General features: G+C 47.1%; 2 protein-coding genes and 1 long non-coding RNA gene across 3 annotated transcripts; 1 reads left to right on the forward strand and 2 right to left on the reverse strand.

Annotated features, from left to right (window-relative positions):
- Nucleotides 1–15,931: 15,931 nt before the first annotated feature.
- COPS7B (COP9 signalosome subunit 7B) lies at nucleotides 15,932–32,915 on the reverse strand. The gene is made up of 7 exons (XM_056819944.1): nucleotides 32,728–32,915; nucleotides 29,926–30,102; nucleotides 27,744–27,819; nucleotides 26,474–26,562; nucleotides 24,935–25,137; nucleotides 23,811–23,916; nucleotides 15,932–17,254 (listed from the first exon to the last, which is right to left on the reverse strand). Exons 2-7 carry the CDS (start codon nucleotides 30,085–30,087, stop codon nucleotides 17,096–17,098), a joined length of 795 nt encoding a protein of 264 aa, XP_056675922.1. The 5' UTR covers nucleotides 30,088–30,102; nucleotides 32,728–32,915; the 3' UTR covers nucleotides 15,932–17,095.
- Nucleotides 32,916–34,706: 1,791 nt separating this feature from the next.
- On the reverse strand, nucleotides 34,707–38,213 carry LOC130457571 (uncharacterized). The gene is made up of 2 exons (XR_008916889.1): nucleotides 38,077–38,213; nucleotides 34,707–35,212 (listed from the first exon to the last, which is right to left on the reverse strand). It is a non-coding gene; the product is annotated as an uncharacterized LOC130457571 (long non-coding RNA).
- Nucleotides 37,990–98,058, forward strand: PDE6D (phosphodiesterase 6D). Its single transcript, XM_056819945.1, has 5 exons — nucleotides 37,990–38,569; nucleotides 94,922–95,010; nucleotides 95,677–95,802; nucleotides 96,325–96,430; nucleotides 97,487–98,058. Exons 1-5 carry the CDS (start codon nucleotides 38,520–38,522, stop codon nucleotides 97,566–97,568), a joined length of 453 nt encoding a protein of 150 aa, XP_056675923.1. The 5' UTR covers nucleotides 37,990–38,519; the 3' UTR covers nucleotides 97,569–98,058.
- Nucleotides 98,059–129,254: the final 31,196 nt, after the last annotated feature.

The raw sequence follows: 129,254 nt of genomic DNA on the forward strand, positions 1-129,254 counted from the left end.
GGTTTCCATACTTGAAAGCTTTTGTATGTATGTATTAATACAAGAACAAATGTATATTTTAAACTTATTCTACTGTAAAATCAAAAAAAGATTAATATTGATTATATGTGTTTTAAGTACAAGAAATAAGAAAGGGAAAAAATCAGATATTCTATTAAAAAGAAAAAGAAAAGCAATAATAAAATAAAAAATTCAGGATTCAATGTGTTCCCAAAAGTGTCCACTTGTTTATGGACTTTTATCTCTAATATCTGTGACAGGATACAGTCAATCAGTTTCAATAGAAGGTATTCTTTTTACATGTGAGCAATGAATCCAAGAGTCCTTTTCTCCAATTTTTATAGTTAATAGTACTTGAAACAGACCTTCCCAGTGTAATTTTGGGGGACTCTCACTCCTTAGGTTGAGAAATGAGGGTTAAAAGCAGTGAAGAAAGGGTTGACAAAAATGGCTTCCCTCACTACTCCCTCCCAGAGTCCCTGAATTACTTGAGGGAGACAAAATGGAGATCTCCCCTCAGTGAAGGCTTGCCCCTTGATGGCCATGCCAGCCCTGGAGGGTAGCAGGGAAGTCTTCTCTACCAGGAGAGGTATGAGGGACCTCAATCCAGATATATGCTGCTTTGGGATGCTCACAAACCTCCCCCTCATGTCTTCTTGAAAACTGGCAACAAGATGGAGTCTGTCAATGGGCTTACTCTCTAGATGTAAATAAATGAGATTGAATTCACTACCTGACTGCTTATTTGATTTGTTGACTGGGGTAAAGGGGAAGTGATTAGAGGGATTTTAGGTCACCCTAAATCTTTTTTCTAAATAATCTAATTATTGAAGTAATAGGTTTTCTCATAGGCAGGGGAGGAGTAGAAAAGGGGAGAGAGCGCTACTCACTTATTGGAGTCCAGTATCTCAATAGTTTATGGAAATGAAAGTCTTTGAAGAAATTAGGTTTCTAGACAGGAACCAGCAATGTTTTAAACAGGAACCTGTGATGTTAAGTTTTCTGTCAGTGTCAGAAATCCTCAAAGGGGTCTTGAATGGCCTCAAGAAACAGCTCCTCCTTCCACTCTCTTCTGTGTCTCAACCCTCAAGACTCTGTTCCTCAGGAGAATTTCCCAGCAGTCCTCGTTCAGTTACCAACTGTCATTCCTCCTCATGCACTGTAGAGCTCTCAACTTCCGTTTCCCCCAATGGCTCTTTTGTCCTACTCCCCATCATACACCAGGCAGGCTAAGTTGCTCCAGTGTGCTGGAAATTCTTTATGTACACTTTTTCTCCTGGATTCAGGTAATGAAGTGGAAAGTCTATAGGTCCTGCTTGTACTGCAGCTCCAGATTCATGGAGTTCATGCAATTTGTTCTGCCATTCTGCATATAGGAAGCAATAGAAGTGTCCCTCCCAGTAGTGATGTATATGCATAAATCAGAAAGAAAGGGTTAAAAAATGATTGTGTCTGTTAATGTATGCACCATTCTCTGCCCTGGGTTTCCCTTATGTTTTATTGTCCATTCTCTGGGGCCATTCTTGGTTATTAGGATTATTCAGAATTTTTACCTTTTAAACTTTTCATTTAATTATCATAACACATACATTGTCCATCTGGTTCTGCTTAATTTGCTCTGCATCATTGCCAGGTCTGAAGACTTATTTTCCTGAGTTCAAATCCAGCCCAAGATACTTCCTAACTGGGAAAGTCACATAACCCTATTTGCCTCAGTTTCCTCATCTGTAAAACAAGTTGAAGAAGGAATAACAATTCATTCTAATATCTTCACCAAGAAAACTCCAAATAGGATCAAGAAGAATCAGAAATGACTGAATAATATAATCCCAATAGTACAATCTCTCTGTCAGGATACAGATTAAGTCATTTAAAAAAATATTTTAAGTTGCAATTTCTTTCCCAGAATGGTTAATTCTCTGCCAGTAGCAAATCAATTGATGCCAGCCCCTCCATTTTAAAAAAAATCTGTAGTTTGGTGAGTTTGAAGTAATAAATTATTCTAATGTACATTTCTCTGATTATTAATGGCTTTAAACTTTTTGTCAATTGGACAAATAGTTTGTGCTTTTTTTGTTTGTTGTTTTATTCTAATTTTTTTAATTTTTATTTGGTCATTTCCAAACATTATTCATTGGAAACAAAGATCATTTTCTTCCCCCCCCCCCACCGCTCCCATAGCCGACGCACGATTCCACTGGGTATCACATGTGTTCTTGATTCGAACCCATTTCCATGTTGTTGGTATTTGCATTCGAGTGTTCATTCAGAGTCTCTCCTCAGTCATATCCCCTCCACCCCTGTAGTCAAGCAGTTGCTTTTCGTCGATGTTTCTACTCCCACAGTTTATCCTCTGCTTGTGGGTAGTATTTTTTAGATCCCTGCAGATTGTTCAGGGACATTGCATTGACACTAATGGAGAAGTCCATTATGTTTGATGGTACCACAGTATCCGTCTCTGTGTACAATGTTCTCCTGGTTCTGCTCCTCTCACTCTGCATCACTTCCTGCAGGTTGTTCCAGTCTCCATGGAATCCCTCCAGTTCATTATTCCTTTGAGCACAATAGTATTCCATCACCAACATATGCCACAATGTGCTCAGCCATTCCCCAATTGAAGGGCATCCCCTCATTTTCCAATTTTTGGCCACCACAAAGAGCGCAGCTGTGAAGATTCTTGTACAAGTCTTTTTCCTAATTATCTCTTTGGGGTACAAACCCAGCAGTGCTATGGCTGGATCAAAGGGCAGACAGTCTTTTATCGCCCTTTGGGCATAGTTCCAAATTGCCCTCCAGAATGGTTGGATCAATTCACAACTCTACCAGCAATGAATTAATGTCCCTACTTTGCCACATCCCCTCCAGCATTCATTACTTTCCTTTGCTGTCATGTTAGCCAGTCTGCTAGGTGTGAGGTGATACCTCAGAGTTGTTTTGATTTGCATCTCTCTGATTATCAGAGATGTAGAGCACTTTTTCATGTGCTTATTAATAGTTTTGATTTCTTTATCTGAAAACTGCCTGTTCATGCCCCTTGCCCATTTATCAATTGGAGAATGGCTTGATTTTTTGTACAATTGATGTAGCTCTTTGTAAATTTGAGTAATTAAAACTTTGTCAGAGGTTTTTATGAAGATTGTTTCCCAATTTATTGCTACCCTTCTGATTTTGGTTACATTGGTTTTGTTTGTACAAAAACTTTTTAATTTGATGTAGTCAAAATAATTTATTTTACATTTTGTGACTCTTTCTAAGTCTTGCTTGGTTTTAAAATCTTTCCCTTCCCAAAGGTCTGACAGGTATACTATTCTGTGTTTGCCTAATTTACTTATACTTTCCTTCTTTATGTTCAAGTCATTCACCCATTTTGAATTTATCTTGGTGTAGGGTGGGAGGCGTTGATCCAAACCTAATCTCTCCCCCGCTGTCTTCCAATTTTCCCAGCAGTTTTTATCTCCTTTTCCTGCCTTTTCTTCTTTCACTATTTCCTTCTACACCAATGTTTGCTTTTAAACAGTCCCCCTTGTAATAGTTTGTACTTTTAAAAAACTGTTCATAGCCTTTGATTATCCATATCTTCTGGAATGACTTATTCATATAGTTGAATAGCATTAACTTAGAAAACCACAAATTAACATTACCTATCTTGTCTTTTTTTTTATTGTTGTTAAAAATTTCTCAGTTACATTTTCATCTGGTTCCTGTTGCACTGTGCAGTTTTGGGGCAGCAAGTATAATGCCCCTGGCTAGCCCAGTGCCCTCATTTCACAGATGAGAACATTTTGACCCAAAGAGATCATCAGAATGTAGATTTTAGAATAACTAGGTCCTCTGACGGCCACACCCCGGGCAATGACTTCGACAGGCTGGCTAAACTTTGTGAGGGTAGCCATCGGGTTGTCGACCCCTGGTGAACTAAGGCTTTGCTCACCCAGCATGTGCAGAGTGCTTCGGCCAAACAGATGGAAGAAACCAATAAGAAGGTTCAACGGCTGAGAGGGCGACGCAGCAAAGCACTGTGGAGTGCTTAGGGCATGTTGGAGCACAAAAGACAACACGGCCATCCAATGCAGCTGAGGAAGTCTCCAGGTGTAACGACTTTTCGTGCCACTGGACCCAGGCTTCCAGCGCCGAGAGAGTGGGACTGTCTCTGTGCATCGGCTTTTCCACTTAAATCTCCTTCACGCACAAGTGTTTTTGTGCACACTCATCTATCACAGATGAAAGCGCACAAAGACAATTGTCATCCTCGGTTACCGAGAGACTACTACTACTTCTATAGTTGAATAGATAACTTATAGACTTTAGACTGACAGACCTCAGAGAGTATGGAGATTCTTCCCTGCCCTTCAGAATGTAGCTCTCTGTCCCCAATTCTAACTACAATTTTATTTGTGCAACACCACTATAATTTTATATAATCAACAGTTTCTTTTTTGTTTATAATCTTTTATATCCTTGCTGGTCGTGGATTTTTCACCCCATACAGAGTTGCAAACAATATAATTTTGGATTCTTCCCCTATTTTTGATATTTTTATATTTAGATCATATACCAATTTCTATTTTTTTAGGAAGTGGGTTCTAATTTCTTCCCTTTCCAATTCAGATCTAAATTACTGGGTCTCTACTTTATACTTCAAAAAAGATTGATATCATCAATTTTAAATTTATTTGATTCTCTATCCCTCTTTTGTTTGAATCCCTGCGCTCTTCTTCCTTATTCCAACTCTCTCCCATTTATCTTACCATATACTTCCTAGCATTTTTCCTTGCCTGGTTCAGATATGGGTGAGCTTCATGAGTTTCTCCATCCTTCCACCATCACCCATGGGACCCTAATTACAAGAAATACCAAGTTCATCTGTCCCACCCACCCCCAAGGCTATTTTTTACAAAATCCTTACCTTCTGTCTTAGAATCACTACTGTGTATCAGTTTCAAGGCAGAAGAGTGGTAAGGACTGGGAAATGGGGGTTAAGTGACTTGCCCAGGGTCACACAGCTAGGAAGTGTCTGAGGTCACATTTGAACCCAGGATCTCCTATCTCTAGGCATGGCTCTCAATTTACTGAGCCACCCAGCTGACCCCTTGGGCTATTTCTTTTAGACATTCCTGCTTAAAGGTTGGCTTCTATGAACTTTAAAGGAAATGGAAGTCTGAAGTCCTCTTTTCATAGCAGAAGTATCAGATTATACTACAAGTATATAAGTTCCATTACTCTAAATACCACCTTGAGTTATTCATATTTGTTTATCTGGTACTGCCTGATACCATCCACTCTTGTCTTATGCATCATCATCCCGTGCATATCTGTTCTCCCCTTTTCATCAAGTGATTCTTAAGTCATTGTCAGCTCAGTCATCCAAGAATCTGTGAACTCCTTTGATGAGTATTCGCCTCTCCAGAAGGTGATATTTAGAAATTCACACCCTTAAATGATAACTTAACCTTCAGAAGGTGAGAAGTCAATCCCACAGACACTGCCCCCTGGGCAGTGCTAGACAATTTGGAAACTGTGATTAGCCCCTGTGAAGAGGGGAAGGGACAAGAAGTCACCATAAAAGCAAGCCCCAAACTCCTTCAGAGGAGATTGTTGTTGAGAAGATAGTCTGAAGAGATTGTCTTCTGGAGATAGTCTTGGATAGTCTTCAAGCTTTGCTGGAGATTACAGCTTAGATCATGGGCTTGGAGCTTGGCTTCCACTTGGACTCTGACTCTTGGATTACTTTGTTGGATGAGTGAAAGGCTGACTACTTTCCTAGTTTCCTAAGAGACCAGCTTCCATCTTGGAGGAGGTCCCATGGTTACCCACTACCAGCCTTCCTGGTTGAGAGCTAATTAATCTCTGCCTGCATTAAGCAGACCCAGAGTAAACATATTAGTTGATAGGATAAATAACCTCTCTATCATCTTCACATTTCTCTAATTTATTGTTTCCTCTCCATTTAGTAAATATTTGTAAATAAATTTCTAACTCGAGAATAATACTGACAACCACATAATTTCATATAATCATTGTCAAACCATTAATTTTAATGCTTACATCCCCTGGGTAGTGCTAGGCAATTTGGAAGCTGATTGGCCCCCTGTTAAGAGGGGGAGGGACAGGAAGGCACATGGAAAAAGGACTATAAAAAGTCCTGAACTTCCTGTCCAAGGGGTCTGCAATTTGAATCTTGAGCTTGGAGCTTCGGCTGGTGATCTGCCTCTTGGAGGTGACTTTAGACTTGGACCTCAGTTTCAACTTGGATGAGTGTGTAGCTGGCCTTCCTTTCCTGGCTTCTGAAGAGAGATTAGTCCCAGAGAGGCCTTCCCCTCTTGGAGGAGGCCTCATGGGTGGAACACCAGGTCCTCTGGTCAAGGGTGTTCAGAGCAATGTTTAGTTTGATAGGCTAGACATCTACTCTACCATTTTCTTACATTTTTCTACTTTCACTCTTTCCACCTCTTTGTAAATAAAATCTATTAAAAGTCATTTTGACTTGAGCTATGATATTTTAAATCAGGCACCACCATATTATTTTAAAATTCTCACATATTTAATCAAGCTCCTAAATTAAATCCTTATACTTTGAGGTACAAAAGAAGGTCTCTCACAGTGCTCCGGGTCCTCTGGTCATGACCAGGGGGCTAGCTTTGTTGTGGGACCAGCCCTCCTGTAATAAAACTCTCTTTATGGCTTGGATATTGTATTTATCATTTGCCTACCTGTGACTAGAAAAAAAAATCACACAACAATTGGCGACTCTGGTAGGACTGGTAATGCGCCATTTGGGGGACCTACCTACAAAAAGGAGTTCTTTTTTGGGAGCCCACCTTGGGAGTTTTTTTCTCTCAATGCCTTGTTGGGGGGAGAGGATCAACAAGTGGAGACACTTCAACAGTCCAAACTATGAAACCACATTCAAGCTGGTGGGTATATTTCAAGCCAGGGATTGAAATGTATTCATATCTCTTTTACTTTAATCCTACTAACCTCAAATTTTAAAATAGGCATAAATTTTAAATATACCATGGTTCTTGAGTTTCATTTTAAAGCCTAACTTAAGGGGAGACTATATAAGTTAAACTTCTGCCTTTGGGGGGCAGCTGGGTAGTTCAGTGGATTGAGATCCAGGCCTAGAGACAGGAGGTCCTAGGTTCAAGTCTGACCTCAGACACTTCCCAGCTGTGTGACCCTGGACAAGTCACTTGACCCCCATTGCCTAGCCCTTACCACTCTTCTGCCTTGGAACCAATACACAGTATTGAGTCCAAGACGGAAGGTAAGTGTTTAAAAAAAATGCTTTTTGCTTTGCCAAGTTAGATGTGAAATTTATGTTTGGAATTTAGTAATTAGGTAGCGAAACAGTTCAATATTAAAAAATTGTCTAGAGTTTAAAATCATCTATTCTAGGTGATTGGTTCATCTATTTTAAAGCCAAGGCCACTCTGTGACTTACTCTCACTTCTTGGCAACTAGCATTAAACTGACAATTTGGAGGGGTTTTTTTGTTTGTTTTTATTTTTGACTGGTACCTGGGAGAGGGGTTTTGGGGTCAGATGAGGTACAAAGTTGAGGAAAATAGCTGGCGTGGTCACCCAGCTTGTCTCTTCTTCTGAGAGGTTTAGCAGGATCATGGATAACCATTGTTGTTCTCCCTCATAGAAACAAAGCTGCCTCGTCTTGGGTGAAATATGACTGGATTTTCCCCTCTACAACAGGCTTAGAGTAATGAGTTAGGGGAGGGGGCCTCTCCCTTGGCAGCCAACTAAGAGTTACAGCTCAGAGTGCAAAGCTTAGGTCTCCCCCAGTGAACAGGTATTTGGGCAGTGCAAACAGCCTAATCTGCCCAAGTGGTTAACATTCTTCTTCTCCAGGTTGCAGCCCTAAGGGTGACATCCCTTAAAATGGACTCTAGGCTTACTAGGGGATAAATTCCAGTGGAATCTCCACTAGACAAATTTTTGATTATTTGGAATAATGGAGATCTGCCAATAGGTAAAGGAAGAAAACAGAGATAAATCTATTGAATATTGGTGTAAGGCACTTGGGAACTTCTGGTCTAAATTTGGAACTTTTAATTCTCAGGCTATGGATAACTTGGAAACATTTTAGAGGGAAAAAAACAGGAAAATGGGAACAGTTTAAAAAATGTGATTTGTTGTGAATTATCTACTATGATTTTTAAGGAAAGCAAACAGAAAAAGATTCATAATTTTCCCTTTTGGTCTCCCTGAGCTGAAAGAGAATTCAAATAAGGGAAAGAGTGAGGAGAAGGTATCTGCCCCTGCTTTCCCTTTCCAGGAAACTTAACCAACAACAAAGAAGTACCTCCACAGGTCTCTAATATTGTAGGAGACATGAGAAACATTAGAGGTAACTTAATTAGAGGAATGAAGTTTTTCTCAGAAAAACCAGAGAATTATAGTAAGTTAAGATAAGACCCCTATAATAAGATATGATTATAGGTTAGACCACATAACCCAGAGAAATGCTAGAATAACTAATGTATGTAGCCTTTGTAAATCAGTCACTCCTAAATATCAAGGAGTATTTTTTTTAAATACTGCCTGGGATGGTACAAGAAGACTATTTCTTAGAAAGAGTAAAAGAATGAAGTAACCCCTAAGTTGGGTCAGAAAAAATAAAGCTGTTTTAGCCCCTGTTCAACAAATACCTCCAGATTATAGAACAAGAGTAACTGGAGAATGTTTTTATTGTGGGAATAAGGAACCTATGGCTAAGGAATACGCAGAGAGATCAGGCAAGAAGGAATTTTGGTAACAAACAAGTAACAACAAGAGTTGAGATTCAGGCTGAGAAAAAACCAACAACACTGGAATCAAATTAGGGAAGTTGTTTTAGCCTGACAGTGTGTGAAAAGAAGCAGAGAATGAGCACATGATCTATAATAAGACTCTCTTTTCCCTAATGTTATTTGGTGTAAATGTTCTTACTTAATCGATACTGGAACATCATGTCAGATATCTATTGTGTAAATTGATCATTGTTATGCCACATATTAACATGATTATTACTGGGGGGGGGTTTTGCTTGATGAAAATTTGTTGATGTAATAAGTGAATGTAATGGTAAAAATGTATCTGTTGCACTGTTAGACCAGGATAAAAGTCTCTCAGTCCTAGAATTCTTACCTAAAGAGGTTTGGGTGAACTCCATTGTCACCAAAGGAGGAAAATCACCACCTGTGCTTCAGTAGGTCTACTTATCCTGACAGTAAGTCCATTTATTACTGTGACTGTGATTTCCTTTTTATATGGCCCTTAGTTTTCAGTATTGATTGGTGTATTGCCTTCCAATCTACCCTTATCAAACCTGGACCCCAATATTTGTTGCATTTACCTGATTAAATCACCAGTTTCACAAATCTCCTAAACTCTCCAGAGGACTGACCAACTCTAGTGCAAAAATAACTTGTTCCTGGCTTCCCCTAGAACTCTCTCAGCAGGGATGCAAGACATCAAAGCACCAGGAAAAAGGACTTTTTCCCAAGGAACCTGTTGGTGTCCAGGACCAGGAGACAGGTACGTTCTGTACTGCAGTCAGCTGGCTACTCACCCTTGAGTCTACCTTTTGGGGAATGTGTTTCACTGTGCTCACTGCCGCATCTGGTCCAAAAGAAAGACTGCTCCCTACTCGGGAATCCCTAATGCTCAGTGACTTCAGCTATTGCTGCACCACACAAGGCAGGCTTCCTTAGACCAGGGACTTGTTTGAAAATTGGGAAATGTAAAACATCCCAGTAACCTTGAATCCCCACTTGATTTTCACCTATTGGGGGAACTCTTCCATGACTGTAAAAACCTGTCAACATCTTCCTGTTCCCACCCCACCCAGGTAATCTTGAGTTGGAGAAGGGGGTTCACAGGAACTCCTGTGGACCAGGGTCCTGGCAGTCCATGCTGGAGGTCATTATGGTGTGTGAGGCAATCCTAGTCACTATAAAATGGGCAGGGGGGGGAGGGGGACTGGGATCACTTCAGTACTTTCCAGTATACCATTAGGATGTCTAGAATGTAAATGATTCAAAAGGAGTACACAGGGTGGTCTTATTCTAATATCTATGTTTTATGTGTTTTTACATATGAATTTTATAAATTGCTTGTTATACAATTTGAATTTATAAATTGGTTATGAATTGGATATTTATAATATTGTTTAGTTATTCTTGACAACTTAACAAAAGGAGAGAAACTCTTTACTTCTAAAATCGAACCAGGAACCAGGAAACTCTTTACTTCTAAAATCGAACCAAGAATATTTGGGATCCTAATAAATTAAGGAAGGTACATGAATTTAAAAAAAATTATAAGCTGAAATTTATTTGCGTGTACATGTAGATAAACTGGAATACGTTTGGGAATAAAGACTAGAGGGACCAACCAAGTAGAAGAAGGTAAGAGAAGTGTAGAATGAGAATTCAAAATTAGTTTGAAAGTGCTTTCCTTGTAAGCAAGTGAGATGAGGAAGAGACAGATAAAAAAGTTTGAAAGATAGAGTGCCAATAAGAAGCTTGAATATAAAGGAAAATTTGTAAGCATGTTTGACCCAGTTCCGACATTCCCAACAAAGGATCATGGGAAATTTTCTTAAAGAACCTCCAAGAAGATTTTCTTATAAGCAACCTTATTCTCTAATTAACCAAATTAACTAATTCATTCTTATAACAGTATTCCTTGATGGTATTCAACTGATCAATTTTACTGTGACCAGTCCACAATGTTACACGGAGTCATCACTTTATTCATAAGCACATAGAAATAAGAGGACACTTTCTAGTCACTTGGGTGACTAGAATTTGTACTGTTGGATTTCATTTCCCAGAATCCTTTTCCTCTTTCAGCCCCACATTACACCCTTACACTGTATCAATAAAATTGTGTGTAACTCCGCCCCTCTCACTCTCTTTCATGCTCCCAGTCTGGGATCCTCTTCTTTACTAAGGCTATCACTATCCTGTACTTCAAGTTATTAATAAATCTTATAAAAATATAATACTTGGAATATTATATATTAATTTTTAATCTTACATTTCTGACCAACCACTTCAGGAAATGAATTCTCAAATTTTTTACTCAGATAGCCTTGCAGTAAAGATACTAAGTTTGTCTGGTGCTGCAGACCAGTCCACCACGAGAATGGGAAATGGGGACTGGCTTCTCTGCCCACCATTGCTCCGGCCTCCACTACTGCAAAAGCCCACCATGAGAGGAGAGCCAGGTAGCTACCTCCTGACTGCTCCCTCCATGACTGAGTCTCTGAGTCTCCCAGTCTTGTGGAGAAGGTAAAGTCTATGTGTTTCCCTATATTGCTAACAGCTGATGGGCCGGCATTGTTCCCCTGGTCATATCCCACCTCCACCTAGGTCTCAAGCAATAGCCATTTGACCTTGCAGCTTGCAGCTCAGGCACTCAGAGACCACTGAGCAGCACTTTCGTGGCTGACCAGTCCCACCCCCCCTTCTAGTTTCCAAGCAGATTTTTTTAAAAGCTGACCCTGGGCTCCTAGCCGAGAAGGTTGCCACTGAGGGTTTTTCACAGAGGGGGCAAGTACCAAGTCAGTGGATTTCAAGCCAAATTTTTTTTGGAAATTAGCCTCTCTGGTTTCCTGACCCAAAACATCTAGAGAAGCCCATGTTTCATATTCAAATACCCTACTGTTCTCCCTGGGAGTTTTGCTCCTAGGAAGGAGAGGATGGAAAAATGGCTTTTCAAAAACTCTTTAACTACCTCCACAAGGGTTTTTTCCCCCTTCTGTTTGTCTTCAAGTAATTTTTTGTTTTGCCATTGAGCTAAATCTGAGATATCAAGGGGCCACTAGTTTTACCCCTGGGAGGGGGGAAAGGGTCAGAACTCTTCTCCCAAACATTCCTTGTGAGGCTTTTACTCCTAGCCAGTGCATACCAGGGTAGTGCCACCTACAGACAGGAATTAGAGATTGCAAGCATGGTCCAGTTTCCTGCCTATCTCAAACAGTTCCTGTTTCTAGAGATTACTGAGCTCAAAGAGCTCCCAGTTTTAGGATATCTTTTCTTCCTACTGTGCCTCAGTGCACTGGTCCTTGTGATTAGCTTGGGTAATCCTGGGATTCAGAAAGAGATTCATCTCCCTACACCCCCTCTGTCATTTTGGCCTGCCCAGGCTCTGCAACACACCCAATATGGGATTTGTCCACATTAAGCCCAGTGTGGGTATGGGGAACCCCAAAGGAATCTAAATGGATGATGATAGAGGAGGGGAAGGAACCTTAATGAGATCTGGAAGTGAATTTTAAGCCTTTTCAGACTTCATTGTTTTATTGATGTTAACTCTTTCAGTTTTTTTCCCCTCCTAATAGTGAAATCTATTGGAATTGGAGAAAAGGACTTTTGAATTCCATGCCTGTATCCTGTCATATATATTGTATTTGCTGATTGTTTGCTTTAAATTTTAATTTTGTCTTGTAAAGTTCACATATTAATCTAATCTAATAGAATTCTGTTACACACAATCATTTTCAGTTACTGTGTTTTGGCTATTAGCTATATGTTCTGTTATATTGTCTTTATTTGTACCTCCCCTATGACTGTACTGAAGAACTTATCATTGTAAATGTCCATAAACAACTTGCACAAACCCTTTTCAGTGGCAAAGCCATAGGTCTTTATGGATGCCGGGTTTGTCACCAGATCCATTGAGGTCACATGTTGCCTTAACAGTCTTTTGTTCCTTTTTGCACTTGTTAATTGTCACATAGATGATGATGGATGGACTCCATCAAAATGGTTACAACCTGTATACAACCTTTGGAGAATTTAATGAGCTAAATATCTCAATTGATTTTAAGGGGTCTTCAAACATGATTTTTAGAAATCTAGTAGCATTTCTACCTCTGACTCACAATTTGCCTGCCTCCAAGTTATCTGTAACAAGAGGTAAGGATCCATTTGTATTTGAAGTGCAATAGGACTATTATATTTTCTCATCTCCACATTTATTAAAAATGAAACGGATGAGACATCTGAAGTGATTTTCACTATTTAGTCCCTGGCTCCACATTTAAATGGGTGGGACATATTGGAGACAGGTCTTTTACACTGTTAGAGTCTCATACCAGAGGCAGGAAGGTCCCCAAAAAAGGGCTTAGTTACCCTGTAATAGGTTATAATCTCATTCGGGAGGAGGGAAGGATTTTCCTGGGAAGTCTAGTAGCTTCTGAATAGGTTTTTATATTTGTAACTCTTCAGCTTACTCTACCCTTCCACCAGAATTGTCTAAATTCTTGACATTTTTAGACCCAAAACATTTTCATCAACAGTACAGAGGCTTGTGGTTTTTTTCTGGGCTTCTCTAGAAAATTTTGTAATGATGGTAGTAATAGACTTTGTTAAAACTATCTCAGCCAAGGTCGAAAGATTGACTACATCTGAAGAATTTATGACAAGTATCCATGAGCTCCAACCAGTTTTGTTCCTAGACTACAAAATCAGCAACTTTCATTTTCTGGAACATTTATTAGTCCTTATTGTACTTATAGTGATTTGATGATGTATCTTTAAGTTATACCCATTCATGTTATCATTCTATTTGCCATCCCCAATTTGCCTCACCCTTAGATTGTGATGATCCAGCAGAAAACTGCTAGCAGTTTTCTTTGGATCAGAGGAGGGCTAATGTGAGAGAAAAATCCCCCAACCCTCTTCTATGATTAGATTTTAATGTTATCAGTAGTCTTGAGATAATCATAACTGTAATCCTAAGATAGTTAGCATGTCATGATTTTAGCAGGCTTTTGTGAATAGTCTGGTATAAGTATTAGGGTTTGGGATTAAATAACTGCTTTTGCATAGGCCTTCGTGTCAGGCCCACCCTTCAAAGTTGCTCTATCAGGCACCCTAACTTGTGATCCATTCTACATCAGGACCACTGACCTTTAGTTCAGAACTGAGTACTGTCTGACACCACCCACTCTTATGCATCACCATCCCAGGCACATCCATTCCCCCTTTCCATCAAGTGATTCTTAAATCATTGTCAAATGACTTTAAGTACCCAGGAGAAGTATTTCCAGATTACTTCAACCCATCCACATTCTTTTTGTCACTGACCTGGACTATTTTTGTACTGGTATAGAAGTTGTCTAATTCTTTGAGGTACAAAAAGTCTCTCACAGTGCTCAGGGTCCTCTGGCCATGACCAGCCCTCTTATAATAAACTCTCTTCTTTATGGCTGGGATATTTTGCTTATCATTTGTGTACCTGTGGTTAGAAAAAATTACACAAGCTATGTTCCTTTACTTTGAGGTATCTCGAATTCCAGCATTTCCTGTCACTTCATGTAATAGGCGAGTAGTTCTCTATGATTTTGACTGGAGCTCCCTGGGTCTTGATTTCTCCAGGCACTTGCATCACTTTCACATAGGATCTCTGAGGCTAGGCATTCCTATTTCTTGATGACTTTCAATTTAGGATGCCTCTGCGTGCTCTGAATTCTATTCATATGTACTTTGTTCTCAGCTCCAATATTTCTGAATAATTTTCCTTTAAGATCTCCTAACACAGTACTTTTGGGGCCCTACCCTTACTCCCCCATTCCTCCGGAAGTCAGGTCGATTACTTTTGATTGCAGATTTCTTACATTCCTCTTTATCTCTTGACTTTGCTCTATTACAGAACATAGAATTTAAAATTCTTTTTTCCTGTTTAAATGTGTTGTTTTGCTAATATATTTTAGACTACAGTCTAAGCTAATTAATAAACATTTACTCAGACCTACTGGGCCGGGGGCCTGTACCGTCTCACGTTCTTCTAAATGCTATGTTTAAGTTTCCACTATATGTATTTCCTTCATCTTTATGACAAGATTAGATACTCAGACATTAAAAGCTAGAATTTAGAGGTCATCTAGTCCAGTGCTATCAAACAGAAATGGGGACTAAGGAGTCCTGTTATAAGAGACATAGTTACTTAGTTTTTAAAAGTCTGTTTTGCTCTTTTTATTTTGTTCTGTTAAAAACTTTTGGATTACATTTTAATACAGTTTAGGATCCACCTCGGAGCCCTGTGAGCCACATGTGGCCCAAGGTCCATGTGTCTGACACCCTTCTGTTTTGTTAGACATAGTAGCACCTCTCCCAAGAACGGTGGATGTTTACGTAGTTTATATAGCATTTAGCTGGCACTTTTAAGGCTACAGTTATATGTGTATCCAGATTTAAAAATCCACATTTGGAACCTGGACTGAGCTTCAGTGGAGTGCCAACCGTACTATCTATCAATGGATTCCCCAAGGCAGCCCTCCAACCCAGAACATGAAGTCTTTAACATGTCTAACTTGGAACAAGTCAACTCCTTGCTGAGCTGCTAAGGCCCCAAGTTTCTCTCTTTCTAGATTCGGTCAGGCAGTGCTAATGGAATTCATTATTTATGGAGAGGGGGAATAAGGTACCACCTAACCACCACAGAGTGTAGAGAAGCTTCAGCAAGATGAGCCCCTAAAATCTGGGAAAGCAATGAGGTACAGCTGAGGGTCAGCACTGAACTCATTCGAGGCTCCAGGAACAAGAGCAAACCCACGTAGGGGAGAAAGTTTGTGAATGCAAGAAGAGCAGTCAGCGAACTGGAGAAAACTCAGAGATGGAGTTCCTATTTCACACGGGGTTCGGCATGTGCCTTTCTCTGGGCCTCCAAGGAAATGCTGGCGGTAAATGTCTGTGTAAGGAATCTAAGACATCTGCTCTAGAAAATCCAGAGGAGCTTTCCAGGTTCAGGGGGAACCTCAGAGGCTGCCTGCTGAGTGCAATGCCCATTTTCTCACACGCTAAGGACATGCACAACCTGTCCAGGTCCTCACTCACTGGTCAGTGGTAAATGGCTGCTGGACATCCTCCCGGTGAGAAATTTCCCTGAACTACACAAGTCCCACCCCCAAACCATGAGTGCTCGAGTACATTAAATTGGCATTTTTATTTTTTTTCTAAAGTGTGCTTTTTTTCCTCCATTTGAGCTGTTGTTTCAGCATCAGGTCACAATCCCCACCTCCCATTTTTGAAAAAACAAAACCCTCCAACTAGGTGTGAATCACCCGCTGTTGCTCGGTAACAAATGTCAACAAAGGAAAAAAAAAGAAAAAACGTTGAAATGTCTTAGAATCAAAACCTGTACAAAAAAATTAAAATACAACCTGAAACAGTTCAAGTTCAGAAATGCTAGTCAAGTCCATTTCCTTTGCCAGAATGCCCCTGTCAAAGGGTGTTGGGCCAACCGCTGCCAAGTGAGGAGAAAGAGTGGGCAGGAGGCACAGCAGCAAATCCTCCAGATGGGGCCCTCCACCCCGGCCCCACTCTCCCACCCAGGACCATGTCCCGTGGAATTAGAAGATCTCAGGAGGGGAGGCAGTTGAGCGGTGGCAGCCCTGCGCTAGACAAAGGAGGCCTGAGAAGTCGGGGGCAGCAGGGTGCCAACAGGGAGCATGCCACCCGCAGAGGCAGCGCCTGCCACCCAGCACCACACTGAGCAGACACACAGCACCTGTCTGGTGGGGTGCCACTGCCTCCCCAGGCATCACGGGCCAGTTCTTTCCAACTGGTGAGAAACATGAACGAGGCTTAGGAGGCAAGAAACCCGGGGGTTTAGTAAACACGGCCCAGGACACATTCCTCGGCTGCTGAATCAGAGCTGCCAGCGAGGTACGGGGCAGAGAGCCCCGGCTGCAGATGGCCTGCACCACTTCTGGCACTGGGAAGGGCCTGAGGACATTTGGTGTGGCCTCAGCCGGGGGCGGGCCAAAGCGTCCTCCGACCCGGCCCCTGGAGAGGGCAGAACTCGGGCGAGGAGGGAGAAAAGTCCCTCAGGAGACGGGGAGGCTGGAGGGCAATAGGGCAGTGTCTGACACTAGGAGATGGCATCGCTGGAGCCCCTGAGTCTGAAGCGGACAACTGCAGTGAGAGAGTGGTTTAGCTAGAACCGTACCAATTGGGTCGGGGGGAGTCGATGATAGGCGGGAGACTCAGATTGCCCGGCGGGCAGCTCCAGAACCCACCAAGGGGGAGGAAGGCGGCCTCCTGCTCTCCCCCTCCCCGCCCACTGGGTGCCGGCTGCCCCCGCCTGCCCTAGTGGCGGCCGGAGACCAGACCTTTCACTTTGGACATCTTCTTGGTGGGCTGCCGCTGCTCAGCGTGGGGGGGACACTCCCGCTCCGCCAGCTGCTGCTCGATCTCTTGGGCCGAGGACGAGGCTGTGGCTTTTAACGTTTTCTTGATGTTAGTGACCTGCAGGGAGACACGAGAGATGACTGGTACCGCCAACTGGCCTCATCCCACAGCTCTGCTCGAGTCTGGCCTTACTGACGTCCCCCAGCTGGGGAACTGGAGGAGGTGACTGAGGAAGGGCCTGAGAAACAGAAAAAGATTCAGTAACAGAGAAGAGGGACGAAAAGGGCTGAAAGGAAGGAGTGGATGCTGGACATCCCAGGGGAGCCTCTTGAGGAGGTTCTCAGGACGGCCAACAGATGGGAAGCTGTGACCCAGCACTCCAAAAACACCTTCTAGCCCTCCCACAGCATCCAGTAGACACTCAAGCCTAAAGCACGTCCAGGAAGGCAGCCCTGGGTGAAGATTGGATTTAGCTATCTCCTGATTGTAACAATGAAGATGCTTAGTCTGACAAAATCAGTTAAGGATCAAGTATTCAGGAGGAGGATGGCCTTTAACAGACATGTGCAGAAACAGCTGACAGACCCCTGGGCTGTCCTAAGTCAAGCTAAGCTACCATTGGTACAAATGAGAGGCAAGAAAGTAATGTAAAGCCATCCATATATTTTGCATCACTTCCTCTCTTGGGTCTCTTTCCCTGGAGAGGTGGCTCTGGCTGGTGACTTCCTGTGAGCAGGCCACCTGGTGAGTGATAAGACTGACTCCCTTTCCCTTGGCTCTCGGGGAGGCCCCCTTGGCCAAGGCCTTGAACTCCTGCCTGGCTCAGCCTGAGCCAGAGCAGTTTAAATTAACTCTTTTCCTCTCTCTCTTTCTTAATTTCTTTCCTCTATATTAATCGAAATCACCAAAAATTTCCAGCTGACTTGGGCATTTTATGTATGGGACTTCCTTGGCAACCAAATTAATTTAGATTTTTAAGCCACAACCATAAAATTATCCTTACACCTGGGACAGTCACTCGGCATCGTCCCCAGCACCCACCGGCCCCAAATGGGCCAGCCACAAGCAGAAGAATCCTAATGCTTCCCCTGCATCCTCACCATCTGGCAAGGCAGGCCTTGGAACTGTTCTTTTCCAGACACTGACTGGTTGGCTCCCATTTTTGACAAGCCGGAGGATGCTCCCAGGCTCATTTTCCTTCCTTCCTTGCTCCCTCTCTCCCTCCCTCCTGTGGTAGAGACATGAAGAGAGAGAGAGGTTTTGCAGGACAAGCCAAGATGCAAGAACCAAGGCTGGGGACCTGTCTGTCAATCAAGAAGGTTCCAAAACGGAATGTTCCCAGGAGAGGCAGTTGCGGGGTCAGAGAGAAGAAGCAGGATGATTCTGACTCTGGTTTGGGGAGTTGAAGCTGACCAGGGGAGAAACTGGAACTTTGGTTTTGTTTCTCTCTGAGAGTTGAGCCTGACTGAAGGGGAAGAAGCTGAGAAATGATCCCAGTTAGCTTCTGTCCATTGGGTGAAGGACCCTTGTAGGGCTGGCTTGGCTTTGGGCTTTCTGATCAAGGGGAAACCTCTGCTCTCTCTGAGATATGACTGATCAAGAGTTGGAGGAAAGCCAGGCTGAAGGAGAGACTTTTCTTGGTGGCTTTGTGAAAAAGAAAGATTTTAAACAATTGTCCTCCATCCATCTCTCTGTCTCTCTGTCATTTCCATAACCCTCCTAAATTCTCTTTGTAGTTTAGGGAAACCCTCATCCCTCTTACCTCAGTTTCCCATCCTGTTATCACAATAAACCCCTTACCTGAGAAAGAAAACTAGAGTATTTTGTAGTCCACTCAGGGGGGAGGGAGGAAGCCAAAAGGCTTCCAGAAATGGGCGGTTAAGGAAGTGAGGGAGGAAGAGGAAGTATATTGATCCACTAGTCATCAGTAGGGATCAATAGGCAAACCCCAGAGCATTCCCCTGTGGCTCCATCTCTCCCTATCTCTGTAGTACCTCTACCTCCATTGTAACTAAGTACCATCAGGTGTGTCCCAATACCAGCAGCAGTTCTCTAGTCATAAGCCAGAGTATGTCAGTCACTGCAGCAACAAGTAATGGTGTCACACAGATTATCCTTTCTATTTCACTCCCTTCCTTTTGCCCTATCTTCCAACTCAGAATCAATACTGGATAGATAATGGTTCCAAGGCTGAAGTAAGGGCTAGGCAATGGGGATGAAGTGACTTGCCCAGGGTCACCCAGCTAGGAAGTATCTGAGGCCAGATTTGAATACAGAACTCTGATCTCTGTGCCCGGCTCTCCATCCTCTGAGCCACCCAGGCCTTGCACAGTAGGAATCACGTATGTGTTGGCTGAAGTGAACTGAATTTTGGGATGACTTGAGATCTGCGGCACCCAATGGGCCCCTGTAAGGGAATGAGCTCTAAGGCCACCACAAGATCTCAGAGGCTTGTCTGGAATGGCTAAGTGTCATCAACTGACCCTTTATCAGCTTTTCTCTGCCCACTCATACAAACTCTATGGATGTTCTTCCTGTCTACCCTCACTGCTGGGGAGCTCAGTGCCTTTCACCAATTTCAAAGCTTCCATCATACCCTAATTCTCCTAAATTCTCTGTTGGAGATGCCAGATGCCCAGTCCTTGTGCCGATCGTCCAGGAGAAACCCACCCAGGGAAATGTCCTTGCCTATCCATGGCAACAGTGCCAGGTCTCCTAGAAATCCCTTCTTGATAGCCCTGGGCGTGCAATTTGGTCAAAGGCTTTCTGAATGCCTGGATGGTTGCTCTATGCCCTTAGTCCCGTCTATTCACCCAGAAGGCTCTCAACAGATCAGCCAGGCATGTCTTTCCTCAAAAGTATCTTTTTCAAAGGGCTGGCTCTCTTCTTTCTGCCCCTTGTTATAGCTCATACATGTCCCCACTTCTAGAGAGCCCTGGAGCCTGGTGATGCAGAACCACAATCTGTCTCTCAAAGGTTCTTCCATCTCTCCTGGGCCTGCCTTCTGGGTCCCGCAGAGCACGTCTGATCCCTGAAGGCCACCCAACAGGCCTTCAGCCACAAGCACACCAATAATGTTCCCGCCCACCCAGTGTTTTATGACACAGCATCCAGTCCACTCCCCATCTGGACATCCTCAGGGACACACTGCAGTTCCCTAAATGGGCTGCCCAGAACTGAGCCCCAGTAAGGCAATGGTCAGCATCAGACTGATCACTGCCTTCATCCTGGGCACATCACAGACAGACTGGCCTTTTGGGCCCTGCCCTCATACTACCGGTGCAGCCCATAAAACCCCAGATCACCCCCTGGTACACCTTTCTCTGGATAACTCCATTTCTTCCACCAAAGCCCCCTGGCTCTGAGCTCTCACCCTCCTCCTCCCTCAATACCGTAGTATTCTCCATCACCCCCTGCACGCCTCAAATACTTAATGTTTAGACTGTAAGCCCTGCCGAGGTCAGGGAGCTGGTTTTAAGATTTTCTGCAACTGCCCCTGCCTATCCCAGAGCTCCAATTTGGCTCAAGTAGAACAAAGATCTTCTCTTGGGAGCCACAATATGGTGAAGAATAAATAAACCCACCTAACTCATGGCTGGAAGGGCAGAAACCCATTGGGCTTTCAGAGTACTTGGGTTTCTGAATCCTTCCCCTAGTCCAGAAGGCAGAATCCTCAAGGGACAAAGCCATGAAAGAGGAAAATATATCAGTGCCCCCAACATGAGAGTCAGGGGAAGGATGGGTGACTCCCAGAAACATCTGCTGGCCTGCTGCTGCTGCCTCTTCAAAGCTCATTTCTTTAGACTGGCTAATTCAGCATTTGTGACAACAGATTCTTGCTGGGCAAAAGTTTATCTTCACATTATCTGGGGGAAAAAAGGTGCCAAACAAATTACACTAACACTGTAAACAAGCTCAGGAAGCTGAGAGGCTGCTCAGGCCCGCTGAGAACAATTTGGTTTTCAGGGCCCTCCGCTCCACACAAACAGCAAGCTGAGTAAATGGCCTGGCCTCCTCTGGACAGGTTTGGGTTGTACCTGCATCCAGGCCAGGAAACAAGCAGCAATCTTCCCTGGTCAAGCAGCCCATCCATTTCCCTTTGCAGAATTCACTTACAAGCAGACTCTGTCCCCTTCTCCCACTCCCTATCTTCACACTGAAGCATCCTAGACAGACTTCCGCATTGACGGTCCTGAAAAGGTCTTGTCTCTCCAGCCTTGATTCAGAATCCTGTGCCCTGCTCCCTGGGGCCCCTGACTCACCCTACCTACTCTTCCCCCAACCTCTGGTACGGCCTCAAACCCTGGCTGACCCTCCAGATACCTATTGTAATAAAATATGTAAACTGACTGGGAAACTTTTACTTATTGAACTAGAGAAGACAGACTGAGTAGAAACTACTACTGATTGCAATGAGGAGGATAAACTGAGGGGAACCTGATCGAAATGAGGTAAAATTGAGGGTTTGGGGAGTCACACGTGTGTCTCTTAGTGTGTTCATCTTAAAAAGATGGAGGTCAATGGCTTTTCAAGATCTTCTTTCTTCTTCACAACTCAGCCAGATCTCTCAGCTTAAAACCCAGAAAGAAACAAAGTTCAAAGTCTCTAAGTTTCCTCCTGGCCAGCTCAACTCTCATATAGACCACCAACTCAAAAGCTTCTCCCCGATCAGCTTCCACTGCTCTGAGCCAGAGACATAGTCCAAAAACCAAGTCAGCCTCACAAAAGTCTCTCAGCCAGCTTTCAACCTCCAGAGAGCAAGTGTGTCTCCCAGTCAGACCTAGAGACCAAGAGCCCCTCTCAGCTCCCACTGCTCAGAGCCAGAGAGACAGAGACTCAGTTCAAAAGTCCAGTTTCTCCTCCCAGTGTGGCCAGCCAAAAGCCTCCAGGGAAAAAAGTGACTTCCAGCCAGAGACAGAGACCAAAAAAGCCCCCTCCCCTGTCAGCTCAACTGCCACCAACCGGGGACATTTCGTTGGAATCCTGGGTTTTGCCTTTTAGAGCTAGCTAGCTCTCCAGTCCTGCATCTTGGTCCACAGGGCCTGCAAAAATCTCTCTTCCTAGCTCTATCACGCTGCCCCCGAGGCCCTAGAAATCCCCCTGTTGCTGCTGCTGCAGCCACTTTAGCCTGTGCCAGACTATGTTGGGTGAGCTCTCCCCAAATGTTATCCCAACGGCATCAAGCTACCACTGTGTTCATCTCGGCCTTTCCCCTAGACCAGTCTCAATCTCTACGGTTCCTGGCCACGGACAGCCCTCGTCTAGGCCTTTCAGGGCCTCCTTGGTGAAATGGAAGCACCTCTGACTCCACAGCTGATAGTGCTTCAGGAGCTCCGGCGCCCATTTCCCATCACTGCTCCCGAGGCGGTGCCAGGACAGTCCTCGGACAGCGGACACAGAACCCCCTGCTGGGCCTCTGCTCTGAGCCCTTCCAGTCCCAAAGGCCCCAATGAACCAGTTGGAGAGGATGACAGAGAAGGCAGCTAGGTATACCACAGCACTTCTCAGAATGATTCTGACACCGCTCCTCTGCTCATTAAAGCATGCAAGCAGTAGGATCTCCATGCTACAAAGCAGAAGCAGAGCCAAGGGGGTCTCCTGGAAGCTCTGCCTCATCATCTCCTCCTCCCCCCACAGCCCACGGGCTAAATCACCTTTTCTATAGCTGCAAGAAGCTTCCCAGGTGTCAGAGAAACAATAGACATAAACTTGGACAGACTTTGAGTAATATAGTTGGGCAAAACGGCCTGTCATACTATGCTCTATGAGGTCACAGAGCCAAACATGACTTAACAACAACATAGCATTAATTTCTTCTTCTGAAAACTATCTGTTAAAATTGTTTGATCATTCATCAACTGGTGAATAACTCATATTGTAATAAAGTTGACTCGGTTATCTATATATTTGAGAACTGAGTTCTTTGTCAGGGAAGAAAAATTTCCTGCCATTTTTCACACATCCTCAGTTTTCTGATTTCAGATTAATCTTGGATGAACTGGTTTTGCTTGAGCATTTAAAAAATGTAATTAAAAAAAAAAAAGAAGCTTCCCAGGTGCTTGGGCTGCACATACCCCAAGAAGAGGCCGAGTTCATATCGAGTTTACAGCAGGTGCTGGCTCAGCAGTGCCCAAAGCACCCCTGAATCCCTCGTCTCCTTCCCTTCTCCCGGGGGAGGGCTAGCTACCATCTACAGGTCTTTCCTCACCACCCTATTCCCTTGGCTGCTAGGGCCTTCCCACTCTACCTCCACTCCCCAAGGATGCTGTATGTCTCCCTTGATTGAATCCAAGCTCCCCAAGGGCAGGGACAGTTCATTTTTGTTTCTGTCTCCCCAACACCAAGCACTGTGCCTGGCACCCAAAAAATGTTTGTTGATTGACTGTGGAAAGGTTCGGACCTACCCTCTGAGAACAGGGTCAATTCTGAGCCAGCATGGAGGAAGCTTCCCGACAGGGTCTCATGTCCTAAAAGAACCCACAGCCCAATCCCCCAACACCTATTTTCACTCTGACCTGCGTCTCCATCTGTAAATGGCAACAACAACCCCCACCTCCCAAAGGTCCAAGGGCTAGAGCAGGGGCCACTGTCACTCTTCCAATTACGGATTGGAGGAGCCCGAAGAGGACAAGGGTCAGGGTGCTTCCACTCCCCCACCGCGGTCTACACCTACCTCGGCCTCCACCTGCTGCTGAGTGCGGCTGAAGTTCTCCTTATACTGGTTGGCTCTCAGTACTTGCTGCTCGATCCCTAAGAGAACAGCTTCACAACCATCACACCTGCAGGGGGAGGGGACAGCCAGTGCGTGTCATGTCTAAGGACTCCCTTCCCCATCGGCCCCAGCTGGGTGCCGCCCACACCAGCAAAAGCTCGACCCCCGGCGCCAGTGGGGTGGGGGCATCAGGAGAGGCACGACGCTCCAGGGACTCTCTGGAGGGGCACTGCAGGGACCATCTGTGTCAGAGGCTTCAAGCAGCTGCGTGTTACTCCTCAGACCCACAGCGCCGCTAGCAGCCCACCTCATGTCTCGCGAAGCCACAGCTTGGACAGGCTGTTTCCCAGAAGCCCGTGGAGCCCCGGCTCCCTGCCCAGACTGCCCTGGCTCTCCCGCCCTTCTCCTTGGAGTCAACGTGGTCCAGCAGCCAGTAAGTACAAGGTGTGTTTGTGCACATGCGGGTAGTACAGATAGAGAACGGATACTCCAGCAGGGAGAAACACGGCCCAAGCCGGACTCCCAGCCCACAGGTGTACGGACGCCGGCCCCGTGGACACTCTCTCGAATGTGGTGCGTCTCACAGTCAGGGCCGGGGAGGCGCCAAGCCCAAAGGGGGGCGGGCCCCCTGGCCCAAGCACCAGACACGTAGGTGTCTCCAGGCCACATTGAGTCCAACCAGGGCACGACAATCTCCCATTTCCCCACTCAACACTCCTGCCCCAACCTTCCTGACCCCCCATTTTCCACAGGTGCACACTGAAGGGAGATGGGAGCGCGCCCCTGTGCTCACCATTCCCTGGCTGGCCAACCTGGAGCACGTTGGGCCACGGGGTCTAGGCAGGGGCCTTAGCTAGAGCAGCACTCAGATGAGAAAGGCCTCACGGCCCAGGCTGGCTGGGACAGGCCCCAAACACTCCCTCTCAACTGAATGATAGCAGCTGAGGAGCCCAGAAACTCCAGAAGGCCAAAGGGCTCTGTGGCCCAGGTGGGAAGACAATGACTCCTTCAGGAGGTGCCCCTTTCCTGGAGGGAAAGCTGCCCTCCCTGCCCATTAGCTGCCCCCACGTCTGCCCCTGCCTCACCACTCCTGCAATGTCTTGACCAGGCTGTTGATGTCCTTCTTTTGGATATCTCGGCCGATACAAAAATCTACTTCAAGAAGCTGGTTGCGCTGGTCCAGCTTGCCCTGAATAATGTCCGTGTAGACGGCTTCAATGATGAGGTCTTCGAGCTCCCGAAGATTCCGCATCTCGAGGTCCTTCAGCAGCACCGAGTAGGGTATACACTGCCAATAAAGTCGTGCCCTATTTTAGGAACCCAGCGCCCAGGAGGCCCAGCAAACACAGTGGACAGACAGGCCTTCAAGGGATGGCCAGTTAATAGGCCGATGACAACCTAGGCAAGAAGAGAAGGGAAAAGATCTCCTTCCCACCAGTCAAAACCAAATCAGAACAGAAATCTTTGCCTCTGAGGCCTCCGTCTCTCTGACCTACAGCACAGGGGAATGGAGAGGGAAGGTACGAGCCTTGATTTGGGAAGGCCTGCATTCAAATACTGCCTCAGATCCTTACTGGCTGTTGGATGCTGGCCAAGTCCTTCAACTTCTCTGTGTCTGTTTCTGACTCAATGGCTCCTAAGGGCCCTCCTAGCTCGACCCATGACACTGTGCCTTTCCCTGTGCTTCATGGGGGGACTCTAGGGCAAGGCCTTCCATCTCCCTATAACTTATCTGTGTGAACAATGGAGGGGAAAGGCCAAGAACACCCCCCTAGAGTTGCCAGAGTTCTGGGAAGCTGGTGAGCTCTGCATCTAATCAACCACAGGCACAAGTGAGGAGAGGGCTCTGATGAAGACAAGGACGCAGACAATTCAGTGTGTCTGTGGGAGACATCCTGGGCGTCTCCTCCAGAGCCACAAAGAGTTGTGCCCTCCCAAGTGCTGCATCAAAGCCACTGTCCCCAGAGTCAGGGCCTTGGGTTGGGATTTCCTTCTTGCAGCCTCTGTTTCTTTCTCTGTAAAAACAGAGGCCTCCCCCCCAGCTCAGCCACCTTCTTGGGCATTTCCTTTGGCATTTTACAGCTTATCCAGAATCTTCCCAAGTCAGGAGCTTCTAGAAAACTGGGGGTGGGGCAGGGGGAAGGATCAAATTCCAGTCCCTGAAGGTCAGAGACAAAGAGTCAACATCCAGGAAGACCAGAGAGCCACAAGCAGCAACATCACTACCTCTAAATAACGGGGGGGGGGGGGGGGGGCACCAGGGTCAGGGATGACAGTTTTCTGGCCTCTCTCTAAGCAGAAGCTCTACCAGTAAGGCCAAGCTCAATAATGGAAACACAGAGATAAACTCATTCATATGGCCATCTAAGAAAGAAATCAAGATGTTCTGCTGAGAGCTCCTGCAAGGAGAGGATATTTTAACTGTCAACTTCTTTGGAGGAGACGGGAGAGAGGAAGGGGAGAAGGGAGGGAGGGAAAGAAGCTACCTCACTACAGGTGTCTGCCTCCCAGAGGGAAGAAAGGAGACAGCCCCAATAGCTGCACATGGATGAAGTGGGTTGGCAAGCTTTCAAGGCTACCTAAATGCTGATTTTGACTTATTTAGAAAAAACTTGGGCCTGTACCTTCATTCTTGCTGCCAAGCTCACAATGGTCAGATGCTTCAGCTTGTTCTTCTGGGCTGTAGTGAGTTCTGGCAGGCTCTCCTTGTTGGCTACTCAGGCCCACCCAGCCCCCACACAAAAGAAAGAACAAAAGTGAGATGTCCCTTTGGGAGTAAGAGATTCCAGACTCCCAACCATATTTCCAACTGACTGACTGCAGTCATCTGCTGGCTACTGATACTTAGACAGAAAGTAAGGGGGTTTTTAAATGACCATTGCAATCGATATTAACAAATAACCTAATCAAATAATAAGTAGCCAAATAAAATCTTAAAATTAAAACTTTGTACAGAGCTAAATTTGAGAGAGTGTGCCAATCTGAGAGGCAGGAGAGTGGAGTGGACAGAGCCGGGCCATGAAGCCAGGAAGGTCCAGGGTCAAGCAGGCCCCTCAGCAAGTTGTGCGCCCTCAGGATCAAAGGCAGCTCTCTAGGACTAGATGTCAGTTAGAGAGAAGCACTTGTGAAGGGAGCTCCCTACACTGATAAAAGGAGGGATTTAGACACACACCCTCGAGCTTGAGCACACAAATGTGTGCAGGTGCAAGCGCGCACATACATCTCTACCTTTAAAAAAACAAAAACAATTTTAGAACAATCTCCATCTATGTGCCAACCCCCTCCCCTCTCAGACCTTGTGTTGCCCGGCTCGGTCTCCTGGGAATTTCTAGACACCCCATAATTTCATGACAGGAAGAGGCCATGGCTTATTCAGCCAGCTCTCCCACAGACTGGCTCTGGGGCCCAGTGGGAAGAAGGGATTGTTCATACCAATAAAACAACTCAGAGACTTCCTCAGAGAGGTCCCCTGAGTCTTTGGGTCTATATAACATCATTCCAGCCCTGGGATCCTCAGTGCCTTCAGCTCATGTACATCTTAAACAAGTTCCTGCCAAATTACTCTGAGGATCTGCAGACCCATCAGCAGTGCTACCAATGTAGAGGAGCACCAATTTTCTCTTACTCTGAATTTTATACATAATAAGCTATGGAGCACATGCGGTCTCCTCTAATATTACGTCTCTGTACCCCAGTGCATACAGTAGGTGTTTAACAAATGCACGCTCAATATTTCTCCTGGAGAAGATGAGAATGACCCTAACCCTCTTCGACCTATTTGGAAACTGAGGCACACACAAGAAGTAGGCACAAGAGCTAAGAAGTTCCCACCCTCGTCTTGTGAATGTGGCTCCCCCTGCCCCCCAGGCCTCAGAAAGGCTCCGTCCAACTTACCTATGTAATCTGGGTATGTTCCATAGGCAAACAGGCTCAGCAACTGAAAATAAGCAGCATTAGCGCCCTCTGCAAGCTGAAGAAGAAGGGAAGTTCATGAAAAACAAGGCAGCAGCTGCCTCCTGGCCCTGGCTGTGCCTGCATTTGGTCAGGGGTAGGAGGGAAAGTGCCCTGCGGCCCTCTCTATTCCCCTCGCACACACCCAAGTAGCCACTTTATAGACTGCCTCCTCCCCCCCACCCCCCCACCCCCATTAAATGACAGCTTATTAGATTTCTCAGACCTATTAACACAGAAATGAGGACTGGCAGCTCCCATCCTGACCTTTTAGCTCAGCAGACTGCTCTGCACTGCCTCTTCCAATCACTTCCCCCCAGGGTTGAACGAAAGCTCATGAGAACCTTCAAGCTAAGGGGCTGGGCCCATCGTTCCCCATCCTTCTCCCTCTGCCCTCTGGACCTCAAGGAGCCAATCAGCACTGGCACAGGGAGCTGAAGAGGCCAAATGGGGCAGGAAGGACATACAGCTGGGGCCAAGGGACAAGTTTATAAAACTGGAAGCCACCGTCTCCTGTCCTAGTAATGCTCATTGCCTCCCCAAGAACTGCTGAGACCCTCAGGAGACCATAAGTACTCATGAGCTTAGGGATGTTTGGGACATGTATGTCCTCTTTGCCCAGCCATGGTATCATCTCGTCCCCAATGCCTGTGGTAGGCAAACACCCCCCAAACCCCCTCTTCTGTGTTCTAAGTCAGTCCCCCCCCCACCCCCAGCAGTGACAGCTCAAAGTAATACTGTCATTCCCCAAATTCCATCCTCAAAAAGGTCTATTGGATCAATCCTGAGACTCTAAGAGGTAATTTAGGGGCACCAGCTGCCATGGTAACTAAGCATTTGTCTTTTGCTTTTGAGAAGTTCTAAGTGATTCATTTGAAAACAGAGAATGGAGAAGAAGGAACATGGTTGGTACCCCGGGGGAATCGGAGTTATAAGACCTGGAACCCCAGCTCTCCTCCCATGTCCTGAAATCCCTGAATCAGAGGGAAAAAGACCCTCAAGAGGAGGTCTGTCCCAGCTACCTGCTTTCCCCAAAGCTTTCCAAAGCAGGCTCTCTATTCTCTTCTTTATAAGCTCTGGGAGCACAGTTTCCCTAAGAGTCCCAAACAATCCTGGCCAACAACACTCTCCTGGCAGTGACTTAACCTGCTTCTCTTTGTGCAAGCTCCCAAAGCCACAGAAATCGCTTGCTGGGAAATCCAGGAAGCAAGAGAAGAATGAAGGAGGAGATGGGAGACCCACAACACCTTCTGGGGACAGGTGAAGTTTAAAGATCTTGGATGTGAAAAGGCTTTGGACCCATAAAGAACTTGTCAGGGGCTAGAATACTAGGGTGGGGTAGGGGGGTGCTGCATGGCTAACCCTCTCCATACTTCACCCCCAACACCAACCAGGATTGTTATGAGAAAGTTGTGATGCAAACCAGGGTGCTTAGGGGACTAATTTTGCTCTGGATTGATCAAGGCCTCAGAGCAGTTTCCAGGGTTTCAGCAAAAAGTCCCCCAGACCCCATCCTAAAAAGCCAACTTCTCATCTCTTTGCTGCGGCTGCTCTCAGGCAGCTTCCTGCCCACTTTTTAACAACCCTGGGAACAAAGACTTCCACTTGAGGGGACTGGAATGAGTTATTCATAAGAAGATTTTGTTTGGATTCTCAGGCTCTGAAGATGCCCAAGTGCCTGCATCAGGGTCCCAGGATGAAGGAGTGGCCAGCCCAGACCAACTTGTACTGAAGAGCAACCTCAAAACTGAGTTCCCCTCTGCCTTCTTTCCTCAATGTTCCACAACACCGACAAGAAGACAGCCTAGCCTTTCTAATTGATTTTCCCCATATTTGGTTACTTCACTGACTCTTCTCTCCAGCCTCCCAGTTCCTCCACCTAATTTTTCTTCTAACCAAACTGTAACTTGTTTTTCCCATGACCAAAATCAATCAGACATGTGGTCCTCCCAAGGAGCTCCCCAATGAAATGTTGAAAGAGCTTTATCTCCTGTTCCTTCTCATCCATCCCAGAATCCTCCCAATCTCCACTGGAGTCCTTGGAGGGTATGAATCTAGAGGTCCTGGGGAAAGGGGAAGAGTTCAACGGTCCAGATGGCGCTTGCTTGCTCACTGGCTCACTCACCTCCTGCACGTTGGACAGCTCCAGTAGCTCTCCAAAGACATATACTCCGGGAGCCTCTAGGACCTGACTTATGAGAGCGGTGAGGGCTGAGCCGCTGGTGCCTTTGGCTAATAAAATGAACTGCTCCAGGAGGTTACAGGAAGGTTTCTGTTCGCCTGCCATTTTACAGCCAATGTGCTAGTCAAAAAAATAATCAGATCAGTCAACCTTCCCCCTCTTTAAGTATCAAAATACCATGTCTGGCTTTTGACAGTATTTTTATAGCACCTATGATAAAAGCAAGTTATATAGCTCAGGAACAAGCTAGTACTCTGTTATATAGGACCTGCCCAGATTGGAGGAAATATGTTCATTCTGAGAACTTTAAGTTCACTTAATAAAAGCTTCTCAATTGCCAGTCAACAGGCATAAAGGGATTGGCCAGCTTTCCAAGTTCTTGGACTGTTCAGGATTCTTTGAGTGAAAATGTAGATCATCAAAAAACAAGCAGTGTCTGAGGAGCTGCTTCCTGGCAGGCCAGCAGAGACAGTCAAGATTAAGCCTTGAGCCTCCAGCCTCTCACTGAAATGATCACCTCACTACCTACAATTATGTTAGTCTCAAATGTGTTGCCAGGGTTCCTGAGCACAGCCACAGATGGAGCAGCCAAGATAAACTAAAGGAGCCTGCTTCTTCTCTTCAACCAAACCAAACTGTCAAATGTAAAGGTGTCCTTTGACTTCGCTAGATCAGCTCAAATAGATGGGAAATGATCATTTTCAAAGATAGCCAGTCACAACAAAAGTCACCTAAAACCAGGTACAGACTACCATGGCCCTCTGGACCCCTTCAAATCTGTGCTCCAGCAGCAGACCCAGGGGCTAGGGATGGGGAGGAAGAGTGAGGCTTAGAAGTCAGCAGAGATCTGTGTGGGTGATAGAAGGCAGAGTTTAGGACAAGACTGATGTGCAAGGAAAGATCAGACTATTTGGAAGGCAAGAAATATATATGGAATTGTTAGTTAAAATGCATTTATTGAGAACCCAGTGTAGAAGTCCATACAAGAAGGGATTTCTTTCTCAAAACATTACATTTTGGAAAAGGTGTGAAGGAAGCGTGGCCAAACAAGAGTAAGGGGATATTTCTTCTGATACTCGGCCAAACAAGAGATTAAGTATGAACATTTAAAGCACTACAGAAGTGGGATGTCAGTGGGACCAATGCATTACTTATAAGACTCTCTTATGCGTTAACATCAAAAGGGAAAGAAACAAAAAACGGGGGGGGGGGGGGGGGTAGCATATGAACATATAAAGGACTGTAAGCAGTTCAAGAAAAGGAAGATTCAAAAGTCTTCCAAAAGAATTTTTGCAAAATAGAGAATTCCTATTAGAAATACTAGAAATTTCTATTCTACCAAAGAGAAATTATGTGGATGGAGGAGAGTGTTAGTGAGGAAGTATGTTGGGGAGATGATTTGAAGGGAGTTTGGAAAGGGGGATGGTGGGGCAGGGCTCAATCCTTTTCCTACGGAGAAGCTGAGTAAAAAACAACTGGGATCTCTACCCCCAAGGTGGAATGGAAGGAACAGAGAAAGAACAACTGAAGGTAAGGGGCTGAGAGAGGGACCTGGGAATGGGAAAGTGGGGGTGAGGGAGGGTGGGAGAAAGACTCTCTGATTAGAGGAAGGAGGCAGGAATGTAAGTTCTTCCAAGGCAGAAACTGTACTTGCTTTTAGGTTTTTTGTCTTTGGATGGCTGGCTGGCTGGCAGGCAGGCAGGCAGATAGCTGATGGTTGTTAGGTTGGGTACTACATTTCATGACCTCGGGGACCCTACTGTCCATGGAGCTGTCTTGGCAAAGTTACTGAGCTGGTTTGCTGTCAACTTCTCCAGTGGATTAAGGCAAACAGAGATTAAGTGACTGGCCCCATGTCACACAGCTAATGAGTATCTAAGAGTAGATTTGATCTCGGGTTTTCCTGACTCCAGGCCTAGAGCTCAGTGCACTATAGTGTCCCCTAACTGCCCAATTAGCTCCTACCAGGTACCAGGCCATGGGTGAAGTACAGAAGCTACAATTCTCAAGCAGCTCAGTGTCAAATGGGAAAATGGTAGGTGCTTAATAAATGTTTGTTAAGTTGACTGTTAGGGCAAGGAATGGATGAGAAGAAAAGGAACTTAGGAGCCAAGGAGAAATTACATCTTCCAGAGTGGAAGGAAGCAGAGGAGAGAATTAAGGAGGGAGCTGGGGAGTGAACTACACCATGCCAGGGGAACTAGAGAGAAGCTGGGAGAGGGGGGAGGGGAATGTCTGAGTCCTGAGGATGGAAAGGGGTCAAATGGGGAGGAGAGACATGGGGTCTTGGGGGGAGGGGTGGAGAAGTTGTTGGGAGAGGGGCAGAGGGAGGAGGGGAAGGCGGAGAAGGGAAGGGGCAAGGGGAATAGGAGCGAAGGAGAGGGGAAAGAAGGGAGAAGTGGAAGAAGGGGGACGAAGAGGGGGTTAGAGAGGGGTAGCAAGGTGGGGGAGAGGAAAGAGGAGGGGAGGGAAGGAAGAGGAGTAGGTGTGAGAGGGGGCGACATAGAGGGAGGGAGAAGAGGTGCGGCGAGGAGAGAAGGGGGGAGCAAGAGGGAGAGAGAAGAGGGGAAGAGACAGAGAAGGGGAAGGGGGAAGGAGGGGGGAAGGAGGGAGGAAGGAGGGGGGAAGGGCGGCCTCCGCGGGGGCGGGGCTCGCCCCCTCCCCTCACTCCCCGGGGGGCGCCTCCGCCACCCACTCCAGCCCTAGGCCCCCTGGCTTCCCCGGGACTTCCCCGTCTGCTCGTACCTGCCTCCGCTGCCAAGGCTCCGTTTCCTCTGCCGCCGCTCCGTCCGTCCGCTCCCGGCGCCTCCCCGCGGGTTGTCAGGCGGCCATCATCGCTTCGCGGTCCGCCGCTCATCTAACTCCGCCGGGCCGTCGCTCTCCGCCGTCCCTCGGAAACCTAGGTCCTTGGTTTTAGGTTCCGGTCGCAGCACGCGGGTTCCGGCAGCCGTAGGCGCATGCGCAGTCTCTCCCGGCCGGGTCCGAGAGCGCTTCACCCCCCGCAGACCGACTCCACGGGCCACAGGCCTTCCCGCTCTGCGCGTGCGCGGCCTCGGCCCAGCCAGACAAAAGCCTTCCATGTGTTCATGCTGGCGGATGTACCCTACTCCACCCTTTATGTCTCCTGAACTCCACTTGGGTTTCCCCCACCTTCTCCCCCTACCTCCTGGCCCTTTTTCCTACTTCGCATAGGGCCCCCTCAAGCAGATTTCCATCCCCTGCACTCCCCCCCATGTTTCCCTGCTATGCCTTCCCCCCTGCAGATTTCACTACTTTGCCCAGGATTCCCCCCATGCAGATTTCCCTGTCCTCCCCCCCATTTCCCTGCTACACACAGGGCTCCCCCATGCAGATTTCCCTGTCCTCCCCCCCATTTCCCTGCTACACACAGGGCTCCCCCCATGCAGATTTCCCTGTCCCCCCATTTCCCTGCTACACACAGGGCTCCCCATACAGATTTCCCTGTCCCCCCCATTTCCCTGCTACACACAGGGCTCCCCCCATGCAGATTTCCCTGTCCTCTCCCCCCATTTCCCTACTACACACAGGGCTCCCCCATACAGATTTCCCTGTCCCCCCCATTTCCCTACTACACACAGGGCTCCCCCATACAGATTTCCCTGTCCCCCCCCATTTCCCTGCTACACACAGGGCTCCCCCATACAGATTTCCCTGTCCTCCTCCCCCCATTTCCCTGCTACACACAGGGCTCCCCCATACAGATTTCCCTGTCCTCCCCCCCATTTCCCTACTACACACAGGGCTCCCCCATACAGATTTCCCTGTCCCCCCCATTTCCCTGCTACACACAGGGCTCCCCCATACAGATTTCCCTGTCCTCCTCCCCCCATTTCCCTACTACACACAGGGCTCCCCCATACAGATTTCCCTGTCCTCCTCCCTCCATTTCCCTGCTACACACAGGGCTCCCCCATACAGATTTCCCTGTCCTCCCCCCCATTTCCCTACTACACACAGGGCTCCCCCATACAGATTTCCCTGTCCCCCCCATTTCCCTGCTACACACAGGGCTCCCCCATACAGATTTCCCTGTCCCCCCCATTTCCCTGCTACACACAGGGCTCCCCCATACAGATTTCCCTGAACTGCACACAGGCTCCCACACCTACACCAACACCACCATCTGCCTCAATCCTCAACCCAGACTACAACTCCAGGAGCTAGAGGGGACCTCAGAGCCTATCCAGGCCTGACCCTGGCTGAACTGATCTGGCTAAAAGATGCCCTGCTGGTGGCCATCCATTCTCCCCTAGGGGAGGGGGCCCAAAGCCCATTCTCCTTCAGTGCAGGTGATGAAAAGTTTGTTTTCATAGGAGCAAAGGCATTAAGGCTAGAAGAAAAGGGAGACATGGGCTCATCCCCTCCTGCCCACCCCCAGTTATTTCATAGATGTGAAAGAAAGGAAGGGATTGGCCCAAGATCAGCCAGGTGATTCGGGCACTTCCTTAGGGTGCTGCCTAGCCTGTCAAAACTTCCTTAGACAGCCCATTGACCTTCCCATTTCTGGGGACATTTCTCCCTCCGGACCTCAAAACTTTCAGCTTGACTGACCAGATACTCATTTTCTTCTATGTAAGGCTCAGCCTTTACCCTCATCCCACTAAAAGGCAGGGATCAAGTGCGGCCGGATCTCAACGGAGTCGGTCCATTAGAGATATAGCCGGAGGGAACAGGACCGCCGGGCTCCATCTAGACCAAAAGGCTGGGATTCTTTAAGGGCTCCATTTCTCTGCCATGAGGTCAGTATTCGGATTAATGGATGAACCATGTAGAGCAGCTCCGAGTTAGTCATGGCCAGCCAAGCCTCTCAGAAGGAATCATTTGGGTAGGAAGAAGGAACGAAACCCAACTTCAGTCTTCCTCCTTGGAAGAAGAGAGCTCCACTCAACTGCGGAGGCCCAGAAGATTGGGGCACTGGCGGCTTCCCAGGGGACGTCGGTGGCTCGGGCAGTAAGCAGAGTGGGGGTAGATTGGCTCCTGAGCCAAGGCAGATTGGAGCTCCACAAGAAGCTGGCAGAAAATCTTGATCAAATTCAATGGGAAATTCACCAGTGCCCATGAGTTAACGAGATTAGACCGTCTTTCTGGTTGTGGGTGGAAAGCAGCAAAGAGGCCCCCACAAGTGAAAGGGGCTGCCTCAGGAAATGGGAGACTTCCTCTCCCTCCAAGGCTGTCAAAGGGCTTGCTGAAAGGGGCAGGAAGAGAACATCTGTGTAAGAAATACAAATAAAAATCAGTGAGATCAAATAGGGCGATGAGGCACCCACTAACTGTTGGGAAGACCTGAGAGAAAACCCCGGGAACCAATAAAAGGCCCCCGAAGACCTCAATGAAGCCAGAGAGGGCTCAGGGGCAGTTTATTCCTCAGCAAATCCTTGATGTGTGGCCACACTCTGTGTTGTAAAGGGTATGGCTGACAAACCTGAATAAAATAACAGTTTGGTGACGATAAGAGTCCATAAGGACCACCGGGGTCCCTGCAGACTCCGAGCTTCACGGTATAAATTAGATGGGTCGTTGGCTATACAGGGTGTCCCAAAGGTCTTAGTGCGCTTAGAAGCTGCTGTCGGTGAAAGAGGAAGGCAGCTGGGGTACAGGGTTTCCAGTAAATATCATGCAATCTGATAAACATTTATTAAGTGCTTATGTGCCAGGGCTGGAGCTAAATGCTAGAACTATAAATAAGAAAGTCCTGGCCATTAAAGAGTTTACAATCTAAGGAGGAAAAACAAGCCACCAAAGGAAGCTGAGTTAGGATTTGAGGGCAGTTCCATAGGCTTCTGGGAGCAGATGGCTCAGTGGATAAAGTACCCCGCCTGGAGGCAGGAAGACTCATCCTCCTGGGTTCAAATCAGACCTCCAGCACTTATTAGCTGTGTGACCCTGGGCAAGTCACTTCACTCTGTTTCTTCATCTGTCCAATGAGCTGGAGAAGGAAATGGCAAACCACTCCCAGATCTGTACCAAGAAAACCAAAACCCTAAATGGGATCACAAAGAGCCAGATAGGACTGAAAAAACTGGACAACAGCCACGACATGAGCTTCTGAGGCCTCTTTAAATGAAGGCTTTGGGAGGAGATGTTTTGCTCAGTACTTTAATCAGAGGTTCAGAGGCTACAGATGAGGCATGACTAGCAATGCTGATAGGATGTCTTTGATGATGTTTCCTGGAGTCACAGAAGCCACATAGCAAGTGAGGCTTTGCTTGGGGTTATGACTCCTGTGTGAATTGTTGCTGTGGTCACAGCTGTTTGCTACGACTGTCCTCAGGAGCGCCCCTGGGAGACTATTTTTATGCACTTTGCTCTGTGGTCCGGTGGCTGTGCGCTCCAGGAGAGAAGGGATGGACGTTTTGTTTTTTGGACAATAGGTATTTAATAAATGCTTGTGGACTTGTTCACTTGGTATGGGCTGATGTGTATTTGTTGCTTTTTTTGCAGATGATTTTGTGAGGGACAAAATTCCAAACTTGAAGGGGAATGTTTTGACCTGTCAGGGTTTGAGTTGGCTACTTTACTGAGGGGTCTAAGTAGCTAAAGAAAGTGGAAATTGTATTTCTTCTCAGCTCAGGTGACTGAACTGATGCCTAGTTTCTTTTAAGATATCCAAAATCCATCCTACTAGCAGGAAACCTTTCCCAGACACTCTTTAATTCTAGTGTCCTTCCTCTGTTATTTCCTTTATCCTGTATAGTAGGATCTTAATAAATGTTTATTGATTGATTGAAAGAAAAAACCTAGCTGTATTGTGGGGAACATGGAGAAAATGGCAGTCCTTATCCTTTACTTCAGCTGGTTATGACTGGCACCCATTTCTAAGTTGTTGTTTTTTTTTAATTCTGTAAAAGATTACATTTGATTGATCTCGTTTTCTTTCTCCCAATAAAGGCCTGAGGTTGATCCTTTCCTGTGCATTTCCTCAGGACCCTTTGTCTACCCCAAGAGGGCACAGGCCAGCTCTGAGAGCCAAGTGATCTTTCTTTGTGCTGAGCTAGGAAAGTGGCCCTTCAGGCCATGCTTAGAGTTTTCTCTTTCCAACCAGGGGCATCATCACAGCCATCAAAAGCTTTCTAATTACATTTACAAGGACAGAATGACCATCAGTCCAGATCTGCATTCTGCCCTATCAGACCCTAGGCCTAACCTTTTGCCACACTTAGAAATAGCATTATATGCAAAGGAGATAGGAAGATTTGGGAAGGGAAACACTAGCAGCCCAGATAATAATAGCCAAGAATTTATGCAGCCAACTTGGGTTTGCAAAACTGGTTAACAATAGGTGTCATCTCATTGGGTCCTTACAATAACCTTAGGAGGGAGGAACTATTATGATTCGTGTTTAACAGCTGGGGAAACTGAGGCAGAGGTAAAGTGACTTGCCCAGGATCACACACATCGAGAAGGTGCTGAGGCTGAATTTAGAACTAGACAATGGTTCATGTAGAAGGTGGTGCCTGAACTTGGCCTTTAAGACATTCAAGAGAGGGCAGCTGGGTATCACAGTGGATAGAGAGCCAGACCTAGACAGGAGGTGTTGGGTTCAAATGTGGCCTCAGACACGTCCTAGCGGTGCGACCCTGGGCAAGTCACTTAACCTCCACTGCAGAGACCTTACCATTCTTCTGCCTTGGAACAAATACATTAAGAGGAAAGGGAGCCAGTAAAGTCTATTGAGGAGAGTGACGGGGCCTTGGAGAGGAGGGTGGAAGAGGGAAGAAGAAAAGGACAGAGAGGAAAGAAGAGAAGAGAGATAAAGGGGGGGAAGAGAGACACTGAGAGGGGCAGTGACTGGGACAGGGAGAGATGTCGACCCACAGACAGCTCGAGAGAGACGCTGGAGCCACACGCGGTTGGATGTTTACGAATGAGTCCACGCGAGTACCCCCACACGAGATTCTAACTTAGGGAACCAGCTTGCGAGGCATCATGGGACTCGTAGTTCCGGGGCTTCTGGCAGAGGCCTCTGCGGACTCCAAAATGCGCGGCATGCTGGGACTTGTAGTCCCCACGCTCACATCTCGAAGCAAAGCCTCGAGGCAGCCGGCAGAAGAAACTTCTCTTATTGGCCCTCACCCGCTGCAAGCGCGCTCTGGACCTCAACGCGAGCGGAAAAGATTGACCCGAGGAAGCTCCCGTCTCAGCCGGGTGGGGATGATGACGACCGGGAGACGGTCCTCCGAGAGGGGGACGCTCCTCCTTCCCCCGCCGGAGCCGCTCCATTTCCTATTGGTAGGCTGAGATGCCCGTCCTTCCAGAGAGGCCGCCCTCGGCAGGATCGCGGCTTCCCATTGGCCGGCGGAGTGGAGGGCGGGCGGGAGTGGGGGAGGGGGCGGAGACCGCTGCCGCCTCAGTCGCCGCCGCCTCTTCAGCCGAGAATCCCGCTCCGGCCCCGGCCCCGGCCCCGGCCCGGCTCCGGCTTCCTACTCGCTGCTGCCACCACCGCTGCCGCCCCCGGGCTGTCCGCTGCAGGTGACTAGCTCCGGGACAGCGCCGCCCGGAGCCGCCGGCGCCGCGTCATGTCCACCGAGGACGAGCGGGCCCGGGAGATCCTGAGGGGCTTCAAGCTGTATCCACCCGCGGGGCCGCCCTGCCACGGCTGGGGGAAAGGGAGGCGGGGCTGGGAGAGCGGGAGGGAAAGGGGGCTCCTTGGTGAGGGGGCGGTGATGGGGACCCCTTGGGGGTTGGGGTCGGGAAGGGTGCCTGCAGCCTTGGGGAGGGGGCGTGGGGGATCGGAGCCCCATCAGGTCCTCGAAGAACAGCCCCGAACACTCGGGGCTTGGGGTACACCCGGGTGCACTCGTGGGGCAGACCCTGGAGGACTCGGGGCGTGTGGAGGACCTGAGCACACTCAGGCGTGAGGCACACTTGGGGTTTGGGGCACACCCTGGTAATTCGGCTTGTGGGGAGACCCTGACGGTCGGGGCTTAGGGTACACCCTGGCTCACTAGGGCCCACGGGCAAACAAACCCTGGGGTACACCTTGGCCCGCCCAAGGTGTGGGGCCGACCATGGCACACTCTTGTGGAAGAGACTGGTGCACTTGGAGCAGATGGTACACTAGTGCACTCGAAGCATGGAGTACACTCTGGCACTCAGGCCCATGGGAAGGCAGAGTCTGGGGTACATCGTGGCCCACCCGGGTATGGGCCAAACCCAGGACTGTCTTATACCTCTCTGATGCCTTCCTAGTGGGTATCAGTAAGTATATTCCTTCCTCTTCTCATTTTCACTTGTGATTTTCCCCCCAGTGCTGGAGTGGAAATGACAGAGAAAGAGGGATTGAATAAGCCAAGCTAATTGTGGCCTTGCCTTTGTTTCTCTTTTTAGCACCAAAGTTTCTTCTTTCTTTAAATCCCACTATAGGACTCGTAATCTTGGTGTGCTTGGCATTTGCAGAAACTTTGGGTTAAGGTAGGATCTAGGCGCTGCCCCTGGTTCATTTCTTGCTTCCTCTTTGGGGGCCTGCTGTAGTGCCCTGCAGCTTCTGGAGGGAGATGTCAAATATGGAAATGGTTTCTCTTGCATTTTTATTGTGCTTTCCCTTAATGAGCTTTTCCCAGTTTTGTTACAGTTATTTTGCTTCCAGGGCAATGTCAATTTAGAAGTATTGTCACCCAAATAGGAAAAGTTTGCATCCTCTATTCCTTTCTTCTCTCTTGTTCATACCAATTCTGGTCCCTTCAATTTTCTTTCAGTTCAGACGACCCCAAACAAATAATGATAAAATAGACCATTTCTCCAAGTGCTCTTGCAGTTAAAGCATAGTCATTACCCGAGGGCTCGCTATATGGTGCCAGTTACACTTTCCTCTCCAGAGGTTTGGGGACATACATAGGGAATGCTTTCTCAGCAGTCTTTCATAGTTTCAAAAAGCCAATTTTCTCTTGTCTCAGTCACTTTGTAAGTAGCAACTTATCGAATACAAAATACCAGAAAGGCACAAGGAGCTTTGTGGGTGAGACCGGAAATGTAAGGGGGACAGAAGTACTTTGTTTTGCTGCTTTTTGTGAAAATACCCGATCACTTTGCTTACTTCCCCCTTATGAAAAAATTTTCAGCCTTCTGTAGTGAAGGCTGGTAACTTGGGTTGACTACTTATTACATCTTTTCTCTAAATTGGATTAAAAAAATAATCACCATCTTCCATGGTAGATTTTTACTGGTGGCCAGTGGCAAGCTTCTGGTTTTTTCCACCCCTATGACTGCATTATTTCTGTTTTCCCTCAGTAATACTGGGAATGGTCTTTGAACACCTATGCAGCTTTCAGGAAAGAGGTAACCAATTATCAAGGGTGTCTTCGCTAAGGTAGTGAGCAGTTTAATTTTTGTCTTGTTTAGTTTAATGTTACCAAAAATCAGAAAGTTATCTGTTGGTGGTTTATGAGCAAAGCAGGAAGTAAGAACAAGCTTTTCTCTATCAATTTCTATTCTTGAGAAGACTGAAGAATAAGGAGACAAGATATAAATGTAGGGATTGGTAAGAATTCAGAACGTGTGGCAGTCTTCTAGATAAGAAAGTGAATTTGTCAGTCCAGTGGTGATGTGAATGGGAGGCAGCCTTGCAAGTGATGTGGGCCTACATTGAATAAATTCAAGGAAAGATAACATAGAAAAATAGTAGGGGGGCGGGGCGAGGAAGACAGCTGTACCTCAGTTGGATAGAGAGCCAGACCTGTAGATGAGAGGTCCTGGGTTCAAATGTGGCCTCAGATACTTTCTGGGCAAGTCACAACCCCCATTGCTTAGCCCTTACCACTTTGCTGTCTTAAAACAAATACATAGTATTGAGTCTAAGACAGAAGGTAAATGTTTTAAAAAAATGAAAGATTATTGGAACAATTGATCAAATTCCCTCCAATGCATTCTTTTATCTAGTGATGACTGGTGCATGATGGCTGAGGAGGAAAAACTAGGTAGTAGCTTTTTGGTAAAAATAAAATAGGTATAAATTTTGGTAACTTGATATTTAAAGAAAAAAAACTGCCTCAAGACCTTTTCTTAGAGGTTTAACATGACATCCCTTTAGGATAAAAGTAACACTAATAAAGAATTTTCACACTCTTGTACAACCTCACCTTGGCTTCTTTGACACTGCTCTCTCTCAGATCTCCTCCCACCCCTTTTCTCCTTCTTAAGTTTCCTTTACAAGATCATCATCTTTCTTTTGCTCCTGTGTGTGAGTCCCTCTGGGCTTTAACCAGGGTTCTTTTCTCTTTTCTCCTCTTGCGATATTTTCAGCTCCCATGGGTTCAATTATCATCTCTTTGCTGATGATTCCCTGATCTATATATCTAGTTCTAATCTCTTTCCTGAACTTAAATCATGCATTGCCAAGTGCTTGTTAGAATGTCCAAAATAGGACTCATTCTCAAACTCAATCTTCTTCAGCCTTTCCTAACTCTATTGAGGGAACCAACACCCTCCTAGTCACTCAGATTTATAGTCTTGTAGTTGTCTTTTTTTTTAATTGATGTCTTTTTTTAAATCATCATGGTTTCCCTGGGTATCCCTTTCTCCCTTCCAAAGAGCCATCCCATATAGAAAACAGTATTTTTAAATTTAATTTAATTTTTAAAAATTTATTTAATTAAGAAAATTTTTCCATGGCTACATGATTCATGTTCTTTCCCTCCCTTCCTGTAGCCAAGAGCAATTTCACTGAGTTTTACATGTGTCATTGATCAAGACCTATTTCCATATTATTGATAATTGCTCTAGGGTGATTGTTTAGAGTCTCCATCCCCAATCCTATCCCCATCAACCATGTGATCAAGCAGTTGTTTTTCTTCTGTGTTTCCACTCCCACAGTTCTTTCTCTGGGTGTGTAGAGCTTCTTTCTCATAAGTCCCTCAGAATTGTCCTGGCTCATTGCATTGCTGCTAGTAGAGAGGTCCATTACATTTGATTGTATCACAGTGTATTCATCTCTGGGTATAATGTTCTCTTGGTTCTGCTCCTTTCACTCTGCATCACTTCCTGGAGGTCATTCCAGGAGGCAGTATTTTTTAGAGACAAAAATAGGAATAAGTTAGTTCAGCTAATTGAAATATTAAAAAAAAATCCAAAAGCATGTACAGTGTGTAATGCCTATAACCCTCCCACCTCCACAGTGGAGTGGGTTGGGAATGGCCTCTTTTATCTCTTCATTCAAGTTCTACGTGATCTTTATAATTTTGTTACATTTACACTTTTGATTGTGTGTGGAGTTCTTCATATTGTTGTAGTTACTGTGTATATTGTTTTCTTGGTTCTACTTATTTTATTATGCATCAGTTCTTATAGATTTCACCCAGATTCTCTGGACCCATCATATACATAATTTCTTATAGCACAGGAATATTCCATTACTTCCCTGTACCAATTTATTTAGTTATTCCCCAATCAATGGGCATCTGTTTTGTTTCCAATTCTTTGTTATCACAAGAAGTGTTGCTATAAATATTTTAGTGTTTATGGGGATTTTCTTCTTATTAGCAGACTCCTTGGGGGTTAAGTCCTATAATGAAGTCTCAGGGTTAAAGGGTATAGACAGTCGGTATCATTCTTGATGTTTCCCCCTCTCTCACTCTTTATATCCAGTTGATTGTCAAGTGATTGTAGATTCTATTTTCATAATAACATCCTTTCCGTATTCCTTCTTCAGCTACTATCTCAGAAGGTCTTACCACTTTTCACCTGTACTATTGACCTTCCAATTTGTCCGCACTGCTTCTAGGGTCCTCTCTAAAATCCGTCCTCCACATAGTTGCCAAATCGATATTGGGAAACCACAGATCTAACCTTGTCGTTCTTTTCCTCAGAAATCTTGGGTGGCTCTCTGTTGCCTCTAGGGCAAAATTGGGAACCCTTCTGATGACGTTGAAGCGCTCCACAATTTGATCCAACTACTTTCTAGACATTCCTCATGACTCTCCGTCACATAACTCATTTCAGCCACGCTGGCCAACTAGCTACTTATTACTTAGTAAAGACGTAGGACCTCCTGCTTCCATCTAGGCTGTCACTGGTGCTTGAAGGGTGTGCCCTCCTCGCTGCTGCCTCTTAGAATCAAAAGCTTTCTCTGAGGTACAGATTAGGGTCTACTTTCTTCACGGGGCCCTTCTTGGGCTTTCTCCAGTTGGTAATGCTCTCTCACTTATTTCATATTCACTTATCCCTCGATATGCTTCTATCCTGAGAAGACTGTAAACTGTTTGAAGGTGTAAATTCTTTCCTCCCCAGGACCCTGCATACAACAGAATAAATTTTCATAATTTTAATAACTGATCAAATTACAAATGAATCATTTTTATTGAGTTATTTGGCTATATTCTCTAAATATGATGTCTTTAACTAGATGACCTTCCACCTTCTGGTGGTCTTTGGATCGCTCATGGTGCCATTTTTACTAGACAGTGGATTATTAATACTCCCAAGGTACTAAATAAATGGGTTTAGACTTTCTTCTCTCAGAAAAAAGATGACTTTTGGAATACACCTGTGTACTTAGATATAGAAGTTTGGAAAATACAGCCAAAGACTCGGCATTTAGGAAGGTTTCATTAGTTTTACTTGGATTACCAAAAGATACCTGCATATGTGCCTGGTAAGGCATCATGAGTGATAGAGAGGACCAAGGAAACAGAATGGGACCCCACTCAGTCAGCCAAGAGATCGGCTGCCAGAGATCCTTGCTCAGAGACAGTTTGAAATAGGTTGCATCTGAGGCTGCTCTAATAAGGATTTTGTGAGTGAAGCCTTCTTGGGTTAGCTAAGTAATGTGGGATAAGTCAAGGCCAAGAGTCAGCAGGGTAGACTTGGTAGAATTCAAAACATTTAAACCTTCAAGATGATTTGATTTCTGCTTGCTGCTTAGAGAGGATCAGGCAGACCCGAGTCCCACATCTTCTTCCAGATGCTCTACAGAGAGCCACTCCTTTTACAATTCCTATATTCTTTTTTTTTTAACCCTCACCTTCCATCTTAGAATCAATACTGTGTATTGGCTCCAAGGCAGAAGAGTGGTAAGGGCTAGGCAATGGGGGTCAAGTGACTTGCCCAGGGTCACACACAGAAGGAGTGTCTGAGGCCAGACTTGAACCCAGGAACTCCACTGCCTCTCAATCCATGAACCACGTAGGTTTCCCCAAATTCCTTTCCTCTTTCTTGTTTTTATTCCCCATTTGTCATTTAACCACATAATGTTGCATTATTGCAAAGGACAATTTGTTGGGTGATTAGAAGCGTACCCAAGCTGGAGACTGTAGTGGAGCTCGTACTTTCTTTCCTTCATCCCAAATTGTAGTCACTTACCCCTTCCCAGCCTTGTCGATCCTGTCTCCACTACAGCTCTGCCTTTGTGCAGTCACAGGATCTGGCACAGTGTTCAGGGATTGTTGCTTAATGAAGAAGAGCAAAATATCCGTCAATCAAAGGTGCCTGGGTCCCAAACTGGATATTTAGAACCCCACAATCTCCATGTTTCATTCAGATAATTATTGAAAATTAAACATGTGTTCCTTTGTTCCTCCCCTCATTTTCTTCCTGTTTGCCCAGACTCAAAACTTCTCAGTCTTCTTCCACTCCTTCTTGTTTCTTGATCCTCACGTCTCATCAACCACTACCAAGTCCTGTTGGCTCCAACCCTATGGTCTCTCTTGATCAGTCTCCTCCTTACTTGGATAGGCATAGAGTTTGGGTTAGGCCTGGAAGGGAAGGCCAGGAAGACCTGAGCTCAAAACACCCCTTACTAGCAAAGTGACCCTAGGTAAGTCACTTAACCTCTGTCTGATTCACTTTCCTGATCAGTAAACTGATGATATATCATATATATATATATGATATATAGAGATATATCAGTAGCTCCTACCTCACAAGTTTTTTACGAGGACAGACGAGATAATCTTTGTAAAGCACTTGGTAAGCCTTAAAGAGCTATGTAAATGCTGGCTGCTATTATCCTCCTTTCCATTCGTACGGTCCAAGCCCTAATTCCTTTCACCTCACATATATAATAAGGCAGCTCCATTCTTTCTGCCCTTCAGCCTTAGACACAGCTCTGCTCAAACATAGCTCTGAGACTGAAGCATGCTCCCCCTTAAAAGCCTTCTGTGGCTCCCCATTGCCAAGTGATTGCCATTCAAACTACTTAGCAGGCAGTCAGGATGGTCTGCAGACTAAACTTGGGCCTCTCTGCCCTCTCTCTCTTCTTGGTTCTTACACTGGATTGTTTTTTGTTGCTTCTTTTTCCTGGGTGTCCTTACTGCCATCTTTGTTCACAAGGATACCCGTCTTTCAGGGTTCAGCCCAAATGACCCTCTGCCCATGCAAACTTCCTGGATTCCAACCACTCCCCACCCCGGTCTCTGGATTCCTGTAACACTTTTATGGTACTTACCACTTTCTAAATAAGGCTATTCGGAGATGTATACGTATGCCTAGATTTCTATTTGTATATATGTAATATATCATGAAGGCAAGAACCACGACTTCTCTGTTTTCCCTTGCTACATAATTATTCAAAAAAGTAGGCTTGTTGAATGAGTAAATGGGGCTCATTTCTGCTGCCTACAGACCTGACACCCAGCCTTCTGACCAACTTAGAGCTTAATTAGAGCTTAATTTGGCCAATTGGTGCTGGTGGTAAAGAGAATTCCCAAGAGGGGAAGGATGACATCCAGGCCCGGCCTTTACGGGAAGATGCGTCCGTTTCGGTATTCTTGACAAGTGGCCTGCCACCAACATCCCTGAGAGAAAACGTCCCCTTTCCTAAGGCCTCCCGTCCCCTTTTCAGACAGTTCTCATTATTTAGAAGCTCTTAGTCACAGCTGAAATCCACCTCACTCATTCACTGAGGTGACAGGGTGGACTGAAGAGAGTTCTAGACTATTCAGATTCTGCTTCAAGCCTTTGTTAGCTCTGGGACCGGGGCGAGGCCTGACTCCTCTCCGAGCATCAGTGGCTTCTGTAAAACTCAGTCATTGACTTGCTGAGGACCCTTCTGGCTCTAGACCTGTGATCCTAGGAGTTGCACACGCTAGTCTTAGTTTTGTCCTCTAGAACCCCTAGGCTCAATCTGGTTAACTCCTCTGTGATAATTCTTCAAATATTTAAGAATAGCTGTCATTGGGTTTCCTTCTCCACACCCAGAACTATTTTTGTTCTTTTCTAGGCTCAACATCTCTGCTGGTTTTTAAACTATTTGTCATGTAACATGCTTAATTTACCCTTCAAATGCTGATCTCCGTCCTTTAGAAATACTATGTTTGATGAGTGTGGGGGATGAAAGAACATTGCAAAATAAATGAGGATTAAGACCATTGCGTTAGAATGAACCCAGTATAACTCTTAGGATGATCTTTTCTGTGATATGGTTTATATTGTCATTAGTAATAGCAATTTATCCTATTTGAAAACATCCAGGCACTTCGAAGAATAAATGCAGCTACCTTTTTTCTTACCTAGGTATAGACTAAATTTGAATTGTGATTCTGAAACATTTTGACAATAATTCTTATTTCCTGATTTTAAGTTGTATTGGGGGATTACATTTTTTTTCACGTGAAAGTCCACTTTCTCTACTTTCTACCTCCCCGTCCTCCTATTGAGAAAGCAAGAAAAATAAAATACCTGTTATAAACATACTTATCTGAGGGAAACACATTTCCCTATTGGTCATATCCAAAAAAAGTCCATTTCCATCTGCATCCTGAGTTTGTTCCCTCTCTGTCAGGAGGTGACCCTAAGCAAGTCAGTTAACTTTTGCCTCCCTGAGTTTCCTCATCTGTAAGATGATGATGATGATGATAACACTTGCCTCCCCACGTTGTTGTAAGGATCAAATGAGATAATATTTTAAAGCATTTTTCAAACCTTAAAAACAAATTATAAATGCTAGTCATCATTAGTGTCCTGTCACATTCAATACTGTGTGTTGGTTCTAAGGCAGAAGAGTGATAAGGGCTAGGCTGTGGGGATTAAGTGACTTGCCCAGGGTCACACAGCAAGTATCCAAGGTCAAATTTGAACCCAGAATCTCTCTATCCACTGAGCCATGTAGTTGCCCCTGATACTTTTACTTCTTCCCTTTTAATTTCCTTATAATTTGGTTTCTGGCAGAGCCAGCACTATAGACAATGCTTTTACAAAGATTACCAAGGAAATCCTATTTAAAAATACTTTATTGATGTTCTTTTTTTAAAAATTATTTGCACATTCCATAGAATCATCGTCATCTCCCAACACCTCCTTATAACAACTAAGCATAGTCAAATGAAGAACCCCAAACAGGGACTCCCAGTAGTCAGATCTGAGAATGTGGCCTTCATGGCTCTGGGGATCTTTGCTCAGCCCTCTTACCTCCACTCCGTGGATTGGTAGTTACTGATATTTTCTTTTTTCCTAACCCCTCTTCATTCCAGTGCTTCCCTTTTTAATTATCTCCCGTATAGCCCAGAGGTAGCTCGTAGGATGTATTTGTTTGCCGTCTCCCCAATAAGATTGTCCTCCTCGAGGGCAGGGACTTCATCATACAGGAGGTACTCATATGTATGAACTGCCTGCTGTCTTTTTGGCAGTAAGGTCTGTGATGTTTTTCTCACACTTCTTAGGATTCTTCCCTCTTTCGGATAGTTTCCTCAGAATTGTGTTGTCTCATATGATATCCTCCAGACTTTCTCTTACTGGTCAGAGCCCCCCCTCTGAAAGGGGCTTGCCATGGCCACTAGGTGATAACGGACGATGGAGGTGAGGATACTGGAGAAGGCATCGGTTTATGGGGTAGCTGCTGTTTGGGGGGCATGGGTCATGGTGAGGTCAGAACTGCCCAGAGGGCTGCCGCTTTGACCCAGAAGCTAAGCTCCCTTTGCTGGGGGCTTCCAACCTCTCTCCCCAGCCTTCCCACAGTCCTCGTGATCACATCATTGTGCTGCACGGGATGGGAGAGGAGGGATGTGGAACCCAGGCCCCTTTCTTTGCGATTTGACGTAGCAGGCCTGGGAGTCCTAATCCAGATGTCTTTAGTGCGCGTCTCCATCTGCCCAGTTTGTTGCTCATCCTCTATACCAAAGGTATTGCACACTCAGCAGGCCCTCTGACTTCCCCCAGTCCCCTAGTGCCTTCCTCCTAAACCAGATTAAATGTAACTGGGAAGGAGTTCACCAAATAGATAAAAATTCAATAAAACATAGTAGCATTACAGTGGGAAACAAGTCAATCTGCAGCCAAAGGAATCCTCTTAGCAGTAATAGCAAACCTATGTATGGCATGGGTGCCAAAGATGGCACATAGAGCTCTCTGTGGGCACACAAGCTGCCTCCCCCCCCCCCAAGTTGGTTACTAGAAAGGCAGAGGGACTCTGAAAGGTGAGGCTGCTCCCCTCCCCTCCTCCACTGAGTCTGATGACATTTTTTCACATCACCTGCCCAGCAGCCCAATGGGTGCTCACAGTGGGTAAGGGGGACTCACAGGGAGCAGAGTGCTTGGGCCCCTCCCCTCCCCTTTCTACACTTGATGAGGATCTTCCTCACTTCCCCCACCCCTCTGACCAGCAGCCTAACCCTCCTAGCACTAAGGGGGGGGGGGTGAGGAAGGGCATGGCATGTGGGTCTCTAAAAGGTTTGTCATCACTGCTCTATATGGGGATTAGTGGGCCCTATTTCTGTTTAATTCTGACTCCACTGCTTTATACAACTGTCAGACTGGATCAGGAACTTCTCCTGCTCAGAAACCTAAATCGAGGGGCAGCTGGGTGGCTCAGTGGGTGGAGAGCCAGGCCTAGAGATGGGAGGTCCTGGGTTCAAATGTGGCCTCAGACACTTCCTATCTGTGTGACCCTGGGCAAGTCACTTGACCCCTATTACCTAGCCCTTACTGCTTTTCTGCCTTGGGGCCTACACAATATTGATTCTATGAGGGAAGGGAAGGGTTTGGGAGGGGGGGAGAGAGAGAGAGAGAGACAGAGAGAGAGAGAGAGAGAGAGAGAGAGAGAGAGAGAGAGAGACAGAGAGAGACAGAGAGAGACAGAGAGAGGGAGAGGGAGAGAGAGAGAGAGAAACAAAGAAACCTAAAGTTCGCCTAAAACCTAAAAATTGCCTGGAGGAGAAAATACAAATTCTAGTATAATATAATCCAGACCATAGGCCTAGAGTGAATTCTTTGTGCTGATGGTTGTGATTATTCATTGTCCCTAGGGCAAAAGCCAAGGAAGTTTGGGTCCTTTTCAGAGACATTTTTCTATTGATTCTCAGTATGATTTTGGTCGGTCTAATAGCCGTCCATCAAAATGACTTGATGAGCTAGAAAATGTGGTTAAAGATTGTGCGAGGGTGATGGATTGGTGGGTATATATTCAGCCTTCTAGGAAATAGGGTGAAATTAACTTTTCCTAAAATCACGCCTGTGCCGAGTCAAGTCCGTGAGGCCCAGGAAAAGTCTGGACTAGTCTTCAATATTGTTTTCTTCCCTGTGTGCCATCATTTAGTTTTGCTCATAAGAAAAGGCTTTGAATGTTGCTGGAGCTGTCTCAGAATTTGGTCTTAAAAGCCTGTGATCTCCGGACCAGCACAAAATGTAGTTATTTTCTAAAGCAAATGGATCAAAGAGAATGATTGCACCGTCTCCTCGGCCCTGGCCCTGTTGTTTTGGTTAGCCAGATGGCCAAAGAAACCTGGCCTTACCTGCTCTTTCCCTGTGTGCACTGAGATATAAGGAGATTACCGACTTCCCTTTGCTTTAGAAATCTTGGTGTAAGCAGAATGAAAGGAATTGTGAAATCACCCGGTTAGGATTTAGTTATTAGAAATCAAGGTAAAAGGAGATGATGAGAGAATTCCACTTAGGAAGTGTGATTTCTTTTGTTATGAGAAAGAAGTTTCCAAATTGTGTCTACTGAAAGGGAGGGAATCCATGTCTTGAGCCTTCTATCATTTGCTGTAATGAAAGCAGAGAACATTACCTGAGCCCCAAAGCTAATACAGCAAGAAGCTTTGGTTCTAAGCAAAGGCTGTACTATAGGGGAAAGCTGGACACCTTTCCTTAAAATGCGTGGAGAGGAAATAATAGAGAGGTGTCATCACACAAGCGTGGGACGCCTAGCCCGTGAGGTGGCTGCAAAGGCACTGGTGGAGAGACCCCAGTGGCCCACAGGATACTTGAGCAGATCATTGCCAAGGGACAGAAGAAGCTGAAGGGTGAACTTGTTGTGGGGGGCTTGAGGTGAATCCCTGCGTTCAGGAAGGGTACCTTTTGCAAGAATGCAATGGGGGCAGCTGGGTAGCTCAGTGGATGGAGAGCCAGGCCCAGAGACCGGAGGTCCTGGGTTCAAATGTGGCCTCAGACACTCCCCAGCTGGGTGACCCTGGGCAAGTCACTTGACCCCCATTACCCAGCCCTTCCCACTCTTCTGCCTTGGAGCCAACACACAGTATTGACTCCAAGACGGAAGGTGAGGGTTAAAAAAATGCAAGTCTCTGGAACTTAGCTTAAAAATTAAAAGGAGAAATGCATTACTTTAGAAGGTAATATTGAATCTGGCCAGGAGGGCAGTTAGAGGACAGTTGGATGTCTGAGCTACACTTGCTGGTATCCAGCAGGTGTATCTCTGTCCATCTCAATCCAAGGAAGAGAATTCTCTCGGGGTCTTATAGGAGTTAGCAGATGCTCTGGGTCAGGAGTCACCAGGGAAGGGAACAACGGAATTTCCCTGCGTACAGTTTGCCTGAAGCTCTTCTAGAAGAGGTTTGGGGGTACAATGCCTGTGCCAAACAGGCTTAGAGTGGAGCTTGAAACCTCCTGGAGGCAGTGCGGTACCCGAGTTCTCCAGCCAGCTCTGCTGCTGCTACGGGTGGCCTTTTGAAAGTCACGTCAGGTCAACAAGTTCAAATTCATGAAAGTCAGCCACCATTTATTAAGTGTGGACCGGCTCTGCAGGGTGCGTCCTGGTGACCTCGGCGTCAGGAAGATCTGCCTGTGAACCTCTCCTCACCCGTGCTGGCTTTCTGACCCTAGAAAGCAGCTCACTCAGCTCCTCCGTGGCTATTATGATCTCCGTAGGCACTGGGAGTTTCCTAACTCTACTAGGGAAATCGCAGGTTGGCTCAAAAAACCCTACATAGTTCAAATCTGGCTCCAGATACTTCCTAGCTGCGTGACCCTGGTCAAGTCCCTTACCCTTGTTTGTCTAGCTTGACCTGCTGTCATACAGTGTTACTATAACAGAAAGTAAGGGTTAAAAAAACAGCAAACCAACCCATATGAGTTAGTGGACTGGATGCTGGAGCTCCAGTGGCATTCCTGCCCTCGAGGAACTTAATAACGTTTCACTGGAGGGGAGAGTAATGTGACAGGTGTGTGGATGGGCTGCTCCCAGGAACTTGTGATGGGGGCAGAAAAGAAAGAGGGGGAAGTGCAATAAGGCCCTCTGCGTGGGGAGAGAACGCCTGCAGCCCTAGGAAAGAGCTCAAGGCCTTCATGCTTCTGCTGCTGCAAGAAAGATGTATTTCTTTCTTTCTTTCTGCCCTGACTTTCGGGCTGGTGCTGGAGCCCGAAGGATTCCAGGTCCCGGTCTGGCTGGGAAGGCCCAGGGGCTAACCATACTTGGTCCTGAGTGTCCCCAGCAGTGTCCCCTGGCCTCTGGGATCAGCTGTCTCCCAGATCCCTCAGCAGCTTTCCCCAGACTTTCTTTAACGTCCCGGCAGCCTCCGTAACATCCGGGTGATTTGGTTCGGGGAGCTCCCTGGGAGCACCCTCTTTCCCAGGGGAGCTGGGCACCTTCTCAGCAAAGGGGGGCCTTGGAGTTCCTTGGGGTACGAGGAGGCCGAGTCACTTGTCTCTGGTCACCCCGCCAGGACGGGACAAAGGCAGGTCAAGGCTCACAGCCTCTATCAGAAGAGCTCTCACCCGTGCACGATGTTGTTCTTGTTATTGGCCGCTTTAAAGCCCAGCGGCTGTTTCCTTCCAGGAAATGATGGCTTCTAGAAAGTTCCTGAGCATTTAGTGACGCCACGCGCTGCTCACAAAGCTTTAGGCACCGCCAGACTGAGCCTCAGCTCTAAGGATGGACTCGGAGGGTGGCAGCAGAGAATAACAGGCCACGGGAGAGGATAACATTTCCGAGCCGCCCGGCACCGCATTCAAAGTAGACGTCGTCGTCTTCAGCTTGCATTTGCTCTACAGACCCTGCTTCTAGTTTTCATTAGGTCATATTCAGGCCTTAAGCCTTGGAAACCTCTCACTGTGGGCCATACACGCGGCTCAAGGGAGCCTCCATATGTCACCAAATTAAGTGATTTGCGTTCTAATCTGAAGGAAACAGTGGCCGGGCCTCCGGGGAGCCAATAGCTTGACCCCTGGGATTGGCCATTGTACTGGCTTTTTTTTTCCTGGGCAAATAAACTTGCCAAGCCCCCTGCAGCCGCAAAGGGTTCCTCCTTGGGGGTGTCTACTCAGGTGTGCTCCTACCCACCCTCCGATGCCCGATTGAATGCGTCCCTGGAGCGTTCAGCCCATCAGAAAAAGGAGGATTTGTTTCTGCTTGGTTTTGTCAGGGAGTGGAAGGTTGCTCCTTGGGTTTCGAATGGTGATCTTTTCTGTTTAGCAAGCGGCCTGCCTTTGCTGGTCCCCAGAATGCTGACGGTGTGCCTTCCCTGTCCGGTGTTTTTGCTGGCCCGGGCGTTGTTTAGGGAGGACGTCTCTACCCGATTGTATTGACTTGGCAGAGCTGACTTAAGTCTCAACGGCACCAAATGTGGGTTTCCCAGAGATCCATCTGTAGTTCCTCAAGTTGGCCCCAATTAATCGATAAGACACCAGAGGGAGGTCCAGCCGCGAAGTCATAGTGTGGGAGAAAGTGTTTGAGTTACCCATTTGATGAGACTGGCCAGCCTGTAGAGAAGTACCTTCCTTGACACTTGGATCGCTGTCATCCTCTGAGGCTGCAGCGTTTGTGGGAAGGCACTTAGGACCCCCCCTAGTAAGCTGCTGCCAGTGTGGCCTTGAAAGAGGAGGGTGTCTAAACCAGCATCACTTCCAGGGCAGGAATATTCACGTTGTTGTTCGGTTATATCCGTTATGTGTGACCCCATTTGGGGTTTTCTTGACAAAGATACCGTTCGCCATTTCCTTCTCCAGCTTATTTGATAGATGAGGAAACTGAGGCAAACAGGGTGAAGGGATTTGCCCAGGGTCACCCAGCTAGTAAATGTCTGAGGCTGAATTTGAACTCAGGAAGATGTCTTCCTGACTCCAGGCGCTCTATCCACGGGGTCCCCTAGCTGCGTATTAATAGCCAACATTTTTAGAGCCCCTCCTAGCTACGGGCACGGTGCTAAGCATTTTACAGATATTACCTCATTTAATCCTCACGCCAACCCTGGGAAGTAGATGTTACTTTGATCTCCATTTTCTAATTGAGGAAACTGAGGCCAAAGACGTTTGCCTCCAGTTTTCCCAGGCTCAGCTAGCTAAATGTCTGAGATCAAGTTCACCTCAGACCTTCCGACTGCAGCCTTAGTGTTTTATCCACTGCACCACCCTGCAGGTCATGAGCTAGAGATGACATTATATTGCAGTGGCGTCACTTCAATGTCCTTCGCTTCTCGTTGTCACAGAAGACAGTGAAAGCTAAAGACTAGGCAGGTTGTCTTCTAGAAAGGATCTCTTTCTACATATTTAACTCTGGAAACAAAGCCCATTTTTGTTGTTTTTGATCACAGTCAAGGCTGGAAAATGGTGGCTGTCTGAGGCCGGGTTTCTAGCCTGTTCATCTTTTGTTCTGCTGTCCCTGTTTCCAACCACTGACAGAAGAGTCCTGGAGAACTTATTTTGTTTCTGAAAACCTTAATTGTTTTTACTTGGTGGCTTCAGAATTTAAATGGGTTAGAGAGCCCAGAAACGGCTCCATTGCTTGGGCCACACACACACACACACACACACACAGCCTTTTCTGAGGACACGTGGAGCTGAGCATTATGTGAACCTCAGAATGACTCTTACCCCTAAGTTTATTGCTAAAATGGGGACGATCAGGCTTCAAATCCTACTTCAGGAACTTAACTAGATTGTAACCATCTCGTCCATAAAATGAGAAGAACTACAGTATTTCGTTCATTTAATTAAGTGCTTAATTAATAATGCATTGCTGGGAGACTCAAATGAAATAATGTACGGAAAGAACAGTGTTGGATACAAATGTCAACTGTTATCATTGCTTGAAGAATAATCCTATGCTAAGTCACATCAGGAAATGCCATAGCTGCAGGATTCCTGGATTATAGTAAGGCGTTTGTCTGACGTTGTTTGGTGTCTTTATAGACGAGCTAGAGAGATGAAGGGTGGATAATAAATAAATTTGGAAACTCTGATCAATTGGCCCCAAAGTATGTCAAGCAGTGTATTAGTGTCAACTCTATCAGTACGTGAGAGGGCTTTGTCCTTGGCCCTAATCTCTTCAATGATTTTGTCAGGGACTTGGATTAAAACATGGGTGGCATGCTGATAAAATGGGCAGTTGGGACACTACTGGGAGGACAGCTAATTCACCAGATGAAAGAATTAGGATCCCCAAAGCTCCTTGCGAAATGGTGGGCTCAATGAAAGAAAATGAAATGGTTCCTTAAGCCTTTCCTGGCTCCTTGACGTCATTGGTGTGAGCCCATCATAACCTCTCCTGGCCTTCTTTTGCTCTACTATATTTATTCTTCGTGTTTTCTCATCAGTCCTGGAAAGGAGATGCATCCTGAATGCTAGAGGCTTTTCACTGGTTCCTCTAATATCTTGGTGGTACCAGTTTATTCAGGCCATCCTGAATACAAAGGTTTGGACCCAACTGAAAAGACCAAAAGTACTTGTTTCTGGTGTGTGATGGACCTTCTCCTTTACAGTTATCAGTGGCCTTAATGGCGTCTTTGGCTTTACTTCAACTTAGATCGTCATTGGTTAATGTGCTGCAGTCCTCTTCGGATTACCCTGTGACTTTGCTTTCCACCTACAGATTTGTATTTGAAGGTACAAAGATGGGAATTGGATCAACAATAATCCTTGACAGTGGACGCAACTTGTAGTTAAATATGCAAGAAGGGCAGTGTTAGAGCCTTTCCATAGATGTGTAAAAGGGATTACTTGGAGAGGGAGAGAGCACTGGAAATCAGGGGAATTACCAAAAGTTTCCCAAAGGAGCTAGTACACAGAATCAGTCAGAGATAACGGGCATTTATTAAGCATCTGCTATAAACTTATTTGGGCAGCCAGTGGCATGGTGGATAGAGTGCTGGGCCTGGAGTCAGGAAGTTTCACCTTCCTGAGTTCAAATCCAGCCTCAGATATTTGCTAGCTATATGACCCTGGGCAAGTCCCTTAACCCAGCTTGCCTTAGATTCCTCATCTGTAAAATGAACTGGAGAAAGAAATGGCAAACCACCCCAGCATCTCTGCCAGGAAAACCCCAAATGGCATCAGGAAGGATTGGATACAACTGAAAAGACCAAAAATGAGTTAAATGCTTTAGATATACAGAAAGATAAAGGACAGTCCTCAAGGAGCTTGTAATATAATAAGGGAGACCACATGAAAACTCCCTCCAATAGGATGAATTGGAACTAAACAGCAAAGGGAAGATACTAGCATTATTGGGGGGGGGGGGCAGTCAGGAAAGGCCTCTTTCACTGGGTAGGCTTTTAGCTAAGATCTAAAAGAAGCCCGAAGAAGTAGGAGGAGACGAGGAGGGTGAGTGATGGTCGACTAGGTGATCATCCAGGGAAGGATACTCAGAATGAGCAGTCAGAGTGGTAAGAGGAGAATCATTGGAGAAGAGTGATAGGAAGAGTGATAGGTCTAGGAAAGGAGAAAATATCCAAATTTTATTTAAATAAATGTTTTAAATATTCATAACATTTTAAAAATTAAAAAATCACAGTAATCAAAATTTAGAAACAGGACTTTAGACATTATCAAGTCCAGGAGTTTTTAACCTGGAGTCCATGAATGTTTTTAGATATTTTGATAACTATTTCAGCATAATTTGTTTCCTTTTCATCTGATGCATTTTATTTTATGTGTTGAAAAACATTATTCAGAGACGTGTCTTTGGACTTCAGCAGACTGCTAAAAGAGTCTATGACACACACACAAAAAGATTAATGACCCTTGATTTTGTGGAAATTAAGGCCCATTGAGGTAGAAGTCACAGAATTAGTTAACGGTAAACCAGGTCTAGAACTCAGGCACCTTGACTCCTGTTTCAGGGCTCTTGAGAGAATCTCCAGAATGAGGTGATCAGCAGCGTCTAAGACTATAGAGAGAAAGTCCCAAAGGAAGAGGGCTGAGAAGGAGCTCTTGATTTCACAGTTAGGTTCTTTGGTAAGCTCCAGGAGCCATTTTAATGAGTGGGGGGGGGGCAGATTATTGAGAAGTTAGGCATGAGTGGGAGGAGAGGAAGTGGAGAGATCAGGTATAGATGGCTTTTTTCAAGGATTTGATGGTGAAAAGGAGACGCTATAACAAATGACAACTTGAGGTGATGAGGTTAAATGAAAGCTTTTTAAACCTGGGCATGTGTATAGGTTGTGGCTAGAGAGGCGATAGAGAAGGTGAGGAGGTAGGGGGCTGTGGGGTGGAAGAAGGCACAAGTAGAGAGGGTTGACCTTAGTAAAGAAAACAGCCATCCCTTCTTCAGAAATTGAAGCAAGGTGAGAACGAGGGACGATAGTAGGGTTATGAGGGAGTTCAGAGTGGGGGTGGCTGGGATAGGAATCAGTTTTCTCAATCACAAAGGAGAAAACTGCTGAAAAGCAAGGTGAGAAAGAAGTCATTTCAAAGTCTGAGGAGAAGAGAGAAGATTTAGAAACTGCTGTGAGGAGTACTGTAGAAAATCAGGGAAGAATAAAAGGATGGACATGCAGCAGTGAGTCCATGGTTGGAATTAGATCATACAGATTTGTTGTAGACTCAGTCAAGCAACAAAGGTATGAAGAAGAGAGATTTTGTCTCTTACTAATTGTAGCTGCTACAAAATGGAATTGGCTCCCTTAATAGGGGGAGAATTCTGTTGGCCAGACAACTTTATAGGAAGTATTGAAGAAGGGATTCCTGTTTCAGGGAAGGCTTGACCCAAGTGGCCTCTCAGGGCCCTTTCAGTTCTCAGATTCTTTGCTTCTGAAAATACATGTACAGGCAATGTTTAGAACAGCCTCAGAGGAAGGAAATGACAAAGGCAGGAAGCCCAGTTGGTTTAATTCTCTGTCCTGTCATCAGCTCTTTTTAGGCAGGTCTAGAAAGAGTTCCCCAAGAAGTAGTTTTGATGAGAAGCCTGAAGTAGTCATTTGTCGAAGGTGGCCTTGAGGAAAGATGTAAATGTCAAAGAGAGGAATGAACAAGTCAGATGGCAAACACATTTCATTCTTTAAAAAAGAGGTGACAGTCATGGAAATGGGTAACAATGAGATTGGAGTGACAGCCTGGAACTGAGGAATAGGAAAGATAGCTCAGAAAAGATGGTCTTCAGACTCCCTTCTTTGGAAGCTTGCTATCTGGTTCCTTGCCTTGGCCAGTAGACCTCCTCCTCGCCTCCCAAGAACACCAGGGGTTTGAGATTGTACAGGTTGATCGTAGCCTTTACCCTCACACTTTTAGGTCAGTGATGGCAAACTTATGGCATGAGTGCCAAAGATGGCATGCAGAGCACTCTGTGGACATTCGGCCACCCTCCCCACCCAGAAAAGGGACTCTAGGAGAACTGCTCTCTTCCCCCTCTCCACCATGCCTGATGACATATTTTCATATCACCCACCCCTCTGCCCAGCAGCCCAGTGGGAGCACACAGTGGGTAAGGTGGGCAACTCACAGGCGGCAGAACTGGAGGGGAGCAGAGCTCCCAGGCCACTTCCCTTCCCCTCTCTACTCGCTGAGAACATTCCTTACTTCCCCCCACCCAGAAGCCCAATGGGAGTACTTCCTCCTTCCCCTGTGTTGGGTAAGAGGGGTTGGGGTGTTCCCAGCACTCATGGGGTGGGCACAGGACTCCATCATCTCTAAAAGTTTCACCATCATTACTCTAGGCTCTCTGTGGGGGAGTATGAACAAGTGGCACTATTAGCTCTGCATTGGTGGGAACAAAAACCAATTCTTAAATTATCATGAATTGTTGCACCTTCTGGTTGATGGATGTGAACATTTATTTTTCATATACTATATTATTTCTATATTAGGGATAATTCCTGATCCAGGTTTTAGACTTGGCTCCATCCAGTCTACAGATTTTTACATTCCCTTTATCCTTAGGAATGTGGTGGTCCTGTCACAGATTCTGGCTAACAGGAGGGTTTTACAATGATGCTTTTCCTGCATACATGACGTACAGATCACCTGTCCATCTCTTGTTGTAGGGAAGAGCTGAGGGTTTGATGAACCACCTCCTAACTGGCTGGTTACCAATTAAAGATGTCTTGGGATGTTCAAAGGAGAAGTTGAATAATGAGCTTCCCAAAGTGCAAATAAGTACCTGGGCTTGGAATTTCAGATGCCTTTGGAGAGCCGAGAGGATCCTTTGACCATCATTAGGATGTCTTTGACCAGTTAATTTTAAAATTAAGAAAACTCTCTCGAGAATTTTAGTTGTTAAACCAACAGTTGTCTGGCCATTTTGCTAGCCTCCAGTTACAGCCCCAATTTTAGGTAGAAATTAATAATGATAATAATAATAGCTAACATTTGTATAATGCTTACTGTGTCCTGCTTTACAGTTATATCATTTGATCATCACAACTTCAGGAGGTAGCATACCTACTATTATCCCCATTTTACAGATGAGGAAACTGAAGCAAGCAGAGGTTGACTGATTTGCCCTGGATCATATAGCTAGTACAGATCTGAGGCCAGATTAGAACTCAGTCCAGCACTCTCTATTGTGCCACTTGATTGCCCTGTTAAATGCTGTAGGAATTATTATTGCCAATTAATAGATGAGAAAATTGAAGCTGAGAAAAGTCAAAAGATTTACCCACGGTCACATACCTAATAAGTTTGAGATAGAATTCAAACTCCAAGTCTGACATTCTGCCTTCTCCACCATACTGTCTGTCTACAACGAGCCTATCAAGCTGATGTTCAGATTTCTTCAGGAAAGGGGAACTTATTGCCTTTTGAGGCAGCTTATTCCACTCTGAAAAGCTGGATTTTTAAAAAGTTCTTTTAAAAATCATTCCTATGTTTGCCTCTTTCGGTGTCCACCCATTCATTGTTCCTAGTTTGGTCCTTTGGCCAAGCTGGACAAATTTGATTCTACTTCCCTAGGACAGCCGGCATGTGTTCCTGCCTCCGCCAGCGCAGACATCCCTAGCCCCTTCAGCTGATCCTCACATGGCACATGGCATGGACTTCACGCCCTTCATTCGTCTGCTTGGCCACTTGTGGCCACTTTTTCAACTTGGGCTTCATGTCCTTTCCCAAGAGAGAGCAGCCCCTGGAGCTCAGGCCTGCAGATGAGCCCTGTCCAGAGGGGCAGAGAGCAGCGCCTTCACCTTCCTAATCCTGCTTTGTTCTTGACTGTGCTCCTCTTGGCTCTGGGATTGCTGCCTTTAAGCTAGGAATCACTGTCAAGCTCCTGCGCCTCTAGACTTCTCAGGCCCCCTTCTGTTCTTTTTTCTTGTGGCACGCCTCTCTTCTTCCTGGCCTCGAAGAGCTCACTAACCCCTTTTGCCACACCCTTCAGGACGTGATACCCTGCGCGTTAGCTAAGTGTGGGAACTTTCTTGTCTCCCCACTAGTAGAAACCTGTTTTTGTTGTCTTTTCTAGGGCCTTGCCAAAGAGTGGAAGCACACTAAAGGACTGAGGGCTCTGCCTTCTCTGGGTTTCTGTCCCCATTTGACATTTAAGGAGACTGAGGCTTTGCGCTATTAACTTGTCTAGAGCTACACAGTGAGCTGTGGTGGGGCTGGCCCTGTGGTTGCCTCCAGCCTTCTGCTAGGCTAAGCTAGCTGGCCCTTCTCCCCTTTAGGAAAAATTAAGAAACTTGAAATAATTGGAGGGACTTTTTTTCTAATGGGAATGGGAATTTGTGTTCTGTGTGTGCCTGGCTTCTGCCTTGCCTCAGGACACCATCTTGTTTCTTTGGCCTGGGTGCCAAGGGAGTGTTGGTGAAAAGGGCAAAGGGCCTGGCTTGCTTGACTGTCCCATCGCTCCCTGTGTTCGCTCTGCTCTTTTAGATCGGGAGTGGCATCTCCCCAAGAGGCCTGGTGCCATGCTGCTGTGGGCTGCTTTTGAGCGATGCTGGTTGGCAGTCTCCAGAGATAGCCCCATGCCATGCGGGTACCTTTTTTCTGGCTTTTATAAACATCAAACTAAGACTTGAGATATGAAATTTCTTTAAAGTTTGAATCTAGGAGAGAGAAAAGGAGGGATTTTTTTCCCCAGAGAGAAATGAAAATGAGAGGAAATCCGGACATAACCAAAATATTTTTTAGCAACTTTCATAGATAGAAGTCATTTGGTTGGTGTGGGAACATGAGATTTATTATGTAGGACTTGGTTTGCTAAATTTAAATGCTTATTTAGATTGTTCAACATTCACCACGCTTTTACTTTCAAATGTTTTTAATTGTTATTCCAAATGGAAAAAACCCTGCCTTTTAGATTGGGGTCAATTTATAAGACGACAACATTTTGAACAGAAAAATGCTGGCCATATTTGTAAAACCAAGTAGAGCACCTCCTTCTGTTGTCTGGCCCAATCGAAAAGGAATGAAGCAGGGGGCGCAGCTAGGTAGCTCAGGAGATATAGGGCCAGTCCTGGGCAGGAGGGCCTTAGACCCTTCCTATCTGAGAGACCCTGGGCAAGTCACTTAACCTCATTTGCCCAGCCCTTAACCACTCTTCTGCCTTGGAACCAATATTCAGTATCGCCTCTTAAGATGAAGGTAAGGGTTTAAAAAAGAAAGAAAGAAGCAGAGAAAGAGAAAAGGCCTTTCAATTTGGCAGTTAAATCATTTCTATCAGGTCACTTTTCGATTTCCAATCACAATTTTTTTTGACATATTGCAAAAAATTTGAAGGAATCTGATGTAGGTAGTTTTTTAGAGGAGTTAGAAACGGTGGCACAAGAGTTCTTGTCACCTTGTCACAGAAGGGCTATGCAAATAAGTGGGCATAATCCAACAGAAAGAGAATTGAGGATTGTATGTAAGGCTACAGATCACATTTTTCTTACATCTATAATAAATTCAGCTTATAGCTTTCAAAATTGTCCTGATTGTACTTCTTCCTGCCCTTCTGTTCTCTTATATATTTTAAAATGTTTCTAATTAACACAGAATTTTCTCCTCTCTCTGCACTCCTTACTCCACTCTAATGTTTCAAAAGCTCTTTTCAATGCCACATACCTAAAAGATTCTATTTGTTTTACACCTTTATCGTGCAGGCTCCTAGATTTAGAGATGGGAGGAACTTTAGACACCATCAGAGCCCAACCCCTTCTTTTAACAGATAAGGAAACTGAGCCTTGAAGAGGTTTTGACCTGGCTGATGTCACCCACTTGGTATCATAGGTGGGATTTGAACTCCAATATTCTTGATGCAGGATCAAGCTGTGCTCCCTTGATGGTAAGGACCATGTTTTTCTTCTCTGGATCCCTCATGATGCCTAGCTTGACACATCGTACATTGGCCCTCTAGTCATTCACATTTCTTAAGTTGTGATCCAAGAAATCCAAAGCAGCATAAATTGCCTGATAATATTCAATTTGTTGTTGAAGTCCTTCACTTGATTTTCTTCTGTATTTGTAAACAGAAACTCTTAACTCTTCTGAAACATTTGCTCCTGTGAGCCCTTTGGCAAGGGATGTTTAATTGAATTCCACAAAGATTTATGAGCACATACCCAGTGCCAGATGCTATGACCCAGGGGCCCTGCCCTCAAATAGCTTCCATTCTCTTCTTTTACATCCAAAATGTAGTTGTAGTTTCTAGAAATGTCCAGAGGAATACAAGTTGAGAAGCAGTAGATAGAGATGTTTTATTTGCCTTAAACATTTTATTTATTTATTTCGCTAAGAAACCTTCCTAATACTAAATCCCATTTTTCAGATGAAAGAAGCCCTTGGAGACAAAAGACCTTCCCCACCTCTCCTTCCTTTAAGCATCTTTGATGGAAATGTTTAGTGTTTTACAAGCATAAAGGATGTTAGAAAGGCCTTTGCTCTCTGCAGCTGAGGGAGGCCGGAGTTTATAAAGCAGGAACATCCCAATTCAGTTGTCTTGGGTTTTTTCCCCTTCCCTTAGCATAAAGGGAAACAACTGATTGCTTGTTGTTGACTCCTGCAGGCAGTGCCTAGGGAGACCTGTTCTTCTGGGATTTTCTCTTGGGCCCTTCAGGGGAATTGATGAAAAGTAGCTTTTAATCTGTGACAGCCTCAGTGTATTGGCTGTGTTGTGGTTCTAAAGCATTTTGTGGACTGAGTTCTGTGGACAGAATGGGCAGAAAAATGGTCAGTTTTCTCGTAGAATCAGAAAGCATTGGGAAAGGTGCCTGGACTAGGAATCAGGACACCTGGGTCAAGTCCCAGCTTTTCTCTTTCACTGCTGTATAACCTTGGGCAAGTTAGTTCACCTCTCCAGGTACTCTTTTCTTTATCTGGATGATCTCTAAGAATTTTCCCCCATGATTTCTAGATTATCTGGTCCACCCTTTTATTGAAAAAATGAGGAAGCTGGGACCTAAATAGATTAAGTGACAGGATGCATATCACCCCCTAGGATAATGTGAGATATTTTACAGTCTTTCTTGATATCCTTGTGGAAACCATGGAGAAATATGAGCCTAGTGCTGTTACCTTTAGGCAGGTGTAGAGCTCCTTGGATGATCATACATGTGTTCATTCCTGGAGTGATGCTGGGAGAGGGGAGGTACTTGCCACAGGCCTTTTTTCCTGGCTAACCCTGTTTTGTTCTTGATTGAAGATACAGAAAACAAATTTGGATATTCGGAATGTTTTAAAGTGGAGCCCTGAATAAAAGTTAACCAGGAAAAAATGTAAACTTGCACCCTTGGGGTTAAAAAGAGATCTTGCTCCAAGTATTGGGGGAAGCAATGAGTATAGAGGGGGAAAGGAGCCGGATACCTTGGTCTGAATCCCAGCCCTGCTCCATGCTCCTGGGCTGACCTCCAACAAGTCAGTTCGCCTCAGTAGGCCTCATTTTCCCGTTTGGAAGATGAAAGATTCCTACTAGATGACTTCTGAGGGCTCTTTCAGCTTTAAATCTGTCTAGTAACCGTGATATTAAAATTGGTGGTTTTACACAATCGCTTTATCAGGCAAAAACCAGATTCAAAAGTTCAAGTCTAGAAGGAAGCAATTTCTATTATACAACCCAAAGGAAATGAGAAAGACCCAAGAGGCTTAGCAGCCCCTCTCATCTTCACCATTTCTTTCTAGCACAGAAAGTCCATACTGAGTCCTCTGTTTGTCTCTGGAGCCCCACTTCTGAAACACAAAAGTGCTTCGCTTGATCCCATTTATATGAAACTCCAAAGAACTCATTTCCTTGAATTAAAAAAAAATTCTTTAAGTAAAAATATGGCCTCCCCCTTTTGTCCCCCTTCTTAAAGTACAGAGACAGGAAAGACATTTTAGGTACCTCTCTTTGTTTGCACTAATTTCTAAGCAAGTTAGGCCTGCCCAATTTGAGATAGGCTACAGTGATTTCTTTTTTTTATACCTTCCATCTACTAAGTATTGGTTCTAAGGCAGAAGAACAGTAAGGGATAGGTCATTGATATTAAGGGACTTGGCCAGGGTCATATAGCGGGGAAGTAGTGGAGGCCAGATTTGAACCGAGATCCTCGCTCTTTATCCAACCAGCTACCAAGCTGCCTCGTGCAGTGATTTTTTAAATTGCTTAGATGAGGAACACCAGAATGGTGAAGGGCTTCAAGTTTGCAGCATATGAAGCCTGGTTGAAGGCATCTGGGATACTTAGACTGGAAAAGCAAAGCCCCTGGAAAAACGTAGGAGCTGTCTTTAAACATCTGAAAAGCTCTCACATATGATTGGGAGTTTAGCCTTGTTCTTTTTGGCCCCATAGGGCAGCACTCAGGATCACTGGCTAGAAGTTATCCAGAGGATGGAGCAGGCGGGCTCTCAGAAAACTCTTCCCCCCAGAGTTGTTCCAGAGTCAAATGGGCTGCCCCAGAGGCCTTAGAGATGGTCAGCTGACCATGGGGCAGGAAGACTTCAGGGATGGCTCAAGTTGGAGGGCCATTGACGTTCCTTTCACTGCCAAAATTCTGAGATTTGGCAACTGGGTAACAGTTTGGCTCTGATTTTTATTTGTCTTGATTCCAAATCCAAGGTGGGCTTCAGTTACCTTGAAGTGATACAAAATGCATCCGTACAATGACAGAATAGAAATACGTCCAACTGAGCACATTGGCATCTGCTTTGGGAGCCCTCGGGAAGGGATGAGAGGCACGTGTGTGGCTGGTTTGTCAACTGAGGACTGAGGGTTCACAGAGGAGTCACTACCGTTACCCTCCTGGTGGCCCTGCAGTGAGGCCTTACACGTTTTGTAGCTAGAACCACCTCAGTAACATCACTTGAACCTTTGAAATGGAACTTGGCTCAACTCCGAGATTTTACGCTCGACAAAGAGTTTAAGTGTTGTTTATACTGACTTACCACGTCTCATGGCAGGGTCTTAGATTTCTAAGCCGTGTCTGCCGTCTTTGATCTCAATTAATGCCTGAGCTATACTGTGTTTGTATGGGTGCATACCAGCAAATACATTAAGGGTCTGCTCTGAACAAGACGGGTCCCCAGGGTGATGCAGTGGATAGAATACAGAACTTGAGGTCAGGATGACCCAGGGTCAGATCCTTCTTCTGACCCTCTGGGTCTGTGTGTTCTTGGACAAGTCAGTGACCATCTACGTGCCATACACATCTCCTGAAGATGAATGTCTCTATTAAGGCTTTAAATCTTATAATTAATTAATTTTTTAGACTTTTGTTTTCCATCTTATTAACAGTTCTAAGACAGAGGGCCAAGGACTTGGCAAATAAGGTTAAGTGACTTTCCCAGGGTCACACAGCTAGGAAGTGTCTGAGGCCAGATTTAAGTCAAGGTCCTATTGACTCCAGGCTGGATGCTCTATCTACAGAGCTACCTTACTGCTTCTCTATTATATTTTTTGTAACTCTTTCCTTCTGTTTAGAGTCAATACTGTTCCAGAGCAGATGCATTTAGACTTTGTGCCCAGAGAACCTACTGGCTACATAGATAGTGGCTTAAATATTCATCATCCCCAATCCTACTTTTCAAAAACAAACCCTTGTCTCAGAACTGATACTAAATATTGGTTTCAAGGCAGAAAAGCAGTAAGAGCTAGGCAATTAGGGTTAAGTGACTTGGCCAGGGTCATACAGCTAGGAAGTGTCTGTGGCCACATTGGAACCCAGGAGGTCTTGGCTCTGGTCTCCTTTTAAGGATAGCTAGTGTCCTTCTGTTGAAGGCTTGGGTGCCTCATGTTGTGTTTGGACAAACCAGAAAGGAATAGGATCAACATCCTAAAAATTTCAAAATTGTAAAATTGACCACGGTAAATTTTAGCTCTGTGATTTCACGCAAGAAAGCTGACTATGCATTTCCCTCCAACCTTTAGGAACAAACAGTGAGCCTGCAATTTCACAGAAGTAGTACTGGAGTGGTGGGAGGAGAAGCCACTTGCCAAGTGGTCTTTGTTTGCAGAAGGAAATCTATTCTCCAGTTAGAGAACTTTTTAATTGAGGCCTGTAGAGGCCAACTTGACAAAAGGCCTATTAGTCATATTTATGCTCAGTCCAATCTTAACCCTACTTGAATCAATGTGGAAAAGTTTGAAACTAAAAGTAATTCTAGCTCTTTGAATAGGTGAACTGTATGTTCTCAGAATCCTAAGATCGAAGTTGGTAGTAACTGAGCTTTTAATCCTAGTATACTTGTTCTAAAAAGGTGGGCTCCAAGGTAAAATAGCTATCAGCATTGTAAAGGAGGAAAAGGGGTTACATTATAAAAAAATGTTGGACTGGATATATTTTAAAATAGGGTCACCAGGAATTTATATTCATTCCAAAGAGATTTATTTACAATTTATTGACAAAATATAGAAAGGGTGAAGTAAGAAAAATCAGAGAGAGGTTAGGGTAAGATATCTAGCCTAAGCACTAAGTAATTTACTCTGACCCCTGGCTCAAAACCAGGCAGGGGAGTTTAGTCCTTAAACTGAGAGGCCTCTGCCCTTGTAGCCAAGGACCTGGGGATACAGGGAGCCTCTCTTAAGAGGATAGGTCGTTCCTGAGGCTAGTCTCTTCAGAAAATCCAGCAGTTAAGAGTCAGCTTTTCACTCACCATGTCAGTCCAAAGAAAGAGATTTTAGAACAGCCTCACCAGGAACAGGGTCCCTGGTCCAGTCAGCAGAATCTCCACCAGCCTCCACTCCAAGTAGAACTGCACTCAGGAAGTTGTCACTCCCTTTTAAAGACACTTTCTTTTGCATCACTTTCTGTGTCTTCCCCTAATTTTACATCTACCAATCACAGTTGAAGCTTTGCTTTTAGGACTGCCCAGGGGCAGTCAGTTAATTCTGATTTGTCACCCACTATTGCACACGTGGGTCACAGACCTCCCACTAAATGATTAAGTGGGATGTTTACATTTTTGGTGATTAGATCTAAAAATGGGCAGGGGTTGTTACAATTTAATCTTCACAATCAGGGGAGAGCTAATTAATTTCAATTTCACAGTCAGGGGAGAGTTAAATTTAATCTTCCCAGCATCCATTGAAGAAAATGGTGATAGACTCTGGACCCTTGAAATAGCATTGGGGTTGTTTCAGCCATACCTCCATTCTACCACCCAAACTATCGCCAGACTAATCTTTTTTTCTTAGGTTAGTTGTACCACTCAGAAGTTCAGAAATCTTCAGTGGCTTCTTCTTGCCTAACATTCAAGGCCCTCTTTAATCTAGCACAGTTCTGCTTTCCAGGCTTATTTAATTATCAAACCTCTCCAAGTGGTCAAGTGTCTATTTTTGCTATAATCAAATTGAACTACTTGCCACCTTCTGAGAATGATACTCTGGGACTCCCTAGCTACATGGCTTTATTTACTCTGGAGAATATTCCTGGAGAGGCTTCCTCTCTCCTTTATGCCTATTGGGTTTGTGTCCATCTTTTTAAGCTCCCCAAAATGATCCTCCTCCAAAAAGTTCTTTTGGTTCCTGACGATTGTCTCCATTCTCACCAGCAAGTTTGGCCCTGCTGGTGTGTTGATGCCTCCTTGTGTGTTCTAATTATCTGCCTAAATCCAATGAGGTCATATCAGAATTTTGCTTTACAAACCTTCAAGCACTGTACCAATATCAGCTCTTATTCTGTGACTCAGTTCCATGAAGGCAGGATCCCTGTCTTGTCTAAACTTAGACTTTTCTTTGAGATTCCAAGATTTAGAGCACTTGACACAGCTGCAACCACTGAGTAGGATCAGAGGATCAGAGAACAGTCTCATTTTGTAGCTGAAGAAATTGAGGCCTACAGAGAGGAAGTGACTTTCCCAGGGTCACATATCCCAGGGTTAAAGCTTTGATCAGGATTTGGACCTTCAGACTCCCAGGTCTATCTACTGCACCAGAAATGCCAACTCCAGTGTCAGACTCTAAATCAGATTATGAGGTAATTAGGCAGTATTTAACACAAATAAATCAAAATACTATACAACCTAGACCAGTGATGGTTAACCTTTTAGAGACTGGAGTGCCAGGCCCACCCACCCCCATTTTCCAGACCATTTGCCATGCCTTCCCTTACCCCACACAGGGGAGGGAGGAAATGCTCCCATTGGGCTATTAGGTGGAGGGGCCAGTAAAGTAAAGAATGTCCTTAGCATGTGTAGAGAGGGGAAGGGGAGTGGCCCAAGTGCTCCACTCCCCTCTAGCTCTGCTGCTTGTGAGCCACTCACCTTGCCCCTTGTGAGCTCCCAATGGGCTGCTAGGCACAGGGAAAGGTGATATGAAAAAAATGTTGTCAGGTATGGTGGAGAGGGGGTAGGAAGCAGCTCCCCCCAAGTCCCTCTGCCTTTCTAGTAACAAACTCTTGGATGTGGGTGTGGGTGTGGGTGTGGGGTGTGTGGCCGGGTCCCACAGAGAGTGCTCTGCCTGCCATTTTTGGCACCCATACCATAGGTTCACCATCACCGACTTAGACAATGTTAATTTGTGGTTTTCTAAGTCAATATGGCAAGGATCCCATGTCTCTGAGTCTGACACCACTGCACTATGGTACTATGCCTGATAATAAATGTTCACTGTATTGAGTTACCAGCATGGATCTGTTTTCCCTCTCTATGCAAATCATTGAGAAGAAGTGCTGGGGGGGGGGGGGGAACTTGTTTCCAGCCATAGTCAATAGGATGTTTTTAATTGAAGGAAGGAAAACCAAACAGAGGTAGTTTGAGGTTTGAATTATTGATAAAGGGGAGTAATGAGAGGCATCTGCTGATCTGATAGTTATTCTCCAAGTGCAAGAGACGAGAGTCCCAAGAACTGCTCTCCTCTGCCCTTCTTTCTCCCCCTCAGTTGTCTCTCCCCATCATGATTCTGGACTCCTGAAGGGAAGAAGAGTCCTGGGCCAGGACCAGGAGGAAAACATCTCTCAGATTGGAGAATCTGAGTTTCAAAGCAGGAGCTTTGTGTTCATTTTCTTGGCCCGCTTTTCCTTCTTTCGTTTATTTGTTGTAATATGGCTACAAAGCAGCATGTCAGATGTTACACCGCAAAACGATTCTGTGATTTTTTGCCCTTTTGGTCTTACCCTTAACCAGATTGAATGGGGCGCGTTATTTCGTTTGGAGCAAGTTTGTCCTTTTGAAGAAATTACATTCATGATACTGGCTTGGGGTGATTTGAAATACACTTGATGCCCACTGAATATTCAATCACAACTCAAAATGTGTCTAACATTTTGTAAGTCAGAAGACTTCGTGCGCATCCTGGCTTTGTCATTTAGCACCTGTCAGGGAACCTCTGTGGCCTGAAGCTTCATTGTCTGTCGGATGAGGAGGCTGGAGCCGGTGACGTGCTTTGGGCTGCTCCTGACCACACGCGTCCCACATAAGCTAAGAATCGGCCTGCAGGCCCAGCAGGGCGTCAGAAGCTAATAGCTCAGAATGCTGTTTACCTCTTCGGGATGGGGCTTTTCCAACTCTTTGACCCCAAAATGGCCTAACGGAGAAAATGCCTTGGTGTGGTTTTAGGTTGTTACCACCCAGGAAGAGTCTGCTTGCCGGGGAGGCAGCAGCATCCCGATCGTTGTTCGGGCTCACTTGTTTCAGTCTTGTTCAACTCTTTGTGACCCCATTTGAGGTTTTCTTGGCAAAGATACTGGGATGATTTGACATTTTCTTCTCCAACTCATTTGACAGATGAGGAAACTGAAGCAAACACGGTTGAGTGACTTGTCCAGGATCCCACAGCTAGTGAGTGCCTGAGGCTGGACTTGCACGCTGGTCTTCCTGACTTCAGTCCAGCGCTCTATTGATCTAGTCCCACCCATTGTTATTTCATAGCATCATTGAAGCTCAAAGTAGGGAGGGACTGGAAAGAGGAAAGCGGCAAGGGACCAAGCATTTATTCAATACCTGCTCTGTGCCGGGCACTGTACTAAGCACTTTACAAAGATTATCTCATTTAACCTGATCCCTCTCCCAATCCTCCAGTGACTAGAGACTCCTTTCCAAGAGAGCCTATTCCTTTCGGGGATCTCATTGTTAGACAGATATTCATTATCATTCTACAAGTGAATTTGGTTGACGTTTTTCCTTATGCTTTTACCTTCGACAGATAATACTGTAAACATTAAAGGGAATTTCTAAAAGCCTTTTTTGGAAGTTGCCAATTTGAAGTTTCCTGCTTTGCCTTGGAAAAGCAGCATATGCACTGCCATTGGTGGAGCAACCAACTACTGGACTTGTGGGGTTTGGGGATTCTCCGAAACTTCCACCAAGAGTTCTGTACAAGAACCACGTCTTGATAGAGCTCAGCAATTTGTGTCTCTGGTGTTTGAAATATAGACAGCAGCTAGAAGGATGAATAAACAGTCGTGTGGTCTGACTTCACCGAGCTCTCAAGGGTAAATCATTGTGACTCTTAAGGCTTACACATGCTTTTAATGTCCCCTTTGGGGAAAGCTGGCCTCTCAATACTGAGACGCCTGATTCTTTGTATCAAGAACAGGTCGCGGATGGTTCAGAGTGTGCGTGAAATTCTGTTCTTGATGGAAACTTGCAGCTTTGGCTTCAGGTCTTTGAGTGTATTTAGTAACCCTAAATCAGCCAGAATCCTGAATCTGGGGAGAACCTTCCTCTAATCCTAACAAAACGTGAAATATTAGCACGTTTGCTTTTGGAAAGTCAAAAGGGAACAGCAGTCTCTAGGGGAAAGAAGAAGCAGTTGTTTGGGAAGTGATGCTGCCATAGCTAGGACAAATCTTCAACTCTTTCTAAGGGATTTCTTGGTAAAAGGAGAAAACGCAAGCTGCCCCACTTGGGCTACTGTGTATGAGACGATGATGCGACCTGTCACAGAGCCCCAGACCAATTCCTAATCGTTGGTCAGGCAGTCCGTTTTTATTTCGTATATCTGTTTGCAAGGGAATTTTGGGAGAAAAAGTATACGTGATTCCTACCCTTGGGATGTTAGAGTTGGAGAAAAAGTACCCAAGCCTATGCCAAGGTAAATAAATAAATGAACGTACCACTTAAGTATCAGCTAGCACAATATAAAACACCATCGATTGCCGAATGGGATAGTAAAAACAATAAATTGTATAGTTATTAAACAGTGGGCAGATCATGGTGGCATGATGCTACAGTACGCTTTTCACAGAAGGAGATTTGAGATGGTTTTGATTTGGATGGCTGAAGAGAAGGGGGGCATCTGGGGTGAAGGAAAGATGTCCGCTGAAACGTGGACCAAGAAAGGTACGGGCATGTGCTGTGTAGGTAGCTGGGAAACAATATCAGTCTGGACTAGAGGGTTTGAGAAGGTAGCTGAAGATGAAATTGAGAAAATCCTTTGGGGCCATGTTGTTGGAGGACTTTGAATGGAGTGATTCTGTTCCATCCTGTCTTCTCCAATAGATTAAGGGCCACCTTTATCTTCCCTCCTCTCTCAATAATCTTAGATCATTCCCTGTTGACTTCCTTACTGCCTGCAAGCATGCTCATGTCTCTGTTCTAAAAAAACAAACCCATTCAGTGTGCCTATTCCCACCAGCTATCATCCCATATCTCACTTCCCTTGAAGAGGCCATCTACAGTAGGTTCATCTCCTTCCTTTCTCCTGATTCTTTTTTTTTTTTTAACCCTCACCTTCCGTCCTGGAGTCAATACTGTGTATTGGCTCCAAGGCAGAAGAGTGGTCAGGGCTAGGCAATGGGGGTCAAGTGACTTGCCCAGGGTCACACAGCTGGGAAATGTTCGAGATCAGATTTGAACCCAGGACCTCCAGTCTCTATGCTTGGCTCTCATTCCACTGAGCTACCCAGTTGCCCCCCTTTCTCCTCATTCTTAATGCTTCTGACCTGATCATTCAACTGAACCTGCTCTTTCCAAAGTTACCAGGGATTTCTGAGTCACCAAATCTCTTAGCCTTTTCTTGGTCCTCGTCATTCTTGACCTCTCTTTAATCTTTGATGCCCTCTTCTCCTGGGTATACACAGCTAGGTGATCCAGTCGATGAGCTGTGGAACTTAAGAGTCCAGACTATCTGAGTTTGAACCCTACCTGAGGCACTTAGCTGTGGGATCCCAGCAAGCTACTTAACTATTGTTTGCTTCAGTTTTCTCATCTGTAAATAAGACTCAAATGAGTTAACAAAAAGTTCTGTAGAAATACTTATTATTTCTTCGTTTTTGTGACACTGATCTTTCCTGGTTCTCCTCCTACTTATCTGACCATTTCTTTGCTTCAAGTCATGCCCACTAACAGTGGGCAGTCCCTATAGCATATGCTCCCCCTCCTGACCTCAAGCCCTGCCCTCTTCCCAACTTCCCTGTATTGTCCAGGGTACCACCATCCTCCCAGTAACCCACTGCCACTATCTTGGTGCAGGTCCTTACCACCTCATGCCTGAACTGTTGCAGTATCCTGTTGGGGGTTCTGCCTGCCTCGCGTATCTCCCCACTTCCGTCTGTCCTTCATTAAGCTGTCGGACTGATTTTTTCTAAAACCTGGGTCTGATTGTGTCACACTCTCTGCCTTCTTCTCCCCATTAAATATCTCCAGTGGCACCCATTTGTCTCCAAAATTAAATATAAAATCCTCTGTGCGTTTTTCAAAGCCTTTCATGACCTGGCTCCTTCTTTCCAATCTTCTTACACATGATTCCCCTCCATATGCTTTATGGCCCAATGATATCGCCCTCTTGTCTCCATCTCCTAACGTGGGACATTTCCACTGGTTGTTGGCCATGCCGTGAACACTCTGCCCTTGAGCTTCCCAGGCTTCCTCAAGTCCCAGCTAAAGCCTCACCCTTCGCTAGAAGCCTTTCCCAGCCCTCCTTAATCTACCCCGGAAGTTATCCTATAAGTCTCATTTATAGAGAGTTGTTTACTTGTTGTCTCTTGTTTGAATGAGCTCCCAGAGAACAGGAAACACTGTGGTTGTGTGGGGTTTGGATCTGATTTGCCTTCCTGGCACATAGTGAGTGCTTTGTAATATAAATACAAGTTGACTGACTGAATGCCAGGTTGTTGAGTCATCTGGGATTCCAAGAATTTGAGTCTCATTGACTAGGGAAAAGAGTTTGGGAAGAAGAGGAACGTGAGCAAAGAGGCTTCATAAAGGGGGAGGGGGCTTCGAGAGCTTTAGGATTGAGATGAAATGAAAACAAAGGAGAATTTACTGGTCCTAGATGAGGACTGGCTCTTCACCAGTTTTATAATGTATTTAGTTGTGTCCTGGAGTTTGATTGTGAGGGAACCACTAGTGTGCCAACACAGGATCTGGTCACTCCTTTTCATCCTACTTTCTTCCCATATCACCTCATCTGCCTTCTTTCCCATCAAGAAAGGCCATATCTTATGGTTGCCATTGGGGCAGACACTGGACTTGGAGGCCGGAAGCCAAGTCTTCAAATGCTACCTCAAGCACCTGATCTCTCTGGCAAGTCACTGGGCCTCCCAGGGCTTTAGGCCCCTCATCCGTGATCCTGGGATCCCGCAGTACTACTGTAGAAACAGTGCTCAGCCCGGCTGCTTTCTTTCCCACAACTTGTATTTTTTGTCACCATTAAAGAGCCATTTAGAGTCCTGCCCTTTCTAGCTCACTGGAAAGCTTCGTTCTGAGAATGTTCATGAGCTCCTTTGGGATCTGCCCTTCTTGTGGCTACAAGAGGAGCCTGAGAGGCCGCCCTGGCACTGATGAACCTTGGAGCAAATAGCTGAAGGGCTCACAGCACTGCAATAATGCTAACTGTTTCATTGTGAACTTGTGAGGAAAACCAGGTTGGAGGCCTCAGGGCTACTACGGCTGTCAGAGACCCAGAGAAATTCTCCATGTTGGAGTCAAAGGCAGTGACAAGGCTGATCTGGGCTGATGTTTGCTGCTTATTATCTCCTGGCCCACAGGGACCAACCTTTCAGTGATTGCTGGAGTTGTTCAGTGAATACTCAGGTGAAGCAGCAAGGGAATCATCATGATGCTCCTCTGTATGTACAATGGAAAAGTGTTGGAGGCTGCCCAGAAGGGGAGGGATCCCTGCAGCCTGTCTTTATTTCTTCCATTGGGTTTCTTCTCATTCCTTCCCTTGGCCTAAGAGCACCCATGTAGTGAAGGCCTCTAGATGAAGGGCTGATCCCAGGAGCTGTGGTGGGCCCTGCAACTCTTATTTTGTTGAATGTATTTCTCTTTGCCTTGGCTTCTGCCCTGGGTTTCTAAGGGAGGGACAAAGAGCCAAGTTAGATATGCAGGGGAAATCCATGTCCTCTGCTATTGTTACAAGCCAGAAGTAAATTGGGGAGCTCTCCCTTGTGGCTTTTGACAGAAGCGATGGGAAGTAACGTCAACCGAAAACAAGCCTTTTCTGAAAGCCTGCAGAAGCAAGTGTTTATTGGTGCGTTCCTGGAACTGGGGGTGTTTTGTGTTGAACAATGAAAACTAAAAGAGACTGGAGTCATTTGGGGCCTTGCTTTAGGAGCTACTTCAAGACCATTGAAGTTGTTGACCATTAAATCCATCAGATGAGAGGCTCCTTGCACTACCAAGATGGGTGCCTTGATCTTTTTTAGGAAACAAAGAGGGAGGTTGGACAGTTCCTTAGCAGGTATATTGGAGAAGAGGATGCCTACTTCAGGAGGCAGTTGGGCTAGAAAGCCATGGAAAGTTAGCATTATTCAAAGTCCCATTCCACTCTGAAGTTCTGTGATTCCATCACAGGTGATCAAGAGAGGGAGCAATAGGTGTGGTATGCTATAAAGCTCTGTGTGCAGTGGCAAAGAATTGGAAGTTGAGTGGGATACCCACCTATCAGGGATTGTCTGAACAAGTTATGGTACATGAAAGTGATAGAATATTGTTGTGTTATAAGAAATGATGAAGGGAGTTAACACACCTTTTAATTTAATCAACAAAAGCTTGAACTAGGTGGAGGAGCTCGAAAACCACTTAGAGAACTCACACCCTTAGAAATTCAATCAATCAGGAAACTGAACCTTTTGATGAGAAATTGGCCTTCAGAGGCCTTTGATAAGAGTTGACACCCTAAGAGGAGGAGAGGTGTGAATCCCACTGCTCCCTGGTCAGTGCTAGACAATTTGGCCCTTGTGAAAGGGTGGGGGATAAGGAGCCACTATAAAAGGCCCTGAATTTCTGGGGTTAGGGAAGACGACTCCAAGAAGGAAGTCTCCTTAAGGAATAAGGTCAGCTCAAGGAAGAAAGTCAGCCTCAGGAGTCACCTTCAGTTCAAGTCATCGTCTCGACTTCGAGCAATAATACTTCGAATCAGCAACCACCATTTTTGTTTAATCAAACCATTAAAATTTGATTCTTACACATCACAATAATATTGTAAAGACAACAACTTCGAAGAGACAAGGAACTCCAGTGAGCACAGTGACCAACCACGATTTTAAAGGTCTCTAACATGCTACCAATCTCTTGATAGAGAGGTGAGGGACTCACTGTGGAAAACTGAGATGTAAATTTTGTTTTTGGACATGATCAAATTAAGATGCTCAGGGGATGGAGCACAGGCCTGGAGTCAAGACCTGAATTCAAATGCGTCCTCAGACCCTGTATAACCCTGAGCAAGTCATTTTACCACGGTTGCCTCAATTTCCTCAACTTGTAAAATGGAGATAAGAGTATCTATTTCCCAGGGTTATTGTAAGGATCAAATGAGATCATAATAATGAAGTGCTTAGCACAGCCTGGCTATGTAATTTTTTTTAATTAGGAATTTGTTTTCATTAACAGCCAATTATCAAACTTTTAGTTGTTGTTCATTTGTTCAGTCATGACCAACTCTTCCTGATCCTATCATCCTTAGTATGCCAGCACTGTCCATGAGGTTTCCTTGGTAAAAGTACTAGAGGGACTTGCCATTTCTTTTTCCAGTGGATTAAGGCAAACAACAGTTAAGTGATTTGTCCAGGGTCACATGGCTAGTGTTTGAGGTTGGATTTTAACCTTGGTCTTCCTGACTCCAAGCCTAGTGCTGGGTCTGCTGAGCCACCTAACTGCTTCCTGGGCAACAAAGGTTAAGTCACTTGACTTGCCCAGGGTTTGTAGATTTGAACTCAGGTCTTCCTGACTCCAGACCCAGCATTCATACACTGAGCCTTCTATGCTGATTGCTAGGAGTACAGAGACAAGCAAAAAAGCCGTTGGCCTCAAGGAACTTACATTCTAAAAGAGAAAACAACAAAGAAAAGGAAGCGGGAAAGGGTAGGGAATAGAGAGAGAATGGCAAAAGCCTCACCCAGATGATCATGGTGGACTAGAGCTTACCCTGCAGAAGGCTGAGATATGACTAACCTGGAGATCTTCCTTAAATAGAGGGATGTAGGTACCATCTAGTTAGGGGGAGAGGCCAAAGGTGGGCTGAGGGCTGGAGTGAGAATCCAGGATAAAGAGATTTCTGGGCTGGAGGTGGAGAAAGACCCAAGACCGGCCTTAGTCTGAAAACTGGGGTCAAATTGGTCATTTTGAAGCTGAGCTTGTTCTAGTGCCTCAGAGGTCTTGACTCTGTGTTTGTAGCAGGAGAATTGTTTTTCTTGCTTTGTCAGTTGGGCAGAAATGTGAGGGAAAGAAAGTGAAACTTCATTTGGAAAAACTCAAGAAATTTAATTTTAAAAAATAATGTTTCTTTTAAGACTTCGGAAGCTCTTTCCTCATAATAGCTGTGTGCAACAGGTGATGCAGTTATTGTCAGCTCCATTTTATAGGTGATACATTTGAGGCCCAGAGAGAGGAAATAACCCTAAGTCAGCAGTCAGGAGTTGAAAGGGGCTTTGCTTAGTACAACAACCTTATTTTATAGCAATAACATGGGGTTCCCCACTGAGAAAATTATTCCTGTCCTCACACAATTGGCCAAAGGTTTAGGTCACTTCAAGACCAGTTCCCTTTTCTGCAGCCATGTTGATGCCCCTTTACTGGGGAGTCCGGAGACATGGATTCCAGGCTCTTGGCTTTGGGGAAATCATACCCCATCTCCAAAATGGGGGAGCAGTATTAGAGGATCACTAAGGTTATTTGTCACTCCAAAAATGATTCTCAATCAGTTTCAAAAGGACAGGACAGAGGAGAGGTGAGTGTGAAATCAAGGCCACCTTTATTTATTATGATCTTTTACTTGGTGTCAGTACAATAAGTCTTTATTCTAGCTTAGTTAAGATCTGTCTCAGAAATCTGATTTCTGATCTAGGTGTAAACTAGAGTTGCATTACCACCAATTTTCCTTTGATTGAACTATTTATATAGAGCCCCCCTGATTAACTGGTCGTGTGGATGTGGCTGGATTTTTAAAAATCCTAACGTATGAAAATCCCATTTATTACATTTGTTAATTACTTAGATGGCCATGCATTGGATGGCCATGTTGTCTTTTGTGCTCCAACACGCCCTAAGCACTCCACAGTGCTTTGCTGTGTCGCCCTCTCAGCCGTTGAACCTTCTTATGGCTTCCAACGCTGAGAGAGTGGAACTGTCTCTGTGCAACTACTTTTCCACTTAAATCTCCTTCACGCACAAAAATGCACAAAGACAATCGTCATCCTCAGTTACGGAGAGATTACTACTACTACTACTAGATGGCCATGAGTTTTTTTTTAAGTCATTCATCTTCTGCTACTATACACTCCATCCTACTTCTTGCATATTCCAGAGACCAGGGGAATTTATTTCTTCACTAAAGGATTTTTCTCTTTTTGCCAGTGATTGGTACTTTCAATAGTCACCTCCCCTAGAACATTTAAAATATTTTTCTAGTTGAAAAAACTTAATTTACACTCAACTTTAACAAGCATTTTATTGGCAGTGTGAGATGGCAAAGAGGCATTTTATACAAGGATGGAAATGCTTTCAAAGATGGGCCCAGTGATTTATTGTGTGTCTGTCATTTGAGGACCAGCTTTGATAAGTTCAGCAAGTTTCATCACTAAGACATTTGGCCAGAGGGAGATTTTGGGGGGGGGGGTGTTTGTTTGTTTGTTTAGCATAACTTCTACCAAAAACTAGTCATCAAGAGGACTTGGCTAGAGGGGGCAGCTGGGTAGCTCAGTGGATTGAGAGTCAGGCCCAGAGAGGGGGGTCCTGGGTTCAAATGTGGCCTCAGACACTTCCTAGCTGTGTGTCCCTGGGCAAGTCACTTAATCCCCATTGCCTAGCCCTTACCACTCTTCTGCCTTGGAATCAATATATAGTATTGGTTCCAAGACAGAAGGTAAGGGTTTAAAAAAAAAAAGAGGACTTGGCTAGAGGTAGACTTTGTGCCAAGAAAATCATCCATTTTTGATGTGTTAAAATAAGCTCTGCCTGGCTAGGTAAATGAGGTTTGTTCCCTTTAACCCTGAGAGTTTAAGCTTTTAGAACTCTGGGTCTTATGAGAGAGAGAGAGAGAGAGAGAGAGAGAGAGAGAGAGAGAGAGAGAGAGAGAGAGAGAGAGAGAGAGAGAGAGAGAGAGAGAGAGAGAGAGAGAGAGAGAGAGAGGAGAGAAGGAGAGAGACAGACAGAGAGAGACAGAGAAAGGCCTGTCAAATATGTATATTCAAGTTATAAGAGACTAGAGAAATCTTAAGTCATTAAAATCTTTAAGCTATTTATAATGCCTTTGCACAATCTAAAAGGGACAGCTATAAACTAACATCAATCCCCATCATATTCTCATTTGAGAGTTTCCTTCCCCAAACCTCCATTTCTTTTGGAGAAATCTCCAGCCCTCGTTTAGCTTCCTCTTTGTTTCACTATCATTATTTAATCAAACAATAATGCTAGGATTCTTATTCCAGTGCTGTCTTCAAGAGAAATTAAATTTTCTAATGTTCAAAGTTTGCTTTTCTCATCTGATGGTGACAAAACAGAAGCGGTTCCAGAGAAAGAATTAGAATCATCAGAATTTTGTAGAATCACCCAGAATGGGAATTGGGTCCTAGAAAAATGGGATCAGCCCTTGAGAGCTGGAAGGGACTTCGCAGGTCATCACGTAGTCCAACCTACTACCAGTGTGTATAGGCAGGGGAAAGTCTGCAGTCTGGCCCAAAAGAAGGCAGAGCTGTCTGAAAGAAGGCTTTGAAGTTTGGAGCCTAGTGATGTGTTTGATGGAAGCAGGGAAGGGGATGGATGGGGGGGGGGGGGCACTGAATTCAGTTGGGGCCTTATTAAGACATTTATTTATATGTAAGCATCTACTAAGTAAATGGAATTAGGGTATGAGCCAGGGGAAGTGTCTTAAGAGAAAAGAACAAAAGGCTGGAGATTCAGTTTTGAGCTCACAAGTAGGAGAGGGGGAGAGGAAGAAGAAGGTACTCCTTCCTGCCTTCCCCCTTCCACTGTTATGAGTTATCAGCCACATCATGTTCACCCAGTTTTATTGAAAAGTTTATTGAATCTTTATGAATGTAATGGAGTTTTAGAGCTCAGAGGCTCAGTAGAAGATGAGCCCTTTACCTGAACCTTTAAAAAATCTTAAAACTAGTTCAATATAACTAGTTTCCTTTAAAATCCTCTGTTTCTCCTCCTCTGCATTTTAAAACATTCTGAGAAAAGGTTCCTAGGTTTCACCAGACTCTAAAGAAATCTGGAGCCCCAGATCTGGGCCACACTCTTCATTTCACAGATAAAGATCTTGAAGCCAGAGAAGACTAGCAGTTTTGCTGAGGAAGTACATAGCACAGCTCAGCTCCTCCCTGGGCCCCCAAGCTCATCCTTTCCCCCACAGCCTGCTCCTTGTCACAGGGAACCTCGGGGACCAGACCTGGGCGCCTCCTGGAATCCAAGGAAGGCCCAAGAAAGCCAGAAAAAAACAGTTTTCTGTTTTATTGTAGAGCCTGAAGTCCAGGCTCAGCTTCCCTCTGGCCCCTGGTCGTCCAGAGCACATCCAGGGAGGAGGCTCTGGCAGGAGGCTGTGGCATGTTGGCCAGGGCATTCTTTTTGAAGGATGGCTTGGACTCCGTGAGTTCATTAAATAATACACTTGAGTAGCGAGGGGGCTCGACACCGTGCAGCACCAAAGGAGGTTGGAGTTGGGAAGACTGAGTTCAGAAGTGGCCTCAGACACTAGCTGTGTGACCCTGGGAAAGGGACTTCACCTCCATCAGCCTCAGTTCCCTGACCTGTAAAATAGGGGTAATAAGAACCCCAACCTCCAGGTTGTTGTGAGAATCAACTGAGGTGATATTTTAAAGCATCATACCTAGCACCTAGTAGGTTCTTTACATGTGTGTATTCCCTTATGCTTTGTTTTAAACTGCTTCTTTACACCCAAGAGTTCGGGGACTTGAAATGTAGTAGCGGTACCCACAGATGCTGACCAGGAGGTCTGAGCATTTAGAATCAATGGATTTAGAGATCTTTGAGATTAAAAGAAAGATGAAGCCAGTTTTTGCATTCCCACAAAACCATTGCATGTCATTCTTTTTCATGCCAGCCAAACTAGTACTTGGCTACCTTAGCTCGGGGAGGTCATTATCCCAGGCTCACTGCTCCCGTGGCAGGCCTTGTACTCCCCCGGTGACAGCCAGAGACACAATGTCCTGCTCTGACCCTCCCTTCCTCCTTTGAGAACGAGAACCTTCTCTTCTCTTCCTGTGCCCAGATAATTATCAGCAGTTTCTGCAGTTCTCTTGTAGCACACCTATAAACATTGCCGCTACTCTCAGGGTCCCGCAGAGCACTTCGGAAAGCAGCGGATTACAGTAATTAAATTGTCCCACAGGGAGGGGCGGCTCCCTCCCCCCCTTTTTCTTTGTCGTGGAACTTGTTCTGATCCTGAATGTTCAGAGGGGAGTTTGGGTTCTCGTTGTGAATGGAGACAAGGGACTTCAGGGGACGTCTTGAATCCGTGTTTTCAAATAGACCACTTAGTAGCTTCGAGGGGAAAACATATGCTAGAAGGCCCAGGCCAAGTGTCGACTGCCAATGAGTGACCACGAGAGGCTGCAGAAGCCCAAGCACCGGCCGGCCACTGGCTCGAAAAGCTTCCCCGTTGGCTTAGGATTCAGAAGTAGGGGTCAGCCACGTGGAGTGGCCGGGGCCACCGAACGTGAAACGGCTGCATTCGGGGCAGCATGTAAATAGTGGGGACACAAGCGCTCATTCTGCTGTGGACGGAGGGCAGTCGGCCTTAAAGCAAGGGAGTGAAGAGGAATCGACACACACAAAGGTCCCAGAGAAGACTCCCAGCTGGAGGCGTTCTTTCTCCCCCTTCTGCGGCCAATAGAGGGCAGGCAGGCTCGCAGGGTCCGACCAAACTGAAAGGCTTTGGGTTCCGGCCCAGGCGGGAACTCTGAGCCTTCTGTCCATGCCTAGCCAGCACATTGAGAGGCTCCTCCCCAGCCCTGAGGCAGAGGAATGAATCCCTCCCAGGCCATTTACAGAATTGTGCGTGCTGTGTTGGTCGAAGGTCGAAGGTCAAAGACATCCCCAGTCACCAGAGTACACGTCCTTGGGGCTATCCTTGGGGCATGGCAGAGCAGGGGACCAGCTGGGAAGTGGCGGTCCAGGCCAGAGGAGCGGATACCAGCGAGAGGCTGGACTTTAAGAGGGCTTCGCTGGATGTGGAGAGGAGGATCGAAGACGAGAGCTCCTTGGAATAAGCCAGTAAGGCTGGCCGCAGCTCTGCCACTTCTGGCTTTTAAGTCTCAAGAGCAGCCGAGCCGCCACCAAGGAATACTGGATCTTCCTGCTCCTTGGGATTGAGCTCTGACGACCCGCTGGGAGAGGGCTGGGCAGATGTCGGGCTCTTCTGATAGCCACAGTAAGGGAGGGAGTCTGGCCTTCTTCGTCTAGTCTCCTTTGTCCGACTTTGTTCAGTTAATATGAGTCGTGCAGCTCCCCGAGCAGTGTTTGATGGGAAGCGTCCCCAGGACAGAGAATCGTTCGGGTGGTTTCTGCCCCCCACAATTTACATGGTGAGATAAAACACAGGAACAGTGCGAACAGCGTATAATTAATGCAAAACAAACGTCAGCGTCGGTAAACGTTAGGGGAGTTGGGGGAGGCCCCGGCCATCGCCTCCCTTCCTGTGCCTCAGAAGGCTTTGAGCGAGCCTGGTGTTTAGGCCAGGTGCTGGGGACAACAGCTCTTGTCGTCAAGGGCCTGACACGACACAAAGGACTGCTAGGTCAGGTTGTGTGGCTGTGGCTTAGGAGAACCGGGGTAGGCAGGAAACGAGGCCGAAAGGCGAGGGGGCCAGGCGCGGGAATGGCCTGGGCCAGAAAAGGTCACTGAGGTGCCGAGAAGGCAGGCCCAGACCACGGAGCCCCTGTTCCCCAGTGGATAGTCCTGCTTAACTAGGAACAAGACCAGAAAGGGCTTTGGAAAGCCTTGATTGCTGGGCTGAGGGCCGTGTAGTTTATTCAGTAGGCAGCAGAGAGCCATTACAAGCTCTTAGGTGAGGGAGTGAAGGGAATGACTTTGTATCAGTGCTGTGAAGAATGGATTGGAGAGGGGAAAATTGGAGTAGAGAGAGCAATTAGGAAGCTGTTGCCATAATCTAGGGGAGCCCAGGTAATGAGAAGATAGATGGGAGACAGATTGCAGAGGTAGGGATGATTCAACAGCTGATTGGATGTGAAATGGCTGGGAAGAATCAATAACTGAGGGTTCCACCTCAGAGCTGAGAAGAGTGACACTCTCAACAGCCAGTTCAATAAGAATGCTGACAAAGGGGGGCAGCTGGGTGGCTCAGTGGATGGAGAGTCAGGCCTAGAGAGGGGAGGTCCTGGGTTCAAATGTGGCCTCAGACACTTCCCATCTGTGTGACCCTGGGCAAGTCCCTTAACCCCCATTGCCTAGCCCTTACCACTGTTCTACCTTAGAGCCAATACACAGTATGGACTCCAGGACGGAAGGTGAGGGTTTAAGAAAAAAAAAAAGGATGCTAACAAAGCATCTGGAGCAGGGTCTGGGCCAGAAAGGGCTGTTACTAATTTGCATTTCTTGATTATTAATGATAAGTAATTATCAACAAACTGTATTAGGATAAACAGAAAGAATGAGTGAAAATGTACAAGATGGCAAAGGAAAAGTACAATAATCTGTGGTACAACTCCGATGGTCACGTCATCTTCTACTTTGAAACACTGAGCATGAGTCCAGATTCAGGCCTCAATTCACAGCCCCGGGGCTAGAAAAGCAGGAGCTGAGCCCGGAGACCACTCGAGTGGAGTGTGATGACCAGGGCAAGGTGTTCTGGGAGGCTGGGCAAGGAGTGGATGGTTTTCAAAGAATATACCCAACACCTCATAATTTAGATTTAGGAATAGTGGAGTGTTCTTAGAGCAGGGTTGTGGGAAATCAGGCCGGATCCTAGTCTTGATTTCGGGGAAATGACAGAAAACTACCATGAAGTTAGTAATACTTTTTAGTAAAATGCCTTTCAGATGAATTTATTTGTAAATCTTATAGCGTTTATATGCATCTGAAAAAACAATAATATATATGAGAGACATTCAATCTACAGAAGTGTGTTTGTTTACCTATTTTTGTGTAGATCCCCATAGGGAACTACTGAATTCATTTATTTGTATTTAAATAATTATCCCTGTTTTCTTCTTTTAACTTAAAAAGAAGCTGAATTGGACTCCCCCCTCCCCCTGTGCGCCACCATTTCTGTAAAGAATTTTCTATTTTTCTCATGAAGAGGAAAAAACCTCACTTAATAAATGATGCCTGTCCCCTGCCCCATTCCACCCCATTCCCATCCTAGCTCTAAGATAAAAACATTCTGGGTTTGTCATTTAAATTTTTTTATAACCTGGCCCCTTCCTATCTTCCCAGCCCTTTGAGATGTCTGGCCAGAGTAGCTTATTTGCTATTCTACCCTGTGCTCCTCCCATCTCTGTGTCTTTGTACGGATGGTCTCTCCTGCCTGGAATTCACTCTTTTCTCATCTCTGCTTCTTAGAAACCCCGACTTCCTTTCAGACTCAAGGCCCTGACTGTAGATGAAGCCTTTCATGCCCACGTCTCCCTCCTTAAGCTGCTACCTTGGGTTCGTTCTGTATCTGTTCCCTAGGGGCACCTTGTCTCAGTCTCCCTTAGGGAGAGTGCCAGCCACTTGAGTCTTGGTATCCCAACCCTTCGCCCAGTGATTGGCCGCATGTGGGTTGGATTGCTGGTGGTACAGAAGCAAAGACTTCATTTCCTTTCTCTAGATCCCAGGCAGTATCCTTGAGAGAGCAAAAGGCTCCATCCTGCTAGAGGGCAGGCACCAGTTCTCCATCAGTTGTTCCTGCAGGTAGCTTCTGATAACTTGGAAATTGATGCAGAACTACCAGGTAGTCAGAAAGCCCACTCTTCAGTCAGGAGAAAGGGCTAGGCTCATCATTTTGGCCACCACGCAGAACCGAAGACTGGGAACCGTATCCCTGGGAGAAGACACAGCCCTTAATGCCAACTCAGGCCTGAGAGTCTCTTTATACCTTCTGGGAGACTAACCACAAACAGGTGTGTAAACCTCCTAACATCCGGCAGCCGTAGCATAGGGAACAATCAGCTGTCATAAGTTAAAGGCAAAGGTCAAACTTAGGAGCTGGGCTTCCGGAGAGGAAACTTACCCAATAGGGAAACCTTTCAAGACAAACCAAATAGGTGTGCTTAGTACTGGGGCTTCTCAAAGTACAGCGGTAAACTGAGTCATCCCAAATCCACATTGACATCCCTTCCGAGCAGAGTGCCTGGGAATGTAGGCTGGGGGTCACCAGAGGCAGAAGAGCCTTTCCAGAATGTTTTTCAGTTATACCTACATTCAGCTTTCTCACATCTTTTCCTCCAACAATTCTATGTTCCTCCTTATCTCCTGTAGTCCATCATCAGCTCTCCTCCTCTCCTAGGGGGCGACTTTATTTCCTGCTTTCATATTTAGGTCTCTCATTCCTTTTACCTTCTTCAGAAGTCTGCATCTCCTGAGACAAAATCATGCCATAGATGCTCTTCTGAACGCTCAGAGGTCTTTAATCTCTCTTGATAGTTAGTACCAGTGTCCTTTTCCCCACCATTGTTAGCCCTGATTTATCATATAAACTATTGGTTGTACTCTTGATTTATTATTATTACTTTAGACATATCATTTTTAACAATGGAATATTATCTATTTTTGTGGCTATTGTATCCCAAGTGAGAGACTCCCTGGAAAAACCTTCCCTTCTGTAGGGAGAGAGACTTGCCTTCAAACATGAGGAAACTTTTATTGACAATAAGTCTTTGCTGCCCAAGGAGATTGTGTTTCTAGATAGTTTTCCAGCCTCCCCTCCCTCTCCTGAACTAGTCCTTCTCCTTGAATTGGAGGTTACGTGGCTTCTTATATCCAGGTTTCTTATCTTGCCAGGAATCTGGGTGGCAGAACAATTTTAAAAAACAGTAATACGTCATCGAAGCAGGTGGAGAAAAGATTCGTACCTTTCACTTGCATCGTTCCTAATCCAATATTTTTCATTCTCCTAGGACTAATCATTTTGGTTGTTTTATGCTCTTCACTGTTCATTTTTATAGTACAGTGCCTGGCACATAGTAACCACCATGTAAATGTTAGTTGTCACCATTATTATTTGCCCTTCATTGTGTGTCTGAATTGACAGAGCTAGCCTTCCACAGTTTATATCCATGTTGTTGTAACACTGTTGGACCCTGGGATCCTTAGAACCCAGGTCTTTTGATTTCCTGATATAGGACTTATTTCACTGGCCCCTTCCCTATCTTGCAGCCTTGATTTCTAGAGAAGGAATCTTAAAGTCCTTTAATCCAGTGGTATTTGTGTCAGGCATGAATAGGAAGATTTCCAGCTGCATATTGATTTAGTTGGCTCCAATTAATGTTTTTCATGTTCTAGTGTATTTTTATTTATTTTGTTAAACACTTCTCAGTTACATTGTCCTTTGGTTCGGCCAGCATTGGGAGTTTGGGGCCAGGGGCCACAAATCTGACACCTCTGATCTAATTTAGGCCCTAATTTTGATAGATGATGAAATAGAACAAGCAAGGGAGTGATCTGACCAAGAAAACAGGTAATAAATGGAAGGCTGCACTTCCATTCAAACTCAAGTTTCTTGACGCTAAGCATTTTTTTTCTGATCCCACATTGCCAATTCTGATTGAACAAACCCTATACTAAACAAAGGATGTAGCCGTAGTTTAGGCCTTCATTATTTCTTGTCTTGACTGGAATAAATAGCATTCTAATTGGTCTCTCTGCCATCTTTCCCATCTCTAGTTTATCTCCCACATTGTGGCTAAAAGAGGCTCAGTTCTGACCATACCATTTGTTCCCCTGATCAAAATCTTTCAGAGGGTCCTTGTTGCTTCTAGGATAAAATAGCATCCCTTAGCCTGGCCTCTGTCTTCCCATTGAAGAGAGCTAAGACATCTTCTGTAAGTGTGGAGGCTGGAAAAGAGAGGAAAGAAAGGAAGATCTGGAAGAGACGCTGTGGGAAATGAGATTGGAAACCAAGGGTAGAGGAGCGACAAAAGCCTGGCTGAAAGCATCTAATAGCAGTTTGTCCTGGTCAGCCCTGGAGCAGGAAGACTGACCCAGAGATGAAGAGCCACAGAATGGCAGAAGGTTTGAAGGAAAGCAATCTAAGAATGATCAAGCGACTGCTCCTCTGGGCTGAGGTGGCAAGGCAGAGGATGCTGTAATAGAGGGGGAGAATATGGATGGGTCACAATAATGGCAAAAAGGAGGATTCCTGGGAATTGGAGACTGGAAGAGATGGATGCTGGAAGATATGGCATTGATATGGAAGAGTGTCTTCAAGGTCTACACCTCAGAGGTTTTGCAGTTCATAGAAGTGATGAGTTCTCATGTGCATCTATCATATTGGTATGTGGCTGAAGTGAAGGGGAGGAGAAGGTTATTGGAGGGGGTCGTCCATTTTCATATTAGAGTCCCCAGTAATGATGGCTGGGGATAACAGAGAGAAAGAGCATGGATTGGAATCCATTGAGAATTTTAGGAGAGAGTCCTAGAAGTCAGCAAGTGACAGGCCTAGGGAGAGAGTATCTATGGACTGCATGGAACTCAAAGGATGAAAGGTCATAGAGGGATGGCAGCCTGCGACTTAACAGTGAGAAGCAAAGAGCATGCCTGTTTCTCCTGGCCCTGTGAGTTTGGAGGAATGGGAGAAAGAGCGGGCCTCTGTAGAGAGAGCTGGGAGGAGATTCTTAGGATGCAAGGATTTAGAACGGGAAGCAATCTGGGAGTTAGAGAAATGAAGTGGCTTCTGCTAGGTCTCAAAGGTAGCAGAGCTCGGATCTAAACAACACTTTATATTCTATTGGCATGTCCTAAGGTTTAAAATGTTTACAGTGTTTAAGGATTAAGATTGGTCGCCAAAAGCAGGGATTCCAGAAAACCTAGTAGAATGTTCTGGTAAGTGGATCAGTCTCAGGAAAGATTCTTCTGTAGCAAAAGTCTAACTTCTCAATAGAATTGAGTGACACTGTGGATTGTGGAAACAGAAAGTTCTACCTTTTGAAGGAATGAACTAGTTTCTAAGGTAGAAATGATGGACATTTGGGAAAGGGGTTGTGAGGAGAGGAAAGCCAGGCATAGTCTAATACGTACCCTAAATTTGGGGAAAGGAGATTCAAGAGGAAGGAAAGGTAAATTCTGTGGGGAAGTCATTCCAGGAACAAAGGGGAGCTTCAAGGATAAAATGATAAAGATACAAAGGGGAAAAAATGAGAAGGAAAAATGAGGGTTGCCTGAAGAGACCTATATGGATACATAAGGAGCTCATTAACTAATTCAGATTTTTTTTTAAAGAAATGTTCGAAAGATGAAAATGAGGATAAGTAACAAGGTGACTCCTTAGAGCAGAGCCTGGCTCTGTAAAAATAATGTCCAAAGTGCTAAAGCTCAGAATGAGCAGAAGCTGGAAAGGAAAGGAAAACTGACCAAAGGGGTTACTTTTAGCTCTACGGAGAGAAAGAAGAGGATCAGAGAAGAGATGGCATACTGTTCAGTGTGAACAGGACAGTGTTAACTGGAAAGAGAGAAAACAAAAGAATTAATTCTTATTTTGTTTCATCACTGCCAAGAAAAATGACCTCTGTACAGGATATGGCAGAATAAAAATGGCACCCAGGGAATTGGTAGCCAAGTTAAGTAAGGAGATAGCACCTAGCTGCCCCTAGATGAATTATATCCTTGGATACAAAAAAGAACTGGCAACTCTGGTTGCTGAAGAAAACAAATGAGAGCCTCTACAGGACTGGGCAAGTGTAGATATTGTCCCAATTTTCATCATAGGAAAAAGAATAGAATCTGCCAACTACAGGTCGGTGAACGTGACTTCACTACCCAGGAAATTCTAGAATGGATCATTAAAGAAAGGTTCAGAGGTTAAATCTAAAGGAGTGAGATCATACCAGAATAGCATTGTTTCCTTTTTTGCCAGAAGAGATCAGGGGAGTGGCCTGCATGTTTAGAGTATCTGATACTATTCTAGTGGAAGAGATGGAGCGATATGACCAGATGACCAGCCAGTTAAATCGATTTGAAACTGAGTAGCCAAATTCAAAGAGTAGTTCATTGTTCGGGGTCCTTTTCCCTGGAGTCCCCTCAGAAATCTGTGCTCAGCCTTGTGCCAGTTAACACTTTTATCAAAGGCTAGAATAAAGATATGGATGGCACGCTTACCACATTTATAGATGAGCAGGTGCAAGAGTGATCGCCGACCCACTGGAATGCAGAATTGGGTTTAAAATTTTTGACAGATAAGTACACGGCTGAATGGAGTAAGTGAAGTTCAACAGAAGTAAATGTCAAGGCTTATACTCTAGTTCAAAGAACTAACACAAATACGAGATGAAAGAGGCACAGGCGGTTAGAGAGCAGTTTGTCTGAACAAGATCTGTCCGTCTTAATAAGTTACCAAGCCTGTGACTCTGGCGACATGGCCAGTGCCACGTTGAGCATCCTTGAGAGGCCCAGAAGCTTCTGGGAACAAGGAGACCTGCCCTACCGTAGCGCAAGCGCGTCTGGAACGTCTGGGCTAATTCAAGGCACCATAATTGAAGAATGCCGGGATATCCGGAGGAATGCAAGCAAGGCAGGGAGAAACTTTGAGGTCATGCCATGAGGATTGTTTGGAGAAGCTGGGAGCATCCCTTGTGGATGAGTGACGATCCAGGGACTTCTAGCTGCCTTCAGGTATTTGACAGGTGGGTAGCTCTGTGGAAGAAGGATGGACACGGTCTGGTTCTCTTTTGCCACCGATGTAAGAACCTGCCGCAGCACTGGAAGCTTCAGAGAGATGAACTTGGATTTGATGCCAGTCAAAACTTGCAGACAATGACAGCTGTCCCCAAATGACGTGGGCTGCCTAGAAGGATTCTCGGAGGCCTTCAGGCAGGGGCTGAACGAATACTTGCTGGATCTGTTGGGGAGGATTGTTTGGAATGGGTTGTACTAGGTGGCCGTGGAGGACCTGAAACTTGAAAATTCTGTCGCACTGGAGCTCCTGGCTGCCCTGAGCAGCTTCGGTCACTCGGATGAATTTGTGCCGGCCTGAAGTGACCGAACGAATCTGGGAGTGATTGCTGACCAGCTCTTGTCATCTCTGAGAAATCACGGGGCGCAGGAGCGCGTCTGAGAAGAGCTTTGGGGCTCTGGAGAGCATGCGCAGATTGCGGAGGACGCCGGAGTCTGCAGTTCGACTCCAACTGAAGAGGCCGAAAGTTCTAAATTCTAAAAACAGGAAAACTAAAACCGACTGGTGCGTGGAATGCCTGGAGATGGACGCTGCCATTCCTGGGAGCCAGCAGGCACTCACTGGGATCAAGTGAGACCAGAGTAATCCCAGGTCTGCCTTTAACCCTGCGAGCTGTAGTGATCAAAGCCATTCCCAAGGCGTGTTATGTTTGTGCCTTAGCAGGGCCTTTGGCGAGTCTTCCATGACCCGTTGTGGGTAAGGCAGAATCTGTGGGCCAGATTCTAACACAACGGAGGGGAATCAGAACTGGCCCTGGTGGGCTGAGAGACCCAAAGAGGGTTAACTTGAGGCTCCTGTTTTGTGTTTGCTTTTGCTTTACTACGGCCTCCTCCTTATCAGGCAAGCAGTGTGGTGGGACGTGGAACTGTTGTTCCTCCGATGACTCGAAGCTTCCCCAGCTCTGCTTCTCCAGCATATTCGGCCTTCTGGGTTGACTGTACTTCCCAGGCTTACCCCAGCCTTCCGACTTAGCATGGACATTCCCTAACTTTGATTTCAAACCTCCCTTTGGCCTGATGGCCTCTGCTCCAACTCTCCGGATTTCTCCTGTTCCTTTGTCCGTCTGACCTGTTTCTCCTCTCGCCTGGGGGTGACTGCCTGTGAATAAGCTAGTTGTGCCTCTAAGCTGGTAACCTTAACTGACAACATCCTTGTGGCTGGAGGGTGCCAGGAGGCTGAACAAGGGGTGAGCTCAGCCTTTAGGATCCCTCCGCCAGACTGTCCTTTTTCAGACCCTGTTATCTTTGCAGATGCAAAAAGCTGGGACGGATTATACCTAGGCAAGAAAAGGGCTGCAAGAAAAGATCCTTGGTCCAGTTGCGTCGCCGTTGAAGCACTCCCTAGGAGCAGAGCCCTGTGCTGGGTACAATTGAGAGGTTGCTGTCTTCTGGAGGAGTGCATCTAAGATGGGACGGGTAACCCCTTGGAATATCTAAAACCAATGGCTACTGCCTTCTCCAGCTGAGCAAGGCACCCAGGACTACATGAGCCAGCCAGGTCAGACCATTGCACCATCTTCATCAACAGCTATAGCCAGTGGGAATGGATGGCCCAAGCGAGGGAGACACGGGCATCCTTCTGGGCAGTATGGAAGCAGCCAGTACACAAGAAGCGTTTGAAGATTAGCAAGAGGGTAGGGATGATCTAGCAGGGCCCTTCTGCTGGAGAAGGAGGAATGGGGAGCCAAGACGAGCTTACGGTTCTGTTTGTATCTTCAGGACTTAGCACGGTGCTTTGTGTGTCTTAAGCGCCTAATTAATTGTTTTTCATTCATTTACTGCCAGTTGGAACCTTTAAATTAGCCAGGATAGATTCTAAAGAGTAGGTAAAAAAAGAAAAAAGCAAAGGAAGATGTTCCGGACACCGGTGATGGTTTCATTACTACTGCTCATCAAAGGCAAAGAATTCAAAAGAGAAAAACAGATTTAGAGAGCACAAGGCTGGTAGTTAAGAAACTAGGGTTGGAAAATGAGTTTTATATTTCCTGATTTTAGTATAAGATATAGGAACAACAGACTCCTGGTCAGGAATAAAGTACTTAAAAGATATATTTGCCTAGAATCTTGTAAATCTAATCAGAAGGACTTTAGAAAGGAAAAGAAAGAAATTGCCTTGACCGTCCACAAAGATACATTAGCTGAATAAAGTTGAGAGCAAAGAATAAAAAGAGATACCTGGCAATTCCTAGAAAAGAGCTAATGACAGGTCCTGTCTGGATGGATACAATGTGGACGTGTCTACACAAATGTACAGGACACATGCAACAGTTCCAAGTAAAATGGATCGGAGGTTGTAATGCAAACTGGTAAGTCTGGCCTTCTTTGGTATCACCAAGACATTAGAGGATGAGACCCGACTCAGAAGTTTGGCTCTGGAAAGGGACAGAGTTCTTGGCCTTGAATTTCTTGAGTGTATTGAGCTCTGGAGAAGGAATTCCTCCTACTCATGTAGATCGTACATTCTCTACCCCGTGGCCTGAAGCAGAGATTTCGGTCTTGTGGACTCCTCTTGCCCCCCACCCCAACCTTTCTAGCTCCCATTTCTAGGCTTTCTGTCTTCCTCCGTTAGAGCGTTAACCTCTTGAGGGCAGGAAGTGCCTTGTTTGTATCTGTACAGTGCTTAGCTGCTTAGCTCAGTGTTTGCGCGTAATAAAGGCTCTTTCTAAGGGTTTCTCAGTTGAATGAAGACTTCATTCTGGTCCTTATTTTAATAGCCTGGATGTACCAGTGGGCCACTTGGCTTGTCCATTCGTGATTTCTTATTCTTCATTTTCTAATATGTGTCCTTGATAATGTCATTCATACCAGGAGTCCTGAGCAAGATGTAATCAGTAATTAACCAAAATATTCCAGAAATGCTAGATTGAATTCGTATGTTCCCTGTGTCTACATTTTGAGGAAATACCACTGAACGTGACATGGGCTGGCTGCGCCAGGAGCCCTTTGTGGTTCAGGCCAGCAGAGAGTATACAAACCCTAGCCAGGGGGAGCAAAATAGGGCGGGTGCCAGACCCTCAAATGGAAGAGCCAGAAACTACCGTAAGACACTCCTTTTAGATTCAGGGTGACGTTTTTCTACTTTGCAGTAGGCCAATGGGCAACATTTATTTTGAGGGAACAGAACCAAGAAGGCCATTTGTGCACCACATGCACCACCAAGATCTTTGCTGTGGTATCCCCAAGTGGCTCTCTGACCTTCACTAAACACTCCAGTCATCAGGGATCCACAAGGCATCCTGATCTGCTTCCTTCTGAGGGAACTCACCTAGAGGAGAAATCTGCCTCTGCCCTCCTTGCCTGGCGCTTCTGGCTCTGCCCCTGAGCCACGTTTGGAGCCCCCAGTCGTGGCCCTTCAAGCCTTCTCTCTTCAGGCTAAACACCTTGTTGCTTCTTCTTATGCGTAACCTCAAGGCCGTCACCATCCTAGTGGTTTTCGCTGGGCTCCTAGATCGACTCTGGGCTTTTCTTCCTATAGCCCAAGGTTGAATTGGAGTTTGGGCCGCCAGCTGCGGCCCCGGGCTCCCTGCAGCATCACATTTGCCATCCACAAAACCCCCGGCTCTTCTTCAAACAAATTGCTCCCATCTTGTACCCGTGAAGTTGACCCAAGGGCCCGGGTTCCGGTCTTGGATTTACCATGTACAGGGGTGACCTCGGGCAGTTTACTTCCCCTCCCTGAGCCTCATTTTCCATCTGTAAGATGAGGGGGTTGGCCTGGGTGACCTCAAAGGTCCCGTCTGGCTCTACAGCCACATGAGTGCTACATCTTCGCTCTGGTCATCCATCTGTGCCTCCTAAGCGTCCGTTATCAGTGCTATTAGCCAACAGTTCCGAAGATCGATACCTGGGGCGCTGCCTCTGCAGCCAGCCCGCCAGCCCCTAACAGCCCTTCGATGATGTCTCTCTCGAGTGCCAGTCACTGACCCCACCTATGTCCACCTCATTCGCCTCCTGCCACGGGGAGGGGGATGGCCAGGTCTTGAAGTCCTCAGCTGTTCTTTCATTCATCCGTTCGGCCCCAGCCATACACTTAAGTGTTCAATTTGGCCAGGAATCAAAGCCAAACAAAATGGAGGCAGTTGCCCTTCTCGGGTTCTGTGGTGCCTCTCTCGCCCTCTAGTCTTCTGTGATCAGCACCAACATCTGCCAGGTCCCGCCACGTCCCGGGATGTTGTCTCTCCTCGGCTAGTGCCCGGAACACCTCAAGGGCAGCAAAGGGCTCTTCTGTCCTTTTACTTAGCCGGGATCCGAATCCCCTCCTAACTCTTGTTCTCGCCTCCCTCTTGCAAAGGTCATTCTCCTTGTTGTGCTGCCTCTCAGTTGTCGTGGCACCGAGCCTGGCACAGAGCGGGCACTTAGCGAATGGGTCGCTTGATTGTTATGGATATTAACTATTGCCAGGTGACTGTCGCGTCGGCCGGCTCTTTCCTTCCATCCTTCTCTCCTGGCGTCGCGAATCTCTTTCCGTTGCCTGTCAATCGTAGGGACGCTGAGCTTTCCCACCTGACTGCTCTGACAGGCCCTTTTAATCGTCTGTTACCGCAGCCGCCCGCTTTGTCTGTCTTTCGCCCAAGCTGAGCCCCGAGCTCCCTCTGCAGCCATACCTGTTTCTAGATACTTTTCTTTTTCCTCTTCATTGAATTCATTTCTTTATGAATCTCAAGATTTCATGCTTGAGAACTTTACCCTGTGCTCAAGCCATTAGCTCCTGTCTTAGGACTGATGTTAAGGCAGAAGAGCAGCGAGGGCTGGGAAGGGGGTTAAGGGGCTTCGGAAGGGTCTGAGGCCACCTGGGAATGTGGGTCCTCCCGACTCCGGCCTGGCACTCTATCTGCTGGGCCACTGAGCTGCCCCTGGGGGGTTGCGGCCTCTTCTTGTCTTTTTATTATGTAGAACTCCGGGTAGAATGAGCACACTAGAGAAACAAAAGACATTGAGATGTGCCTGACGTTCTGCTCGCTGGGTCCAGCCCACTCTAATTAGCTCCCGCCTTTTGGGTACTGACAGGGAAGTAGCTGTCCTGGGGCAAGACAAGATAGCCCGAATGGGCACGAGGCGCTTGGTGGGGCCTCGCCAAGGCCTGGAAAACTCTGGCAGCTCGCCAGCCGAGTGAGTGCTCAGGGAAGTTCAGACTGTGCTCGGCCTTCGCCTTCTTTCAGTTTGGTTTGAAAACGCTGATGACGTAGTTGCCCTGTCCGGAAGAGGCAAGAGGGTGCCGTGTAGAGGGGACGCTGTGCCTGGGCTGCAGAGGGCCCCGAAAGGTGGCCAGAAGAGAACCCCGGGGGCTCAGGGACCGAGGCTCGGGCCTCTCGGAGTGGTCCCTGCCTCCTTGCTCACTCTCTGCCGCGGCACCCTTTCATAGTCTCCGCCATCTGCCCTGGGCCCGGCGGACGTGTAAGCACTAACCACGGCAAGATCCTGCTTCGCTGATTTACGCGAGAGATCTTTAGTTGAGCCGGAGCTCTGGCTGCCGATTCCTTCCTCTGCCCTAGGGAGGAGGCGAGGGTGTCACTGCGCTTTGGGGGCTTCACACGCTGGGTGCTCCCCTCCTCACTTCGCTGGGTTTCCTCTGTTTCATCTTGTAAGAATCTGCCATTACCTTGGAGAAAGAGGCACCACCATGTCTGAGGACACAATCTAGCGTGACCTCTTTTACAGCCCGTAAGGGAAGGGCTGGGGAGGGTGACTGACTTGCCAAAGGCCGCCCAGCCCTGGCGCTCGGGTTCTTGACTGTCCGCTTCTACCATATTGGACCCTTTCTTGGACTGTGGCCATTCAGCCTGGCAGCTGCAGACGCAGCCTCCGCCACTCGGGAGCAGCTTCTGGATCTGTGGAGAGCCGAGGCCTCCTCTAGACCTGGCCCTCTCTGGCCCTCTCCACAGGACCTCACAAGGCGATCGGCCCTAGAAAAGTAGCCAGTCAGGAAGTCGGGGGCGGCAGACCTTGAGGAAGGACTTCCGTGGCTTGTTTTTCCTTAATCTTCTTTGATCAGGAATTGGATGAACCTTCGGGATGCTGAAACAGGAAAGATCCTTTGGCAGGGAACGGAAGACCTGTCTGTCCCTGGTGTGGAGCATGAAGGTAACGGCACATTTTCATGTTGGGGCCCCCCAAAGGTCCAAACACCAGAGCTCCAAGCTAGTTGGAGTGGCTCGGGGAAACCGCAATGTTTGAGCCTGCCGCTTCTGAAGGTCACCACCTCCTCCTCCTCCTTCCTCTCCTCCCCTCCCCCAGACAGGCCGTCCCTTCGCCTTACATGGCCTCACGTACGTCCCAATTAAGGGCTACCTAAGTACGGAGCCTGGGAGTCTTCAGCCTCTTCTGGCAGGCGGGCAGGCAGCAAGTCCTTGGTAAGCCTTGCTATGGACAAGGAATTGTGCCGAGGGCTGGCCCGGCTGCCCTTCGCTCCCCCTCCTGGGAAGTCCCTCCAAGCCTCAGAAAGGGGGCCACCCACCCCGCTCCCCTCCTCCCTCCCTCAGGGTATGCCACGGGGTCCTTGGTAGTAAGGACTGGAGCCCCAGTGAATCCTCGGCCCTCTCCGCTGTTTCTTGGGGCCCGTCGGGGGTGCATCGGGGCTCCTCGGCTCCATGCACTCAGTTGTTTTTAAGCCCTCCCCTCCCCCTTCGTAGGGGCTGGGGATGAAGTGGCTGCAGGGCCCCAGAGACAGCCGCGGCCTTCCTCGGAAGGGCCCCCACGTGAGCCCGGGGCTCGCTTTAGTCCAGGCCGGCCTCCTGCTTCTCTTTCCAGCTCGGGTCCCCAAGAAAATCCTCAAGTGTAAGGCCGTGTCTCGGGAGCTGAACTTTTCTTCCGCAGAGCAGATGGAGAAATTCCGCTTGGAACAAAAAGTGTATTTCAAAGGGCAGTGCCTAGAAGGTACCCGCAGCGGGGGCGGGGCGGGCTGGGCCACCTCCCCCCTCTGGGCCTGCGCGACTCCCCAGGGCTGGGAGCCCGCTTTGGTGACCCGGCAGCTTTTTGTGTCGGGAGCTGCGTAGACACAGCGCTCGAGAAAGTTCTTGGTGCGGCGCTGGGTGGGAAGAGGGAGGACGGCGCACAGCACATCCTGTGCACTCCTTGAACCCACCAAACCGGAGCCCCGAGGCCTCCGCAGTCCTTGAGGCAAAAGTGGCCCTTGAGACCAGGGGTTCATCGTATGTGTGGGGGGGGTGTATGTGCGTGCATGTGGGTATGTCTGCGTGTGTGCTGTGGGTGTCGCGCATGTGTGTGCATGTGTGTGCATGTGCGTGTGCATGCACATGTGTGTGCCTTGCGTGTTGTGTGTGCCTGTGCGTTGTGTGTGCGTGCGTGTGCGCGCTCAGACGAGGGAGAGCTGTCCTTGGGGAGGAGACCCCCACTGGGCGGCCTGCCTGCCCCCTCAGCGTGTCCTTCCTCTCCCAGAGTGGTTCTTCGAATTCGGCTTCGTGATTCCTAACTCCACAAACACCTGGCAGTCCTTGATAGAAGCAGCGCCGGAGTCCCAGATGATGCCGGCCAACGTCCTAACGTGAGTGGGCCGTGCCTCGGGAAAGGGGCCTCGAGAGGCCAGAGGGCCTGGGCGCGTGGCGGGGAGCCTGGGCTGCACGGAGGGACACGGGCCGGGCGCGGGCAGGTTTGCCTCCGGGCCGCGCTTTGGGCCTCACTAAGCCTGTCTGGGCTCCCTCGTGCGGGCCGGGCAGAGTCTGACCACGGCGGAGTCTTGTAGGCCCGGCCACGCCCCTGGGGGGCCGAGAAGCCGCTGAAAAGAAGCCTCCGTAAAAGGGCTGTTGTGGGTTTGAAGGAGCCCCAGAAAGGACGTTTAGGACCCTTGTCAGACTTCCACCAGCCGTGTATCGCTGGGTTATCGGGAAGTCTTATTTGGGGCAGCGGGTGGCTCCGTGGATGGAGAGCCAGGCCTGGGGGCAGGAGGCCCTGGGTTCCAATCCGGCCTCAGACCCTTCCCAGCCGGGTGACCCTGGGCAAGTCACTGCACCCATGGCCTGGCCCTCGCTGCTCTCTCACCTTGGAACAAGGAAGTAGTGTTGATTCTCAAGCAGAAGGTGAGGGTTGCCCCCGTCAGACTTGTTTTAGGCCGGGCCTGATTGGTTCGGTGAGGGCTCGAAGCCTCGTGACGACTGACCTCCGAGTCTCTTAGAGGCTGAGAAAAGGGAGGCCGGGACCGTGTTGGAGATGACCGGCTCTTAGCGGGTCTCCTTGACTTGTCCGAATGTCCGAGCCTCCTTTGGCTCCGGTGGGGAGTGAGGAGGGCGTGAGGAAGCTGTAGAATGTGGTGGTTCCGCCTTCCACTGCCCAAAGATCCACCTGCACACATGCACACACACACACATGCACACACGTGCACACATGCACGTACACACGTGCACACACACATGTGCGCGCGTGCACACGCGCACACACATCCCCAAAGTCTTTGTGGCACTTTCAGCGGGGGGGGGGGGCTCTTGGGAGCTGTGGGCCCTCAGAGGAGAGCACGGGCCTCTTAGAGGGGCTCGGGCCTCGTCGGGCGCCCCCCAGCCCCTCACTAACGCGCTCTCTCCTCTCCGCCCCTTGCCCGCCCTCCCAGTGGGAACGTGATCATAGAGACCAAGTTCTTCGATGACGACCTCCTCGTCAGCACGTCCAGAGTGAGACTTTTCTACGTCTGAGAAGAGTGTGTGTGTATTTCCAGGATGGGGGTTGGGGGTTGGGGTTTGGGGGGGGGGAGGGAAGGGAGCTGTTTTACTTTCCTCCACACCCCCTTTCTTGGCACCGGCACCACCACTTAAAGCGCCTGCTCCCCCCGACCACCAGCTGTGTGCAGGCAGCGGCCGCCGGGTGGCCTTTTCCTCCCTGGCGAGCAGCCCCAACTCCCCGGCCCGGAGCAGGACACGGGGGGAGCCGAGGCCCCCGTCCAGTTGTCAATACAGTTGGACGAACAGTGGCCAGGAAGCCGCCTTGCCAGTGCCACCCGGCTGCCCTCGCCCCGCCCAGGCCCGCTGGCTCCACTCTCCTGGCCCCGGGATAGAGTTCATTTTCCAACCCCACGTTTAGTTTCGCTGTTTCCTATGTCTTCATACACTTGTAAAATAGACTGTGCTATTATTACGTAATGTAATTAAAACCAATTTATGAATTAAAACATTCCTCTAGTCCTCAGCACGGCGCTGTTTCCCTCTGCTTTCTCCACGACCTTTGCCGAGGCAGCAGCGGGTGATCCTGGCAAGACCCCTTTGGGTAGAGGAGGGGGACAAAGGCTGGAGGAGAGCGTGGCCGTGGGGAGGAGGGGCTCCCCATCACTGCCGCCCGAAGGGGAGGGCGGAGAGGACCCGTGAGGGGGTGCGTGGGGGCCTTTGGGGGCCAGATGACGGAGTCCATCTTAGAAAGGGGAAACCCCCTCTGCTCCGTGGTAGAAGAGAGAGGATGAGGACTGCGAGCTTGGGGGGTTGGAGGGCCGTAGACTTACACTGGGGGCACTTCAGAAATCCAGAGAAGGGACTTACGTGGGCGGCCATTAGCAGAGCCGAGAAGCTGCGAGAGTGGGCGGCAGCGTGGCCTTTGGAGGATGGAGTAGGAAGCCCGGCACGGCTCAGGGTCAAAGGGCGACCGAAGTGAGGCCGGCCGCGAGAAGGGATGGCTGGGAAGCCTTCGCCCAGCGTGAGCATTTGCACGCCCAGAATCAGTAAGTGCCACAATCGTGGATTATCTGGGCTGAAGAGAGACGCAGAAGATGCTCCCGTACAGATGTGCAACTTGAAAGCGTGTCTGTCTGGCACACTTCGTCTGAGCACAGCGGAGGCTGCCCGGCCGAAAAGATGTTATCCAAAGGACGGGGAGAAAAGGGGGGAGTCCTCGTGGTCAGCGGGTGGCAGCCTGGAGGGCGGGGAGGGTGCACAGCGCTGCGGCCGCCCTTCCTCTGCCACAGAGCACGCGAAGAACCGGCCAGAAGGGGACAGCAGGCCGGGGAGGTTTGTGTGCTGAGGACAGTCCTTGCAGCTCTAGAGCTCAGGAGCAGGAGGCAGGCAGAGGGCTGCAAGATGCTGTTACAAGGGAATCACTTTAAAAGACTGATATATATTAATTTAAGGTCGCCAAGGAATCAGCTATGTAATTCCTAAATGAAAACTTAAGTCAGCTGTCAATCTTTTATGGAGTTTAATTACAATAGGAGGAAGTAATTAGAGATAGAGAGAGAGAAAAGGGAGAGAAGGAATAGGGCTTAAATACCCCTTCTGTTTAGGCCGGGCCAAAAGGCCCAAGCCCTTAGATAGCTGGGGCAAAGAAAAGAGATCAGTCCCTATTACTCACGTGACCAAAATGGAGAAACAGTCTCAGAGGCCCTCACCTTCAGCTTCCTTCAGAGCAAGCTTCTCAGAGCCCACACGAACTACACTGATCAACTACTCCACCCCCCTCCTCTCTTCAGACCCTCCTATCTTTTAGGAAACCATCCAAGTTCCTCCCCTCAGTTCTCCCATCTACCAATCACTGTTCATCAATTTCCCTGTGCCAATGGAGGCTCTAGCTTAACCCAGGACCGCCCAGAGGTTTCTGGCTTTTGCACATGTCTGTTGAAGGTCATATTTTCAAATGATTAAATCTTTGCTCCTTTGCTACAGCCCTTTCTAAATCCTGTTAACCTGAGTAGGGTAGAGATTGGAATAATTAAATTTTGATCTAGGCTGCAGCCCTTACTCAATCCTGTTAGGACTGAATAGGGTGGAGATTGATTCCAAGTATCTCCATTGTATCAATTCTAAAATCAATCATGACTCAAAGAAATTCCTGTTCTATGCTTAAGCATAGGTCAAAGTCCTTTCCATTGTTCAGCAAAAGGTTTCTGTCCTAAAGTAATCTGAAGAAGGGAAGAGAAGGAACCTCCCGTGCCAATGGGGTTCCCATTCCAATAGACTATCAGTAAGAAATTTTCCAAGTATGAAATATCCCAATGGTGAAATTTCCAACATTTATAAGTCTAAGGAAATTTGAGGTTTACAATCCCCCCTGATGATCATTGGGAGACTAGTCTCCCCATTGATCATTTAACATAATCAATTTGTAGTTCTAAATTCACTTCTAACTAAAGATATACACAATATTCAATTTTCTAGGAGAAATTAGAATAGTGAGAGAGGAAATAGAAAAGAAAAGAAAGCAAAATCAATGTTTGCTAGGCGCATTGACAGAAAGCCAAATTAGGGGCAGTCCCTTTTGGCATAAATGTTACAATAAATGTTCAATCAAAAGTTCAGTCCAATCAATCACATCCAAAGTTCATTCTTGATCTTCTTGATGAAGTGTAGGTTTTTGGCATCTTTCTGCAACAGTTCATTCTCTGGATATAAAAGTTTCAAGCTTCTTTCTTGAAGATCTTTTCTTGAACAAAATCAAAATCTTTGAAATTTTTTATAACAGTAAAATCTTAAACAAAAGTCTTGGATTTTTATAAAAATACAATCTCAAACAAAAAAAATTCAAAAATTCTTAGATTTTAAATTAAAATACAATCCCCCCTGAAGTAAGTATTTAAAAAAAAATATCAAGTTTAGCTCAGAATGCAATGTTCAGTTATGGGAGTGTATGTGTCAATTTTCAAAAGAATAGAAAAATAATCAAAAACATAAGAAAAATTCAAAATAGACCTTGTATAGGTCCAGTTTAAAGTAATTTCTATCCCACAAGTATGTAGGACAGAATGCAGTAATATTTCACTTAGCCATTTGTAGCCAAGACTACAGGAAGTTGCCATAATATAAGAAGAAAAGAATTAGAATTCTATTTTGATGGGGAAATGTCATTCCCTTGTCTGATTTTTTCCTCAGGGATATAGGGAGCCAGCATGATAGTCAAGCTTTGTACTTGTTTGAGTACTTCGAAAAGAGTGTAGATACAAGGAAGTCCTACGACTTAAACATAAGTTAAGTGTTGCAACCTCGAGTCTCACTTTAATATTTCATGTGTGCTCTATTGGCACTATTCAGGTTTAGTCTGTGCTCCTTGTTTTTATCCCTTTTCCTGGAATCAGACACAAACATTAATCACAGTCCTATAATATTTTATCAATAAATGGCAGGTTCCCATAGTTTAAAGCTTTTAGGCATATATTGATATTATAGCAAGAGTATATATATTAACTTGTATTACTGCAGGGAAAAATAATATTAGTATTAATTATGTGTACCTTCAGTACAAAAAATGAGAAAAAAAATCAAATATTCTGATCAAAAAAAAAGAAAAGAAATAAGAAAAAATAAGAAAAAAATCAGTAATTCAATATATTCTTTTAAAAAAGCATCCATTTGTCTATGGATTATTATCTCCAATTCTTATGATAAGATAGAGTCACAATTCATATGATAGGATAGAGTCAATCAGTCTCAGCAGAAGATGCTTTCTTCACATGTGAGCAGTGAATCCAAGAGTCTCTTTCTCCAATCTTTATAGATGTTGGAGTAGTTAATAATATTTGGAATGGTCCTTCCCATGAAGGTTGAGTTGCTCCAGTTCGCTTGAAATTCTTGATATAAACTTTATCTCCTGGGTTCAGGTCATGCAGAGAAAAGTCTAATGGTCCGGCTTGTACTGCAGCTCCGGATTCATGAAGTTCACGTAGTTTGTGCTGTAACTCCTGTATATAGGAAGCAATAGTAATATCTCCCCCTAATAGCGATGTATAAGCCGGGGAGAAAGGCTTAGCCTGTATAGGCGGATGTCCAAAAAGCATCTCAAATGGTGAAATATGTAAGTCTCCTCTAGGCCTGCTTCTAAGATAAAATAGGGCCAGAGGGAGAATTTCAGGCCATTTTAAATGGGTCTCAGTGCATAATTTGCCAATCATAGTCTTAAGTTCTTTATTCATCCTCTCCACTTGGCCTGAGCTCTGGGGGTGATATGGAACATGGAATTTTGGAGTTATCCCCAAGCAAGAATATATTTGATTTAAGACAGAATCTGTAAAATGACTCCCTCTATCGGAGTCAATACGTGCTGGTAGGCCAAAAAGAGGAATAATTTCTTTTAAAAGTATCTTTGCAACAAAATCTGCTGTGGCTCGGGTCGTAGGAAATGCTTCCGGCCATCTGGTTAGTTGATCTACAATTACTAGACAAAATTTATAACGTCCAGCCTTTGGCATTGTTTTGAAATCTATCTGTAGATGTTCAAAAGGTGTGTAAGCCAGAGGACGTCCCCCAAAGGCTTTTCCACGATATGCATGTTGGTTATATGCCTGGCAAATAGGACAGGCTGAACATACTTTAGAGGCTACAGTAGTTATACCAGGGGCTATCCATACTCTCTTGACAGAGTCCACAATGCCCTGGGTGCCAAAATGACCATTTTTATGAATAGATTGGCAAATTTGGTTATAGAAACTTCTAGGGAGCAGGGGTTTTCCTTCAGATGACACCCATACTCCATTAATTTGTTTTGCTTTAAATTTTTGTTTCCATTTTTCCACTTCCTTTTCATTATAGGAGAGTGATAAATTTAAATTATCAGTGGTTGTTAATGTTAAAATTAATCCAGGTCCTTCTATGGCTGCTAGTTTTGCAGCGGCATCTGCTCGGTCATTTCCTCTAGAGACAGGGTCAGAGCCACCTGTATGGGCAGAGCAATGAACTACAGCTAGGGCTTTAGGCAGTTTGAGAGCAGAAAGAACTTCATTAATAATTTCTGCATTAGCTATGGATTTTCCAGCTGAGGTTAAAAATCCTCTTTGGAGCCATAGCATCCCGACTGAGTGACAAATGCCGAAAGCATATCTAGAATCCATATAAATTGTTGCCTTTTTATACTTGGCAATTATACAAGCTTGTTTTAGAGCTATGAGTTCTGCTCCTTGAGCGCTAATGTTAGAAGGTAGTGAAGCTGACCATTCAGTGGCAAATTCTGAGACTACGGCAGCTCCAGTGTAACGTATGCCATCCCTCATAAAAGAGGAACCATCAGTAAATAAAATCAGATCTGCATTGTCTAAGGGAGTGTCCAAGAGATTATCTCGAGGCTTTTCTGCCATGGACACTAATGTTTCACAGTTATGTCCTCTGATTCCTGTGCCCCAGCCCCCCCCCCGGGCACCATCATTGTGTTTGGGATATTCCTTGGGCACCCCCCTGAAGGGCACCTCTCTGAGGGTCATTAGTACCTTGAGTAATTTTTGGACGAGCGCCATTTCTCATATATTGTTGAGTATTATCATTAAAATTTTCTTCAATTTGAGCATTGTCATTAATTTCCCAATTCCTATTTCTATAATTCTGGTCTCTAAAGTTCTTATTTCTATATTCATTATAGTTATTTCCATAGTCATTATTATAATTTCTAGAATTCTGGTTTCTATAACCATTATCATAATTTCTATAGTTATTATTTCTAAAACTATTATTAAACTGTGTATTCCTTCCAAACATCTTAAGAAAGGTTCTACATTCCATCATTTTGTGGCCCTTCTTCTCACAGAAGTGGCAAGTAATGGATTGATAATTGGATTTCTGGAGAGGGGCAATTGTCGTTGGTTCATTATCATGCCCACTTTCTAATTTAGTTATCCTATCTATTACACATCTCATTTTTTTCTTCATTTCCTCCATGTCATCATTATTTTCTTCCTCCTTTTCCTTGTTTCCCTTTAAAACATATATAGCTGTTTTTCGCAATTCTTCAAGGTCCATATCTGACCATCTTGGGCATTGTGTTTTAAAATAATTTTTAATTACTTTGCAAGAATTGTTTACAAAGATTCTTCTAACTTGTCTTAAACTATTCTCTTTAGTTAAGTCCCAATCTAAGTATCTGTCCCCAAACTCGATAATTCTGTCCATAAATCTGGAGGGTGTTTCTTCGTCCTTTTGCTTAATTTTTTCCAGTTCCATCCACTTATCTGTACTGTCTGCACATTCCTTCATGGCCGTGAGGATGGCCTCTCTACAACGGTATAGTTGTAGATAATCCTCAGGATTATTATAGTCCCATTCGGGATCCTGAGATGGCCAATGTGCTGCATTACGCCCCCGGGTTTTGTTGACATGAGCAATTATTTTATTTTTTTCACGTTCACTTAAAAAAGCCTGTAGTAAGCTCTCAACGTCCTTGTAAGACGGATTATACTGAAAAAATATGTCTCCCATCTTTTTTTGTTACTAGAAAAGGATCTTGTTCATATGTGAGGATATTTCATGTAAATTCATTTATTTCTTGGGGAGTAAACGGTATCCTATGTCTTAAAGTCACCACATCCCCATTCCGTCCTATTTCAGGTACTTCTCTTAGAGGAAACAGGCCTCTAGTTGAATTTTGCACCTGTGGGTCAGTTTGACAAGGACAGGTTTCTCTAGGAGGACAAGATCTCCCTTGCATTGGAATTTGGTTTTCTGTAGGAGAAGGAACATGAGAAGCTGGGATTTCAGGGGAAGGGTTTTGGGGATTAAATTCAGACAAGATTTGCACTACACGAGAGAAGCAGTCTGTTAACTGGGCTATAGGGAAGGTGTTTTCCATCTCTATTTCAGGGAAGGAAATTTCCTCATTCAAAGGTTCAGAAACAGGTCTGTTTCTGGTAGAGTGGTTGTTTGCCAATTGATCCTGTAAGAAACTTTTTAGATCTTCTAATTGGGCTTGCATTTTATCCTCAATTTTTCCTATTTTATCTTCCATATTTCCCATTTTATCCTCAATATTTCCTATTTTATTCTCAATATTTCCTATTTTATCCTCAAATTTTTCTATTTTATTCTCAATATTTCCTATTTTATCCTCAATTTTTTCTATTGTATCCTCAATTTTTTCTATTTTATCCTCAATATTTTCTATTTTATCCTCAATATTTTCTATTTTATCCTCATTTTTTTCTATTTTTTCCTCAACATTTTCTATTTTATCCTCAATATTTTCTATTTTATCCAAATTTTGTTTTATTTTATCCTCATTTTGTTTTATTTTATCCTCAATTTTTTTTTTATTTTTTCATCTCTAAATATAGTATTGAGGAGTACAAAAATGACAGTACCTATTAATATAAAAATTTGGAGGTATCCTTCATTCCTCAATGCCCCTACTTCTTCAGCTGCCATATAATTGTCAAAGAATGTAGTACTCATTTATATATATATATATTTTGTAATTTCACAAAACACGTGGGGAGCAGGGCAAAGCAACAAACTTTCCACAGGGTTTTTTTTTCCCTAATGCAGGAAGTTGTTCCTTAAGGGAAAGGATATTTAGAAACAGCTCTTCCAGCCAGGACTTTAGAGTCCTGTTGCTGAGATTTAAAACAGCTGTTTTCTGTCTATCAGAGTCACACAGCTGGGAGGTATCTGAGGTCCGATTTGAACCCAGGACCTTCTGTCTCCAGGCCTGGCTCTCAATCCACTGAGCTACCCAGCTGTCCCTTAAGATTAAAGGGAAGAAAAAGAAAAAAACTGCTGATTCCAATTTAACTTAAGGAGAAAAGAGAAAAAGTTTTTTATACTCACGTGTTCTAGCAGCTGTGTCTTTAAGCCAAGTTTTTTTTTTTTTAAAAAAAAGGACTAAGTGGTGAGACGGTATAGTAAAAAGGCAAGGAATTTCAAAAGTTTTATTGAGAGGATTCTTTAGACTCCCGTGTGGTCAGCCACAATGTTACAAGGGAATCACTTTAAAAGACTGATATATATTAATTTAAGGTCGCCAAGGAATCAGCTATGTAATTCCTAAATGAAAACTTAAGTCAGCCGTCAATCTTTTATGGAGTTTAATTACAATAGGAGGAAGTAATTAGAGATAGAGAGAGAGAAAAGGGAGAGAAGGAAATAGGGCTTAAATACCCCTTCTGTTTAGGCTGGGCCAAAAGGCCCAAGCCCTTAGATAGCTGGGGCAAAGAAAAGAGATCAGTCCCTATTACTCACGTGACCAAAATGGAGAAACAGTCTCAGAGGCCCTCACCTTCAGCTTCCTTCAGAGCAAGCTTCTCAGAGCCCACACGAACTACACCGATCAACTACTCCACCCCCCTCCTCTCTTCAGACCCTCCTATCTTTTAGGAAACCATCCAAGTTCCTCCCCTCAGTTCTCCCATCTACCAATCACTGTTCATCAATTTCCCTGTGCCAATGGAGGCTCTAGCCAGAGGTTTCTGGCTTTTGCACATGTCTGTTGAAGGTCATATTTTCAAATGATTAAATCTTTGCTCCTTTGCTACAGCCCTTTCTAAATCCTGTTAACCTGAGTAGGGTAGAGATTGGAATAATTAAATTTTGATCTAGGCTGCAGCCCTTACTCAATCCTGTTAGGACTGAATAGGGTGGAGATTGATTCCAAGTATCTCCATTGTATCAATTCTAAAATCAATCATGACTCAAAGAAATTCCTGTTCTATGCTTAAGCATAGGTCAAAGTCCTTTCCATTGTTCAGCAAAAGGTTTCTGTCCTAAAGTAATCTTAAGAAGGGAAGAGAAGGAACCTCCCATGCCAATGGGGTTCCCATTCCAATAGACTATCAGTAAGAAATTTTCCAAGTATGAAATATCCCAATGGTGAAATTTCCAACATTTATAAGTCTAAGGAAATTTGAGGTTTACAATGCCTCAGTTATGGGTCAAACATGGAACGGATCTGCCCAAAGTTCTGTCTAAAATGCTTATAGAGCCATTATGACCACAATGCATCTGTCAACCTGTGATGAAGGAAGAAGGGAGGGGGAGAAAGAGGGCCAGAGGGAGAGACAGAGAGAGGGAGGGAGGGAGAGAGAGGGAGGGAGAGAGAGAGACAGAGACAGAAAGGAAGAGACGGAGAGACAGAGACAGAGAGAGGGAGAGAGAGAGAGAGAGAGAGAGAAGGAGAGAGGGAGGGAGAGAGAGACAGAGAGGAGAGGGAGAGAGAGAGACAGAAAGAGAGAGACAGAGGGGGAGAGAGAGAGAGGAACAGACAGAGAGAGGAAGAGACAGAGAGGAGGAGAGAGGGAGAGAGAGAAAGAGGGAGAGACAGAGAGACAAAGAGAGGGAGAGAGACAGCCAGAGAGAGGGAGACAGAGAAAGAGGGAAAGAGAGAGACAGAGAAAGAAGGCCAGAGAGGGAGGGAGAGACAGAGAAGGTGAAAGAGAAAGAGGGAGAGAAAGAAAGAGGGAGGGAGGCAGGAAGAGAAAGAGAGGGAGAGGGAGGGGGAGAAAGAGACAGACAGACAGACAGACAGACAGACAGACAGACAGACAGACAGATGACAGAGAGCGCACCGACCGATCAAAAAGAAGTTGTTCCAGGAAGGAATGGCTTGGGTGAAACTGAAGCCAGGAGTCCCGGAGGCCTCGGAGGGGGGTCCTGGAGGATGGCCCCTGAGAGCAGACTTCCTGGGGGGAGGCCGGGGAAGGTGACACGTTGGGTTTCAGGCAGAGCCGGCCGGCCCTCGCTCAGCCTGGCCGCTCTGCTTTCCTCTGGCCGTACTGGGTGAGTCCAAGCGCCTCATCCCAGTGGAACGGAATCAGTGCTGGGAGAAAGGCAAAAACTCGCTCCTGGTTGCTTCAAGAGGAAGCAGCTGGGAAGAGAGAACTGGAGAGGAGAGGAGAGGCCGGCTGCGGAAGGGGATCTCCCACGTCGCGCCGTTGCCTAGTTCACGCTCATGCGGGTTCTTGCTTGGAAAGCGTTTGTGAGGCTGCCTTTGGCTCTTCCCAGGGCCCGACATGGCTTGTTCTGTGGCCTGGCCCGGCACAGGGAGGGCCTGGGCAGCCCTGTGGGACGCCTGGTGTGCCCAGACCCCCTCTTGGGAAGGGCCAACAGAAGCAGCAAAGAGCAGGCCGGGCTTCGCCCAAAGGCTGGCCCTGGAGCGTCCGGGTCTTGTTGGAGAAGCCCAGGGGTCCAGGGACCCGGCCCCAGAGCCCACGGGGGAAGGTCAGGCAGGGAGGCGAGGCCAGGCCCAGCCAGACAAGGGGTCAGGAGCCCCAGGGGAAAGCCAGGGGATGAGGGAGGCCTATGGGGGCGAGGCCGGGGGTCGTGCTCGAGGCTCCAGGCCAGCCTTTCAGCAGCTCGTGTCCCAGAGCCTCCGGCCCAGCGTCACTGTCTTGTGGACAGACCGGTCGGACGGCCAGGATGGGGAAGGCCCAGCCTCCATGCTGGAGGCCACACGCGGAGGTCGCCGTGACTCCGTAGCCATTAGGGGTTCTCAGAGTCCTCGAAGAGAAATTGTGGGGTGCTGGCAGGCAGGCGAGGCGGGAGATAAGAGCGGGGAGGGACTCGGGCGTCCCCTAGAGCAGCCCCTTCATTCACAGACGAGGAGGCGGGCTCAGGGAGCTTGGACGGCTTGGTGCCTCCTCGGGCGCCATCTTGGCACTTCCTTGGCACGCTGTCCGGCTCCTCAACCCCTCCCCCACGGGGTCGCTGGCCTCCAAGATCTCCCTCTCAGCCCCAGAGCCGTTCGGCTTCTGCCTGCAGCCATCTGAACGGGCTTTTCCATGCCCGTCAGCGTGCTCGTGGCGCTCCCCTTCAGGGCCTGTCCGGGGGGCCTCCACCATTCATCCCCATAGTTGGACCTCTAGGGAAGACCCTCAGTGGAAGGTGGCTGGAACAGCCGCATCCGTCAGTAAAGTCCAGGGTTCACATCTCATGTGCAGCACCGGCCAGTTCCTTCCCCCTGCCTCAGTTTCCCCTCCTGTAAAATGACAATGATAGCGCTGGACCCACAAGACCTTGCTGCGCCCACCTTAAGGCGCCCCCAAAAGTAGCTGCCTTTGTGACGGCGACTGAAGGCCACCCGTGTCCTCCGTAAGCACGCGAGAAGGGAGACGAGGCTCCAGAAGGGGTTTGCTGTGGATTCAAGGATCCCCTTAAACAAGCGGCTTCTGGATTCAGTTCAGCGACTGCGAACCCCCCTTTTTGGATCACTCCCTGCCAGCTGGCCTGGCTCTGAAGGGGCCGCCATGGGCCCCAGGAACAGGGCGCCACATCCGGGCTCACGGCCCTGCCGCTCCTCCTTGCCCCACCCTGCAGACGCCAAGCCAGAAGAATAAACCGGGACCTCCAGAGAGGGCCCAGAGAGGCGAGACACAGAGGACTTCTGGGATGCCGGGAGGGTCAGGAGGGGCCGGGATGGACGTGCGTGGACAGGATTTACTCCGGAGATGGGAGGAAAAATAAACTCAGAAGAGGGCTGGGATGTCGCCTGCATTCTCTCTCTCTGCCGGTCAAAATGCTTGTTTTATTTGATTTTGTAAAATTTGGAATAAAAATTCTTTTTATAAATGGCCTTCCCGGGGTCCGATAGCTGGTCTGTTTCAGAGGCGGGACTCCCCTCGCCCTCTGCCCAGAAGTGGGATTCATTCCATCCTGGGCCTTCTCTGTGAGCTGGAGGACCGGGCTGGGCCTCGAGCAGAAAGATGGCGCCCTGGCTTTGGGGCCAGCCGTGCAGCCTCCGCATCCCACTTCCTTGTTCTTGGAGCATCCATCAAATGAGTCACAGTTGGTCCAGGAAGCAGGTGACAGTCCAGGGCCCTGAGGCCCCCCTGAGCTTCCTCGAAAGTCCCAGAGCAAAGAGCCCTTCCCTGGCCTGGGGCTCGTGCCAGAATGTAAGCCCTGCAGGGCAGGGATGATGCCAGCTGTGTATTTGTATCCCCAGAGCTTGGCACGTGGCAGGTGCGGAATGAATGCTTTTTTGTCCATCCGTCCATCCATTCATTCCAAGTAGAGAAAATTTGCTAATGGCACAGAGGCAGGAAATCCCAGAGAGAGCTGGGAGAACGGCCAGAGGTCCATTACGGCCATGTAGGGAGGAAAGAAGGGAAGAGAAGTAGATTGGGGTGTTCCTGTCTGTGAGGTGCCCCTGGGCCTACCAGTGTCTGGCACACAGTAGGTGCTTCATCAGTGCTTCTTAATTGCTATAGGTCAGATGAGAGAGAGCCTTGAATGCTGTGTTTAGGTTATTCCGCAGGTTTGGCAGGCCACAGGGAGCCATCAAGGTTTCTGAGCACAGGATGACAAGGTGAGAGCTGGGCCTCCAGAAGAGCACTCTGGCCATGGTGGACAGATGGACAGAGGTTTCCCCCAGTGGTGGAGCAGGTCCCAGTTTACCTTCACAACATGGGATTAGCCAGTATTTGTCCTTCCTTCCTTCCTTCCTTCCTTCCTCTCCTCCCTCCCTCCCTCCCTTCCTCCCTTCCTTCCTTCCTTTCATCCTTCCTTCCATCCTTCCATCCTTCCATCCTCCCTTCCTTCCATCCTCCCTTCCTTCCATCCTTCCTTCCTTCCATCCTTCCTTCCTTCCTTCCATCCTTCCTTCCTTCCTTCCATCCTCCCTTCCTTCCATCCTTCCTTCCTCCGTTCCTTCCATCCTTCCTTCCTTCCATCCTTCCTTCCTTCCATCCTCCCTTCCTTCCATCCTTCCTTCCTTCCATCCTTCCTTCCTTCCATCCTTCCTTCCTTCCATCCTTCCTTCCTTCCATCCTCCCTTCCTTCCATCCTTCCTTCCTTCCTTCCTTCCTTCCTTCCTTCCTTCCTTCCTTCCTTCCTTCCTTCCTTCCTTCCTTCCTTCCTTCCTTCCTTCCTTCCTTCTCCCTCATCACCTTCCCTCTTAGAATCAGTACTGTGTATTGGTTCCAAGGCAGAAGAGTGGTAAGGGCTAGGCAATGGGGGTCAAGTGACTTGCCCAGGAGCCAAATTTGAACCCAAGACCTCCCATCTCTAGGCCTGGCTTTCCATCCACTGAGCTGCCCAGCCGCCCCCTGCCCATGCTCTTTCTTGACAAAAGGCTGGATCAAAACAAGCTGTTTCGGCTTGGCCTTCGCAGGAGGAATGGGGGGCCGTTGCCTTGAACCCAGGGTTCAGGTGTCCCAGCAGTCATCCTTCTGCCAGGAGTTCGAGGCCCCTCAGGCTTCTGAAACTCACACCAGTCTAGGTGTCGCTGGGAGAGTCCCACCGGCGAGGGTCATCGAGGCCCCTGGACAGCCTCGTGCAATGACGCGCTGGCACCATCCGGGCCGGGCCGTGGCCTGGCCACAAGAGATGCCCCTGTGACGGCTTCCTTCCGCAGGCCTCTGGGCCCTCCAGCCAAGCCCGCAGAGGGGTCTCGGGCAGAGCCCAGAGGAGGCGCAGGGGGCTGCCGCTGGGGGCCGCTTCCCCTGCCTCGGGCTGCACAGGTTAGCCTCTAGGACGGGCCATCTGGGCCCAGGGAGCCCTGCGGCGCAGTGTCACCTGCGAGGGGCCCCTGGGGGAACCCAGAAGGGAAGATGTCTCCATGTCTCCTCTAACCCTCCCATTATGCAGATGGGAAAACTGATGGGAATCGTGGATCACTGAATGGGAACCCAGCCGGTCTGACTGCCCAGCGGGGTCCCTCTCGGCGTCCCCCATCCCCCCCCATGTCCCCCCAACGCGCCCCCTGCAGGAGGGAGAGAGGTGCTTAATCAAGGCTTATGGCTGGATCTAGTCCCTTGTATGGGGAAGAAACAGGCCCAGGGAAGGGAAGATCTTGGAAGGAAACAGAGAAATCCAGCCCTCTCCATCTGCTCTTCTACTGCCTTCCTGGAGGAGGAGGGCTTTAAAGCGTGAATAGAATGTGAGCAATCACAGAAAGGGGGGGGAGGCACGGGTGTTTCAGGGAGGCAGAGGACCGTCCTTGGTTGGAAAACAGAGTAGATGGAGGCGCTGAGGTCCTGGGGGATGAGGCTGGAAAGGAGGCTGTATTGGGAAGGGCCTTGAATGCCGGGCAAGGAGTGAGAGGGGCAGGAGTGTCCCAGGAATCGACCTGTAGCTTAGGCGTTGCAGCGCTGCAAAAGGCCACAGAGGGGCAGCCGAGAGCCAGGGACAGGCGTGTGGACTGGCTGCTTCGTGAAGGGAAGTCCCGGGCAGGAGGCGGGAGTCCCCCAGTCCTGGGTGCCGAAGCTCAGAGTCGATGCCAGGCGCCTCCCCGGGAAACAGGGGGGATCAGGAAGGAGCCCAGCAGCCACCTCGGGCCATCGCCGATGTTAGGGAAGAGACCCAGAGGGGGCCAAGGACTTGCCCCAAGTCACTGGGCGAGGAGATGGCCAAGGCAGGATTCGAATGCTGGACTGAGCACCTCCCAAGATGGTTCCAGGGACCCGTTCAGAGAGGAGAGATGCGACGGCGACGTCTCCCTGCGCCCATCCCTTCTAACAAGATGGCGGCCCCGGAGCATGAGGGCGTCTTCGGAAGCAGCCACGTCCCCCCTAGCTCTCCCCCCGCCCCCACAGCCCTTGGGGGGCGGGGAGCCTCCATCCCAGGCTGACACAGCCGAGAGGGCCGCCCGCCCCCATGCTGGGAAGGGCAGGGAGGCGGCCGGGCAGACTGGGCTCTGCTTCTGTGGGGGCAGGACTTTGGGGGTGACGGAGGAGAGGGCAGAGCAGCGGGTGGCTCCCACTTATCAGGCGCCCGCCACGTGCCAGCCCCAGCCAAGGGGAGCGCGAGCCCCGGAGGAGCTCCCGGGCGCGGGAGTGCGCACAGCGGAGTACCAAGAGGGAGGAGGGCAAAATGGGGGGGGGGGGGGGCTAAGGAGGCACGTTTAGAGGGGCTCGGAGGGCAGAACATCCCGTCCAGGAGGCCATAGGGAGCCACTGAAGTTCATGGAGGAGGCTGGGAGAGGGGAGAGATCCAGGAAAATCCCTTTAATCCCGAATGAAGGATGGCCTGGAGAGGCGGCAGGCAGGCAGCGGCCACCCCAGCAGCTCTTGCCTTTGCCCAGAGGCCAGGGGATGAGCGTGGGGCGCTGGTGTGGGACAGAACAAATGGCGAGTCTTGGAAACAGAGCAGGGAGTCAGGGATGCCAGCTGGGCTGCAAGCTTGGTGCCTGGGAGGATGGTGGTACCCTCAGCCACAACAGGGCAGCTGGGAAGAGGGGACGGGCACGCCACCCAAGATGTGGGGGATATCTACGTGGAGATGCCTGATAGGCAATTGGAGGCCCAATGCTGGAGGTCAGGAGAGAGGTGAGGGCTGGATAAGTCAATCTGAGAATCAGCAGCAGAGACATGATCCCTGAATCCCCTGGAGTTGATGAGATCAAGTGAAGTAGTGTAGAGAAATGAGAGAGACACAGAGAGAGAGAGAGACAGAGAGAGGGAGAGAGACAGAGAGAGAGAGAGGGAGGGAGAGAGAGGGGGAGAGAGAGAGAGAGGGAGAGAGACAGAGAGAGGGAGGGAGAGAGAGAGACAGAGAGAAGGAGAGACAGAGAGAGGGAGAGAGACACAGAGAGAGGGAGAGAGAGACAGAGAGAGGGAGGGAGAGAGAGAGACAGAGAGGGAGAGAGACACAGAGAGAGACAGAAAGAGGGAGAGAGACAGAGAGAGGGAGAGAGACAGAGAGAGGGAGGGAGAGAGAGAGACAGAGAGAAGGAGACAGAGAGAGGGAGAGACAGAGAGGGAGGGGGAGAGAGAGACAGAGAGAAGGAGAGAGACAGAGAGAGAGGAGAGAGAAAGACAGAGAGAGGGAGGGAGAGGGAGAGAGATAGAGAGAGAAAGAGACAGAGAGAGAAGGAGAGAGAAAGACAGAGAGAGACAGAGAGAGGAGAGAGAAAGACAGAGAGAGAGAGAGAGACAGGGAGGGAGGGAGAGAGAGAGGGAGAGAGAGAGAGAGAGGAGAGAGAAAGAGAGAGAGACAGAGAGAGGGAGGGAGAGAAACAGAGAGAGGGAGAGAGACAGAAAGAGACAGAGAGACAGAAAAAGACAGAGAGAGAGGGAGAGAGACAGACAGAGGGAGGGAGGGAGAGAGAGAGAGAGAGAGAGAGAGAGAGAGAGAGAGAGAGAGAGAGAGCATTACAAGATGTGAAATGAATAATTTTGATTATATTAAATTAAAAATCTTTTGTACAAACAAAATCAATGTAAGCAAGATTAGAAGGGAAACAAACTGGAGAAGAAATTCTTATAACATTTCTCTGCTATGAGATCTCGTTTCTCAAATCCATCCAGAACCAAGTCAAATTTAAAGGAATACAAGTCATTCCCCAATTGACAAATGGTCAAAGAATATAAATAAGTCGCTTTCAGATGAAGAAATCAAAGTTATCAATAATGATATAAAAAATGGGCTCAATCCTTCTTGATTAGAGAAATGCAAATGAAAACAACCCCTGAGGCACCACCTCACATCTATCAGATTGGCCAATAAGGCAGTAAAGGAAAGTGGTAAATGCTAGAAGGGATGTGGCAAAATTGGGACACTGCTGCATTGTTGGTGGAATTGTGAACCATTCTGGAAGGCAATTTGAAACTACGCCCAAAAGGCATACCTTTTGATCCTGTAATACCACTACTGGGTCTATATCCCAAAGAGACCACAAAGCAGGGAAAAAGACCTACTTACACAAGAATATTTCTAGCAGCTCTTTTTGTTGTAGCAAAGAACTGGAAATTGAGAGGGAATGGCAGAACAGATTGTGGTATCTGATGGTGATGGAATACTATTGTGCTGTAAGCAATGCTGAACAGGATGATTTCAGAGAATGGTGGAAAGATCCGCATGAACTGATGCAGAGCAAAATAAGCAGAAGTGGGAGAACCCCGTACACAGTAACAGTAATACTGAACGACCAACTACGAAAGACTCTGCTACAATGATCTGGGATAACTGAAGGACTCGCAATATGGATGGCTCTCCACCTCTGGACAAAGAAATGTTGGCGTCAGACACAAATCAAAGCGTACAGGTCCAATTGTTTACCATCTTTGGGAAGGCAAGAGAGGAGGGAGGGAGGGAGACAATTTGGATCTTATAATTTCAGGAAATGTATGATGAAATGTAATTCATTACATGTAATTGGGAAAATAAAATATCTTTGAATAAAAAAAAGAAAAAGTACAGGGCGAAGGACAGAGACTTTAGCCTTTAGCCAGGCCAGGAGACAGAGAAGAAGCAGTTCGAGAAGTAGGAGGAGAGCCCAGAGAGAAGAGTGTCACAAAAACCTAGGAAGGAGAGTCTCCGGAGAAGAGAGTGATCAATAGGTCCCAGGCTGCGAGAGAGAAAGAAGGAAGGAATTGGATTTGGCAACCAAGAGCTCCTTGTCTTTGGAGCAAGTAACTTGGAGGAGGTCAAAAAGCCGACTGCCAAGACTTAGAAAGGATGGTGAGGAGGCGCCTATGGTAGAAGGTCTTCTCCAGGAGTTTAGTCACAAATAAGAGAAGAGATGCTGGATGATAGCCAGTGGAGATGAATGGCTCAAGTGAGGGTTTTTTGAGGCTGGGGAGACATAGGCAGAAGGGAAGCCGCCAGAAGATAAGGAGAGACTGAAGCCTAGCAAGAGAGTCAGGACAACAGAGGGAACGATCTGCTGAAGAAGGGATGAAATAGCATCACCTACTTAGGATGGATGAGACCATGACAATGGACCAAGGCTGAACTCTTCAGTTCTTATTTTGCTTCTTCTTCCTCATAGGATGCTTTTTGTAGTGGAAAGGATGGAACAAAAGCTGGTTAGCAGGAAGTAGAAACCCAAGAGAAGTGAGGAGGAGATAAGACAGCATCTAGTTGCCTTCAATGAGTTCGAGTTACCAGGCCAGGGGAGCCAACTTCTTGGCTACTGATAGAAGGGCTAGATGTGATTGCTGAGCCGTTGTCAACAATCTCTGAAAAATCTTTAAGAGTTTTTGGACAAAGAAAACACCTAAAATGAGAAGACAAAAAAGGCAGATAAACAGGAAGACGTTTTCGCCATAAATCTCATTTCTAAGATATGGACATGATTCAAACTTCTAAGAATGAGAGGCATTCCCCAGTTAATAAACAGTCAAAGGGTATGAATGGGCAGTTTTCAGAGGAAGGAATCAAAGCTTTCAATAGTCATATTTTCCCCCCTAGGCAATGGGGGTTAAGTGACTTGCCCAGGGTCACACAGCTGGGAAGTGTCTGAGGCCAAATTTGAACCCAGGTCCTCCCATCTCCAGGCCTGGCTCTCAATCCACTGAGCCTCCTAGCTGCCCCCTGAAAGACTTTAGGACTCTGATTGATAGCACAATGGCTGACCAATTCTAAAGGTCTTATGATGACACATACTACTTGTTCCTTACAGAAAGGTGGAAGGACTCAGTGTGGACTGAGATATATTTGGTGGGGGGGGGCATAGTCAATATGGAAATTCATTTTTCTTGACTGAACATGTTTGGAATAATTTACTTTTCTTTGTTCTTAATAGCTGGAAGGAAACCAATTTTTAAAATTCTTAATTAAATTTTAATGTTTTAAATTATTAAAAAAGAAAAATTTTAAGAGGTGAGTACTTTGAGAAATTTAAATAAATATACATAATGAGTTATTATCTGGAACAATAGGAGAGATGGCACAGAAACCAAAAAAGGCAAATACTGGCCCAAAAGGAAAGAGAATACAGACTGTGGGCTAATGAGTTTGTGCCTGTCTGTGGCAAAATTCTAGAAGACTTTAATAAAGGGATGGTTTGTGAGCACTTAGAAAGGACAACAACGATCACTCACAGCCAGTTTAGCTTCACCAAGAACAGTGCTGGAATAGGCTGGTTTTCTTTTGTGGCAGCATCACGCCATTGCTGTGGACAGGTTAGAGAGATGTGGGCCAGGGGAGAGGAACGTGGGTGGATTTGGAAATCAGTTAAATGACTGGCCTCCATAAGCAGTTGTTATTGGGCTAATGTCATTTTAGAAGTGGTTGTACCCCAGGGATCTTTCTCCCTGCACTGTTCATTATTTTAATGGTGACTTGGATGAAGTTAAATTGCCAAATTCCTGGCAGATACCAGAAAGCTGGGAGCAATAGCTAAAATACTGAATGACAGGCTACAAAATAATATAAATAGGCTATGAACCTATTCAAATGAAATGATTTAAAAATATATTTTACTCTAAATTTAATTTTTATAATAATCAATTTTATTATAAATTTATGTTTAGTATAACAAAACTAATTTTATTATAAAATCACAAAAATGTCATTCAAATGTCCAAAATAAGAAATAATATCTCTTGTGAAACCCTTCACAATTAACAAGAGAGAAACAAAGGAATGAATAAAGAACCTGAAAATAATAAATGATTTTGTTTCTTCTCTCCCCTATAGTCCTGTCTGAGGTTTCATAATTTCTGGAAAAGACATTTAATACAGATCAATGTAAAGTTTTCCCACATTCTCCAAAAACCAATTCTGTTTCACCAATACAGAATAAAGGCTTCAGGGCTAGAGGACAGTGTTAGTGGAAAAGATGTGGTTTGTGTCCAGACTGTGACTCAGCCCCAAAAGCTGACATTTTCAAGGCTGCATCAAGAGAGCCATCCACCCATCCATCTACCCACCCGTCCATTCACCTGTCCATCCACCCATCCTACCCATCCATCCATCCATCCATCCATTTGTCCATCCATCCATGCATCCATCCATCCACCCACCCACCCATCCATCCATCCATCCACCACCCATCCATCCACCTATCTACCCATCCATCCATCCATCCATTTGTCTGTCCATGCATGCATCCATCCACCCACCCACCACCCACTCATCCACCCATCCATCTACCCATCCACCCATCCATCCACCCATCCATCTACCCATCCATCCATCCATCCATCCATCCATCCATCCATCCATCCATCCATTTATCCATCCATTTATCCATCCATCCATCCACCCACCCATCCATCCACCCACCCAACCACCCACCCATCCACCCATCCATCCACCCACCCACCCATCCACCCACCCATCCATCCACCCACCCATCCATCCATCCACCCATCCATCCACCCACCCATCTATCCATCCATCCATCCATCCATCCATCCATCCATCTACCCACCCGTCCATCTGCCCATCTTATCTGCAGAGGACCATAGGGTTCTGGTCCAGCTCTGCTCTAATAGGAGCACATTTGGATTACGCTGGTGGGAGAATCTACCCCATTTTAGGAGAGATACAAACAGGCTGGAGATGTACCCAGGAGAGAGGGGGCCATGAGGACCACTTGAAGGGACAGAGATGGTTGGCCTTCCAGCTCCAGGGGGACACATCAGGGCTATCTTCTGGTTTTCCAAGGGCTGGGGTGGAAGAGGGACTGGACCCTTTCTGCATGGCCCCAGGGGGCTGCCCTTGGACAAGGATTTCAGTTTGAAAGTGAAATGGGCTGCTTTGGGAGGCTTTGGGTCTCCTCCATCTGGAGGTCTTCGAGAAGACCCAAAGACCCCTGGTTGGGGATGTTGCACAAAGACCCCTTTCCCGGCCCTTGTGAGAGCCTCGGGTCGCATGTAACAGGAGGTTCCCACAGGTGTTTCCAGTTAGATCCCAATTTGAATTCCAGGGACATGGAAGGCCCGGATCAACTTCCCAGCGTCCCCCAAGCTTCCAGTTGGACAAAGAAGCCAGAAGGCCAGCTCCAGGCCCAGATGTCTGGCGGGCCCACACAGCACCGGCTTCTCCGGGGCTCTCATGCTTCAGAAAATTGCCTTCATTAGTTGGGCTCAATTTCACTAACCAAATCCATGTGAGGGAGTCAAGACGGGGCACGTGGCCAGGAGTAAATGGGATTAGCCTTTCACAGAAGTCAGTGAACTTAAGAGTTCAGAGGCCCAGAAGAAAGTCCATCCCCCGAGGAAGAGGCTCCACTCACGTGGAAGAGGTGGTTTCGAGGAAACCAGAAATGCTTCTTCCTCTCAGAGGCGTCCCAGCAAGGCCTCCGGCTGCCCCGGCTTTGCTGCTTCCTTCTCAAGAGTCGGTGGCCATCGTGGCAGGCTCGTGGCTGATCTCGGCGCCCCACTGGCCCTGCCTCTCCCCAGTTATCAGAGATGTCTCTGTCTCTCTTTTTAAATCCCGTGTCTTTAGGATCACAGCTAAGAGTCGGCTCAAGGCAGAAGAGTGATAAGGGTTAGGCAGGTGGGGTTAAGGGACTTGCCCAGGGTCACACAGCCAGGACTCCAGGGTCTGGCCTGGCTCCCATTGGGCATCTCTCAAGGGCTCCGGCCGGTGACCTTTTCTTAGGCCTCCTTCTTGACCTCTCTGCCCGTCTATCAGGGCACTCGGCGTCTTTTTCCTGGACTCCTTTCTGGGGTTTGTGGCCCTGATCTCTGCCAATTTTCCTCCTCCGTCCCTTTATCAGGGCCGTCCTTCATCTCTCGAGCCTGTCCGACAGGGCTGGTCTACACCTTCTCTCCTGGGCTCAGCCAGCACATCTATGACGCGGGTGCCCCGTCAGGAGGCCCGGCCGCCGTCGTTCTCCGGGCGCCAGTCCTGCGGCCCCGCGAGCATCTCTCCTCGGACTCCAGAGTCCAAAGCAGAAGCCCCTCCCTCCCCCGTAGACACAGCTCCGGGCCCTGAGCCGAGGACGGGGACACAAGCCGAGTCTGCTCTCGAGGACCTTCGTCCTAGCGGAGGAGGCCCAGAACATCCGTCGGAGCAGACGAGACAGAAGACAGGAAGCTGCTGAGAGGGCCCGCAGGGTGAGGGAAGCCCCCATCGATCTTGTCTAGCGAGGGTCGCCTGCGGATGGTCTCCCATCTGTGCGGGAGCTCCTGGGGGTCAGGGACCATCTTCTGGGCTTCCTTTGTGCCAGGGCTTAGGAGAGTGCCCAGGGCTGGTCTGTGCTTGTTAACTGACTAACGGACAGACCGAGCTTCCTGGAAAGATGAGCAGACGTCCTTGGATGGCACCAGCTTCTGGACCCAACAGAAGACACTCAGGTTAGGGGGAGCCAGAGATGAGTTAACAGCCAAAAGCCCAGTCACTGTGTGTGTGTGTGTGTGTGTGTGTGTGTGTGTGTGTGTGTGTGTGCGCCAGCCTGGCAGGGCTTTGCCCTTCACTCTGCTATGTTGGGGTGATTGTGCTGAAAGACTTTCCCCTGGATCCAAGTTAGTTCCCCTCTTGGAAGTGCCTCGGCCACAACATGGCACAAAAAGCTGGAAGGGCGACCTGGATCCCTGGGGAGGGGGGCGTCCAGGGGCTCCCCTGACCGTCCCAGGGCCCCGACCGTAGAATGTGGGGGCATCTCGGAGCTCCAATGGAGCAGGAATCCCCCTAAACAGCCCCAACAGGGGCCAGAGCTGTGCTCGCAGAGTTCCAGCAAGAGAAAAGGCCCTTCTCGGAGGATGCCACCGAGGCTTGGGAAGCCTGTCCTGACACCGAGCCTGCCTCGGCCGCCTTCTCACTGCCCCGGTGTCACCCTACAGGCAAGAATGAACTGGTTTGCTCTGCCATGAGATTGCCTTCCAAATACTTAAAGCCAGCTGTCCTGTCCAGCCTAAGCCTTCTCTCTGTCTCTCTCTCCCTCTCCCTCCCACTCTCTGTCTCTGTCTCTCTCTCTCTGTCTCTGTCTCTCTCTCTACCTGTCTCTCTCTCCCTCCTTCTCTCCCTCCATCTCTGTCTCTGTCTCTCTGTCTCTGTCTCTCTGTCTCTGTCTCTCTCTCCCTCTCTCTCTCTCTGTCTCTATCTCTCTCTGCCTGTCTCTCACTCCCTCCTTCTCTCCCTCCATCTCTGTCTCTGTCTCTCTGTCTCTGTCTCTCTCTCTACCTGTCTCTCTCTCCCTCCTTCTCTCCCTCCATCTCTGTCTCTGTCTCTCTGTCTCTGTCTCTCTGTCTCTGTCTCTCTCTCCCTCTCTCTCTCTCTGTCTCTATCTCTCTCTGCCTGTCTCTCACTCCCTCCTTCTCTCCCTCCATCTCTGTCTCTGTCTCTCTGTCTCTGTCTCTCTCTTTTTTAAATCCTTACCTTTCAACTTAGAATCGATTCTATATAACAGTTCCAAGCAGAAGAGCAATAAGGGCCAGGCAATGTGGGGTGAAATGACTTGTCCAGGGTCACACAGCTAGGACATGTCTGAGATCAAATTTGAATCCAGGACCCATCTCCAGGCCCCACTCTCTATCCACTGAGCCACCTAGCTGCCCCCTAAGCCTTCTCTTGCTCAAGCTACAGATCTCCATTTCCTTGAGTTCAAGAGGCCATTGTAGCTTCCTTCTAGCTTACCCTCCCTCATCCCTCTAAAACATGGTACCCAGGACTGAACCCAGCGGTCTGGGCCCAGGACAGAGCACAGTGGGATGTTTATCTCCCTCATTTTGTGCCTTCTTGGACGTGGCTTTGGGCTCTCTTCTTCCCTGAGCCATCTGTCACAGCCCTGGTCTCTTCCTGGTCGATAACTGCACAGAGCCTGGCACATAGTAGATACTTAATAAATGTTCATGAACTGCCTGCCTGACTGGTTCATACTGAATTTACATCGGCCAAAATTCTCTCCTTTTTTATGAACCAACGGATGTGTCCTGTAGCATGTGGTACACAACAAGTGTGGAACCCCCTGAAATTTCACTAAAGGGCAACTAGGTAGTATGGTGCATAGAGGGCAGGGCTAGGAGTTAGGAAGATCCAAGTTCAAATCCAACCTTAGACGTATACTAGCTATATGACCCTGAACAATTCACTTAACCCCATTTGCCTCAGTTTCCTTATCCACAAAGTTAACTGGAGAAGGACATGACAACCCACTCCAGTTCCTTCGTAAGAAAATCTCAAAGAGGGTCCTGGAGAGTTAGACAGGACTAAAACAACTGAACAATATTTTATTACATGTGGTTTGGGACCAACGTTCTAGCCCAGGGATTCTCAAGTTCTTTTAGCTCATGACACACTATTTGTGATTGTGATGAAGAATGCAAAACCCTGCAGAGAAAGTAGGGAGGCTGGTGTGTGCCCACGTGGTCGCCAGAGTAAATTCCACACAAGCCACAGTGTACCTTTTGGGAGCTCCCAAAGCAGCCTGCCAGAATCTCTTTGAATTCGAATTCTGTCTTCCAGTGGGCTGCTTGTCCTCCTGTGCTTTGTGTCTTTTTCAAATTCAATAAGTTGCCATTTACACCTTCATCCAAGGCCCCGAGAAAAACGTTGGCCCGTGTGGGGCCAAACGCAGATCCACAGGGCACTCCACTGGAGACCTCCTTCCAAGTAGACATGGAGTCATGATAACAATTCCTTTGGGGACTCACTAAACCTGTTCTAAACTCATCAAGCTGTGCTGTCATCTAGCCCAACTCTTTACATCTCATTTTCCATGGAAACAGGAGAGACAGAAATGAATAATGAATCCAAGTCAAGGAAAGCAACTTTTCAGTAGGGAATCAGTCAATGGGCATCCATTAAGTGAGCCCTATGAACATGCCAGACACTCTGCTGATGAGTCAGAATGTAGGGAAAGGGGAAAAATGAAAGTGTGGCTGCCCTCAAGGTGCTTACACTCTTCCTTATGATTTTCACCATTCTATGAGTCTACATTCCAGGGCAGAACAGATGGAGTCCGGGGACAGAGGGCCCCAGACTTCTCCCTTGGGGTTAATGTGAATCCATCAATCAGCAATCTTGGGGAACCCCTCTGTAGCTCATCTGATGTGTTGATAAGAGGGCCTCATCCAGACTCCGAATATTTTGGGAGTCCTAGAGCCTGGTACTGCTATTGACCATCAGTATCATCTTAGACAAGTCACAATTTCATGTGGAGACTCAGTTTATCCAACTGTAAAATGAGGGGATTGGACTAGATGGCCTCTGAGGGTCCTTCTGCCAAAAAAAAAAAGAATACCCAGATGGGATCATGAAGAGTCAGACTGGTGACCAAACCAGACTGGTTCTTATCTACAAGAACCAAGAAGTTAGTGATGGAGAAGTCAATACGACTGCATCTGATATTTCTGAATCCACGATAGCCTTGTGGAGCATGGGTACTGTGGACGTTTTTAGCTCTATTCTACAGATGAGGAAACTGAGGCTCAGAGTAGTTGGGTGATTGGCTAGATGGTGTTAGAGGCAGGATTAGAGCAGAAAGACTCTCAGTTGGTCCACTCAATATGGTTTATTCTCTGTCCTCTGATCCTCCCCTAGATGGTCACCAAGTTTCTCCCTCTAATTTCATTATACAGTGGAATATTTTCTTTTCCTATCGGATCTATTTTTACATTTTTTATTGAAATCTTTTGTGTAGATGACCTTCCTTTCTAACTATATTTCCTTCCCCTCCCTGGTCCTTATAATAAAGAATAAAAAAGAAAGAGGGTGTGCGTGGCGGTGGGGGGAGTCCTGCAGAACTAGAGTTGGAGGTTCCCCACCCAAAGAAAAGAGAGGAGGCCTGTTTTCTCACCCCCATTTTGGGGCCCAACTTGGTCCTCATAATCAGATGGCATTCAGTGCTTTGTTATTCTTTCTGCTTGCTTTGTTGTGGTCATTGTGAATAGTTTTCCTGGTTCTGCCGATGTCCTCCAGCATCAGTTCATAGGAGTCTTCCAGATTTCTCTGAAAAGTGATTTATTTTGAATAAGACAAATGACCCCCCAAAACCAGCATGTCCCTCCATTCTGGCCCCTCAGGCTATAAGCACTAGTCAGCTCCACGTCACCCCTCTTACACAGTCCCTTGTGGTAGCGATGGGGCCCCACAACTCTTCTTCGTCCCTTTCCCAGACAGCAGGAAGTAGGAAATGGGGACATGGGTGGATGGATGCAGGAGGAGTGGGTGATGCAGGGGGAGTGGACGCATCCTTAGTTCTGGGGGTCAGAGCCCTGTGGACTCCTGAGTGATCCTCACCTGGCATTCGAGGTCCCCTCCAATAGGGATCCCCTTAAATAGAGACCAGACTTCCCTCTGCGCTCTCCTTCCTGTCCCTCCAGGATGGTCATTCAGGATTCTCTCTCTTCGCCATGGCTCACACTGTTCTCCCTGCCTGAAACGCCCTCTGACCGCTCCTCCCCACCCATCTTCCTCGTGCTGCCCCCAAAGTCGTGATCACCTCCCCATGGGGCCTCCCTGCCTCCTCGTTCTTTTTCCCTTCCACCAGGCTCCCCAACTGGACTCTCTGAGGCCCCTCTGGATTTCCGACTGTGCCAGCTTTTCTCTCCAAACACGGCCCCGCTCAGCCCGGAGGAGAGGACTCGCGCCTTCCCTTTGTTCTGCCCGTTTGTGTGTCTGGAGGGAGTCCAGGACAAAGTTCTCTGCTGGAGGCTCCACGAGGCCTTCCATCTTCTGGTACCCGGAGCTCCGCCACCACTTCTAATGATAACGAATAGGAGAGCCGCCATTCTAGCAGCACAAGGTCTCCAGAGTACTTGAGTTACCCTCGAGGGAAGACCCCCTCCAGCCCGGAGTGCCAGGCCGCTTCCCCGCCGACCTGGATCTTTGGTCCCATGTTCTCATCCCAACGGCCCCTCGAGGGACCTTGGAGCCGCCTGGTCCAACCCCTCCTTTTACAGGAAGCAGGTCCAGAAGGGGAGTGACTTGTCCAAGGACCTATGGGGGGGGGGGGGCACGTGGAAAAGTATGGAAGGCTCGCGGTGCTCCCTAGAGAGGAGGATGTCAGCTAAGCCAAGACCCCCCCACCCGGGCATCCCCCTCACAGGAGATGTGCTCAAGATTCAGTTCCTTACATGTGGTCATCGTATGTATGCAATATGATGAATGTCATCTAGCCTAACTCGGGCATGCAGGAAGCAGGATTTCATTTACTCCAGCGCCCTTCACCCCAGACTTCCTAAGAGGCACCCCTTGTTCCTAGGGAGCCCAGGCTCCCCCATTTCCTCGGCCTTTTCTTTTTCCTGCTCCCTGCCCCCCTCAAACAAGTGCTTTCTTTCTTCTCTCATTCCTGGGCATCCCAGCAGAAGTTCTCCTCCTCCTCTTCCTCCTCCTCCTCCTCCTCTTCCTCCTCCTCCTCCTTCCCCCTTCCTCCTCTTCACAGAGGAATAATGGCCACCCACTCTCTCCCCATTCACACTGGCCCATTCAAGAGCCCTGCCAAACATTTACATATTAAAGGGGACCCCTAGGTCACCCGGAAAGTCCCTGGGAACTTCCCCCATCGGAAATAAAAACTAGTGAGCAGCCTAAATGCACATTTTTGCACTGAAATGGAAGGCCCAGCCCCGCCCCCCCCATATCTGCCACATGCTGATGGTTCTCTTATTCCTCAGTTTCCCCATATGTAAAACCCAGGGATTGCGTTGGCTGCGTCCTGCCGACTTGACGATGCCAGGGTTCCCCAGACCTCCAGCTCTGCTGGCAGAGCTGCCGGGGACCCAGTTTCACCTCCTGCCATGACTAGGATGTTAGGGGAGGAGCCAGATAAGAGACACAGATTAGGGAGACAGATGAGACAGAGAAAACACCAGGCAAGATGAAGTGCCAACTTGGCTGGGCTAGACGATAAGCAGCCCCGGCGAACACAAGGGGAGGGGATGGAGACAGTGTAAGGACACAGGGTGAGCTGGGGCGGGCTGGGGGGGCCACCGTGAGCCCCTAATACGCCTCAGGCCTTCAGGAACCCAGAAACCTGCTGCCGCTGTGGCCTTCATATCCTAGAAGGGAGGCTCCCATTGAGAAAGGGCCTGAGGTTGGCCAAATGTTTCCCTCATGGCAGCCGGCGGGCAGAGCCACAACAGGGCAGGGGCACTGGGGGTTCACTCCAGGGCGACCCTGAGTGAAGGCCCAAGGGACCCCAGAGGTCACCCAGTCCAGTTTCCAGGAGATGAAGCTGAAGCCCAAAGAGCCAGAAAGAACCTCAGGGGCCACTGAGTCCAACCTCCCAGTGGCAGATGAGGTCACCCAAGCAGTGAGGGACAGAGCTGAGAGCTAAACATGGGGCTGCTGGTTTCTTTCCATAGCAGCATAGAACAAGTGTAACTAGATAAAAATAGAGCTGCGAGAAGGTTGCTCCTCACCCCTGCCCTTCTCCTCTAATCAGACCCAGGAGTCAAGTCTGGGGCCGCCATCTTGCCCTGTGGCCACTGCACTCAGAACCCAAGTCTCCTCTTCCCATGGAGGCTGGACGCCCTAGCTTTGGGGAGGAATGTCATAAAAACGGCCTTTACTCTGTCATTTGGGTAAATGCCTTTGCCAAGAACAGACTGTGTCTAGTGGCTGATTGTTAAAGGGAAGCCCATGAGCAGGGGCTCGGGACTTGCCCAGGATCACACAAATAGTATATGGAAGAGTGTTGTTGTTTTAACCTTTACCTTCCATTTAAAATCAATTCTATATATCAATTCCAAGGCTGAATAGCAGAAAGGGCTTGGCCATGAGGATTACGTGACTTGTCCAGGGTCACACTGAGGTCAAATTTGAACCCAGGACCTCTGGTCTCCAGGTCTGATTCTCGATCCACAGAGTCACTTTGCCACCCCATCAAGGGATGGTTCCTGAACCCAGGTCTTCTTGACTCCAATTCTATCCCCAGCCCACACTGCCTCTTGTTACACAATATTAAAATATTGGGGGTGGGGGAGGATGAAAAATTCCTGTTTTCACTTCTCCAGAATCAATTCCTGAAAGCCCAACCACACGCCACAAGAGACCCCACAAAGCTTCCGGAGTGGCAAACGGGCAGGGAATTTGCCCCGATGGTACCTTTTGTCTTGCAGTCCTAACTGGGCACTCTTCAGAAGGGGCAGGACTCGGTGTTTCCTTTCAGTCAAACAGGAGGGAGGATTTCCATGTGGAATGAGGGAGTTGCTGACCTAAAGCTGGGCATGCCCTCTGCTCCCTCCATCCTGCCAGCTCGCCTCCTTTCATAGACCAGGAAACTGAGGTCTTCAGAGGTGAAGTGAGAGACTTGTCCGGGGTACCCCTTGAGTTCCACTGTGGAGCTCTACCTAGGGTGGGATGACTGGGGCTTTGGCCGAGGATACCGAAATAGGGGGGGCACAAAGCTTTCCCCCAGTCGTGCTTCCTGCCCCCTACTCCTGCCTGGTGGCAGCATCCCCCGCCGTGGCATGGGGCACCTCGGAGGAGCCAGGGCCCCAGGGTCTCTGGGATGGACAGGAGGGAGGTCTCCTCTCACACAGTTCATCCAGGGCTCCAGAATGTCCAATTCTGACGGCAGGAAAGTGTTCCACTGAGAAACTCAAACACAGACAGTCGGCCCATCATTGGAGAGACCATCAGGAGTGAGGAGGAGGAGATGTCTGGCCTTGGGGCAGCAGAGGACCTTCAGATTTAGGGGGAGATGGAAGCTTGAAGATTGATTCCTCCTTAGACAGCTCTCCTGGTCTGGGGGATTTCACCCCCAAACCGGCCCCTTTCAAACTCCTTCCTGGTTCTGTATTCCGGGGCCAGGCCGAATTTCCTTCCTGTAACAGCCCTCCAGAAGACCCCAGCCCTGGCCCCTACTCCAAGCCTCTTGTGCTCCAGGAGTCTCTGGTGTTTCTCAGAGATTGCTGGAGGAACAAAGGAATTACTGACAAATCCTTTGGGTACTCCAAGAGGAGCTGGAATGAATTCCGACCAGCAGCTTCATTGCCAGCAGCGTCATTGCCCATACCACGGCCTGCACATGGCCCCGGTTTGTTTCTCTCCTCCATTACGTGAAAAGACAAGTTTACCCCCTTTTTTACATTTGACCCAAATGTCCTCCCTCCTTCCCTCCCACATCCTGGAGGCAGGGAGCCATCGGCCTCAGACTTTACCCAGGAAACTTGAACAAACCCCCCAAAAGTGAAGATAGTGAGATCTAGCACTGGTCTGCATCCAAAGGCCCAGCTCTTCCTCCGGCACAGGACATGCCTCCTCTAGTCCTCCCTCCTGCCCTAGTGCTAAGAATAGCAAAGTTGTTGCTAAATATGTGCTCTACTGGTTCTGCTCACTTCACTTTGCATCTGTTCACGGAGTTCTTTTTTCCTGAACTCCTCCTCCTCCTCATTTCCTAACATTCCATTACAACCATGTGCCACCATCTACCTGTTCATCCGTTCCCCAATTGATGGATGCCCTTCAGTTTCTAATTCTTTGCTACCACAAAAAAGCACTTCTATTAGAAATAGTTTTGTATAAGCATGTCCTTTACCCTTTTAAAAGTCTCTTTTAATATGCCTAGTTTATGTTTTCAATCCCCAGGTGTGCTATTATATATATATATATATATATATAATAACTTTGTTAACGATTGTTATGTCATATTTTATATCTGTACGTTAATAAAATTTCTCTTAAGGAATTCTGGCTCTCATTATCTGCATGACTCTGGGCAAATGACTTCATTTCTCTGGGCCTTGGTTTGTTCTTCTGTGGAGTTTCTAATCAAGAAGAAAGAGGAGGAATCTGGCCTCAGAAACTTCCTGGCTGGGTGACCCTGGGCAAGTTACTTAACTCCCATTGCTTAGACCTTACTGCTCTTCTAATACTAAGAAGTTAAGGAAGGAAAGAAAGAGAGAGAGAGACAGAGAGACAGAGAGAGACAGAGACAGAGACAGAGAGAGAGACAGAGATAGAGACAGAGGGAGAGACAGAGGGAGGGAGGAAAGAAGGAAGGAAGGAAGGAAGGAAGGAAGGAAGGAAGGAAGGAAGGAAGGAAGGAAGGAAGGAAGGAAGGAAGGGAGGGAGGAAGGGAGGAAGGGAGGGGGGAGGAAGAGAGAGAGAGAGAGAGAGAGAGAAAGAAAGAGAGAGAGAAAGAAAGAAAGAAAGAAAGAAAGAAAGAAAGAAAGAAAGAAAGAAAGAAAGAAAGAAAGAAAGAAAGAAAGAAAGAAAGAAAGAAAGAAAGAAAGAAAGAAAGAAAGAAAGAAAGAAAGAAAGAAAGAAAGAAAGAAAGAAAGAAAGAAAGAAAGAAAGAAAAAGAAAAAAGAATGGGGGAGGGGGCGTCCTCTCCCTGCCTCCTCTGCTCATACTTCCTAAGCTATCCCGAAGAAGGGAGGGAGGACCAGCTCAGGGCGGATGTTGACTCCTCTGGGGCTAAGGATCGCCAGTGCCCTTCCCTATCTGCCACCCAGTGAATTAAATTCAATTAAAAAGAAAGAAATGGACAGGGGGGCTCACGTGGAGAAGAGCAGCTCCTCGCCCTTCCCTGAGTGACCACCAGAGGGCGCGCCTCCTTCACAAATCTTCCCCCACCTGGTCTGTCTCCCATAGGCTTGGCCAGAGGTTTGGAGGGATGAGAACTGCCCCTGCCTGACCATGTCCCTCCTTCTCTTGCCTTTCCCCCAGCCACAGGCTGGTTCCGGCTCCGGGGTGGGTACTGGAGTAAATGAAGGGCACATGGACCTGAGGGAGGGGAGAAGAACAGACGGGGGGCAGCTGGGGCCAGGGTGCTTCCATGGAGAGCTCTGACATTTGTGCGATGCTTTCAGCTTGGCCTGGCTCCTTCCAACTCCCTTGATTCTCACAAGAGCCCTGCCCTCTGGCACAGGCTTTAGTGCCCCCATTTTACAGATGGAGCAGACGCAGCATGGTGGAGGAACCCGCCTGGGCAGGTCTCTTGTCAGGAAACAATTGCTGGATCTGCCGTTACAAATCCTGCTTTGCTACTTCTTGCCTGTCTGACCCCCAGCGAGGTCTCTCTGTGTCCAGCCTCTTCTATAGAGTGAAGGTGGGTCCTTTTCAGCTCTAAATCCTTTGATCAGATAATAGAAATAAATGCAAAGTCCAACCCTGGGATTCAAAAAATCAACTGCCCAACTACAGTGTCTGTCCCTCAAG

The sequence above is a fragment of the Monodelphis domestica genome, chromosome 2 (genome assembly GCF_027887165.1).
Source record: "Monodelphis domestica isolate mMonDom1 chromosome 2, mMonDom1.pri, whole genome shotgun sequence".
Lineage (NCBI taxonomy): Eukaryota > Metazoa > Chordata > Mammalia > Didelphimorphia > Didelphidae > Monodelphis > Monodelphis domestica.

Coding starts and splice junctions, on each gene's coding strand:
- COPS7B (XM_056819944.1), bottom strand. CDS start 30,087: ATGGCAGGCGAACAGAAACCTTCCTGTAACCTCCTGGAGCAGTTCATT. Junction 25,138..26,473: donor GCTTGGCAGCAAGAATGAAG/GTACAGGCCCAA, acceptor CTTTATTGGCAG/TGTATACCCTACTCGGTGCT. Junction 23,917..24,934: donor GTCAAGACATTGCAGGAGTG/GTGAGGCAGGGG, acceptor CTCCCCCTGCAG/GTGTGATGGTTGTGAAGCTG.
- PDE6D (XM_056819945.1), top strand. CDS start 38,520: ATGTCCACCGAGGACGAGCGGGCCCGGGAGATCCTGAGGGGCTTCAAG. Junction 95,011..95,676: donor CCCTGGTGTGGAGCATGAAG/GTAACGGCACAT, acceptor TTCTCTTTCCAG/CTCGGGTCCCCAAGAAAATC. Junction 96,431..97,486: donor ATGCCGGCCAACGTCCTAAC/GTGAGTGGGCCG, acceptor CCGCCCTCCCAG/TGGGAACGTGATCATAGAGA.